This window comes from Grampus griseus, assembly GCF_964374135.1.
Source record: "Grampus griseus genome assembly, chromosome: 4".
NCBI lineage: Eukaryota > Metazoa > Chordata > Mammalia > Artiodactyla > Delphinidae > Grampus > Grampus griseus.
In genome coordinates, this window is record NC_138997.1 from 86018070 (window position 1) to 86162248 (window position 144179).

Here is a 144179-nt window from a genome sequence, read left to right on the forward strand (position 1 = left end):
ATGGAATGTAAACACTAGCTTTGATGTAGATTATGCTAGCCAAATCAGCAAACAAGGGGATTTTTCAAATGGCAACTGATATCTACAAGTTAAGCTCTTTTTTTGTTTTCTTTGATTTATTGATTCATTTTACTGCTTATATTATGGCAGCATCTTCATTTAGAATATGAGAATTGAAGTAAATAATACGTCTCTTTTCATCCAGTCTGACTGATAGCTTCTGTTATCATGGTAATAGTCTTCTTACATTATTTTTAGGAAGCCCTTTAGCATATATTATTTCATTTTACAACTCCAGTGATGTGATTGCTTGAGACATTACTCTTCGCGGATGAAGGTATGACACAAAGTGGAATCTCAAAAAAAGTGTTGGTTACTTTAGCCTTTTGCTGTGGTAAAAGAAAGCTTTATATACTTTTTTCACCTTTAGGTACACCCTAGTTTAGTTACTAATGCTGCTATCAAGGTATTTTAATAGTGTCTGGATGGAAATTCTGAAGCCATTCAGAGAAACATCAAGTAGTCACACTTCTGGCCCCTACTGACTCTCACTGGCGTTCCTCAAGGGAAAACATGTGAAGTTCCTGACAGGTGAGTTAGATTAGGATGCTGAGCATGTGTGGCTCAGCCTTCCAATTTTTCTGCTTCAGAGAGGTGCCCTTCAGGAAGTGCAGACTTCACGCTTTAGATTTTATCAGGCATTCTGCCAGTGTCTGTCAAGAGACCACCCAATGTCCAGCTATGATTGAGACTGGATCAATAATCCTTCCTGATTCTGAGGTAGGAATTAGTAACTTTTAACCTAGTGTTTACCAGTAACAAAGAGGATATATCTTTCTCCATCTGTCTTCTCCTAAATTATCTCTTCATTGATTCAGAACTCAGGTGGAGAGAAGCATGACTTGATGTGTTGAGGCTCCATGACTCAGTGATATTTTTGAGGCTACCACAAAACAATATATATGCTGCTTAGGTTTTTTTTTTTTTCCCTAACCCAGCTTATAGACTTGAAACCTAGTCCTAGGGAGGTGTGGGAAGAATATTAAAGAGAAGATGATTCATTAAAACTTCTTTAAAATATTGGTGATTAAAAAGTCTGAATGTTTCTTGATTCATGTAATAGTCATATAATAATTCGTATACTATAAATGACACTTGTGACAGTTTTGCCATTTCAGTGGCATTGGTTGGTATACAGAACAGTAACTACATTAGAAGTAGTTCAGGGAAGGAGTAGGTGTTTGAATAGCAAGACATAGAAGGTTATGTAAGGCAATATGCTAGGACGAGGCAACCAGTAGGGCATGTAAGACCTTGAGAAAATATTGTCTGTGGGGCCCTGGTCTATATAAACAATTTGAATAAAAGCTTTATAAAAAATTCATGAGTCTACATGAAGTAGAGGGGTTTGTCAGTGAAAATGTAGAATAATGGATAGAAAAGAAGTATTTGTTTAGTCCAACCAGGGAACGTACCCAACACCAACTCTTCCTGTTTCTGGTTCTTGAACCCAGGAACCAACTATTCCTGTTCTTTATTGTCAATTTTTAAATTCCTGTCAATTAAATTTTAAATTTTATATTTCCCACCTCAAGAAAACATAGCAAAACTGTTATTAATCAGGAGTCCGTGGTTCTTTGGAACTAGCTTGTATTGAAACAAAATAGCTCTTCTTACCTCTGCAGTTTATTTCTTGCTGGTTATATCATTACTCGTAAGATGGTACATCGTGTCTTATGCCATAATGACTATCGACTTTCAGTAATTCTCTCAAAGGTTGTTCTGTGCTTCATTGGTGAAGACCACAAATTCAGGTCTTACATGCAGTATGAGGGAAAATGTAAACCGTAATTTATTTTCTGGTCATTTTAAATTGACCACTCAGAATTTCTTACCACAAAGTTAGAACAACACATCCTTCAATCGTTCCATCTCCTGAACTCTTTAGGCCATAACACTACATTCTAGAATGTGATCTCTTTCAATACTGACCACACCCCTGCCTTCCACAGAACACTCTTTGTTCAAGGAACATCCTTCTCTCATCTGGCAATTTTAAAAAAAATTTATTTTTATTTTTTTACAGTAGGTCCTTGTTGGTTATCTATTTTAAATATAGCAGTGTGTACATGTCAATCCCAAACTCCCAGTCTATCCTTCCTTTCCCCCACAGTAACCATAAATTCATTTTCTAAGTTCATTCTGTGAGTCTGTTTCTGTTTTATAAATAAGTTCATTTGTATCACTTTTTTTTTTACATTCCGCATATAAGCTCTATCATATGATATTTGTCTTTCTCTTTCTGACTTATTTCACTTAGTACAATAATCTCCAGGTCCATCCATGTTGCTGGAAATGTCATTATTTCATTCTTTTTAATGGCTGAGTAATATTCCATTGTATATATGTACCACATTTTCTTTATCCATTCCTCTGTTGATGGACATTTAGGTTGCTTCCATGTCTTGCCTATTGTAAACAGTGCTGCAGTGAACATTGGGGTGCATGTATCCTTTCAAAGCATGTTTTCTTCCAGATGCGTGCCCAGAAGTGGGATGCTGGATCATATGGTAGCTCTATTTTTAGTTTTTTAAGGAACTTCCATACTCTTCTCCATAGTGGCTGTACCAAAGTACATTCCCACCAACAGTGTAGGAGGATCCCCTTTTCTTCACACCCTCTCCAGATTTTATCGTTTGTAGATTTTTTGATGATGACCATTCTGACTGGTGTGAGGTGATATCTCATTGTAGTTTTAATTCGCATTTCTCTAATAATTAGTGATGTTGAGCATCTTTTTATGTGCCTCTTGGCCATCTGTATGTCTTCTTTGGAAAAGTGTCTATTTAGGTCTTCTTACCATGTTTTGATTGGGTTGTTTGCTTGATCATCTGACAGTTCTTAAGACCAACTTCATAGAATAAGAAATCTCCATGTGGATCAGAGTCAAGGGAGGACATCAATTATGTGTCCATTGACATTAAAGAGAAAAGGTCTTAAAAGGCATAAAAAGTGATAGGCATGACTCATCCAGAGAATTGCCTGATATATGGCATAAAGCCTGCAAAGATGATATGGTGACTGTCTTAGCTGCCAGTGCTATTGGGACCCTTTGTATTACAAACACTGTAGACTGGAGGTAGCATCAAGGTCAGAATATAGATAGGCAAGGAACAAGAGCCTTATGTCCAAGGTTACTGGTGGACTCTAGCTCAGAGGCCTGCTCTTGTCCTGTGTCTAAAATGAAAGAAAGTAACCCCAAATCAAAGTATCACTACCATTCTGATAGTTCAAATTCAAAGATCTTGTGAAAGAAATAACATGCTAGATAGTGAGAGATATCTGCTTTCCAGGTCATGCTGAAAGGCAGGACTCTACTGTTGTGACTCTTGGAGCTCCTTGGGTACCTATCTGGTCAATTCCATGTAGGTATGAAGGGGACAATGGGAGGAGGAGGAGAGTGAAAGAAATGAAAGAAAAAGGACAGTATCCATTCATAGATCGCATTGCTGTCTCCGGCATATACAGGTCCCAGAGAGGACCATCCTCCAAAGTAAGCACTCCAAAGCTGCAAAGAGGAGGAGAGAGGTCCAGAGCCTACTTCTCTAACTTGATTTTGGAAGAATCCTGACTTAGTTTTGAATCCTATATCTGAGGCTTATAAAAATGTGAGAACCAGTTAGTTAATGTTTCAAAGCCCAATTTTATTCATCTTTACAATAGAAATAACAGCTAGCTGGCAGATTTGCTACAAGGAAGACATGAGAAAATGTATTAAGTGGAATTGTAATATAGTAGATAGATCCTAATTAAATAATAATATGGAATTCAATCCACCTCAGACAAAACATAATGCTGAAACAAAATCATATTACTTTTGTGGACTCCATAGTAAGATTTGGGGCACACCCAAGCCAGAGGAAAGAATGAAGGATTGCATGTTGTAGTAGATTGGACAACCTCATTCAAGGATATATGTGAAATTGGAATATCTGGAATTTTGCTCATACGTTAGAGTCCAAGAGGTGCTATTGTCTGAGGGGAAAAGTGCATAAACTACAAAACTATAGTTGTTATAATAATGTATTTTGTATCTCTTCCCATTTGGCCAAAGAGTTATTTTTCCCCATTTTGGAGAACTATATAATTGCTTAGCCGCATTTTCACAAACTGAGGATTCATATTTTGGCCTCAGGATAGCACACTAGCTGCTTATAGAAAATAGAATTGTGATGTTTTTAAAAGAAATACCGTGGCAGTGTCACTAAAATGTAATAGTAGAAGAATAAAAAAAAAAACTACATTAGAATACAACAGTAAGTGAGCAGTCATATCTTTTAAGTATATATATGGTGCTCCCTGAGAGGCTAATTATTATGCATCCTACAGGGGATGGATACAGTCATTACACATAAGACTTACCTGCTATTCATCTTTCTTGTGCATGTGTATATGTCTTTGTGTGTAAATATATAAAATATATACGTACATGTACATATATGTATATATGTATACGTGTGCGTGTATATACACACATTAACTACTTCATTTTGTTCTGTTTTGTTTTTTAGAATTTTTTCATTTAGAACTGGCCTAAAAATACTTACTAGCTCACCTTAACTTACTAGCTCACCTTCTTAAACTATACTGGGTATCCTATTCCAGGATGTCTCTGCAGACTGAACTGCTATGTCTGCTTAAATGTGTGTAATATTATGTATTTTCCTTTTACAAAATGCAATTTATTATGTCTGAGAAGTTTGGGAAGATGCCTGGTTCTCTAGTGTAAATAAATTCGTATCAAAAGTACAGGGACAAAAATTGAAACATTCATACATTTTTTTGGCCATAAAGGTGTGCACCCTCTGGTAATGCATCATTTGCTCATCTTTTCAGGATTGCAGCAAATGGCCACAGAAGCTATATTTTTTGTATATTTTGATTGTATTATGTGTATCCTTAGGTCTAAATGATGTACCTTCCTGTATGTCCCTGGATTGCTAAGATTGCTTATAATTTAACCTATATTCCTGATTTTTTAAAAGTCCAGTCTACCTGATTCTGCTCCCTTGTTAGTTAAGGAAATGTAATAATATACAAATAGAAAAATACTTGACTTTCACTCTTTCAGCCTATCATTCATTCTCTCATTCTCTCGATTAGTAAGTTTTAAGTGTCTACCATATACCCTGTGATAAGAGGCTTACAGTTCAGAGCTGCTAATTCTCATCAAAGGTATTAACATACAGCTAGGTCCAGGGATCAGTGAAAAAAAAAGTATGGGAGTAGCTTGTATTGGGCAAATGTTAAAAATGGGAGTATAAAGTTGGGGTATGGAGCTGAAATTAGATAATTGAAAATATCTTTTCTAATTTATATAAACACTGTGATTTTTTAAAATGTGCTATAAGCAGTTTTATATGTAAGGCAGTTGAAGTTGGTGAAGATTGTATATTTTTCCCTAATTTTTTGGTTTTATTGCTAACTTTAAAACACTCACACTGTATTATCCATCCATTGGATATTATCTTGACCACTCTATTCTTAATTTCAGATTCAATCTCAGAGTAAGTATCCATCTCTGTTTCCATTATTTAACATCTATTACTAACGTTATTAAATACCTACTCATCTTTCATGTCAACGAAATTTCACAGAGGCAGTGATTTTTATATAAGCTCTTAAAGGAATTCTGGATTTGAAATCATGATTATCTTGAAGATAGAAGCTTTAGATAGACACAGAAACAGCCCAGCATGAGGCATTTACTGATCCATCTTAGAGTGTAAAGATCATATTATGAAAAAATGGAGAATATTGAGGACAATTGAGCTGGTGACATGCTATAAAATTTTTGTTTGATCACTTTTTAAACATAATTCATGTTAGATACATGAATAAAAGGGCAGTCAGTTGGTATAACAATCCTAGTTCTGTGTGTCAACTCTCATATTCAAAGTCTATTGTTTTCAAAATCTTAATTCCAAAATATACCTAAATAGAGCTTCCCTGGTGGCACAGTGGTTGAGAGTCCGCCTGCCGATGCAGGGGACACGGGTTCATGCCCTGGTCCGGGAAGATCCCACATGCCACGGAGCGGCTGGGCCCGTGAGCCATGGCTGCTGGGCCTGCACGTCTGGAGCCTGTGCTCCGCAATGGGAGAGGCCACAACAGGGAGAGGCCCAGGTAGCACAAAAAAAAAAAAAAGAAAAAAAGAACAAAATATACCAAAATAAAAGTTACTTTTTAAGTATCTTTCCTCTTTGCCTTTGTCATTTATTGGTCTCTAAAATAGTCTGTGCAGATTTTGTTTTTTCCCCCCTCACTCAATAATTGCTTTGAATAAGCAACATGATATTCAATGCTTTTACCTAATAAAGATAATGAGCCAAAATAAAATGCAATTGACAGCAGCTGATGCAATGGTGAATCATCCAAATGCTTAATTTTCTTGACTTAAACCTGCTGCTGCTATAGAAGCAACTATTAGCACACTGACAGATGGTGCCAGAACCCATTGTCTCTTTCAGTCTCTCTCTCCCTCTTCATTCTCTTCCCCCTCCTTTTTCTACCTCCCCACTTACGACAAAATCATTGTACATTGTTAATTTTCTTTGAGCATTATGTTAATAATGTCAAAACTCATCACAATCGGATACTTTATTGACTTGTAAACAGCCAAAAAAATAGATTTGGTCTTTGAGCATTGACTGTTTCTTTATTGTCACAATATGCAGTGAATTCTCTTTTCTTGCCAGTAACTGGGCTTTTGTACTCATTACAGTAATTCAGAATAAGTATATATTTCTGTTTCCCTCACAGCTACTATATATATTTTTTTTCCTCTCTAGGACCTTAATTAATGGAAGACGAAAGTGGATGCTTTCTACCCAATAAAAGATAAGGCTCTTTTACCAGACAAGTATTCCTTCTCTATCCAAATGATGATGATGATAATAATAATAAGAGCAACAACCCTAAAACTTATATTTACGAGCTTGGTAAATTTCACACATAGTGGCTCATTCAGTGTTTCCATTGCCTCTGAAGATGTTATATTCGTCTACAATTATTAAGCCTGAGAAATGATTATAAAAATATTTAATGTCTCCTTACATAGTAACACATCATCAGAATTTATTTTTCAAAATTCTAAGGTTGCATTCATCCGTGTAAAATCTGCGTGTAGGAGAATTCTGTTATCTATATGGTTTTTAGTTTTCTGTTGCTGCTATAACAAATAGCACGTTTGCTTTCTTAAAACAATACACATTTTTTATCTGAAATATTTAAAGGTAAGATATCCAAAATAGGCCTCAGTGGGCCACAGTTAAGGTTTTGGCAGGGTTGTGTTCCTTCTGGAGGTGCTAGGAGAAAACTCATTTCCTTGCTTTTCCAGTTTATGGAGTCAGCCTATACTATTCCTTGGCTCATGGTTCTGTTACATCTTCAAAACCAGCAATGGCCAGTTGGATCTTTCTCACATTGCATTCCTCTGATAAGTCCTCTTCTGTATCCCTCTTCCTAATATATAGGACCCTTGTGATTACATTTAAACCACACAAATAATTCAGCATATTCTCACCATTTCAAGGTCTGCTGACTAACAATTTTAATTCCATCTGTAACCTTAATTCCTGCTTGCCCTGTAACATTACATAGTCTCTGGGGATTAGGATATGAAGATCTTTAGGGGACCATTATTCTGCTTACCACTATGCTTAAGGGACGAAAATTTGTATCCATACATATACAAACATACATACAAATATACTGTACAAAGACACTGTTAAAGGGTCTGCAATAGGATTTCTAGATGTTATAGACTAGGTTCAGTATCATTTCTGGATAGTATGAATCAGAAATCAAACTCATTTATGTATATCGCTTGTTGTACAACTTTAAGTTTCTTAATAGCCTTTCTATCCTCTAACCTTCACAATACAATAATACAGTGAGTTGGCAGGGCAGAGGTTACTACATTCTACTGATAAAGAATCATTTACAAACTCTTAAATGTTTCAGAAATAATTTTTCTACTACCAAATTAGGTCTTTCTAATTCTTAGGTACTAAAGGCAAATCTATCTCTTAAGGACCTCCACAGATTTATCTTGACTTGTTATTTAAGCCTACTCATCATCATTGTGTTCATTACATGTTAACCAGATATAGACAACTTGCCTAGAAGGGAACTTAGGAAGGTGTGGCTATAAGAAGGTAAAATTTCCTCACACCCAGGCATTTCTCCCCCTGCCTAAGGAATAGCCAAACACGTTAACATCTACACAGTTCATGTGTATTTAGGAATGTACCTTTAGTTTAATAAAGCTTTCCTGAAATATTCCAGGAGGTATATTAATATAGCTCTTTTATCTTGCATCATTTACTTGAAACCCAATTGTATATGTTTCCCCTGTGAGAATGGGCCAAATTCACACTCCTTAAGTCGATATTCCACCTCTATTGTTCTCCTTTCCTTACTTTCTCACTTGGCTCCTCTTCTCTTCTTTCACATGGCTACCTTTCTTAGAGCCTGCTCTGGGAAATTCAGCTTACAATAGCAACCCACTTCATATTCTTCCATGTATTCATATTGGCTGCCATATGTATGCCATACATGGCTCTTTATGACTTAGCATTTTATTTTCAAGTAATACTATAACTTGATGTAGTCCTCCCAACATGCCAAGCTATCTATATGCCTTTATTTTGTCCCTTCTTCCTGTGCTGCTATGTTTTTTGTTGTTGTTCAGTTTTTTTTTCTTTTTTTGCCTAACACCAATGCACCTTTCAAAAGTGAACCCTTCGAGATGCCTGTCAAGTTCAGGCGGAGTCCCTGGCATGCTGGATACAATGGGCAGTGAAGGTGGCCTGGCTCTGACCCCAAGGACACCAGGCCTCCCTGTGTACCTCAGGCCAATGCCCTGCGCCTCCGGTGGCTCTGGGTCCCCAACTCTGCGCACCAGCAAGGCGGTTCCAGGGATTTGGATGTCCGTGTCTATGGGGGACCATTACTTCACCTGCCACACGCCATGTGGCTGACAGGGTTTTGGTGCTCCGGCTGGTTGTCAGGCCTGAGCCTCTGAGGTGGGAGAGCTGAGTTCAGGACATTGGACCACCAGAGACCTCCTGGCTCCACGTAATATCAATCAGCAAGAGCTCTCCCAGAGATCTCCATCTCAATGCTAAGACCCAGCTCCACTCAACAGCCAGCAATTTCTGGTGCTGGACACCCTATGCCAAACAACTAGCAAGACAGGAACACAACCCCACCCATCAGCAGAGAGGCTGACTAAAATCATAATAAGTTAACAGACACCCAAAAATACACCACCAGACGTGGTCCTGCCCACCAGAAAGACAAGATCCATCCTCATATACTAGAACACAGGCACCAGACCCCTCCACCAGGAAGCCTACACAACCCACTGAACAAACCTTATCCACTGGGGGCAGACATTAAAAACAACAGGACTACAAACCTGCAGCCTGTTAAAAGGAGACCCAAACATGGTAAGTAAAGCAAAATGAGAAGGCAAAGAAATACGCAGCAGATGAAGGAGCAAGGTAAAAACCCACCAGACCAAACAAATGAAGAGGAAATAGGCAGTCTACCTGAAAAAGAATTCAGAGTAATGATAGTAAAGATGATCCAATATCTTGGAAATAGACTGGAGAAAATGCAAGAAATGTTTAACAAGGTCCTAGAAGAACTAAAGAGCAAACAAACAATGATGAACAACACAATAAATGAAATTAAAAATTCTCTATAAGGAATCAATAGCAGAATAACAGAGGCAGAAGAATGGATAAGTGACCTGGAAGATAAAATAGTGGAAAAAATTACCACAGAGCAGAATAAAGAAAAAAGAATGAAAAGAATTGAGGGCAGTCTAAGAGACATCTGGGATAATACTAGACGCACCAACATTTGAATTATAGAGGTCCAAGGAGAAGAAGAGAAAGAGAAAGGGACTGAGAAAATATTTGAAGAGATTATCGTTGAAAACTTGCCTAATATGGAAAAGGAAATAGTCACGACCAGGAGGCACAGAAATTCCCATACAGGATAAATGCAAGGAGAAACATGCCAAGACACACATTAATCAAACTATCAAAAATCAAATACAAAGAAAAAATATTAAAAGCATCAGAGAAAAGCAACAAATAATATACGAGGGACTCTGCATTAGGTTAACAGCTGATCTTTCAGCAGAAACTCTGCAAGCCAGAAGAGAATGGAAGGCCATATTTAAAGTGATGAAAAGGAAAAACCTACAACTAAGATTGCTGTACCCAGCAAGGATCTCATTCAGATGATGGAGAAACTGAAACCTTTAAGGACAAACAAAAGCTACGAGAATTCAGCACCACCTAACCAGCTTTACAACAAATGTTAAAGGAACTTCTCTAGGCAGGAAACACAAGAGAAGGAAAAGGCCTACAATAACAAACTCAAAACAATTAAGAAAATGGTAATAGAAACATACGTATTGATAAGTACCTAAAATGTAAATGGATTAAATGCTCCAACCAAAAGACGTAGACTGGCTGAATGGATACAAGAGCAAGAGCTGTGTATATGCTGTCTACAGGAGACCCATTTCAAACCTAGAGACACATACAGACTGAAAGTGAGGGGATGGAAAAAGATATTCCATGCAAATGGAAATAAAAAGAAAGCTGGAGTAGCAATTCTCATATCAGACAAAATAGACTTTAAAATAAAGACTATTATAAGAGACAAAGAAGAACACCATATAATGATCAAGGGATCAATCCAAGAAGAAGATATAACAATTGTAAATATTTATGCACCCAACATAGGAGCACCTCAATACATAAGGCAAATGCTAACAGCCATAAAAGGGGAAATCAACAGTAACACAGTCATAGTACGGGACTTTAACACCCCACTTTCACCAATGGACAGATCATCCAAAATGAAAATAAATAACGAAACACAAGCTTTCAATGATACATTAAACAAGATGGACTTAATTGATATTTATAGGACATTCCACCCCAAAACAACAATACACTTTCTCCTCAAGTGCTGATGGAACATTCTCCAGGATAGATAATATCTTGAGTCACAAATCAAGCTGTGGTAAATTTAAGATAATTCAGAATTGTATCAAGTATCTTTTCCAACCACAACACTATGAGACTAGGTATCAATTACAGGGAAGAAAAAACTAAAAAATGCAAACACATAGAGGCTAAACAATACAGTATTAAATAACCAAGAGATCACTGAAGAAATCAAAGAGGAAATCAAAAAATACCTAGAAACAAATGGCAATGAAAACATGATTTCCCAAAACCTATGAGATGCAGCAAAAGCAGTTCTAAGATGGAAGTTTATAGCAATACATCCTACCTAAAGAAACAAGAAAAATCTCAAACAACCTAACCTTCACCTAAAGCAATTAGAGAAAGATGAACAAAAAGAAAAACAAAATGATCAAAAGGAAAGAAATCATAAAGAACAGATCAGAAATAAATGAAAAAGTAATGAAGGAAACAATAGCAAAGATGAATAAAACTAAAACCTGGTTCTTTGAGAAGATAAATAAAATTGATAAAGCATTAGCCAGACTCATCAAGAAAAAAAGGGAGAAGATTCAAATCAACACAATTAGAAATGAAAAATGAAAGTAACAACTGACACTGCAGAAATACAAAGGATCATGAGAGATTAGTACAAGCAACTGTATGTCAATAAAATGGACAACCTGGAAGAAATGGGCAAATTCTTGGAGAAGCACAACCTTCCAAGACTAAACCAGAAAGAAATAGAAAATGTAAACGGACCAATCACAAGCACTGAAATTGAAATTGTGATTAAAAATCGTACGAAAAACAAAAGCCCAGGACCAGATGGCTTCACAGGTGAATTCTATTAAACATTTAGAGAAGGGCTAACACCTATCCTTCTCAAACTCTTCCAAAATATAGCAGAGGGAGGAGCACTCCCAAACCCATTCTACGAGGCCACCATCACCCTGATACTACAACCAGACATAGATGTCACAAAAAAAGAAAACTAGAGGCCAATATCACTGCTGAACATAGATGTAAAAATCCTCAACAAAATACTAGCAAACAGAACCCAGCAGCACATTAAAAGGACCATACACCATGATCAAGTGGGGTTCATCCCGGGAATGCAAGGATTCTTCAGTATACAAAAATCAATCAATGTGATACACCATATTAACAAATTGAAGGATAAAAAGCATATGATCATCTCAATCGATGCAGAGAAAGCTTTTGACAAAATCCAACACCCATTTATGATAAAAACTCTACAGAAAGTAGGCATAGAGCGAACTTACCTCAAAATAATAAAGGCCATATATGACCAACCCACAGCCAACATCGTTCTCAATGGTGAAAAACTAAAACCATTTCCACTAAGATCAGGAACTAGACAAGGTTGCCCACTCTCACCACTGTTGTTCAGCATAATTCTGGAAGTTTTAGCCACAATATTCAGAGACAAAAAAGAAAAGAGTCCAAATTGGAAAGGAAGAAGTAAAAGTGTCACTGTTTGCAGATGACAGGATACTATACATAGAGAATCCTAAAGATGCTAGAAGAAAACTACCAGAGCTAATCAATGAATTTGGTAAAGTAGCATGATACAAAATGAATGCACAGAAATCTCTTGCATTCCTATACACTAATGATGAAAAATCTGATAGAGAAATTAAGGAAACATTCTCATTTACCACTGCAACAAAAAGAATAAAATACCTAGGAATAAACCTACCTAAGGAGACGAAAGACCTGTATGCAGAAAACTACAGTACACTGATGAAAGAAATTAAAGATGATACAAACAGATGGAGATGTATACCACGTTCTTGGATTGGAAGAATCAATATTTTGAAAATGACTATACTATACAAAGCAATCTACAGATTCAATGCAATCCCTATCAAACTACAACAGCATTTTTCACAGAACTAGAATAGAAAATTTCACAATTTTTCTGGAAACAAAAAAGACCCCGAATAGCCAAAGCAATCTTGAGAAAGAAAAAAAGGAGCTGGAGGAATCAGGCCCCCAGACTTCACATTATACTACAAAGCTACAGTAATCAAGAAAGTATGGTACTGGCACAAAAACAGAAATATAGACGAATGGAACAGTGTAGAAAGCCCAGAGATAAACCCACGCACATATGGTCACCTTATTTTTGATAAAGGAGGCAAGAATATACAATGGAGAAAAGGCAGCCTCTTCAATAAGTGGTGCCTGGAAAACTGGACAGCTACATTTAAAAGAATGAAATTAGAACACTCCCTAACACCGTCCACAAAAATAAACTCAAAAAATGGATTAAAGACCTAAATAGAAGGCCAGACACTATAAATCTCTTAGAGGAAAACATAGGCAGACCACTCTATGACATAAATCACAGCAAGATCCTTTGTGACACACCTCCTAGAGAAATGGAAATAAAAACAAATATAAACAAATGGGACCTCATGACACTTAAAAGCTTGTGCACAGCAAATGAAAACATAAACAAAAGGAAAAGACAATCCTCAGAATGGGAGAAAATATTTGCAAACATAGCAACTGACAAAGGATTAATCTGCAAAGTATACAAGCAGCTCATGCAGCTCAATATCAAAAAAAAAAAAAAAAACCAAACAAACAGCCCAATGCAAAAACTGTCAGAAGACCTAAATAGACATTTCTGCAAAGAAGATATACAGATTGCCAACAAACACATGAAAGGATGCTGGACATCACTAATCATTAGAGAAATGCAAATCAAAACTACAATGAGGTATCACCTCACACCAGTCAGAATGGCCATCATCAAAAAATCTACAAACAATAAATGCTGGAGAGGGTGTGGAGAAAAGGGTACCCTCTTGCACTGTTGGTGGGAATGTAAATTGATACAGCCACGATGGAGAACAGTGTGGAGGTTCCTTAAAAAATTAAAAATAGAACTACCATACGACCCAGCAATCCCATTACTGGTCATATACCCTGCGAAAACCATAATTCAAGAGAGTCATGTACCACAATGTTCATTGCAGCTCTATTTACAATAGCCAGGTCATGGAAGCAACCTGTGCGTCCATTGATAGATGAATGTTTAAAAAAGATGTGGCACATACATCCAAATGGAATATTACTCAGCCATAAAAAGAAACGAAATTGAGTTATTTGTAGTGAGGTTGATGGACCTAGAGTCTGTCATACAGAGTGACGTAAGTGAGAAAGAGAAAAACAAATACTGTATGCTATCACATATATATGGAATGTAAAAAACATATATATATTCTGAAGAACCTAGGGGCAGGACAAGTTCTTGTACTTGAGGACACGGGGAGGGGGAAAGGTAAGCTGAGGCAAAGTGAGAGAGTGGCATGGACATATATACACTACCAAATGTAAAATAGATACCTTGTGGGAAGCAGCCACATAGCCCAGGGAGATCAGCTCGGTGCTTTGTGACCACCTAGAGGAGGTGGGATAGGGAGGGTTGGAGGGAGATGCAAGAGGGAGGAGATATGGGGATATATGTATACGTATAGCTGATTCTCTGTCATACAGCAGAAACTAACACAACAATGTTAAGCAATTATATACTCCAATAAAGATGTTAAAAAAAAAAGGAAAAAATAAAAGAGGTAGACATAGAGAATGGACTTGATGACATGGGTTGGGAGGGCGAAGCTGGTGTGAAGTGAGAGTAGCATTGACATATATACACTACAGAATGTAAAATAGTTTGCTTGCGGGAAGCAGCAGCATAGCACAGGGAGATCAGCTCAGTGCTTTGTGATGACCTAGAGGGGTGGGATAGGGAGGATGGGAGGGAGGCTCAAGAGAGAGGGGATATGGGGACATGTGTATGCATATGGCTGATTTGGTTTGTTGTACAACAGAAACACAATATTGTGAGGCAATTATACTCCAATGAAGATCTATTAAAAAAAAAAAAAAAAGAGTGAACCCTTCATCCTTTGGAAAACATCTTTGCCAATTCCAAAACTTCAGGCTGAACCTTTCCTTCCTTAGGTGTCTTTCCTATGCGTCCCAATGGTGACTTTCTGTATACCACTGATTATAGTGTAGTAATCTTCATGTGGCCTCCTAGAAGTGGCACAGCATAGTAATTAAGAGAATTGGATCTCAAGTCAGACTGTTTTAAATTCCAGATCAGCCACTTCCTAGCAATGTAAATTGGATAGGATGCTTAATTTCTTTTTGTCACAATGTTCCCATTTTTTAGGTGGATATTATAAATGTTTCTACCTAGTTGAGTTATTGTATGGATTAAATTAATTAAGTATCATGCTTAAGACAGTAATAAACATATAACATGTTAGAGTGTAATAAGTACAGTAGAGAGAAATAAGGGAGTGCAAAAGTATGAAGAGCGATTAGGGAGAGGAAGGGAGTGATCACAGCTTAATGTAAAGTAGTTAAGGTAGGCTCAATTGAAAGATGACTTTGAGTAAAAACCTAAGGAATAAGCCATACTGTTATCTGGCAAAGAACATTTTAGGCAGAAAATTCATCAGGTAACAACTTCCCTAACATGCTCTGAAAGTAGCAAGAAGGCCAGTCTGGCCAAAATGAATGAGTAGAGAAGTAGTAGCAGGTGAAGATAAAAGGGTAATGTTGCTCAGATCATACTGGACTTTGCAGGCCTTTATAGAAAACTTAGCTTCTACTCAGAAAGAAATGGGAAGCCAGTGGAAGGATTTGAGGAGAGTAGTGGACCATGTCTAACTTAGGATTGAATAAGATAGCTGTAGCTTTTGTGTTGAGAGCAGAGTGTGAGTGGGGGCAGGTGTGGAAGCAGCACAGCTGATTAGAAAGATAGTCATCCAGGCCATAAAAGAGGACCCGTATTTGAGGTGAACAAGATGGGAAGCTTTCAGATTCTGGATTTATTTTAAAAGTTGAATGAACAGAATTTCCTGACCCATTAAAAGTGGATTGTGAGAAAATTCATGGATGAGTTACGGATTTTTCTGTTTGTTTGTTTTTAACTGAGAAATTGGAAAAAATGGAGATTCTATCATATGAATGGAGAAGACTGTGAGTGGAGCAAATTTGGGGAACAGAGAGTGCAGTCAGGAATGAAGATTTGTCTGTATTAAGTTTTAGAACGGAGGTATGTGTCTGGAATAGAGAGGAGAAAAGTTTTATGCTAGAGAAAAAATTTGGAGGTTTAAAGTCATGAATCATCCAAGGACTAAATCCTGCAACAGGAAGTTGAAGAGAAGGAAGCAGCCAAAGACCACCTTAGTATGGCCGTAGAGAGGACTAACTGTCAGTGTTAGGAGTTTCTTCTTGTTCTCTGCCAGGAGGCAGCACAACCTTACACTAAACTTGTAGCATTTCCCCCTTGATACCTTACCAGTGAAAGCAGGATAAAATCCATGTGCTACTTCTCTCTCTCTCTTTTTAACCCTAGTGCTTGATATAGTATCTAATATACACTAGACATGTAAATATGTAAAAGAGTATCTTTTAGCAAGTATCTCAACTGTGATAGCATAGACCTCTGATGTTGAATTTTGCTCTGAATGCTAAGAGCCATGCTTTACTTTTTGAAATAAATAAGAAATACCTTCACTAGTTCTCATATTCATCTTCAGCTTTTAACTAAATATGAAGCCTAGGATATCTGCCATTTGCCTCACATGCCCACATTATCTACAAGCAAGGAGAGACCAATCCAGAACACACCAGCTAAAGAGAGAAAGATCTTTCCCTGCCCCAATCCAGACATATTTATCCTTTTGCAAAGGTTCTAGATTAACAAAATGTTCCCCAATGAGTTTCTCCAATTGAGGACATCAATAGTGATGGTGATGGGAGAAGTGTTAGAAAAGGTTTCTTGATATCGCTCTTGATAAAAGTATTTTAAAATGCCCAGTTCTATAAACATATCAGGGAGTGCTTAGTTTCTTATGGCACAATATGGTAAGAAGTTTACTATGAGAAGTTTCACAAGTAAGATAAACACAGTGTTGGAATTGGAGTTGGAAAACTTGGATTGAAATTCTCATTGTATCAAACAGTACTTAGTTGGCCTTAGATGAGTTACTAAGATTCTCTGATCTCCAACTGAGACAGAATAGAGAAGAGGCTAATGCTATAAGGTCTGACTTGAGACCCAGGTTTAATGCCTGACTCTGTCACCAATCTGTCAACCTGACTCTGTCAACAATCCCCTGGGGTGCAGTTTCTTCTTCTACCAGTGCAACTATGTACACATTGTTTAACTTCTCTTTCCTTTTCTCATCTATCAAATGAGAATAATAATAGCACCTATTCTAAAGGGTTCTGAGAGTATTAAATAAATTAATACATGTAAACACTTAGAACAATATCAGCCACTAATAAAGTAGTCATTAAATTTTAACTGTTAATGACAGGTATATGAATGGACATTTGAGATTAATCCCTATGAACATAGAATTCAAATAATAAAAGCAAACACCATTTGAAATAAATGGAAGCCTAAGTTAGAAAAAACAGTTTGAGAAGACATTAAAGGGTTGCTGAGAACTACACTTCTTACATTTGAGCTTTCTAGATTTAAAATACTTTTTCTTTAATTGTGCAAAATGCACTATATATCTGTAGCTATAGAGATATATATGCAAATACAAAAACAATTTAGGAGAAAGGAACACTTAACATGAAACTACTGGAGCAGAAAAACATTTAGTGCATCAAATAACTGAAAGGAAATGGTGTTTTATTAGAGTGCCTCCAAAAGCCATTAGACTATTTAAAGATGGTTCATTTATTTAAGTGTACAGAGACTGATGCACTACAGAAAGTTCAGGCAAAGCGTCTTCAACCACTTTCCTAATGCCACTTTTATTTCTAAATAGATTATTTTCTGGATAATACCAGGGACTTAAAAGCCAGCTATTAAAACCTCTTAGCTGATAAGATTAGGGATTTTCCTTAAGACAGAAGATTATTCCAATAAATGCAAATACATTTCAAAATAAGAAAGTTATTGCTGTCATAATTTTTGTGGGGATTGCACCTTGGTATAACATGTTTTATTGGATTTTTCCTAAGGCTCAGTCCTTCTTTTATGTCTAGAAGGATATTAGAAACAAGCTTTTTAGAGTAAGGGAGAATAAGAAGAAATGCCCTACTGTCAATTTTGAAAAAGAACAACTGAAAAGCACATTGAAACCTAAATGATGGATGACCAGTGGGGAAAAATATGTAGGACTGGGTCTAGAAGGACAATCTGCCATTATGAAAGCTCTCAAAAGTGTGCATATTTTAGACCAGGTCATAGGGGAAACTGTTGCCCAATGTGATCTTGTGTCACTCGGTGCTTCAGTAATGCAAGTAGGATATTGTTGAAGCCATAATTATTGTGAGGTGAGAGAGCCATGATGTAACAGGCCCATCTAAGTTAAAATCGGATTGTTAATAACAATGACTTGGGAGTCAGAAAATAAAAGTTCAACTTCTAGGAAAAGTCATCCTGTGGGTGTCCTAGTCAAATGCCCTGAGGTTGAAGACAGCACTTTCCTATATAATTGAAAGTAATTGTGGTTAAATAGTGCAAATGATATAAACTGTTAAGAAAAATAAACCAATGTGAAGTGTCATCATTGTATAGTCTAATAGCCTTCGAACAAAAATATTTCCACATGATTTTGAAAAATAGATTTTTGAACCAGAATATTTTTCTGTCCCTTTCTATGCAATATATAGTAACTTTACTCCCCTCCTTTGTAATATATAATAATTAGGCCACAAAAGGCAACCAGATATTACAGTTAAAATAATTAGATTATTCTGACCAGATCACTTAACAAAGGCTTTCTCCTCTTTCAGCTGTGATGGGATGCATAATGATCATTTTGAATTGGGTCAGACACTATTGATATGAAGGCATCATGAACTTTAAGATCATTTCCAACTCTGAAATTGTATAATTCCCCAATACTCTGAATGCATGACCCTCTCTCCTTCACTTGCTCTGATCAGAATATGCTTTCTCTTTGCCAAACTGAAATCTGCAATCATCTGGGTAGTCACAGCCAAGGCATCCCCAGAGAATGTGGCCATCACAGGAACAGCTGCCCTTCTGACTATATACAGGAGCTGGGCAAAGCTTAAACAGTTCTGCTTGGATTATTTTATTTTATTTTACTTATTTATTTGTTTATTTATTTATTTATTTTTGTTGGTTCAGGTGCCTCATGAGCTAAGTGTGTGAGACAAATCTCAATAGACAGAAGTAGGTGGGAATTATTTTTTCCATCTAATGAAATAATCCTGGCTCTGCTTGTCCTCTTTACTGTAATTAGGGTAGTAGAAATGTAGCTAAACTAAAATAGTGCTTGTCTAAATAGTCACTAGGTGAGGCATTCCAAGTCCCCAATGTGACAGAAAGGAAGTATATCTTAACTAGATAAAAGTAAAGAGTCTGTATTCAGGCTATATGAATGTGAATACCAGCTCTAGCTCATCTAGTTATATAACGTTGGGCAATTTAGACTCTCTCAAACTCAGTTTTCTCATCTGAAATGGGAAGTAATTATAACAGCTGTCTTATGGAGTTATGATGAGCCTCCAAAGGGTGAATGCTTAATAAACACACTTAACACTATGCCTGATGCAGAATACATACTCAACTAATGCTGCCTTTTATTATTGTGAGTCATCTGCATGCAGTTATTTATTCCCTGGATGGTTAAGTTGGGGATATTTTGAATGTGGTAGTGAATGCCAGAGGGCATGCCTCAAGAAATCCTGCATCAACATGGGCCTAAGGAACTGCCCAAAATTCAACTGCCTTATTCTACTGTAACACACATGATGAGAATTCTGGTTCCTTCAATAGATTATAAAAGTTCTTGAAAAGATAAGGACCCAGCAGGTACATTTGTACTTCACATAGTAGACAATAGATAAATAATTGTTGAGTCAGGGACGTCTAGCAGGTGCTGCAAAATTGCAGTACTTTCCTATATAATTAAAAGTAATTGTGGTTAAATAATGTAAATGATATAAACTGTTAAGAAAAATAAACCAAGAAGTGTCACCATTGTGTATTCTAATAGCGTTCAAACAAAAATATTTCTGAACAAAAATATTTCCGCATGATTTTGAAAAACAGATTTTGAACCAGAATAAAGCACTTGGTAAACATGAAATGGTAAATAAATTCTGGAAACATGCAGCATTTACAAAGGAATGTTTTGAGTAGTCTCCAGTTTATCGACAATATACATCATTGTGCATTTATAACTTAATGGTGCTTTCATTAAACGCCCTGCTTCTCTGAAAAATGACAAAATTACAAAGTTAAACTCCCAGTGTGGAGTAGATCTGGTGATGTGTGCTCATTAACTATTTTTTTTAATCAGTGCACTAAAAAGGAAAGAAATGGAAAATGTCCTGCCTGGCTTTCAATTAGTGTATTTTGCTCCTTGCCATTTGTTCCCAATGGTCTATTTTGATTAAACCTTGCATTTTCCCTTGCAAAACTTTTTTTTTTCTTAATTCTCTTCTAAATTAACCTCTTCTCTTCTGTTTACAATATAGCAAGCAGTTTAATATTGGGCAACTAAATAACCTTATTTATGAAAACCTGAAGTTATTCACAGCTAAACAAAATCACAAATGATTGTACAGTGGAAATATTTTATTTGCTGTAGCATTTTCATTAGGTTGAGCGTTGAATCAAATTGGAAATCAAAGAATAAAACCTGCCTCATATAAGCAAAGATCATTTTTATATCAGTGAATATTACCCCTTTCCCTGTCATCTTTTCTGGCTAATATAAAATCATGTACTGTTATATATAAATGGGGATTTGTAAATTGCAAAGCTTGTTAACAGTAATTACTTTTTTAGCTTGAGATCAACCAACATTTACTTCATTTTCCCTGACTATAATTTTGACCTATTCCTGTCATTTGGTAGGAGAAGATTTGGATGGAAAAGTCTCAGAAACTGGCATCATATTTTGTGTTTGATGTGTGTGTTTGTCATTCTTCTTGACATAATGAACATTTCCTCCTCTTTTGCTGAAATCAGCACTGGAAAAGATCAAATACAGCAGTCTTTTAGCAGTTTAAAATTGCCGCTGTCATTATCTTGTCAGTTACATGAGACCTTGAGTGTGCAGGGCTATGGAAATCTTTCAAGACAAATTTGCTAGAAACGCTGCTGGGGAAGACTTTATAAAACCTAAGAACGTTAATCATTAGAAAATTCATGGGTAATGTAAGTGTTATTTAACGATGGCCAGAAAACAGAGTGACACGGTTTTACAAGCATGGCCATTCAAGGACAGTTTGGGCAGATTGGTCATTTTATTGCAATGTATTTTCATCATCTTCAGCTTTTCTCTGCATGTCAACCTATGTGTTTAATAATCCACTCTTAAAACATTCATCTGTGTTAAAACCTGGATTTACCTTTCTTTTTCAATCTATTCCATTTATGTTACCTTTGTTGTAATTGTTGGGAAAAAGGAGATTTTGAAGTAGAGTGAAGATGAATCCTGCATCTTCCATTTGATAACATTTACTAGTTGCGTGATCTTAGGCAACTTCCTTATCCTCTCTAAAACCCAGTTTCTCTCTTTAGCTGGCACACACTACACACTCAATAAATGGTGGCATATCCAGTCTCTAAGTCAGAGCTCAATGTTGATTCCTCTGCTTTTGAAAATGTACTATACATAATTCCCCCCAATTAATCTAGGCTCACAATGCAGCTGTCACTTCTTCAGTAATAACGCCACATGTTGATTTTTGTATCTTAATTCATCCTCTACTTCTATATTTCCGAATTTAGAAAAACAAATTTACACTTGAATGTCTGAGTGCTTTCTCAAAATCCAAATACCAATGTTTGATTTTTTATTCCTAAGTCAATATGCTTCTTAATTCCCACATATATATCAGTAATACTATAACTTTCTTCTTCAGCAACATCCTTAGGAGCAGGATCTCACACTGAGTTATTTTCTTCATTTCCTCTATTCACTTAGTCATTCAGGACAATCCATTCTTCTTCCACAGTATCTCTTGGATGATTATTTACATCCAATTCTGCCACCTTGATCTGGTTTCCTATCACTGTGAGTCTCATCCAGAGAAAGATTTGGGGTTTTTTGGGGTTTTTTTTGCGTTACGCGGGCCTCTCACTGTTGTGGCCTCTCCCATTGCGGAGCACAGGCTCCGGAGGCGCAGGCTCAGCGGCCATGGCTCACGGGCCCAGCCGCTCCGCGGCATGTGGGATCTTCCCGGACCGGGGCACGAGCGCGCGTCCCCTGCATCGGCAGGCGGACTCTCAACCACTGCGCCACCAGGAAAGCCTCTGAAGAGAAAGATTTTTTTAATATCTCACCTTCATCTCATTGAATTTGTTCTGCATTCAAACATTAGGCCACTTTTGCCAATTCACCATTTTGTTTGATAACTATGCCAATATCTAATTTCTGAGGACAGTTATTTTATAATATCTTAATGTATTCAGAAAATTTCTTGCATTCAGTAGAATAAGTTTAAATTGCGGTGGTGGAAATGAAAATAATTTTTTGCTCATACTCCATTTTGTCCAACTCATTCAATGAGTTAGTTATCCTTGTTAGTGTCTTTAAGTGGATGATATATTGAAAGCTCTCTGGCACTTTTGTTTTTTGTATGTCTTTTAGGAAGATAACATAATATATACTTATTTTGCATATCCCATTAAAGAGTGGAGATTCAATGATTGCATGTAACTAGAATACCTTTTCCCCAATTAATTGTGTAACCAAATCTCTTTTCAAATTACTTTCTATTTAAAAATTTTTTCCTTCACATATATCCTTCACTTTTTTTCTTAGAAACTGTAGGATACATTGTGATATATTTCAGTTCCTTTGCCAAAAATCTATCAGTTTTCTACTGATCGAATCTTTTATATCTCTGAGGACCTAGTTCAAATGCAGCTGCCTCCTCAGGAAGGTTTCTCCATACATTTCTCTTTACATTTTTTCTGAAAAGTTTTTAATTTTTTTTTTCTATTTTATCTACGTTTGGTGATATAGAGAAAGTGACAACTTATATGAGTTGAAGGTTCTTTAGCTTTAAAAATATTAGGGAGGATTTTTCTGAATTTAAAAAGGCATAATGTACGTAACATTTTTCATTAAATCTTCATGTGTGATATGTATTTAAAGAGAACAATAACAATTATAATTAACAGTATCATATCAGCCTGGCATTGTTGGATTAGATCTACATAAAATTTTTAAAAATGTGTTTCCTTTAATGGTGAGATCCCCTGTATTAGGATTATCCAGATAGACATTAGAAAACCATAAATTATGAGGCTAAAGAGGAAGGCATTCCTGAATTTTCTAAAGTAATAAGTAAATTCAAAGTTTCTTACAAATTTCTATGCATATGTGATTATTCTCTCATTAATGCTTATTGGGGACAGAAGTATATATGTCTTTATTCAAAAATATGGTGTTTTAGTAGTTCATTCAGGCTTCTGTAACAAAATACCATAGACTGAGTGTCTTACAAACAATAGAAATTTATTTCTTACAGTTCCAGAGGTGGGAAGTCTAAGATGAAGGCACTGGCAGATTCAGCGACTCGTGAAACCTACTTTCTGGTTCATAGATAGCTATCTTTCTGTTATGTCCTCACGTGATGGAAGGGGCAAGAGAGCTCTCTGGGGTCTCTTTTATAAGGGCACTAATTGCATTCATGAGGGCTCTGCTCTCATGACCTAATCACTACCCAAAGACTCCATCTCCTAATACCGTCACACTGTCAGGATTTCAACATCTGAATTTTGGAGGCGGGGACATAAATATTCAGTCTATAGCATGGGGCAGTCTGCAAATTGTATTTATATATACTACTTTATTTTACTGTCTTCTAAATATATTCTGAATATCCTGGAAAATGATTTTATTAAAACTCAATACAGGGCTTCCCTCATGGTGCAGTGGTTGAGAGTCCGCCTGCCGATGCAGGGGACGCGGGTTCATGCCCCGGTCTGGGAGGATTCCCACATGCCGCGGAGCGGCTGGGCCCGTGAGCCATGGCCGCTGAGCCTGCGCGTCCGGAGCCTGTGTTCCGCAATAGGAGAGGCCACAGCAGTGAGAGGCCCGCGTACCGCAGGGAAAAAAAAAGAAAGAAACAACTCAATACAGAAGTTTTTAAAAAAACAATTGTTACCACACTACAAATATGAGCCAAAAAGATACCTTAATAATTTGTAAATTAAAGAATGTGTTATAATTTTTTAGATATTGACTAGTAATTTACAAATTGTTTCTTTCTACAACAATGTAATGTGTAATAGAAATAATTTTTCATAAACTATAATAGTGAAATGTCATGATCCAAATTATATATTTGTATAACATTATAACTAATAATCTGTTTTACCTAGTTAGTTCTCATAAAAATTCAACCAGATAAAGGTGTTGATTCCTTTATAAATCGATAAACCAATTAGATTACAAAAGGTTGTTACATAGTCTTATCAAGGACACACAAGTAACAATGTGGATAGAATTCAAACCCTTTACTTTTGATCACAAGTCTATCCCATCTGTACTGCTGTAGGTAGAATATCACAGTTGCCTTCATGATGCTGCATTATATATGATGCAGTTGAATCCTAATTATGCTGTAAGAGTCCCTGTGTATAAACCTTTATTTCTTATTCATGGATCCTCAGGCTCCCTGGAAATATCTGTGAATCCCCTAAAGATTTTCCTTGAAATTTTCTCCATGTGATCAACTTTGGGCCATTGTTGGACTTCTTAGCATACTTGAATCCCTTGTGGTAGATTAAATAATGACCCCTGAAAGCTATCTATGTCTATGTCCTAATCTCCAGAACCTGTGAAGATGTTGTCATACATGGCAGAGGGACTTGGCAAATGTGATTAAGATATGGATGTTGAGATGGGAAGATTATCCTGGATTATCCAGGGTAGGTCCAATGGGTCCTTATAAGGGAAACGCAGAGGGTCAGAGTGAGAAGCAGGAAATACAGCTACAGAAACAGTGCTTAGAGTGATTCAGTGCTGAAGAAGGGGCCATGGCCCAAGGATCAGGATTGCCACCAGAAACTAGAAAGGGCAAAGAAATGAGCTCTCTTAAAGAGTCTCCAAATTGCCAGTGTCTTGATCTTAGCCTAGAAAGACTAATTTTGGACTGACTTACTGAACTGTAATTTATTTTCTTTTAGCCCCTATAAGTTTGTAGTAATTAGTCATAGCAGTGGTAGGAAGCCAACACATTGCTTAAACTTTATGTAACAGTTTGTGTTTTCATGGATTTATCTGAGAAGTGAACTCAAAAATTTTAATTTCAATCTGAAAATAGCCTTTTATTCAAACTGCTTAAGGACTATATCAAGAACTATAAGGTGTCTGAGGTTTTTACCCTACTTCTTAAGCTAAAAATTTTCTGAGAGACAATACAAGACCTCTGGATCAGAGACAAAGGAATTTATTACTCACAGCATAGCAGGCAACACAGTTATCAGCATACTTGTATTGTTTTCCCTTGCCTACAAGTCCCACTGGGCCCAGATGGACACTATTCATTCAGTGAGCTTGCCTCACAAATGAGGAACCCATGTCCAAAGGCCTAGCACTTTTTGAAAAAACAGCAAACATTGTAGCAAGTTGCAACAAACCAGTCCCCTACACACCCGGGAGCAAGTAATTTTATCGTAGCCATGCTGCTGTTCCCTTGGTTTAATTATTTGCCTATGTGACTAGCTACAGAAACTGCTCTGTAAAAGGAGACAGGATGTCCAAAGGGACCACATTGTTTACATCATTTTTTTTGTAGTGAGAAGTTTAAGTAATATTTTAGTGTAAATCTTAATATAATCCTTACATTTCCTCCTTTTAATTTTTATGCCCACGTATATTGTATAATATATGGCATAAATATGCATTGGGAAGTATTTTAATAGTGACCATGTTCCTAATTATGTATCATTTCCAGCAGGATAATATTCCATCTGGATTCTTTTAGATTATTTACTGAAATCCACAAATACATTCCATGATTATCAGTGGTGTCTTGGATATCTTCACTCATGTCCATCTGTTCAGGGAGCACTGTGCATGCTCACAAGGGTGATTTTCCACAGGATCGCAGTTTTTAAAATCAAGAGACTTGAGGGGCAATTTATTGAAGGCAGTAGATGATAGCTATGGCATCATATTCTCCAGGAATCATGGCTTTTCCTCTTTAACAAAATCACCATTTTTACATCTGAATACATGTATTAACTCTTGTAAGGCAAAACAACATAGGGAGAAGAATACATAATTTTAGGGAAAATTTATAGCAAAATGCATTTCCAACTTTCACTAAAATATATAATAATCATTGTTGTTATGTGTATTAAAATTGATGACAAATGAAAGGATAAATGAAATTTTTTAAAAAGGAAAAAGCTATGGATAAGCTAATCTCACTCAAACTCTGATGTGAGTTACAATAATCTTAGGGAAGTGTATTCAAAATTTTAGACACTGCACCCATTATTTGAGATGCTGATTCAGCAGATACCAATGTTTATTATTATATTTTTAGTCAAGTTTCCCAAAGTTTAAAGTTCTCTTCTCTAAGTCACCTCTTTAACTTGTTTCAGAGAACTTGATTTGTTTTCCTAAACTCGGGGTCATCATGGACTGGGGACTGACAGCCACTGGGAACACATGAAAGCAAAATGTAAGCTAATTGAGATGGGCAAGTTCTCCCAGAATTTGTTGAGTCAAGAAATGTGTGAGTATTTTCTATAGATCAGAGGTGAGCCTACAAGAGAGAAAGCTGGAATGGGATTGTCTACTGTCCTGTACAAAAGTCAGTGAGAGAAGTGGAGAGACTCCAGCATCAAGAAATTGGTAGTGGATGCTGAATTATTGGGGGCTGAAAAAACACCCCAAAGAGAAATGCATCTGCCCTCAGTAAGAGTAAGACATATCCAGAGCTGGGACTTTCTGAACAACCCTGAGAAAGAAGCTGGTTTAACCACTACCAGTCATGCAGTCTACACCTTATCCTTTCCCACCTACTACAAGAGAAGACATGACCAGGGGGAGAGAGCAGAAGACTATACTCCTTCCTCAAATGCCAAGAACTATTAATTTCAGGGTATGGGATGAGTGTGTGATTACTGGGAGATTTCTTATAACTAATTAATTCACTAATTATTGATTACCATCTTCAATAATCTAATAATAACCTAATTTCAGAATGGAGACCCTGTTTGCATCAAAGAGGGAATTGAATTGTCTATTACCTAAGAGTTTGGGAAGGTTTCCAAAGTTTTCATCCAGTGGCATGGAGATGACCCTCATGAATAAATTTTAAAGTGACCATGGGAGGCTAAATCAACTCATAAATAAATAGGATTGTATTTTACTCTCACCTTGGGAGTTGTATGTTTGCACTGGAGCAATACTAATCTGGAATTATAATGCTCTTTGTTTGTCCCATGGAAAATAATTTTTATGGGATTCTTCAGAGGTTCTCTTACCCTTACTACTTACTACTAGGAACCTCTGCTTTCAATTCCCTGGCATGAGCAATGCTTTCTCCAAACCATCACTGACCTATGCCTGTTTTACACATTATGACCTATGCCTATTTTACCTTCAACTTTTTCTAATGAGTTTTCCTTACTCCTGGCAAGAAGTATTCTTAGGCAGGTATCTTTTCAATATAACTAAAAGACTGCTGTCAAAGAGTCCATAACATGGCAAATGCCCACATTTCCACTATCATCAGAGGAAGAACAGCTTTTCTTCTTTGAAAATTATCAGATACAAACCAAGTACAATTCCCTTTGTCCTCCAAAATTTGTAGGACATGTAGGTTTTCTGAATTATTTTATTTTTAAAAATCTTTCATTCTACCATACAGCCTATCTCAGTGAGTGGCATTGTCATTAAGTTTCTTGCCAAGCCATAAATCCAGAGTCATCCATGATTCTTTCCCCAGTTTCATCACATTCATTATATGATAAAGTCTTAACGGATTATATCATCTTACTATCTTAGCAATTATTTTGGATCTTTTCACCCAATGCCACTGCCTTAGTCCAGGCTCTCTCACTTGTATTGTGTATCGCTACATTGCATTCTTTCTGACTCTAGTCTGGCTCTTCTCCAATCGCTCCTCTTTCTAGCTACAGGAATCATTTTTTCAAATATATAAATCTGATAATGTCACTTACCTATTTAAAAATCTTCAGTTTTTCTCTGTAGCTTAGCATCCAGAGTCCTTTGTGATCTGACTTTTGCTACTTCCTGCTTTATCTCCACCACTTTTCTATTAACTTCCTCTCCATCAAACTATTTCTCACTTCCTTGATTTCAGAATGACTCTTTTGTCTAAGAGCACTCAATCCCCATTGCTATATCTTCTGAAACTCTACTCATTTTTCACACCTTGGAATTATCCCTACTTACAGGAAGATTTCTATACTAAACCACCCTTCCCATCCATGCTTATCTTCCATAGTTCCACATTCCACAATTTAGAGCATATGCATCTACATTATTTTTGAACTATTAATTCATTTAACAAATATAGCATAAAAAGTTAATGTCAGTACAAAAACAGACTAACAAATATAGAGAACAGACTTGTACTTCCCAAGGGGAGGCTGGGTAGGGAAGGATTGGGAGTTTGGGATTAGCAGATGCAAACTATTATATATAGGATGGATAAACAACAAGGTCCTACTGTATAGCACAGGGAACTATATTCAATATCCTGTGGTAAACCATAATGGAAAAGAATATGAAAAAGAGTATATACATATGTATATATGAGTCACTTTGCCATATAGCAGAAATTAAATCAACATTGTAAATCAATTATACTTCAATAAAATTTTTAAATATATTTTAAAAAGTTAATGTCAGGCATTGTTCTAGGCACAGGAAATACATCTGTAAACAAAGAGACAAACCCTTGCCCTTGTGGAGCTTATATTCTAATGAATTAGATAAATAATAAACAATAAATATAGAATAAGTAATTCAACATCAGATACAAAGGCCATGAATTAAAATGGAACAAGGGAAAAAGAGAAAATTCTGGGTCACAGGGTTGAGATCCAGAAAGACCTCTCTAGGGGGATGACACTCTTCCTAAGAGAAGAACATTACAAACAAGTGCATCAAATCCTCGTGTCCTGAAGCAGGAGCATATTGGGATTTTTTGAGGAAAAGCGGAGGCCAGTGTGACTGCATGGGAGAATTAGGATTATAGTGGTAAAAAAATAAATTCAGAAAGATATGTAGAAACCTTTAAGTATTTGTATCAGTAACAACTTTTTTTTCTTGCAGAAGACCTATAGCCTGGGAACTATAAGTGCTATCAGATTGTGTACCAGGTTCAACCACTTGGTCAATTACCCAACTCCAGGCTCAATAAAAGTAGTTATTGAGTGTTGAAAAAGTCAACATCAATGTTTTGAGAAAAATAGGTTTTGTTTTGGAAAAGAGGACTCTGAGATGTATGTGTATTATGTTTGTTTTTAATAAATAAAGTTTATTTTTTAAGAGCAATTTTAGGTTCATAGCAAAATTGAGTGAAAAGTACAAAAGAGTTGCCATATACACCCAGTTGCCACACATGCATACCCACTATTGATGTTTCGCACCACAGTGGTACATTTGTTACAGTCATTGAATCTACATTGACATCTCCTTATCACACAAATACCATAGTTTACATAAGCGTTCACTCATGGTGTTGTACATTCTATGAATTTTGACAAATGTATAATGGCTTGTATCCACTATTGCAGTATCACAGAATAGTTTCACTGTCCTAAAAATTCTCTGTACTTTGCCACCCTCTCCCTTAACACAATCAGATTTTTTTTACTCTTTCCATAGTTTTGCCTTTGGAATGTCATATAGTTGGAATCATACAGTATGTATGTAGCATTTTCAGATTGGATTATTTATCTTAGTAATATACATTTAAGTTTCCTCCATGTCTTTTCATGGCTTGATAGCTCATTATTTTTAGTGCTGAATAATATCTCACTTCTAGATGTACAACAATTTATCCATTCACCTACTAAAGGACAACTTGGTTGCTTCCAAGTTTGGGCAATTATGAATAAAGCTGTTATAAACATTCATGTGCAGGTTTTTGTGTGGACATAAGTTTGCATTTCCTTTGGGTAAATATCAAAGAACAGAATTGCTGGATTGTATTGTAAGAATACATATAGTTTTCTAAGAAACTGTCAAACTGTCTTCCAAAGTGGCTGTACCATTTTGTATTTTAACTAGCAGTGAATAAGATATCCTATTATCCCACATCCTCCCCAGCATTTGGTGTTGTCAGTACTTTGGAGTGTGGACATTCTAACAGATGTGTAGTGATATCTCAATGTTGATTCAATTTGTATTAACCTCAATGACATATTGATGTGGAGCATCTTTTCATATACTTATTTGCCATTTGTAAATCTTCTTTGGTGAGTGCTCTGTTAAGGGCTTTAGTCCATCATTTAATTGGGTTATTTGTGTTCTTATTGTTGAGTTTTAATAGCTCTTTGTATATTTTGAATAACAGTTCTTTATCTGCTGAGTCTTTCACAAACATTTTTACTTAGTCTATGATTTGTGTCTTATTCTACTGAAATTGTCTTTCACAAAGCAGAAGTTTTAAAATTTAATGCATTTTAGCTTATCAATTATTTCCTTCATGGCTCATGCCTGTAACGTATCTAAAAAGTCATTGTATACTCAATGGTATCTAGGTTTTCTCCTATGTTATCTTCGAGGTGTTTTACAGTTTTGTAGTTTACATTTATGTCTATGATCCATTTGTGTTAATTTTTGTCAAGGGTGTAAGTTCTGTTCTAGATTCATTTTTTTATGTGTGGGTGTCCAGTTGTTCCATCACTATTTACTGGAAAGACTATCTCTGCTTCATTATATTGCCTTTGCTTATAGGCAACTGAAAGATCAGTTGACTATACTTATGTGGATCTATTTCTGGGATCTCTATTCTGTTCCACTGAAATATATTTTTTTTTCTAAAACTATACTGTCTTAATTACTGTAGCTTTATAGTAGATCTTGAAGTACGGTATGTCACTTCTCTAACTCTATTCTTCCCCTTCAGTACTGAGTGGATATTCTGGGTCTTTTGCCTCTCCATATAAACTTTAGAATCATTTTGCTGATATCCTCAAAATAACTTACTGCAGTTTTGATTGGGATTATGTTGAACCTATAGATCAAGTTGGGAAGAACTGACATCTTGGCATTATTGAGTTTTTCTATCCATGAACATGAGATATCTCTTCATTTACTTAGTTCTTTTTTGATATCTTTTTTTTTTTTTTGGCGGTATGCGGGCCTCTCACTGTTGTGGCCTCTCCCATTGTGTGCTCCGGATGCGCAGGCTCAGCGGCCATGGCTCACAGGCCCAGCCGCTCCGCGGCATGTGGGATCTTCCTGGACCGGGGCACGAACCCGCGCCCCCTGCATCGGCAGGCGGACTCTCAACCACTGCGCCACCAGGGAAGCCCCTTTTTTGATATCTTTGGTCAGAGTATTGTAGTGTTCCTCATGTAAATCTTGTACATATTATATTAAAGTTATACCAAAGTATTTCATATTTGGGCATTCTAATGTGAATGGTATTATGTTTTTAACTTCAAAATCTACTTGTTTATTGCTACTATATAGGAAAATAAGAGAGTTTATATTTTAACTTCGTGTCTTTTAACCTTGCTATAATTGCTTATTAGTTTCAGGAGCTTTTTAAAATCAGTTCTTTTAGATTTTCTACATAGACCATCATGTCATCTGCAAACAAAGACAATTTTATTTTTTTTCTAATCTGTATAACTTTTATTTCCTTTTTTTTTTCTAACTGCATTACTAGGACTTTCAGTGTGATGTTGAAAAGCAATAAGGAAAGGGAATATCCTTGCCTTTTTTGTGATCTTAGTGGGGGAGCTTTGATACTCTCGTCATTAAATACAATATTAACCATAGGGTTTTTGTAGATATTCCTTATCAAGTTGAGGAAGTTTCCCTCTATTCCTAATTTACTGAGAGATTTTACCATGTATCAGTATTGGATTTTGTCAAACGCTTTTTCTGCATCTATTGTTATGACTATGAGATTTTTCTTTTCTGGTCTGTTGATGTGATGGATTGCATTATTTGATTTTCAAGCAGCCTTGCATTTACAAGTGCAAATCTCACTTGGTTGTGGTTTATAATTATTTTTATACACTGTTGGATTCAATGTGCTATTTTGTTGAGGATGTTTGTATCTATGTTCATGAAAAATATTGGTTTGCAGTTTTCATTTCTTATAAAGTCTTTGTCTGGTATTAGGGTAATCTTGGCCTCATAGAATAAGTTAGGAAATATTCCCTCTGTTTCTGTATTTTGGAAGAGATTGTAGAAAATTCTGTTTTATTTAAATGTTTGGTAGAATTCACCTATCTGGTAGAAGTCACCTATCTGGGCTTGGTGCTTTCTGATGTGGAAGGTTCGAATTATTGATTCAATGTCTTTAATAGATACAGTCCTGTTCAGATTGTCTGCTTTTTCTTGTGTGAGTTTTGGCAGATTCTGTCTTTCAAGGAATCCTCCATTTTCGTCTGGGTTATTAAAATTGTCTGCATGCCACAACTACTGAGCCTGCACTGTAGAGCCCATGAGCCACAACTACTGAAGCCCAGGTGCCTAGAGCCCATGCTCCGCAACAAAGAGAAGCCACCACAATGAGAAGCCCCCACACCACAACAAAGAGTAATCTCTGCTCACCGCAACTAGAGAAAGCCTGCGTGCAGTGACGAAGACCCAACACAGCCAAAAATAAATAAATGAAATAAATTTAAAAAAAAAAAGACAAGTGAATTCCCTGGTGGTCCTGTGGTTAGCAGTCTGCGCTTCCATTGCAGGGGAGCAGGTTCGATCCCTGGTGGGGGAACTAAGATCCTGCAAGCCACAGGGCGAGGCAAAAAAAAAAAAAAAAAGCAAGAGATAAGTGATGGGAAGGATGTGGAGAAAAGAGAACCCTGTTGGTGGGAATGTAAACTGGTACAGCCACTATGGAAAATATTATGGAGGTTCCTCAAAAAATTGAAAACAGAACTATCATACAATCTAGCAATCCCTTTTTGGTTATATATCCAGAGGAAATGAAATCCATATCTTGAAGACGTAGCTTCATCACATTCAACACTATTCACAATAGCTAAGATATGGATACAACCTAAGTGTCTCTCAATAGATGAATGAATAAAGAACATATGTAGTTCATCCATAAAGCAAAACTTGCCATTTGTGACAACATAAATAAAGCTGGAGAACATTGTGATAAGTAACATAAACCAGGTACTGAAAGACAAACTAAAAAAAAAAAAAAAAAAAAAATTGTGTGTATGGTTTTTCACAAAATTCCTTTACGGAGTTGGGTAGTTTTCTTCCACCAGGTAGGTTAGGCTCTGATTAAAACCCCAGCAAGTTTAATACTGATAAAATTGTTTCTCCTGACGACAGGCCTTTTTTAGAGCAGAATATTCTGGAGTATTTAAAAAATGGTTACATTTTTCCCTACCCCTGTCATAAGCACGAGGGAATTTTTCTCCGTTATTCACCATGAGAACCTGATAAATGTCCTGGAGTAAAACTCACAAAAGCATGGGTGTCCCCTTGACAATGTTCCCCTGGAGTTTTTAATACTTAGAGTTGTCCACACAACTCTGCAATTTGCCAATTATAGTTCAAGTTTTTCTACCTCAGTACTGGTTCCTGGGGAGGTTGCTGCTCATGGGTTTCTTCTCTTGAAATTTGTGATTCTCTGTAACTGCTTGTCTGTCTCTCTAATTTTTTTGTGCAGTGGTTTACCTTGTGACCTTACTTCTCTGACAGATCTAAAAAGAATTGTTGATTTTTTCAGTTTGTTCAGCTCTTTACTTTTTGTTAGGATAGAATGGTGATTTCTAAGCTTCTTATATGCTGGACCAAAACCCTGAAGTCTGTATATGTATTTTACAATTTTAATGTTGTATAGGCAATTGAATATTTTGGCTCTTGAATGCCAACAGAGGATTTCTGATAAATGATATAAATTTGAGAGTGTCCAGCACATAACTGCTAATCCTCATATTAGATTGCAGATTTCTTGACTTCCCAGTTTATAATTGGGTCAGCACTTTATTTGCAATTTTTTCTCATTGACTACCATATAATAGGGTTATTGACAGAGTCTTCAGAATAAATGACAAAGAGTAGGTTCCAGATACAGGCAAAAATTGCATTGGCATTTGAGTCACAGAAGGAAAAAAAAGACACAAAAGAGAAGGAATTATCTTGACAGGTGGTGATGTACTCATATCCAGTAACTCCAAAGAAGGGGTGGTTCTCAGAATTTGTTAATACTAAAGGTAGGAGCCAGATTTGGTTAAGGTTACTGTGAGCTGCCCGATGTCACTCATTAATGCTCCTGACTAAACAGCCAGAACTAGATGTCAGATCTGCTTAATTATATTCCTTGATTGCATTAAGAGGCAGCAGGTCAATACCTGAATAGGATTTAGCAAAAACTTATGATAATATGCATATATAATGCTGTACTGTGAAATTCATATACATCCTTGAATTTAAAAAGGCACATTTACATCTATCCTCTCTCTTGATTCTGACAGAATCTGTATCTAATTAGTATCCACATTTAGCAGAAGAACTGGAGGCTAAGTGTGGTTAGAGACTTTCCCAATGTCAAGCAAAATGTAAGTAGTGGAGGTGGAACTAGTCATTTCACTCAAAACCTCATATTCTTTCCACTTCTTGCTGAGCTGAAATAGAACACATAAATTTATTCTTGACATACCAGCTTATTTGTGACAAATATTATAATTTGGGTTGAGAAACCCATAATTGAAGAAAAGTGTAAAATTCAGATGGAAGACCCAAAAAACACCTTTTTTTTGGACTCATGGTAATCTGTTTTCTCATAAAATGGTGCACATATGCAGGGATATTGTAATCAGAATACCCAGTGGAATTCACACACATTAAACTCCTCAAGCAGAGAGCAATATAAACTAACACAGTGGAAGTAAGGTCAGTGAACATAATTAGTGAAACACCTTATAAAGCGAAATTGGTGTGTAGCTTTGAAATCCTCACTTTCTACAGTTTGAGAAAATGTGACTAGCTGCTTGTTTAAATTACTGCTGTGTAGCTGTGGTCATGCCATTTGGAAGTAGGGAGATACACAACTGGATGAGTTACTAGGGGGCACAGAGAGTTTGTGTCAAGAGTTTGTTAAATATTACCCATTGTCCAATTACTGGTGGTTTTCTTCAGTTATGGGACTTTCAAAAGAATCCCTCTCCCACATCTGGTGAACCCTGTGTATAAGAATTATAAATAGATGGATACTATGTGGTGAAGGGTTGCTATAACACAATAGGAAAAGTACTGGTGATTTGTAAAGTGTTGTGTCAGTGTAAGTAATTTTTATTCATTAATATTTTCACTCTTCTACAAAATTCATTAGGCAGCTGTTAGGTCAGATACTCTGGTATCCCTGAAAAAAGAAAATGCATGAAATGTGGTGCCTGCTTTCAGAAGATCTATTGGGTGAAACAGAAAATTTCATGTGAGTTTGGTAAATACTTTGATAGTGATATGAACAATATTTTGTAGGAGCACACAGACCACTCCTAGGAAGATGAGAGAGTCTTTCCTGAAGGGACATCATTTGAAATGAAGGGTGGAAAATGATAGGACTCAGAAGGACTGGAAGAAAGGGAAATTGGATAAAGGTAAACAATAGCAAAGGTGTGGAGTTATGAAATACCATCATATGTGCAGAGAAGAATGACATCACTCTGATTTTGGTATGGGCTGCAGGACTGTCAGTGAATATGGAGAATGTTGAAATGTGGAATGTGGAAACCAGACTGCAAAATTAAATACTGGAGAATGTGTTCTTTCTCTCATAAGCAAGGGAAGCTTACCTAGGCCTTCCAGCAGGGGAGCTATGTGATAGTATTTATTCTTCTCTGATAACTGGGGTAAATACGGAACATACATAGGGGTGGGGAAGGTTCATGGCAAAGAGGTTACTTTTTAAAATCAAACTATATGAATTTTATTATTGGAAATATTCTAAAATAAATGCCCCAGATAGGTCACATATACCTTCTTCAATTATACTTAATACAGCAAATAATATAGCTTAGTAGCAATGGAAAAACAGATTGATCTTCTTGAGACTCAGGTATCTTATCTACAAATGAGAATTTTAGTCAAGATGTTCTCTAAGGCCCTTAATGTTCTAATATTTTATAAGGTACTATTAACTAGGGGTGCTTAGCACATTGTCACAAATTGGCGCCCAGGTTCATTTGTGACATTTGAGTAGTATCCAGGAAAAAGATTTTGACAGGGGCATGTGAGTGGGGTAAAGTGGAGGAAGCTAATATTTTCTTGCCCTGTCTTGAACCTCATGAAGGAAGCAAATAGAGAATAAACATAACTCCTGTTTTGAGAAATTCATATTCTTAATAAAAATAAATGAAACTACTTGTTTTCAGTCAAATACTAGAATGTTCTTTCAAGCTGTTTTTTCTTGACAGTGATTTCTGGTAGTATATTCTAGTTAGTTACATTTACATTTGACATAGTCCAGTGGAAAATAATTTCGGATTAGAATACAGGAGATTAGATTCTAGACTTTGTTCTGCATCCAAGCAGAGGAGTGTATTTCAGATGTTATTTAATCACTGTATTTCATACTCTGTGCCTCAATTTGTTCATTTGTAATATAAGAATGATGTCTGTCAGACATAACTATAACATGGATGTTTTTGTGAATATACGTTGAGAAAAGGTATTTATATATGTTTAAAATGCTTTTATTATTGGTAGAATTGTCATTATCCAATACCTTTTCCCTGGGAAATTTCAAGGCATAATGGAATTTTAGGAAGTTACAGCACAAAGAAGTACAATAGACATAATCAGTTCTCACAAAGATTTCCAGTGCTTCTCATCTTCCTTCCATATCTCCTTGAATAAGCATGGCTGTGTGACTAGCTGTGACCAAAGGAATGTGTGGGAAAGAGTCACATATCACTTTCATCTTTTAAAGAAAACCAGAGCTGGACAATTGTTGAAGTGGTAAAAACAGATTTTATTTGAGCACTATTACAACAGAGGAAAAAAGACCTCAATATATAACTAGGCTCAATTTCAAATTCAACAAAAAAATGTGGGGATTTATAGTTATGGAGCAGGGTCGGTGGTGGTGATAGTGGTTTAGTGGGTAGAAAATTACTAAGAAAATAGAGAAATTCTTGCCAAATTGACCTAAAAGAAGTTTTGCTGAAGGCAGACCAAGGTGATCAGATATTTCCTAGGGGGATTAGTCTGTTTGGTCTACTATAACAAAATATCATAGACTGAGTAGCTTATAAACAACAGAAATTTATTTCTCACAGTTCAGAAGGCTTGTTACTCCTAAATCATGGAGGCAGCAGATTCAGCATCTGGTAGGTTCTGCTTTCTGGATCATAGAAGACCCCTCTCACTGAGAGGAGCAGAGATCTCTCTGAAATCTCCTTTGTAATGGCACTGACCCCATTCCTGAGGGCTTTACCCTCATGACCTAGTCACCTCCCAAAGGTTCCACCTCCTAATACTATCCCATTTGGGATTAGGTTTCAACACACGAATTTTAAGGGGACACAAATATTCAGTCTATAGTAGTGGGGGATGAGAAATATAATCAGATAGCAAGGGTAATCAGATATTGAGGGTGGGAGATTCTTGTGAAACTGACATAGCAAGATTCTTGCTACAACTGGGCTCTTGAAAACAAGGCCTAAGGACAGAGCCTAGTTGAAAATGGGCTCAGAGGAGTCTATCTAGAGTTTGGTCAAGTAGAGAGTCTTTGTCAATTCCAAAGCATATACTTACTTATGGACAGCCCTCCTGCATTTTCTTGCATCATCCAAGAAAGCTGCATGTTCCAGATTATGTAGCAACAGCAGCCTTACTCCTAGTCACCAAGTAGCTGCATGAAGGGCAGTGTCCATAGAGAGTTTCCTGGATCTTCAGAAGAATTAGTGTGAGCATAAAAAGGAAAAGTGACAATGAGATTTTGATTTTTTCCCCATTGTACCAGCATAGCCTTGCTTATCCTAGAGATATCAAGACCCTTTGAGATCCTATTTAGTTTATCTAATTTTCTAAGTGAGGAATTGATTTCTAGAAAGTTTAAATAACTTGTGTAAAATCACATGTCTACCTAGGAGTAAATCTGTAACCAGAAACACTATCTACTGATCTACTGGCTCTTCATTATTAAAGAAGTTATAACTTCTTTAACACACATCTTTCATGGTTTAAGATGAAAGAATTTTTTGTTGTTGTTAGAAGGTATGGATAACATGTTTTAAAAGACAGAAAATTGTATACTATTTAATATGTTTTTAAAATAATAGAAGCCATTCAACCTCAGTTTTCCAAGCAACAATTTTCCAGGGAGGACATTTCTCTTGTATTTCTAAAAGGCCAAATGAGTATCAAACTCCTGCCGTTGGTCTCATTCACATTACCAAAATTAAAAACAAACAAAAAATTGAGTGTGGTATATTATTTGACAGGTATCTAGTGAAGTAATTAGGATTCAGTATCAAAGCTGGAGAAAACTTAATATATTTGTAATAAGCTCTGAAAAATATTGCATATGTACATCTACAAAAGTAAATAATAATGTCTTTAATAGAGGTCCAGAATTGATATTTTCATGTATACTAAAGTCAATAAAAATAAATATCTTCATTTTAAGTAAAATCCAATATTATTACCATAAATTTAATTTTTTTTTTTTTTTTTTTTTTTTTTTTTTACTTTAAGGAAACTTGGCTTAATATACCAGCACTTTAGCTGGTTTAGGAACTAAACTGGAATGATCACAATTGCAAACTTTAGAGTAATATCTGCTGAGATATTACTACCATTTTCTAATAAACCTGGACATACATCTTGCTGCTAATAATAGAATAAGTCAGTAATAATGCAGAATGATATACCTAAAATGTTATATATATATAAATGGAAGTGAAAAAAGCAAGCACGCTTATGACAATTTTTAACCCATTATTTTTCAATAAATATATACCCATCTGATGCTTCTTTGGAAAACAAGGTCAGAAATCCTCTAAGTATTACTTCAGTAATAAAAATTCTGTATACCTATTTATTCTAATATACAAATTATAATCCTTATTGTTTTTAAATTCAGTGTATTATAAGCAGGTGGCAACTTCTTTTATCAGCATATTCAGTTTTATTTGAGAAGGTAAGTCTAGAAACTTGGGTTCAAATATGGTACTTATATAAGCAAAGCATGTGTACTCTGAGTCACAGTTGGAAGAAATACTCTACTAAATCAGTTCATCGCTCTAAGTATCTACTTTTACTTTTCTTATCCATATGTCAAAATTGAAGGAAAATATCTTTAAATCATTTTATCATGCCAAATTTAAGAATTTCAGTAAGCTGAAATACCAAAAAGTTAACAAATCTGTTATCTATCATCTATTATCTACTTACCTTTCTTTCTATCATATAAGTACACATATATATTTTATTTATTTTTTTAATTGGCCTTTACTGTTGTTAGATGTGGTTAGTTTTTCATTTGAAGATACTTTAATGAGTAATTCCTGTAGAGCTCTTTGCTTTGACACTTGAACCCTTAGAAAAGGGTGCTATGTAATCACACTCAGAATACGAAAGATATCCTCTGTGAGAAATTCCCAGGCCATCGATGCTAAAGTACATAGTTTATAAAGTATTCTGTCTTTCTCAGAAGACCAACACTCAAAAGTCAACATTGCATGAACTAAGTCTAAATCCTATTCAAGCAGAATTCTCCCAGAGACCATCACTGAGAGTCCCTGTAAAAGTTTTGCAAGCAATGTATTAAGACCAACTAGTTACTAATGTTGTATATTTCTTTAACTTGGCAGAAAAATGCCAGAGGTAAAATTTCTGTTAAAAATGACATCCTGGGGCTTCCCTGGTGGCGCAGTGGTTGAGAGTCCGCCTGCCAATGCAGGGGACACGGGTTCGTGCCCCGGTCCGGGAAGATCCCACATGCCGCAGAGCGGCTGTGCCCGTGAGCCATGTCTGCTGGGCCTGCGTGTCCGGAGCCTGTGCTCCGCAACGGGAGAGGCCACAACAGGGAGAGGCCCGCGTACCGCCCAAAAAAATAAAAGAAAAAAAAATGACATCCTGAAGAAGGGGTTATTTTGTCTTAAATAATTTCAGTGTCCCTATGGATTTGCGTATAATGATACCTCATTTACTAAGCTCTCTGGTAATGAAGCTACATTTTAAAAGTCAACTAACTTAAACAGAAGAAAAGACACTGGCACAATTCTTGGAAAATGAAACAGATCTGGCAGTCGACAGGTTGAGAGTGTAAGGAGTGGTGTTTTCCACTCCTCAATGTAACTCCTGCTATATAGCACCAGGGAAGGCTATTTAGAAACCTAAGTAGGTCAGAATAGGCTTCCAGACATTTAGCATGGGGGGAAAGCCTGATTTCCACAACTCAAGCAGTTGGAGAGCCTCCTAAAGAGAGGCAAGTCACCTGGTGATGCAGAGCCCTGAATTAGGAGTCCTCTTCCTGGATTCTCATCTCTAATATTCAACACTATCATTGCCTCAGAGATGCAGGGAAACATGACTCACCTCATCTTGGACTCTATCCTTACTTTAATATTCACATTATTTGTAACTCATGTTGTTACAGTACAAACCACACCATAGAAGACACTCATTCTATTCTGTCAATAGTGAAAGCAATCATGTTTGATGATTCTGGTAACAGCAAATTATCTACAATAAATAATTCTGTGTAAAGTGAAACATAATGTGTTTGGAAGCAGACTTTTCTTTGAAGACAGAATTTTCTACTAGTGGAACTTGAAAATAGTTTACTTAAAATCTCTGTGCTCCATTTCTACCTCTGGAAAGTAGGTATAATAAGAGTTGTTTAGGTATTCTGTAGGGGCAAATGTGAAAGTGCCTGTGGAAAAATGCTGTGTAAAGTCTTATTATTCTTATTATGTTCTCTATTAAATGTAACAGTCAATATATATTAAAAATAACTGGTGGCCTTCTTTTTGCATTGAATGAAAGCTTATAAATCTGGGCTAAAGTTGAACTCTTTTCCCTATTTTGGTGAACAAAATTCTAAAAATGATCCTCAGTGACCTTGGCCTTGAATAATCTCCTACCCTTGGGATATAACTGGAACTGGTAAATATGATGAGATTTCACTACTGTGATAATGTTATATTGAATTGACCTGAAGATAGGGAAACTATCTAGTCAGGACTAAGATAGTTGCATAAGTCCTTTAAAAGCAGAGAATGTTTTCTGACTGATGACAGAAGGAGAAGGTAAAGATAGAAGACTAATACTAATACACTGATAAATAATGAGTTCCTCTAAATTCCTCTTACTCATATTCCTCTTCACTGTAACACTGCAAAATTCTTCACCAGCTAAAAAATTCCTAAGTCCCATTCATCTAACCAAATCAAAGACTAATATATATATATATAAAAAAAAAGCTAGTGAAAATTAGTGTGGGGTCTGGTGTGTTATATACCTCCCTAAGAATTCTTTTGTCCTACCCTTAGAGAGATTTATTTATTTTTCAAATATTCTTCCCAATTGGGATTTAACCTTGATGTAACTTGATTATATGCATGACAACTGCCCTTTTCCCTCTCTGTACCCCCATCTTTTTTATTTCAAACCCTTATTTTCACTTTCAAATTAAATTCAGAGGGTGTTGGGTTTCTCTTTCGTGTCCAATCCTGTAACTTTACTTTGTTATTTCAAGCCGACTTTTTTTTCAAAAAAAAAAAGTCCTCTACGACAGAGTCATCTGGAAATCCTGGTAAGAATGAAAGGGAAATCACTTGTATTTTCCATAAATCTTTATAATTCTCTTGTGTATAATGCAAAGGAATTACTTTCTATATCAGGAGACATATCTTCTATGTGAAATTCAGAAAGGCCTCACTTACCAAGGGTCTAAAGCGTTCAAGGGGCAGGAAAACAGATCGTTTGGTTCAGTTTTCTTATTCTAAAAGATAACACATTATAATACAATTTCACCAAGGATGCAAGGTAATTGCAAATGTTAAATCATACCTTTCATAGCTACAATATCATGTGATTTGGGGAGTATAAAGAGTAAAGAAGTTACATCTTCTATTAAAAAATTATTATTTGCATTAAAACAACACAGAGAAAATCCCTAAAGTTGAGTCATGACAGTAAGTAGTGAAATGGAGCAGGACCCTGTGATCCTTGCCCCCCACATCCTCAGCTTGCCTTTTGCCTGTGGAAAGACTTTAGCCAAAGAATAAGTTTAATCAGAGAAGTGAGAAAATGCAGAAACAAAGGAAAACCGTCAAAGGAGACCAAGTAATAATAGTCAATAAGTATAGTCAAGGGCCTTTATTTCCTTCTCAGGATTATAGATAATATTCTGAGCCATATCCTGTGAGCTGTCTTATAGATACTGAAACGCCCACCCGGTGGAAGAAGTTAACTGCATGATGACCAGACTGTAGCCATGACATAAGCTGCCACAATTCCAAGAACTGGCCTCAAGGAAATGGGAACAAACCAACCCTGGAACTGGAGATTAACTGTACTTAAAACAATCAAGATGATGCTGGACAGACCACCGATGACCAATTTCAAGATGACTGTCAGAGCTGACAGTGTGCTGTTTCTGCATGTAGCCCCCTCCCTCAGCCTATAAAAGCTCTTGCCCACTAGTTGTGGCGGGGGATGGGGTGGAGCAGTCGACCTTTGGACAGGCGTCCACCCTCCACCCTCCCTAAGTTGCCAGCATCCAGAATAAAGCAAACTTTCCTTTCCACCAACTTTGCCTCTATTGGCTTTTGAGTGGTGAGCAGCTGGACCCCACATTTGGTTACAGTAGGACGAGTTGATAAATATCTTTGTGTCTAAGGTGAATCAAAATAAAACCTTTTGTCAGTGAGTTCATGGGCATTAGGGGAGAAGAAATCTGCACTGATGAGTCTGTTACATTATAGCAAGTGATAAATGCCTTGAGAGAGGAAAAAAGTGCGGTAAGTTCAGAGATAATTGGGAACAGTTGTTTCTGCAATGGCCAGGAAAGGTCTCAAGGGAGGAGGAGGATTTGGTATAGTGCCACACAGGTTGGAAAAATACTCTCATAAACAAAGGAATATAAAAGTGTGAACACATCCACAGATAAGTTTACTTCTTGACCACTATCTTCATTTTACTTAATAAAGTCTCAGATTCTTCAGGGGTAAGGTGAGTCACTTAAGGAAAGAGACTTTTTTTTTTTTAAGATGTTGGGGGTAGGAGTTTATTACTTAATTAATTAATTTATTTTTTGCTGTGTTGGGTCTTCATTTCTGTGCTAGGGCTTTCTCTAGTTGTGGCAAGCAGGGGCCACTCTTCATCGCGGTGTGCGGGCCTCTCACTATCGCGGCCTCTCTTGTTGCAGAGCATAGGCTCCAGATGCGCAGGCTCAGTAGTTGTGGCTCACGGGCCTAGTTGCTCCACGGCATGTGGGATCCTCCCAGACCAGGGCTCGAACCCGTGTCCCCTGCGTTAGCAGGCAGATTCTCAACCACTGCGCCACCAGGGAAGCCCGGAAAGAGACTTTTTAATGATATGAATCATTACAGAAATTATAGTTGCTGATATCTAAATTAGCATGGCTTGATGTTCATCATATCTTTTTTTAATGAATTTATTTATTTAATTTATTTTTGGCTGCATTGGGTCTTTGTTGCTGTGTGCAGGCTTTCTCTAGTTGCAGTGAGTGGGGGCTACTCTTTGTTGTGATGAGTGGGCTTCTTACTGCAGTGGCTTCTCGTTGTGGAGCATGGGCTCTAGGCACGTGGGCTCAGTAGTTGTGGCTTGCGGGCTCTAGAGTGTAGGCTCAGTAGCTGTGGCACACAGGCTTAGTTGCTCCATGGCATGTGGGATCTTCTTGGACCAAGGCTCAAACCTGTGTCCTCTGCATTGGCAGGTGGATTCTTAACCACTGCGCCACCAGGGAAATCCTTATATTCATCATATCTTATGTTTATTTTTCACACTAAGATACTTCTCTTCCACTTCCAGAATAAGCAATGCATAGAAATTATCACTTAATAATAATGATGATTATACTGTCTAAAATATAGCACTTATTTACTCTATACTAGCCCTTCTTTGAGGTAAGCACTCTACATGAATTTTGGCTTTAAATGTTTAAACCACACTAACAACACTGGAGTGTTGTAAGTTAAATACTTTAACAGTGTTGATTTTATAGTTAGGAAACAAACCCAGTAATTCTGATCAGAACATAAGCCGTGTTCTTTGATAAAGGTTTTTTTTTTTTTTTTTAATTTGAATACTCGTGTCTCTCTGAAAAATAAACTGTAAACTTTAGAGATGAGAGGAGTTGGAAATCATCTAGCCCAGTGGTCTTCTATCTACTTCAGGAGGTAGGAGAAAAAAGCTGAAAGTACAAGGTCCAAAACTCAGAGCTATGATTCATTGAAGTATATTTAATCATATCCCTCCCAAATGCGAAAGAGATTCACCCTCTCCCAAGTTTCCCCCAAATCTCATCCCATTATGCATCATATCAAAGTACAAAATTTGATCTTGAGTTGCAGCATCACAGGCAGCAATTCTGCACATGGCCCAGCAGGCTGAGCTGAGGTGTCAGCACAGCCATTTCTCACTAGGCACTCTGATCTGAAGTGCCAGTGCTAGGTGTCTGCATGAAGCACCCTGTGAACAAGTGAAACTAGACAAAGCACAAAGGAAAAGAAAAAAAAAAAAAACGGGAGACCTTCAAGATGGCAGAGGAGTGAGACGTAGAGATCACCTACCTTCCCCCAAAATACATCAAAAATACATCTACATGTGGAACACCTCCTTTAGAACACATACTGAATGCTGGCAGATGACCTCAGATTTCCCCAAAGGCAAGAAAATCCCCATGTACCTGGCCATATGGCTGACAGGGTCTTGGTGTTCTGGCCTGGTGTCAGGCCTGAGTGTCCAGTGTGGGAGAGCAGAGTTCAGGACATTGGACCAACAGAGACCTCCCAGCTCCACATAATATCAATCGGCAAGAGCTCTCCCAGAGATCTCCATCTCAATGCTAAGACCCAGCCCCATCCAATGGCCAGAGGCTCCAGTGCTGGATGCCCCATGCCAAACAACTAGGATGAAAGGAACATAGCCCCACCCATTAGCACAGACACTGCCTAAAATCATACTAAGTTCACAGACACCCCCAAAACACACTGCTGGACGCAGCCCTGATCACCAGAAAGACACGATCCAGCCCCACCCATCAGAACACAGACACCAGTTCCCTCCACTAGGAAGCCTGCACAACCCATTGAACTAACCTCACCCACTGAGGAAAGACACCAAAAACAACAGGAACTACAAACCAGCCTGCGAAAAGGAGGCCCCAAACAAAGTAAGTTAAACAAAATGAGGAGACAGAGAAATATGCAGCAGATGAAGGAGCAAGGTAAAAACCCACCAGACCAAACAAATGAAGAGGAAATAGGCAGTGTACCTGAAAAAGAATTCAGAGTAATGATAGTAAAGATGATCCAAAATCTTGGAAATAGAATGGAGAAAATACAAGAAACGTTTAACAAGGACCTAGAAAAACTAAAGAACAAACAAACAATGATGAACAACACAATAAATGAAATTAAAAATTCTCTATAAGGAATCAATAGCAGAATAACTGAGGCAGAAGAACGGATAAGTAACCTGGAAGATAAAATACTGGAAATAACTACTGAAGAGCAGAATAAAGAAAAAAGAATGAAAAGAATTGAGGACAGTCTCAGAGACTTCTGGGACAACATTAAATGGACCAGTATAAAATTATAGGTGTCCCAGAAGAAGAAGAGAAAAAGAAAGGGTCTCAGAAAATATTTCAAGAGTTTATAGTCAAAAACATCCCTAACATGGGAAAGGAAATAGTCAATCAAGTCCAAGAAGCACAGAGAGTCCATACAGGATAAATCCAAAGCGAAACATGCAAGACACATATTAATCAAACTATCAAAAATTAAATACAAAGAAACAATATTAAAAGCAGCAGGGAAAAGCAACAAATAACATACAAGAGAATCCCCGTAAGGTTAACAGCTGATCTTTAGGCAGAAACTCTGCAAGCCAGAAGTGAGTGGCAGGACACATTTAGAGTGATAAAAGGAAAAACCTACAACCAAGATTACTCTACCCAGCAAGGATCTCATTCAGATTCAAAGGAGAAATTAAAACTATTACAGACAAGCAAAAGCTAAGAGAATTCAGCACCACCAAACCAGCTTTACAACAAATGCTAAAGGAACTTCTCTAGGCAGGAAACACAAGAGAAGGAAAAGACCTACAAAAAAAAACCCCAAAACAATTAAGAAAATGGTAATAGGAACATGCATATTGATAATAACCTTAAATATAAATGGATTAAATGCTCCAACCAAAAGATACAGACTGGCTGAATGGATACAAAAACAAGACCCATGCAAATGCTGTCTACAAGAGACCCACTTCAGACCTAGGGATACATACAGACTGAAAGTGAGAGGATGGAAAAAGATATTCCACGCAAATGGAAATCAAAAGAAAGCTGGAGTAACAATTCTCATATCAGACAAAATAGACTTTAAAATAAAGACTATTAGAAGAGACAAATAAGGACACTACATAATGATAAAGGGATCAATCCAACAAGAAGATATAACAATTGTAGATATTTATGCACCCAATTAGGAGCACCTAAATACGTAAGGCAAAGGCTAACAGCCATAAATGGGGAAGTCGACAGTAACACAATAATAGTAGGGGATGTTAACACCCCACTTTCACCAATGGACAGATCATCCAAAATGAAAATAAATAAGGAAACACAAGCTTTAAATGACACATTAGACAAGATGGACTTAATTGATATTTATAGGACATTCCATCCAAAAACAACAGAATAAACTTTCTTCTCAAGTGCTCATGGAACATTCTCCAGGATAGATCATATCTTGAGTCACAAATCAAGCCTTGGTAAATTTAAGACATTTGAAATCGTATCAGTTATCTTTACCGACCACAATGCTATGAGACGAGATATCAATTACAGGGAAAAAAATGTAAAAAAAACCCAAACACATGGAGGCTAAACAACATGCTACTAAATAAGCAAGAGATCACTGAAGAAATCAAAGAGGAAATGAAAAAATACTTAGAAACAAATGACAATGAAAACATGATGACCCACAACATATGCGATGCAACAAAAGCGGTTCTAAGAGGGAAGTTTATAGCAATACAATCCTACCTCAAGAAACAAGACAAATCTCAAATAAACAACCTAAACTTACACCTAAAGCAATTAGAAGAAGAAGAACAAGAACAACCCAAAATTAACAGAAGGAAAGAACTCATAAAGATCAGATCAGAAATAAATGAAAAAGAAATGAAGGAAACGATAGCAAAGGTCAGTAAAACTAAAAGCTGCTTCTTTGAGAAGGTAAACAAAGTTGATAAACCCTTATCCAGACTCATCAAGAGAAAAAAGAGAGGAGACTCAAATCAACAGAATTAGAAATGAAAAAGGAGAAGTAACAACTGACACTGCAGAAATTCAAAGGATCATGAGAGATTACTACAAGCAATTATATGCCAATAAAATGGATAACCTGGAAGAAATGGACAAATTCTTAGAGAAGCACAACCTTCCAAGACTGCACCAGGAAGAAATAGAAAATATAAACAGACCAATCACAAGCACTGAAATTGAGACTGTGATTAAAAATCTTCCAACAAACAAAAGCCCAGGACCAGATGGCTTCACAGGTGAATTTTATCAGGCATTTAGAGAAGAGCTAACACCTGTACTTCTCAAACTCTTCCAAAGTATAGCAGAGGGAGGAACACTGTGCCTTTATGAAAGAGATCCCAGAGAACTTTGTTACCTATCCTGCCATGTGAGGACACAGCAAAAAGATGGCCATCCATGAACCAGGAAGTGGGCTCTTATTAGATACCTAATGAGCTGGCACTTTGATCTTGGACTTCCCAGCCTCTAGAACTATTAAAAATAAATATTTGTCATTTATAAGCCACCCAGGTCATGGTATTTTATTATAGTGGCTTGAACAAGCTAAGACACTTCCAGTAGACTTTTGGGATTTCAACTTTTCCTTTGATACTTTTTCTGTCTCTTTCAGTCCAAGCTGGCAATATTTGTGCTGATGTGATTTTCTCAAGAACTTTATGGATCTCCTGTGGATTTCAGTGGGGTTCAGCCCGTTAGACAAAAGTCACATTCACAGATACTTTTGAAATAATCCCTCTCTACCTCCTGTTCGGATGGCTGAAGGACAAGGCTCTCAGTCTTCCTAGGCTAATTGAGAAGATTGAGAGGATCTGCCAGGCATGTTATTAATTCTTTAAGGACACTTTGTGTAACTGAATACTCTGATCTTTTGATCTTTCTGAGAGTATAGCAAAAGGTTGTATATTTGCACCCCCAGCTTTTCCCTATGCCATGCTTTTATAAGGTATTTCTCAATTTTTGCATTCTTTGCCATTTGGAAAGTTTGAGTGTTTCAAACCCATCAAGATATGTTTTCTTTTCCTTTTTTTGTTTTTAAGTATTCCTTCAGTTTATCTCTGTCCTTCATGTTTTACTAAATACAGCAAAGAAACAAAATAAAACAAAAAACAGGTGGTACCTTCAACATTTTGCTTGGAAATCTCCTTAGCTAAATAAACAAGTTCATCCCTTACAAGTTTTGCTTTCCATGTAACTGCAGGAAGCAATTTTGCTAAGGTTTCTGCCACAGTATAACAAGGATACTCCTTCCTCCAGTTTCCAATGACACATTCCTCACTTCGTTTTTGAGCCCTCAGCAGCAGCATCCTTAAAGTCTATACATTTAGTAACAGTTTGTTCAAAGAAATTAAGAACTTCTCTTTAACGATCCTCAAAATTCTTCCAGCCTCTGCCCATTGCCCAGTTTTAATCCACTCTCACTTTCTGAGGTATTTGTTACAGTACGACCCACTTCCAGGTATTAAAATGTGTGTTAGTTTTCAATTGCTGTGTAACGCATTACCACAAATGTAGTGGGGTAAAAGGACACACATTTCTTAGTTCATACTCTCCATGAATCAGAAGTCTGAGCATACCTTACTTTGGTCCTTTGATTAGGATCTGATGAAGAGGCAATCAAGGACCGCCCCTGGCTGGGTTTTCTTCTGGATACTTGACTTAGGATCGGCTGTCTTGCTCAGGTGGTTGCTGACAACATTCATTTCATGCCGCTGTCAGATTCCGGGAGTTTTAATTCCCTCACTTCATTTGGGTTTTTGCTCAAATGTTTACCTCACTAGAGAAGCTTTCTGAAACTACTCCATCTCAAACAATGTTTCCTATTAGTTCTTATTCCTTTATTTTGCTTTAGTTTTGTTCATAGTTCTATTGCTTCCTGCCGTCATATTGTACATTAATTTGTCTAATTTTTATCATATGTACCTATCAGAATGTTAAGTTCTGTTAGGGCAGGGCTGTATTATTGCTTTGGTGGTGTTTTTTCACTGGTTTTTACCTTGCCATCTAAGAGAATGATTCTCACATACTATCAACATGAAAATATTTATTGAATTAAGGAATGGGAATCAGTCTCCCAATGTCTAACTAGTAAATGATTACACTGAAATTACAATGAGAAGGACTTAAAAATTAAAAAAACAAAAAGTTTTCTGCCTCAAAACTCATAGAATTTGGACAGCTCTATTTAGAGGTAAAGTCATAGAAATAAATTCCACTATTTTTAAAGTAGAGCATTACAAAAATGTAACTGAAATTGAGACATAAATAATTATAAATCAACATTTTAAGTTGTAAAGACATGTATTTGGTCTCCATAAACTGAGTTCAAGTCTTAAAGTATATACACCATCTTTGAACTAAGGAAATCAATTATTATGAATTCAAATTTTTCTAAATTTTCCTTACTTAGCACACAACACACAGAGACACACCTAGAAACACACAAGGATGGTAATGAGTCTGGGGAAAAAAACATACCAGAATATTTATAGTGGCCATGAGCAGGTGGTTCAAGTATAGATTCACTTAAAATTCTTTAGAGCTTTCTGCATTTTACAATTTTGTGTTATTACAGATCAACGATTATTAATGGTGAAAATATCTAAATGTCTGTGTCTCCTTCATGTTGCGCTTAATTTCTGTAGGACAAATAGATATGATTTAAACAGTGGGTTTGCTTATAAGTGCATATGCCTCTCTGTGTGTGTGTGTGTGTGTGTGTGTGTGTGTGTGTGTGTAGTCACTTTAGAACATCTTGAGATATGATAGGATATATAAGAATGATTTCTGTATTGAATGAGATAATACATTATTTTGGGACTATTATGAAAGACTAAATTCTGCTCACAATTCTAAATTTATTTGAGAATTATTTATTTAGATATCTGAATATAAAATATGTAGGGCTAAAAATATCTGCAGCCAACAGTTTGAGTCTACTGATCAATACAATTCTTAGACATGATAAAATCATTGTATTGGTCTTCTTTTAGTAAGAAGTCATCAGTGTTAATAAGTTTCAGTGTTTTAAAGAACAGTGATAAAACATATTGATAAACTTAGTGTCTAACATTTAAGTTTCTGGACTGGGAAATTAACAATCTAGCGCACATTAAACACTGCTCATGATAAATTGTCAGCAAGTCGGATAACTTGTATCCAGTTTTGGCTGTGATTCTGCCTTACTGAATAAACTTTTGACAAGTTAACCTGTCTGGTTTTAAATTTCTTCTCCTTTAAATAAGGACAATAAACCAGGTGTATTCTATATTTCCTTCCTGCTCCATCATTATATATACCTATATAATTTTTTTCTTTTTGAATTAAGTCCCATTTGGTAGTAATTCTCAATGACTTACGAAGTGTAGTTTAAAATAGATTTTCATTGGAAACAGGAAAAAATTAAAATATTCTATCAGAAAACTATACCAGTTTAAAATTGCATTTCCATATGGAATTAGGTCACTAGTTTTAGTAAGGCATATCAACATTTTTGGACATTTCATTACCCTGGAATTAAGCAGCAAATTAAAAATTTCTAGGAAGAATAATTTTAATATTTAAGTATATTAAAACTATATTATGTATAAAGAGCATAAGAATAGTTTTAAAGAAATAAGACTCTTTAAAGTTGGGATCCTCACATAGAACACAACAAAATTAGTAACAATTTTTAAGTACAGATAAAGAAAATTTGATAATAGAATTAGGTTTGAAGAAAGTCAAGACAGTTTCCCCATGTGAAATTTCGCTTCTTGATTACCAGCATACATTCTCAGTGTAAGTGTGTCATAATATTTCTAACTTCTTACCCTATGTATGAGGTGTAGGAAATCATGTACCAAGTTGTTTATTTTTTTGAAGTAAAACTGAAACTTCAATCTAAGGAACCGAGGTAACATTTAACAGTGAATTTCCATATGTAAGCTTCTCTCCTTCTTTTATCTTTTTACTATTAAGAATTGTATACAGACTCATTTTAAAAAGATTTGGCCAAGATATTTTTATAAAACTAAAATCAACATAAATAATAGGGGTAATCTCTTTAATATCACACATTTAAAGAGGTCTTTTAATTAATCTATTGATATTATCAAGTCACAGAATATGAAAGTAGAATTTTAAAGCTGGTGGCTTATTTAGATACAAACAATTTATCAAGTTTTATTTATTTTCAACAAACTCTTACATCTTACTTAATATATGCCAACCACAGTTCTGAGTGCTTTACATTATTAGTTCACTTAGTTTGCAGAATAACCTTATGAGCAAAACGCTCTTGTTATCCTCTGTGTTGGATAGGTGCAGATATCAAGAGACTGGGTGCATTGCACCAGGTTTTGAAACTAATGGCACAGCCAGCATTCAAACTCCTCAGTCCATGCTCTTAATCACTGTATTAGACACCCCTTTAACAGAAAATGATATCGAAGCCCAGAGAGGCAGTGTGACTTACTTGGACTCTTAAAGCTATTTCACAGAAAACCCAACATGAGCAACGTTCTCCCAAATCACTTTAACATATAATAAATTGGGGAAAAACATAGCAAAATAGTTCAGGAAGATGAAACAGTTTCCTAATGTAAGGTATCTCTTGGTTTCTATTCACTTATTATTACAGTTTTCTATAGGTGGAAAATAAACAACTTCTGGAAAAAAAAAATTACTTAGCTGTGTTTCCTAGTATCTGCTGAACGATATTGTTTTTAAATACAATGTTCCAGGTTAACCTGAGCTGAAGAAAGAAGGAGGAGGAGCAGTAGGAGGAGACTTGGGGCAGGAATTAGAAATAGTGAAACATGTTGAAGAACAAATATGGGATTTTCATTTTGTAAACATAGAAATTAGAGTGAGGGGCACAAGTTTCTGGAAGAGTTTCTCCATTATGGGTGTTTCCAAGATAGCATTCCAACTAGCACTGATGCTGATACCCACCTTCACCCCTGCCAAATATTCTGTATTTCTGTTTTTCCACAATGTAAATACCATAAATGAAGAATAGAAAACACAAATGCCTCCCATATCAGTCAGGGTGTAACTATATTATGTATTTATTATGCACGCATAGTATTAGAAATGCAGTGGGGCTGTAGCACACAGCAATAACTCTGCCTTGTCCAGAGTTATGTGTCCAGGTATGTGTCCAGGGGTTACACATACCTGACACTTAACCAGTCAGTTGTTACTATGCAGGAGTGTGGGCCAAGTGGTACAGGATCCCTGATTTTGACTTTTATGCAAAATTGTCTAATATTAAAATGTTGGCTTTTTTTGTGTGTGTGGAGGGATAAACCAAAAGTGCTCTCCAGAGCACTTTTGGAGGTAGGCGGCTTTCAACCTCTGCCATAAATAATCCCAGAGAGAGGCTTGATTGTGCTTTTTTTCTTTTCTTTACCTTTTTTTTTTTTTTTTACGGTACGCGGGCATCTCACTGTTGTGGTTGTGGCCTCTCCCTTTGCGGAGCACAGGCCCCGGACGCGCAGGCCCAGTGGCCATGGCTCACGGACGCAGCCGCTCTGCGGCATGTGGGATCTTCCCAGACCAGGACACGAACCCGTGTCCCCTGCATCGGCAGGCGGACTCTCAACCACTGTGCTACCAGGGAAGCCCTGTGCTTTTTTTCGTTGGAAAGTGACCACATGCTTCTATGAAACTTTATTTAAAACCATCATAATCTGTTTTTTGATGAAGCGACTTGGAAGTACACAAAAAATAAAGTGTCATATGTATGACAATTTTCAATACATTTTTACAGTTGGAGAGTAGACACATAAATCTTCTATAGTTTTAAAAATAGATTAAATCTGTTCTTGCTTGAAGTAATTACACTATGGTGCAATCACATTTACCTAAATTAATATTTAAAGATGGAACCAATTGAAAATGAAATTGAATTAAACTAAGGTATCATACTGCACTGTATGCTGGTGGTTTGTAATTGATCAGACATGCAAATGTCAATCTATAAATGTAATAAGCTGTGCGTACAAAATGGATCAAATATAAGATGCTTAAGACAATATAACATGTCCTTAGAATGTAAGATGATGTGGCATAAAATGATTGAGTTCAATTGCTTAATAAATAATGTAATATAATAGCTTTTAGAGGGTATTTGTGGAATGAAATTGGGAATCTCACAGAAACAGCATTTCATATAAATGTGTCATACATTCGAACACCCAAAAGCTTCATGATTCAAGAAGAAGTTAGTGGCTTAGTAAATAATAGAATTAATTTCTGTAATTGGTATTGAATGGCTTACCTACACACAAGTCTCATATGTGTGTGTTCTTATTATCATCTTGCCTACATAACTTCATGCTATTTAAATATTACTGGAGCAAATCTTTATGCAGTGCTGTGTATAAGCCTTAAATGTATTATTCATGGAGTATAATCCTCAAATGTACTCTTTCCAGGTAGAGCACAACTCCCCAACTTTTGGATAATTACATTTATTCTGCCCCCCCCCACCTTTTGTTCCCTCCCCAACCCAGGAAATGCAAGCTATATGAGAAAGCTATCTTAGCAGTGGGAGAAATATGTCTTTTATAGGAATGTATGGTTGGGAATGGGGGCTATTTAGAATTTTGCTGCCACTTTCTTGACTGGGATCATGACTAAAACCTGAAAGGCCTATTTCTGAAGCAGATTGAATGTTATGTGCAGTATGACATGACAGATGAGCTTGAGCTCAAAATCTGGCTATTATATACCACAGACTGTGCTACAAGCCATTATCTTATTTAACCATTATAATGGGCTATTTTTTTTCAGTGATGAAAATCTGAGGCACAATATGCCATACAGATCTTGAATGAAAGTCAACACTTAGACATATCAAGGCTATGGTTTCCTCATTTGTTCTAAGAATTCCATCATATATAAAGTCTCCATGATACAGTGCATGACACACAGTATATTTTTCTAAAATTATTCCAAATCCTAGAAGTCAGTGCTACAAATGATAGAAGGGAGTAAGAGGTATAAGCTAAGAAGGCTTGTGGGGCAATCTTAAAGCAGAGAACTGTGTAAAATGAGACATGGAATTAGATTTATATTTTATATTTAGAGGATGGCCAAACACAAGTTCAAATTTAATTCAGGCATACTTTATAAGACTGTAAGATAAAGGATGTTTTTTATCATTTTTTCACATCCATTTTAGTAATGTCAGAGAACCCATTTGGTAGATGCAAAGAGCACTACTCGAATAAGAAAGAGCAGTTATTTTAAATAATTTCCTAATTCATATTTTGAAAGTCTTGACATAGCAACAATAAGGAAACAAATAGGTAGAACTTTGTTACACTTTTGGCACTTGTTCCAGTCTTGATATTTTGTTTTTATTTAAATTTGTATATGAGGGATGGGAAGGTATTGTAAACTCTTCAATGCTTGAAACCCCACCCAACATTTATTTGAAATATAGTTCTCTTCTGTTGATTTCAGTTTTCTCCTATCCTAATGAGTTGTTTTAGCTCAAAAAACCCAACATATCTGAACTCAGGAATCATGAGTAATACATTTATGGCACATCTTGTAAAGGAATTACCTTTGGACAGAAAAGAACGTTTTCACTCTGACAGACCACTTGGCTACCTTAGCCATGCCTGATCAGAAAGATCCTTCAGATAAAACCCTGTTCTGGAAACCAGTCACAACCAGAGGTGTCCAGTCCATTCTGGGTTTTATTAGAGTTTGGAAAAAGGAAGGCTAGATCTTTGGGAATTTTATATGCTTTTCTCTAGTAGAAAGGAAAAATTTTTTTTGAAAAATTTTAACCTTTTTTCCCAGGTTCTTGGAAACTTTGAAATTAATACCAAAAATAAAGTATGGTCCCATAGAACTTGCCAAACATTGTAGGAGCACGCAAGTATCATATACTGTACTACGAAGACTCTATACACCAAGGGATTCATAGAATAAATGAGGAAACCACAGTCATGATGTATAAATAAAGAATCAATAGAACATAGAAGCTTAATCATGCTATAGCAAGCACAGAGGTGTATAAAACATAGTTTTTATCCTTAAGGAGCTGGTGGAGAGGGAAAAATGAACGCTATAATTAGGAAAGCATACACATGGAATTCTTTTTACTTTGGAGGAAGGAGAGACTACACACAGATGAGAGGACTTTGGAGAAGAGTTAGTGTTTGCGTTGCTCCGTGCTAAGAATCTCCATTCTGTGAAGGACAAAGGACAGCTACTGGAAGTTGTTTCAGACAGAACAAAATGGGTGTTCGGAGGTCTGAGGTATAAACTCCTGACATGTTTCCTCTTTGCAGAAAAGATAAAATGACAGTGATGACAAGATCATCTACTGTAGACTTAAGCTGTTAAACAGCAAATCCAGGATATGTCATTACACTCAAGAGGGATGTTGAAAAGTGTGTCATAGAAAGCAACATAAGGTCAGTGGCTTCTGTGCTGTAGGGAAAACTTTATGTGGCAATTAAGCTGAAATTAGCTCTGTTCTTGCCAAAAGCCACAACCCCTTGAGGTGTTATTAAAGAAAGCTACCTGACCAATCAACCAAACTAACACTGTGGCCAAGATTCTAGTGCCTCAAGTGGGTTGAACCAAGCAGTTAGTGAACTCACATAATGAAATCTGTGTGAGGCCTAATTTGGCCAGCATGGTCCTTATGTTGCAATTTCTCCAAACTGGAAGAATGCAGAATTAGGTTGGTTGGTTTGCTTGGTTTGCTTGCTTGCTTCCATAGCTGTTTGCATTCATTTTGCTTTTCTGTCTGTTGTTTTTATCTTTCTATTCCTTTTTAAAATCTTTCTACAGGGGCTAGAAAAAAATTGTCTGCTTAACATATTTTCTGGACTGCTTCCTAATATTCCTCTGATTTTTTTTTTTTTTTTTTTTTTTTTTGCGGTACGCGGCCCTCTCACTGTTGTGGCCTCTCCTATTGCAGAGCACAGGCTCCGGCCATGCAGGCTCAGCGGCCATGGCTCACGGGCCTAGCCGCTCCGCGGCATGTGGGATCTTCCTGGAGCAGGGCACGAACCTGTGTCCCCTGCATCGGCAGGCGGACTCTCAACCACTGTGCCACCAGGGAAGCCCCTCCTCTGAATTTTTTCTAATAGCTTCTTCGATTTCTATCTCCAAACATGAACAGCCCTAGACTGCCATAAGTCATATTAAGGTAATTCAAAATAGTAACGGAAAACAAAGGCTAAAGGTGGATACCAGTGAGTGAAAATGCAGAAATCTGAACACTTACATGATGAGTCTGTCACCAGTAAAGGTGTGAAGCCATGGGGTAAGCCTGAATGCCTTACTGAGTTCTCCAGTGCACATCACTGTCTGTCTTTGCCTTGGGTAATTACTGTATGACTGAATCCCTGTTTAAGTCAGCCAATTATTTTTGAACTTCTATCATCTCTCAGGAATTATGCAAATGAATAATGTATGGTCTGTCTCCTCAAGTTGCTTATAGTGTAATTTAAGTCAGGCAGACCGACTAAAGCAGACAATTTTAAGCAAATGCATTGGTAGAGCTATGTACAAGGCACTCCTGTAGCCTTGAGGGAAGGGCTCAGGCAAATGTTCCTGGGGAGAGCACTACCTAAACTGAGATAAATTCCAGGGATGTCAAGCTAGATTGACTTCAACTGAGGTTAATGGTATCAAGTGAGAATCTATCCCTGAATGTATACTTGTGCATATACATATACATGGACTGTACTGAGTTGTATACCAATATATTTATGTGTGCCAAATATACATGTATGTGTATACATTTATATGTGTGTATTTGTAATAAATTATGTATATAGTTACACACACATAGACACACACAACTCAGGCTACTCTTAGAGTTTATTCAGAATATTGATTTTAGGGGATATTGGAACAGTCTAACCTGGGTCTTGTTCGTACACTATTGTGACAGGGAGATGTCATGGGGGAATAATTGTAAGGTTTACCCCAAGCCTTCAAAGTCTTTTAATGGTTATGGCACCAAGGGCTCACTCGAGATGTGCTATCAGGTGGTATATAATCTAAGTAGCATTGAACAAGTTTTTGGAAATGGCTGTGTCTGGCCACCACCAGAGCGCTCAGCGGGAATTGTTCTTTGAACAACACTCTAGAGTAGTTACTAAAACAGTATATTTAGAATGTTTGTGTTTTTAAATTTTTATTGTAGTATAGTTGCTTTACAATGTTGTGTTAGTTTCTATTGTACAGCAAAGTGAATCAGCTATACGTATACATATATCCCTTCTTTTTTGGATTTCCTACCCATTTAGGTCACCACAGAGCACTGAGTAATGTTCCCTGTGCTATACAGTAGGTTCTCATTTATTCTCTATTTTATACATAGTATCAATAGTGTTTATATGTCAATCCAAATCTCCCAATTCATCCCAAGCCGCCCTTCCCCCTTGGTAACCATACATTTGTTTTCTACGTCTGTGTCTCTATTTCTGCTTTGTAAATAAGTTTGTCTATACCAATTTTTTCAGATTCCACACATATACATTAATATATGATATTTGTTTTTCTCTTTCTGACTTACTTCACTCCGTATGACAGTCTCTAGGTCCATCCATGTCTCTACGAATGATCCAATTTTGTTCCTTTTTATGGCTGAGTAATATTCCATTGTATATATATATATATACCACACCTTCTTTATCCATTTCTCTGTTGTTGGACATTTAGGTTGCTTTCATGTCCTGGCTATTGTAAATAGAGCTGCAGTGAACATTGTGGTACATGACTCTTTTTGAATTATGGTTTTCTCAGGGTATATGCCCAGGAGTGGGACTGCTGGGTCACATGATAGTTCTATTTTTAGGGGGGTTTTTGGTTTTTTTTTTTTGCCATACGCGGGCCTCTCACTGCTGTGGCCTCTTCCGTTGCGGGGCACAGGCTCTGGACGCGCAGGCTCAGCGGCCATGGCTCACGGGCCCAGCCGCTCCGTGGCATGTGGGATCTTCCCAGACTGGGGCACGAACCCATGTCCCCTGCATCGGCAGGTGGACTCAACCACTGCGCCACCAGGGAAGCCCCTCACTGTAGTTTTGATTTGCATTTCCCTAATAATTAGTGATGTTGAGCAGTTTTTCATGTGTTTGTTGGCTATCAGTATGTCTTCTTTGGAGAAATGTCTATTTAGGTTTTCCACCCATTTTTAGATTGGGTTGTTTGTTTTTTTGATATTGAGTTGCATGAGTTGCTTATACATTTTGGAGATTAATCCTTTGTCAGTTGCTTTGTTTGCAAATATTTTCTCCCATTCTGAGGATTGTCTTTTGCCACAGAATTGTCTGGGTGGAACATGAGAGAAATAGGAGGATTAAAAAGATGCCACCAGGAGCACTTACTAGGAAGTTACTAGCAAAGAGAGCAACTGTCACCTTCTAGAAGTCCCTGTGTTTACGGTGGCTACTTCCATGTGCTTCAAGGAGCATCTGCTAAGCTGTGGTCATTCAGAGATTGGACTGTCCATTAGTTTTCATCGTCCTAATATTATTACCCTTAAAACCAATGGGAAGGTTGAACTGTGGTATCTTTCATTATATTCCTTACAAAGGAATGACCTCCCAATCAGAAAGACTAAAGCAGGATTTCCAAGTGGCAAGTTAGAATTGTAGACAGACAGAAGAGAGATGAAGCCTGTCATTTGTTAGATTTGTGTCCGTGTGTAAAATAGGAAGAGTAACTGCTACTTCACTGTGTTGTTTTGAGTATATAATTAGAATATATATTTTTTAAAATGGTGTGGTATAAAGAGTAATGCTTTCCCACCTACGTCCACATCCTAGTCCCTTGAATCTGCGAATATATTACTTAACGTGGCACAGAGAATTTGCAAATGGGATTAAGAACCTTGAGTTGGGGAGATTATTTTGGACTATGCAGGTACACCCACGTAGTCACAAGAGTCATTATAAAAGGGACCTAAGCAGGTCAACGAAGAGAAAAAGAAGATACGACAAAAAAAGAAAGGCTGGCCGTATTTTGAAGATAAAGGAAGGGGCTATGAACCAAAGAATACAGATGTCACCCAAAAGCCAGAAAAAAACAAAGAAACAGATTCTTCTCAAGAGCCTCCAGAAAGAACATGACCCTACCAATACCTTGATTTCATCCTGATAAAACTCCTTTTGGAATTCTGACCTCTAGAATTGTAAGAAAGTGAGTCTGTGATTATATTTTTCAGTGGCAATAGGAAACTGACACAGACTATTGCAATATCTACCATAGAGGAACTGTTTCATAAATGGATATTATATTATTAATAATTGCTTTATATTGCATAGCAAGATATTCCTACAAAAATATCTGTTTAGGAATCAATAACACTTAATTTGTTAATTTATTTCCTACTGTTTATGAAAGCACAGATACTCTGGATGGTGCTTTGCATGTATTATTTCTATACCTCATATTATTTCAGTATTACTAGTATTTTTCTCATTTGTAGTTGGCAATATAATATTCACCCGAGTACTAAACTCATTCATCAAATCATTCAATGATCAAAAAATATGTAAAACAAATTTTGTGTTTTACATGCATATCTTTAATAAATATCTGTTGTGCCACCAAGTCATGTAGTTAATTTTAAGCTACCATTTATTGAATTCCAACTTTGTCATATACTATTTCTATATTTCCCCTTCATTTAAAAGAGACTAATATTATTCCTATGCTTTTCTCATTTGCTATTTAGAATAACTATGAGCATCAAAATCTGTTTGTTCTTTATTAATCAAGGTTCTGGCTAGGGTACAAAATTGAAACAATGGTTAGTTTCTCTTAAACTTTCCTTCTGACTTTTTATCTTCTGGACTTCTTATTTTTTCCTCGAGCCATTCTGACCTTCATTAATGATAGCAATTTATTTTCCTGCCTTCAGTGATCTTAATTTACTCATTGTCATTCCATGGCATCTTAAAGAGACAAGACCCTTGTTTCTTTTAAATATTTTCAACTTACGTTGCAATGAAAGAAGAATATTAGACAAAGTTAAACAGGTTTATTTATATAGTACATATAGACAATGTGTTCCAAAGCTCTTGACCATCTGGAGATTAACATATGGCACGCATACTAATTGTAGCCACTCCTATAATTCACAAACCAGTGCTTGGAGCCTGATTCTAGCCTGTTTCCATGATAATCACATTTTCTGAGTCAGAAATTGAGATTTATCATCTGATATTTTTTTTCAAATGGAAAATTTATTTCTATGAAATTTTTTTCAAAGATAATTTATTAACTCACAAAATTAGCTTCCACATTTACATGCTTCTTTCATTGTACCACCGCACTGTCCTCACTCCCCCTAACCTCAGCTGTGAGCATTTTGAAGGATAAGAGAGTTGGTTCATTTTTATGTTGACAGTCCCAAACAATGTACCAAATATGGGAAAACTCAATTTATAGATGTAAATAAATTTAGCAAATCACTTTACTATAAGAAATACTATTGTATAAAATAGGATGAGCCATCATGAAAAAATCAAGACAAAAATTACTTCTATAGAAATGAATAGCACATTAATTGTTATTTATTAGCTGCTATTTATTAAATGTGCTTTTAAGTCTAAGGAAACTGGTCCTAGTCCGTCTCCCATATTCATACATTTAATTAAACATGTAAAATCATTATAGTCTAATGAGACACTTTATTCGTCCCTTATTTGTGCCATATTGGTTTCCCTGTACATTATTTTGTTTAGATTCTTCCTTATGCTGATAAATACATGCCTATTCATTTTGCTTTTGTTGTTTAAAACCAGTACAAACATGTACTGTACTGTTTCTCAGTTTCTACTTTTCTAGAATATCTTACCCAACTCCTTGAACTCAAACTGATCTGTTTTTCCATGTACTGATGCTGTTTGTAACTATACTCTTTATAATTACATGTCTTATTTCTTATTTACCTATTGCTTAGTTATTTTCTCCAAAGGCTTTGTATCAGCAAGTTCTTAGCTCCTATTTTAATCATTTAAGCTTCTCAAGAACAAGAAAAGTACTTTGTTCTCCTTTTTTATAAAATTCTTGCATCTAGTAACTGTGTAAGTTTTTTAATGTCTGAGATTTTGTCTACTTTATTCAGCTCTGAATTCATCACCAGTAGCACAACGTAGATGTTTAATAAATATTTATGGAATCAGTGAAGATGTCAATCATCCTATTTATCAGCATTTCACCGGTGTCATTTCTGAGAGACTTATTTTACTAATCTTTACAATTTTACACACTTCTCCACATTAAGGAGGAGAAAAATGTTTGAGAATTATGCCTTGGCCCCAACTCTAGCAAAAAGTCTATCTGTGTTTTATGACCTACTGCTTGATTTGGCCCATGGAATTAAGTAAAATGTGCTAGGAAATCAGAGTGCTTGGCACTAGTAGAATGGGAATATCCATATGTGTAGAAGAGACTGGAAACCATTTGCTTGGGAACCGAGCGAAAACATAAATCTCTTAGAGTTCCCTGCTTATAAGCAAATTACAATTTTAACACCTATAATTTTTTCACTACTTAATGACCTAAAAGCAGAAGAACCTAAATTATTTTTTTCGGTTTATGGAATTATTATGATTACTATAGAAGACACAGATTATCCAAATGCAGCTTTCTTGAACAGAAGGTAATGTACATACTTAATTACATTCACTTATAAACTGAGAACCTAGCTCCCCTATCTACAATCTGAATTAAAATATTTTAGGAATGTGAACTTATCAAAATTAGCTTTCTGATAATGACCATTAACTCTCAGAAACTTTTAGAGGTTTGGCCACTCAAGAGTGTAAAACTTCACATCTAATGATCATCAAAGATGCTAAAACTAAACATCATCATTCTTCATACTTGGTTCATATGTAAGGATTATATTTTTGCAATTAAGATTCAGCAAATGATCACAGTTTCTTTTTTAAAATATACTTGATAATATGGAGAACTTTTTATTACATTGCTCAGATTTAATAGGTTGAGTTTGTTCAAAGTCATGAGGAAAGTAATTTTACTCTTTAAATATAATGCTATAAAGTGGGAAGGAATGGATCTTGCTTTTTCCAGTTATCTGTTCAGCTCAATCAAATGAATTAGAAAGTGTTCTACCAGTTGATTGTAATGCTTCTCCAATTTGAATATTGAAGAAAAGATCCAGGAGCCCTACTAAACATGATCCTAGGGTTTGATTTGCCCCCAAACTATGTCTATGTTCTAAAAATCTTATCTAAAACCATGGTCATGAATGCTGAACCTAATCTTTCTCATCTGAACCCGTGTTGACAGTTGTTTATAAGTTGATTTAAATACGACATCTTTTTATCAGAAAATTACTACAGTATATTAGATTGCTGAGAGAATACAGAAAAGCAGGAAATAAAAGCTATTTTTTTTGATCCCTCTGGTAACACATATGAGTTCTAACAAAGACATGAAATAAATCTGCTTGTTTTATTTAAGTGTCTAAAAGACAAATTAGGTATTTTCATTATTTTCTTCTGGTCAAATTTCTAAACCTATAAAACAAACAAACAAAGCACTGTCCAGTTTGAAACAATATTATTCTTCATATCCTAGTTTTCTTTATTGTATATTTGGTTTATTGTATATTTGGTTGTTTCCTCCCCATACTTTTGTTTGTTTCATACAATGTTTTTGTTTGTTTGTTTGTTTCTAATATCCTGATACCTCTTTCAGCTCCCCTGGAAGTTTAGAAATTCTCTTTATGTTCACTATTGCTATTTTTGGTTGTTGTTGACATGGTGATTATTATTGTTTTTTATCTTATTAGAGTTGCCTTAGAGTCTGGTTGGCAATATTCTAAAGTGGCTAAAGTCAGCTAGATAATGAAAAAGAAAAGGTAGTCATTTCAGGTAAACTCTATTTTTTTTACATTTTAATAATTGTTTTCTAATTTTTAGAACCGTTAAAATATTTCAAGCCTAAATCTTTTGTTTGAGAGAGTTTGAAAAGCACAGAATTTTCAAGTTATTGAAAACTATGGATTTGATAGTTTAAGCCTCTTCTGTCACAGAGATGGAAATATGGGCCTTGTAAAAGCTAAGAGATACAATTACCAATGTTTGGTTTACAAACTAAAATCCTGGTTTCTCAATCTAAATTTTTCCATAAAACTTGCTTTGATATGGCTGTTGTTACATGAGACACAATAGTAATTATGCTACATTTCCACCCCTTTTTGTGTCATAAGAATTTCATTTATCTTGAAAATAAGTGATTAACAATCTTTAAGATGATAATTACAGAATTGGGAAAAGACTTTTGTAAAATCTTTCTGTTATATAAATGCTTGGTCATATGAAAACATTAGCACTGACTGAGGCAGTCCCTTTCCTTTCTGATGATTTAACAAGTAGAATACTTGTGTCACATTCTTTGCCCTATCTTTTCATTAGGAACAATAGATTTTTTATTAGTGAAAGGAAAACCGGATTTAACTAAACAGAAGCAACAAAGCCTAGTTGTCTAGATCTTACATCATAACAAAGAAATGATGTGGGCTTTCTTTTACTAGTATATTTTTGTTTATGAATAACTCTAGCCAAATGGATTTCTCTGATGATTAAGATATTTTAATTATTTTAAAATACTCTAAAATAATTTCTTGGTGGGATAGAGAGGGGGATAATTTCTTAGTGGGATAGAGAGGGGGAGAGAATTAAGTATCAGATGCATGAAATAGGATCTTTTGAGATTGCAGGTTTAAAAAGCTTGGTATTCTCTGGTGGCAGGAATAAAATGTATTCAAATATAACAAATATATTTTTAAAAAGTGGCTTTATTAAAAATATCTAATATTGTTCTGTCATTCCTATTCCAGTTGACAGAAGATAGATGGTGATACTCAGGATTGAAAGATAAATGCTTCAATTAAAGGTGATTCAGTATCTTTCAGTTTAAAGCAGTATTTTTTTGCTCACTTTGGTCTTTGGGTGTATGCTCCCAACATATGGAAGTTTATACAGGCAGGAATACTTCCTCAGATTATATAGACATGCAATTTCTGAGTAGCTGAAACTGACAAATATATCTCTATCACCTATCAATATCTGTCTATCTATCTATGAGTAGTAACATATATGCTATTTATTCTATTTAAAAATAAATGTTGCTAGATATAATTAGGGTAAAGGTAAAGATATAAGATTTCAAATTTTTTTTCAATAAATAGGGCTCTAAAGGATATTTGGTCTAAACTGGCATACAAAGTAATAACAGATAGAGGCAGTTGGTTCTCTGTTTTCGGTCTAGGAGCGGATGTAAATGAAAGGTAGAATTCTATATTGTATGTATGATATTGATTGAATAAGGTTAAGCAGTGATTCCTATTAGAAGAAACTGCACTTTATTGTTTTAGAGGATGTGCATTGTTTCCTATGTCTCAAGATATATAAGACTAGAATAGAGAAGAAAAACAAGATGGTAGGTACTCTACAAAAAGAATTAAAAGTGGATGTATAGTATTATTCACTGAAATAAAGTGGATGTATAGTATTATTCACTGAAATAAATAAAGTCCAGGTAGAACTGTTTATGAGTAGAAGAATAAGCTTTGGAGAAAGAAGCCATCTTTAGTTTAATTGTGAAGGACTTGGTATATTTGCAAGAGAATATTGTTTATTTCAACCATATGATCAAGGTGACAGATGGTGACTACTGGGAAGTAAGTTCTTAGCCATTTCTCATTTTTCTGTTGAGAAGTATATATATATATTTTCTAAAATATTCCTTTTCCTTCTCTGTTTTTTTTTTTCAGGAATCACTTAGCAACCTTGTCACTTTTAGTTTTCTGTTGTTAAAAACCAAACTGAGACATATTAAAATTTTAAGAGTTTATTTGACCAAGAATTGATAGGAATTGGACAGTGCCAAACAAGTAGTGGTTGGGAGTGCTCCACAGACAGGAGCCAGGGGAAAGACTTATATAGAAAAAGTGTGAAAGCAAAGAAAGAATGGAACGGAGCAGAACCCTGCAGGGCCCCGGTATAAAACCGAGCAGTTAATGATTAGGACAGTAGAGTTACTTTAGTAGTAGTAGAGCAGTTAATGATTAGGACAGTAGAGTTACTTTAGTCTACCTTCTCCCCAGATTGCTGGTTTTTCTGATTAAAGCAACTTTCCTTTCTACTGACACTTGTTTCTTGAATTATTGGCTTTTGAGTGGTGAGCAGCTGAACCTGAGTTCAGTAACAAGAACATTATTGACTGGATGTAGTTTAAAGTCTAGTTGGCTGTTTGTGATTAGTTGTCCTTAGGTTTTGATTTCATAACTTTGCATTTACAGATTTGGATTTTGGTTTGCTTACATAAGCCACTAAGGCATTAGAGCCACCTCAGGCTAATGACCTCCTTGCTTAATTAATACTGTCCTGTAAAATTTAATTTCTCTGGTTTCATCATAACATCAGTGGTCTCCATATTATATTAATCAAATAATCAATTAGTTATTAGTGTTAATTAATTTTATAATATAATTCTATTATATTTAATTAATTGATATGTTCCTGCTGTTGTTTTCTTAATGTTTCTTTGTTTTTTGGAAAGGAGAATGCAGTCAAAGATACACAAAGCCAGACACTAGCTAAAGTGGTAAGGACAGTTTTTAATCAATAATATGCTTTTGCAATAGCAAAATAAATCTAAGATGAACTGAACTCAATTCTGATTTGTACAGAGGTGACTGGGAGTTTTAAAGGGAGAATGAAGGAATAGGGAGTGGAATGAACTGGGGTTCAATAGAGTTAGGGAAGTGGAAAACTACAAAAGGTGCAAAAGGGGGTTGGTCTTTGTGACACTCGTGGATTTGCTAACTGGAGCTTGTCAAGTTAGGTTCCTACCCTCCCATAGAGACTGAGTTACGGGGTCGTATCCTCTGTAATGACTAGAAAAAGCAGCAAATTTGGGGGGCAGTCTTGAGTTTTCTCAGCCAAGCACTTAAAGGGAGGTTAGGATCATCTTAAGAATATAGCCTTGAGTTGTTAGAAACTATGTTAGTTTTTTGACCAAAACTTTATAGGTCAAGGTTGAACCTAGTCAAAAAGGGTCTCAGAGGATCCTTGCTAGAATTTGGTCAAGGAAAGAATCTTTGTCAGTGGGTTCATAAAATATCCTTGGCAGGACTTCATTAAGAATATTGCCCAACTACCAATGCGATGGTAAATTTTGTTAGCTTGGCAAGGTTATGGTGTCCAGTTGTTTGATCAAACACTGGTCTAGGTGTTGCTGTGAAGGTATTTTATAGATAAGATTTACATTTACAGCCAGTTTAAATAGATTACCTATGATACTGTGGGTGGGCCTCATCCAGTCAGTTGTGGCCTTTAGAGCAAAGACTGGTGTTTCGTGAGGAAGAAGGAATTCTGTAATTGGAATAATTCCTGAGTTTCCTGACTGCCAGCCTGCACTACAAATACTGGAGTTGCCAGCCTCCATAATCACAGGAGCCAATTCCTTAAAATGAATCTTTCATTCATCCATTTCTGTCTCTCTGTCTCATTCATTCTCTGTCTTTCTATCTCTTCTCTGTCTCTATCTCTCTCTGAATATATGTATTCTATTGATTCTATTTCTATGGTAGTAAAAGATAAATTGAGGCATATTAAAAATTTGAGTTTATTTGAGTAAAAATTGATTTGAATCAGGCAACATCCAATCTAGGAGATAGAAGGGAGCTCTGTGGCGCTGTGCAAAATGAAAGACTTACAGGCAAAAGTGAGCAAGAACAAGGAAGTTATACTGGTTATTGCAAGGTTACTTTCCATTAGGGGATGGCAGGGTCTCTATCAGGCAGATTACCTAACTAGTGCTGATCAGGCAATTCCTAATTAACTGGCTTAAGATCCGATTTCTGGGAAAGCCAAACTGTAATTAAGATAAATCTTGGTTTGATGACATGGGCCTTAGCATAAGTGACTCCATTTTGAGGCTGTTGTTTTTAACATTGGAGAACCCTGACTGATAAAACCCTGGTTAATTGACTCAAGAAACTGACCAAAATTCTAAGAGCCAGCTTGCAGGTTTTCAGATCAGATGAACTGACATAAGCAATGAAATTTCATTAAAAAGATACTGCATAATATCCTGATGGCAATATACAAAGTACTAAGATTTACTGGGCATGCTCAGTTCTTCATACAGATTTCAATTCAGCTTTCTATTGGTGCTAAGGGAGTGAGACACTAAGGTAGAGGGAGTTGTTTAATGTTAAAAAAGTTATCTGTTCTGAGAAAAGTAAAATTTGTACAGAGATATAAAAAAAAGGAAGAAAAAAAACATACCAATGCAAAACTGATTTCTTTGGATCCTCTTCAATTTGATGTGTTTGTTACTCTCTCTGGGTTTCTGCTACTGTCTGATTCCCTATTCTCCTCACTAGCACCGCAATGCTTCAGAAATGTCCTCTTCTATTTTCAATCTATTGGATATCACCTAAGATACTGCTGGGCTATTGCTTCTAAAGGACTTTACAAAAATGTTGAGCTTTAAGACAAATATGCCCTGCAAAACAATTTTATTTTAGACTCTGAAACCAATCAAAACGGGGCATGAAGGGAGTGGATAGTTTATGGACAGTAGTATGCATTTACTTTACTTACGAACAAAGAAATTATTTTCTCTAAGCTTGTTTGCGATCTCAATCAACATCCTGAATTTTTATACTTTTGTCGTTGTCATTTGTCATTAGTAAACATTCCACTATAGTGTTCTTGTATTATCAGTTGACCTTTTGAATAAAACAGGTAAAGATATGTGTTAAATTGAAAAAATATAAAGGCATTAAACAACTAGATATATGCAGATATTTTGTTTCCCAAAGTCTCAATATAAAAAATTTTATCCTGTCCCCCAGAAGAGCCAGTTGAAGGCACTTGTTAAAAACAAGACGACACAACCAAAAAGGAGTTGCTTTTGCTGAATCCCACATCACTAAACTAAGACTTAATTACAGTTTTGTCTTTCTCAGAAATGGAATCTTAAACCAGTCAATCAGGAATTGCAAATTCAGCGCTAGTTAGGTAATCTGCCTGATAGACACCTGCCATACCCTAAAGGAAAGTGGCCTTGTAATAACCAAGCAGCTGTTTTGTCTAATATAACTTCCTTGTTCCTGCTCCCTTATGCCTGCAAAATCTTTCACTTTGTATAGCCCCTTGGAGCTCCTTTCTTTCTGCTATATTGGATGCTGCCTGACTCAGGAATCACTGAATAAAGCCAATAAGATCTTTAAAATTTACTTACTTGAATTATTCTATAGTTGATGTTTTCACTTATCTAATTTTCTCCTCCAAGGATAAAAGATGCCTAGATGTTTTTTCTTTTAAAATTACCAGTTAATTTCAACAATTGTAGTTTCACATAAAGTCAACTCACCTTGAGCAGCAGTATTGAGAAAATAATGAAATTTGTCTTCTAAGTATTTCAAAACCCTGAATTCATGAAGCAAATCTGAAAGCACGCAAAAGAGGAAATAAAAAAGCAGCCTTGTTCACAAACACACATAAAAGCTCTGAAGATAAGTTGAGAGTGAAAATAGTCTTGCTATGGGCAGATAAAACATTTTAAAAAAATACATATTGTATCACCTACATTTATTTTTTTTTACTAATAACAATCATTACATGAGCTTTTGCAATACTGTAAGAACTGGGAAAATAAAAGAGAGTGGGTTGTGGTGAATTTCATTAATTTTAAAGCAATATTAAACACTTAACAAGGTAGCACATAAACATGTTTTGTCTAATGACATGCAGGCCCAACATGTATATTATTATGATGAAAAATGAGTTTCCTAAATCCAAAGATGCTGCTGGATTACAACTGGTTTGGTGTAAAGTTAATTTTGAAATTCAGCTTTAAGAATCATGCTTGATGTGAAGTATGCTACCATGAAGACTTATCTTGATTAAGTGTTTTATTGAATTAGAGAATGTTACATTTGCAAGGATTCTTTGAGATCATCGCGGATTTTCAAGATAAGAAATTTGAAGCCCATTGTTAATTTAAAAAAAAAAATTATGTACTAATGTAAGTTCAGACTTATAGAAACCTTTCAAGAATGGTACTCAAAAAATTCCTGTGTTCTTCATACAGTTTTCCCAAGTGTTCAGATATTGCTTACATATGCATTATCTTTTTTATGCTTTCTTTGATTGTATCCATTTATGTCTCTGTGTGTGTATACAATTACTTTCCTGAATCACTGGGCAGTAAGTTGTAGATATGATTACTCTTTACCCCTACACACTTCAGTGTTTATTTCCTAAAAACACAGACATTCTATTATATAATTACAGCATAATCATCAAGATCAGGAAATTTAATATTGATACTGTGTTGTTATTTAAGCCAAAGTCCATATTCAGATTTTTCCAATTGTTCAGATAATATCCATTGTAGAAAAAGTAAACTAGGGTTATGAATCACATTCACATGTCTTTAGTTTCCTTTAATCTGACACAGTTCCTGAATCTTTCTTTGTATTTTGGACAGTGACATTTTCAAGGAGTTTAAGCTAGTTATTTTGCAGAATGTCTTTCAATTTTGTATTATCTGATGATGACTAGATTCAAGTTATGCACTTTAGCAACAGGAATACAACAGAAGTAATGTATCTTTCTTGGTGCCTCATATCAAAAGGCATGAGATATTAATGTGTTAAAATACTGTAGATATTAACTTTAATACTTGGTTAAATTGCTACTTGCCAGGTTGCTTTACTGTAAAGTTACTATTTTATCCTTTTTAATTAATAAATATCCTTTGGAGAGATATTTTGAAATTATGTAAACATCTTAATATTCCTCAAACTTTCTCCCACAAGTTTTAGTATCTATGATCTATGATGGCTTGTGCTTGAATCAGTTTTTATTACCATGTTTGACAAATTGGGATTTATTTTCCAGTTCTATCACTCTGTCTACATTTATTAGTTGGTTTTCTTTCATAAAGAGGAGATTTCTTTTCTTTATCTGTCTTTTATCTATCTATCTCTTATCTATCATCACCATCTATCTATCATTCATTTGCTTTTTATATCAGTGTGAATCCTTGAATCATTTTACTGAATAGATTATAATCCTTTACTGTCATTATTTATTTTGAGCTTCAAATTGTTCCAGATTTCACTAGTTTAAGCCCCTTCAAGCTGACTCTTATTTCTTTAACCTGTCCCCATAATTTATTTTAATACTTCCTTGTTTTCTGACACATCAGGATATCCCAGGATTATCTTGTGATTTTTCAGTCATATCTCTGGATTCAGGCATCTCTTCATAGTTTCCTTTTTGTGGAGAATGGTATTTAGAAACCTAGATCTGGATACTATTTGCTCATTGTTTCTGGGTTTCTCTTGCTTCTTAGTCTTCTTAGCTGATAGAGCTAGGAAACATATACCAGACACACATACCGCACACACGTGTGCATGCACACACACATACACACACACACACACATCTATTTCTACTTTTATATCTAAGTATCTACATACTTTAAAAACCTCGAATAAACCCGGTTCCAACTCAGCACCACATGGTTTATTCTATCCTTTTCCTTTTCCACATTATACATTCCTACTCTGACGAAGCTGGCTCTCATTATCCACAATACATCTATGTATTTGATTAGTCTTAAAATTTATAGAAAACTTAGTTTCAGAATTGGTAACCTATGTCTTTGTGAAAAAGAAATCTACTAACTAGAGTTCAATATTTTTGTTTGTTTGTCTTTAGCTAAGGTCATATATTGCAAATACTGTGTTCAAAATGTACATGGGCTACTTCTTTATTCCCACCCATTCTTCAGTGTGGTTATAGTATTCATTTATAATTTGCATTTTGGTATATTAACCAAAACACACTTCGGTTAATTTGTTTCTGCTTTTATTCAACTTTAAGATTTTCTCCCAAACTTTTTGATTTTAATTATTTTCTTTTTGATTATGTGAAACAATAGCATGTTTTCAAAATCAAGATTGTATAAAAAAGGTAAATTTAGAGATGTGCCATTTCCCCACCCCCTTCCCTCCCATTCATTCCTTATAGGTAACCAATCACATTAATATTTGACTTATTCTTCTGATACTTCAATTGTTGTTCAATTTCTAATAGCTGAACTCAGTTTCCCTGACATAAATTCCACTTTTTCCCCCACAAAAATAGATTATTTCGATAGATTGAAGTATTCTGTTTTTTTTAATGTCTGAAACATTTATATTAACATATTTCCATACAAATAACCCACAGAAAGTTTAGTATTAGTTTTTTTGTTTGTTTGTTTTTTGTACTGCAAGTTCTTATCAGTCATCAATTTTATATACATCAATGTATACATGTCAATCCCAATCGCCCAATTCATCACACCACCATCCCCACCCCACTGCGATTTTCCCCCCTTGGTGTCCATATGTTTGTTCTCTACATCTGTGTCTCAACTTCTGCCCTGCAAACTGGTTCATCTGTACCATTTTTCTAGGTTCCAAATACATGCGTTAATACACGATATTTTTTTTTCTCTTTCTGACTTACTTCACTCTGCATGACAGTCTCTAGATCCATCCATGTCTCAATAAATGACCCAATTTCGTTCCTTTTTATGGCTGAGTAATATTCCATTGTATATATGTACCACATCTTCTTTATCCATTCGTCTGTCGATGGGCATTTAGGCTGCTTCCATGACCTGGCTATTGTAAATAGTGCTGCAATGAACATTGGGGTGCATGTGTCTTTTTGAATTATGGTTTTCTCAGGGTATATGCCCAGTAGTGGGATTGCTGGATCATATGTAATTCCATTTTTAGTTTTTTAAGGAACCTCCATATTGTTCTCCATAGTGGCTGTATCACTTTACATTCCCACCAACAGTGCAAGAGGATTCCCTTTTCTCCACACCCTCTCCAGCATTTGTTTTGTAGATTTTCTGATGATGCCCATTCTAACTGGTGTGAGGTGATACCTCATTGTAGTTTAGATTTGCATTTCTCTAATAATTAGTGATGTTGAGCATCTTTTCATGTGCTTCCTGGCCATCTGTATGTCTTCTTTGGAGAAATGTCTGTTTAGGTCTTCTGCCCATTTTTGGACTGGGTTGTTTGTTTCTTTAATATTGAGCTGCATGAGCTGTTTATATATTTTGGAGATTAATCATTTGTCCATTGATTCGTTTGCAAATATTTTCTACTGTTCTGAGGGTTGTCTTTTGGTCTTGTTTATGGTTTCCTTTGCTGTGCAAAAGCTTTGAAGTTTCATTAGGTCCCATTTGTTTATTTTTGTTTTTATTTCCATTCCTCTAGGAGGTGGATCAAAAAAGATCTTGCTGTGATTTATGTCAAAGAGTGTTCTTCCTATGTTTTCCTCTAAGAGTTTTATAGTGTCTAGTCTTACATTTAGGTCTTTAATCCATTTTGAGTTTATTTTTGTGTATGGTGTTAGGGAGTATTCTAATTTCATTCTTTTACATGTAGCTGTCCAGTTTTCCCAGCACCACTTATTGAAGAGACTGTCTTTTTTCCATTGTATATCTTTGCCTCCTTTGTCATAGATTAGTTGGCCATAGGTGTGTGGGTTTATCTCTGGGCTTTCTATCTTGTTCCATTGATCTATGTTTCTTTTTTTGTGCCAGTACCATATTGTCTTGATTACTGTAGCTTTGTAGTAAGGGATTCTGTTTTTATTATTAGAATGTACAGGAAAACACATGTGTTTTGGAGTACACAAATTTCGATTTAATATTTCGATTTAATATTTGTTTCGATTTAATATTTCTGTTTACTAATTGTGTAAGATCCTTAGCTTTTCTGATACACATTTTAAAAAATGAGAATTTTATCAATTTTACAAAATTGCATGTATATGGAAAATAGTCTGTAATTTGCTTAACACTCAGTATTTGGAAATTTCTCAATAATTGACAGCTGTCATTATTTCTAGTAGTAATGTCATTTCTCACAAAGTAATAATGCAGGTTCTGCTTCTTACAAACACATGGTATTCATTTGCAAATCAATATAAAGCCTACCAATGAATTGTTATTAGTCCCTAAACTGCACCTCATATTACTGATCAGAAAACTGCGGTTCAAAAAATTGTGTTAAAAGGTTTAATAACATTGTGTTAATGTAAGATCCAGGCCTGAACAGTGAATTCCTTTCAACCAAGGTCTTCCACTAAGTCCTTCTTATTTTTTACTGGGAGGTAACATGACTTTTTGTTCAATGTCTGGAGTTAGTTACTCTAAAATAGATACATGGGTTCCATTCATTAAGGAATTCAGATAAAGAAACAGGGAAAATACCCTTATATTTGCTCTGTATATGCAACCCATAAATGCTGTGCTTTTCACTCAAAAATAAGGTAGATTCCTTGAAAGGGGAATTCAACTAAACTTATCAAAAAAATAAGAAATAAATTAGAAAAATTTTCTCATAGAGCGAATGATAAGTTCATTTTGAAATTTTATATTTTGACATTTAGTTAAAATGTCTTTGCAATTAAGAGTATTTGTTGAATATGATAATATTACTAACATGGTATCTGAACGTGTTATTTATTTTATGAAGTGTGTAATTTATCTCTTAGTCTCTGTGGTTGACTTTAGAATGTAGAAATAAACACTTGACTGCAACACTATTGAAACTCCAGGAGATTTTTCCACTTTAATATTTGAAGGACATTTACAAGAAAGCTAAGATCACTTGAATCCCTGACTTTAGTTTTTATTAGTAGAAGGGCTCAGGTCAACCACTGACAGTTTTTCTCAATTAGGAAACACAATAAGGTATGCAGGTAATATGTACTGCAGCAAAAGAACATTCTGCCCTGGTCATGCAAGCTTTAGTGACATCTTACATAGAAAGGTTGAAGGAATCAAGTCCATTTTGCAGTAATTTTGTAAGCTGGAGTAAGATCGATCCATTCTGCAACAGGAAACTTCTAGACCATAGTAAAAATAAAAACAGTTTATAAAAATGATGTAACACTACAAAATCTAAGCTTTGGTCAAGAGAAAAGACTGAACTTAAAATATCACTAAAACAATATTTCACGTGATTCTCTACCGTGAGTATGTGAGTGTGTGTGCATGTATGCACAAAAGAATTTCCTTGAGGTTACGGAAGTGGAGTAATCAGTTTGCTTTGTATCCTTTCCCTAGATCTTTAGCCATGAATAAGAATCATGCTTAATTTTCATGAACAATGGTTCATTCCTTATCTCTTGCAACAATTTTAAAAAATACTGATTGTATGTGTGTGAGCCTGAAGTTATCTGTGGTGAGCAGCGTATTTGGTCTCAAAGAGCACTGTATTTTTTTCAGACAACATGTTTTCTCTCCAGTGTTAGGAAAACTGAACAGGGAGTCCAGGATGGCCAGCTTTTTCTAGAGAGAGATGATTTGAAATTGTCGACCGGTAATTGGTAAATGTTCCATCCATGTGAGTCTACTGGCTTTTCGTGTCTTTTTCATTTACAGAATACAAGTAAATATTCATACTAGGAGGAAGCTTTTAGCTAGAAGGAAAAATATATTTAACAAATGCTTAGAAGAAAAGGTCAGTTTTTACTTTTTTTTTTTTTTTTCATTTTCAGTGAATAATAAGCAAGCAATGATTTTAAAAGCTTTTGGAGACCCATGGTCAGTGAAAAACTAAATGCTGCCCTGGGACACATCTTTATGAAAACAATTAACAAGATTTTTTCCCACTGGAATTATATTTTGCCATTTAATGAAAAATAATTCATGCAGATTGCATCAACCAAAATATAACAGTGTTTACTTAGCTATTACCCTCAAAAGTGGTTTAGACCTTGAATAGAAATATCTTGATTCAGGAAAACTTGACTCTCCAGGGAAATATTTTAGGAAGAGTAACTGAAAACCTGAGTTAAAATCATTTTGGTTCATGAAGTGCACTTTGATCATTGACTTCGAAGCATTATCACAAGGAAATCCAATACTCAAAGCAGTATTGGAGGAGAAATGAAATGAAAAGGAAATAACACTACTCTGTTTGAAGTGGATTATGGGTTAGAATTTGGCACAAGCTGAAAGCAGTCCTCATTCCGAAACTTCTTTCTTTCCCCCCCAGCCAATGGGACTATTAACAGTTGCATTGGGGATATGGGTTTTCTAAAATGATTGCCCCAGTGCCAAATAATTTTCCTGGTGGTGATTCAAACTGGTGGAGGGGGGCGGGGCGGGAGCATGCTAACTCTTTCTGGCTACTGGAGAATATATGTGTAGGGCATATTATTATTGGAAGTTCCAGTTTGTTCCATAAAGATCTCAAAATCAATCTCTCCTCTCTCCCTCCCTCCCCCACTCTCTCTCTCCCCACTTCATCCCCAAACCCCATCCTTCATTCATAATACACAGTTACATTTTAGAGGTCTCTTTGCAGGGGTGAGTAGGTGGAACGAATATGACAAATACAGAATTCGATTTTAGATACATCTCCTGCAAATGCTCTGATTTCAGTAATACTCTACTTTTGACTGTTTCCTTCTCTTTGAATGGAGAATAAGAATTATTTTCTAGGATTTTTCTTAGACCCAATTGAAACAACATATATGACTTGTTCAGCACAGGTTTGGTAAAGAATAAGCTCACTTCTTTTTTCCTTGACATAGAAAAGAGCCATGGAAAATATCACTAACGTTACCAGGCCTCACAGTTCAAATATTTGTTACACGCACTTGCAATTGTGTGTGTATTAGTAACAGACATTTACCTACATTTATTTCTTCATATTACCAAGACCATAATTTACTTGATAATATAAATTTACCATTTTCATATGTTGGTTCTTTTGCTTTTCTTTTTGTCTTATTTATTTGATTCCAAACCTGTAGGAATACAGCTTAAGATCCTCACACTGTCTGAGAAGAGTCAGCCTGCTTTACACCATGATGTTTTATAACTAACTCAGTTTTAGAAGAAGTATCATAATAAAAATCAGAGGATACATAGAAACCCCCTACTTATTTATATTTATGTAACTTTACAATGTGCTTCCTTTGTTTTCTCATTAGCATACAATGATTTTTGAAGTCACTTTTTGTTTAAATTTTGCAACTATTCATATTCTTTACAATTTGAACATCTGTATAATGTCCTATATTCTGTGGTTCCTTGCTGTCACTTAATCATACCTCTGCCAATGACCTTGAGCAATTCTTATCTCTTTATATCTGTTTCCACATTTGTAATGCTATGATTAGAAATAATCATTTTCCCCTAAAGAGACATAAATGTAGGACATTTTAAAATGCTGGAAGAGGATTGATGATCAAAAACTAAAATGTAAATAAAACCTATATTTATTTCTACCACAGGCTTTGAAGCTGCATGATTGCAAAAATGTTAGGGAAGATATGAGATTGTAAGTGGTAAACTGGAGTGGAAACATTCAGTTGATGTATCTTATTTTCTCAACCTGGGTTATAAAGTTACTATTAAGGTTTCAAAGTCAAGGCAGTATGACTTAGGCTGTCAAGAATGAAAATCTTTATTTTAGAAATTGCCTGTGAATGGGTTCTAGACTCCACAGATAGAACTGTAAAATTCCTTACAAATACGCACTAATCACAGACTCACAAAAACACCGTGATTGAGGAAATCATAAGGTTAGATTGTTAAAAGACTTTCTGTAGTGCAAACAATATTCTTATTTTGGTTTGGCTTTGATTTACTCTTTAGGTAGACAGTATTCCACCACTTCTTGATTTTAATTTAATAAACTTGAAGTTAGTGAAGATTACTTCTTAAAAATACATTGCTATTTTTATATGACCCATATATTTAAAACTTCATCAGGATAAAGTCTTCAATTAGAACATTTCTCTTTTGAAAAATTGAGAAATGATGGCAAAAGGCCCCACCTATTTTATTTCTAGAAGTTAGCTTTCTTCAAAATATCTATCAGTTAGGGCTTCCCTGGTGGCGCAGTGGTTGAGAGTCCGCCTGCCGATGCAGGGGATACGGGTTTGTGCCCCGGTCCGCGAAGATCCCACGTGCCGCGGAGCGGCTGGGCCCGTGAGCCATGGCCGCTGAGCTCGCGCGTCCGGAGCCTGTGCTCCGCAACGGGAGAGGCCACAACAGTGAGAGGCCCGCGTACCGCAAAACAAACAAACAAAAAAATCTATCAGTTATAGCTAAGAGTCTCCATAGTACTGGCTTATACGTACTCTCATTTACAGTTTTCTTGTGGAACATTTCCCCTTCTTCCTTTTTTGCTCCACTACGCACTTGTTATAGGTAAGTCTACATGAAGTCATTTGGCAAAACCTCCTTACTGTCTTTGCCTGCCACTGGTACGGCACTGGCCATGCCAAGGGTGGTGACTACAGATGTATACACAGCTTCCAGTTCTCAGCGTGCCCTGATATTGCTTCATTCAGTGCAGAAGCTAGAGAATGGCTATTTCACATCTCAAAGATGTATTTTACCATGTGTACATTGAAACAGCTCTCCGTAAGACTAAAATACTGTTACTTAACTCATGAAAAATATTTCTTCCTTGTTTACTTTGTATCCATAGATAAATACACCCAGTCCAACTGGTTTAAATGCTTTATATTCCTCTCAGCTTCCCTGCTGCTACCACTCAGCTACTAGTTTAGACAAACAGCATCAGCAGTGACAATTCCGTGTAAATCAACAACTATAATAAGTAACTTTGGAAAAATAAATGAGGAATCGTGCCAGGACAGGAAAATTGATAAGTATTTTTCTATTAACAGTTACTAAGACCTAGTTTAAGTAAAAACTTTACTGCTACCATTAGAAGTAACCAAGTACTCAGTCAATATTATTTTATAAAATGAAATATATGAATTTCTTGTTTTATTATCCATTTATTTATTCTTTAATGATAGAACATTTGGTGTCTCTCTTTTTTAGTAATTGACACCATGATTTTATTTTCCAAACCTGAGTTTCCATCTGACATTTCTTTTAAGAGCGATGTTGATATTCAGGTAACCAAGCTCATCATCTTCACTATATAGTTGATATGATTGGTTAATTTTTTGATTCACATGGTCTAGAATCCAGTTTCTCTCATGATGATTATTTACATTTTTTATCAGATTTTATATTAATCTGAAAAGGGAATTCCACTATTTTAGCCTCTCTTTGCTTCAATCACTCTTACACAATGCTGTGAGATTATTGTTGACCAGGTTATTGGCATTTTGGAATTTAAGGTTTTAGAGGTTAAGATTCAGGTGCTGACAAGGTTTGAAATGTGATCATTGAGTAAATGTTGCTGAAGTAGTAGAGATCATGGACCTGTAAGATCAGGTTGTTGAAATCACCCTTGATTTTGATAACAGCTATTGTTAAGAGATAAAATATGATCCAAGTTCTAGAATGGTCAATGAAAAAGAAGTAACTTGGAAGTCACTCTGGTTATCCCACTTATGGCACTCTCCACCCTTTACCATGTATGGGGCCAATTGTGTACGTAGCTTACCTTCTTTCACAAAGTGTAGTCCCCTTGAGAGATGTTTTGTGTATTATTATCGCAGTCTTATCCCAACATTTATATAACCGTGCCACACGTATAATATGTATGTAAAAATCATTTGTTGAGTGAATACTAAATGAATATTAAACACTTAGAAGGGAGGGAGGAAGGGGGGAGGGACAGAGGGAGGGAGGGAGAAAGGAAACACATAAGAAAAAGAGTATTTGAAATGTTTTATAAGATGCCTTTTTGGCTTCTAATGTTATCCTGCCAGAAGAAATGAAATAATGTTTTCCTAAAGATGGACTATATCTTTGCCTCTGTATTTTCTAGAATTCCATGAAAAGACAAAACAGGAATTTAAAAGATTAATATGTAATTGGATTAAAACTAACCAGTGGTTCAAAGGATGTATTCCAGTATGAGACTTGAGAAAATGTTTTGGAGAAGATTCTCATCAAATAGGACTGTCTCCAATATAGCAAACAAAGCTTCAGCAGCACTGCACCATGAATACAAGCATAGTAGTGAAAATAAACCACATAATTTAACATTTGTGATACACCTCCACCTTCTCCAAAATGCAAATCTTCATACCTTTTCCTTTTTGAACATCACAGATTTGTGTTAGGAAGAGTTGAATAAGAAGTGCAGTACCCACCAGGCCCTCTCCTGATTCCTTCAGAAGAGAATACAGAATAAAGAGGTAGAGAAAAGCATATACAAGCAAACATTCTCACCTCATGAGGAGGGGAGGTCAAAGGCAAGGAACTCCTAAAGAAATTTTGCACTATATGGTTTGTGTGTGTGTGTGTGAGAGAGAGAGAAAGAGAGAGAGATCTTTTCTGGTAATGGAAGAAGTTGTTGAGTCCTGCTTATTTACTGCCAGTTGATGAAAAGATGGATTTCATAAGGGATAATCAGATACCTCTATCATACACTTTATAGAGAATCTATTTTCCTCAAAACATATTGATATTATAACCAAAAATTTTTTAAATTATATTTTTTCCCTGGTGGCGCACTGGTTGAGAGTCCGCCTGCCGATGCAGGGGACACGGATTTGTGCCCCGGTCCGGGAAGATCCCACATGCTGTGGAGCGGCTGGGCCCGTGAGCCATGGCCACTGAGCCTGCGCGTCCAGAGCCTGTGCTCCGCAACGGGAGAGGCCACGAGAGTGAGAGGCCCGTGTACCGCAAAAAAAAAAAAAAAAAACCAAAATTATATTTTGAGGAAAAACAATATTGACTTGATAGTCTGGCATAACCCAAGACTAAAATTTAGAATGGACTGACTACAGATTCATCTTACAATCTTGAATAAGCATCATTTCTACAATAGTGTTTTTAATAAGAAATTGCTTTTGTAATTTTAGGATCACAGTGTTGTGCAAGTCCAAAGAGTTCCATTCACTTTTTATGATATGCGGCTAGCAACTCCAGAAACAGAACTGAGTGGGTGGTACAATCTGGGGTTAGGTAATGAAGACAACTTGAGCTCTCAGAACTACTGAGGAAATAATCTTTGTTGTTTATTAAGAGCAGGTTCACATACTTTAAAAATTAGCTGAAAAGAAAGATATCTAAGATGTACAGAGAAGTCAGGAAAATATTACAGCCTGGATAAACACACACACACACACACACACACACACACACACACACACACTTTCTAGAAGGGTAAAATCATACCCCACTAACCTCTTTAAGATATAATCCTCCTGTGAGTTTTCTTATAACATCCACAGACAGCAAGTACTTGCATTTCCACAGTCTTCACTATAAATATCAAAATATTCTTCATCCTTTAAGGAAGAGATATATACAAATATATAATTTGTATGTCAACATCAGTAGATTATTTTCTGTTTTTCTGACATGACATGATTTTACCATTATTTACAGTTTTTGATTTGTGTTTGTTGGAGATTCTATGATAATGACCTGTATCAGCCATTGTGGTATTGACTGCTTATTGTTCCTAATAACCATTCGTCCTATTCTTTCTCACTAAAAGGACCAGCAATATTTAACCAGGTACCTGACTAGCCAGAGTACCTTACCCAGACTGCATTTTTCAGCCTTCTTTCTAAGAGTAGTCATGAGACTATGTTCTGACCAATGCAGTATGGTTGGACCTAAATCAAGCAGAAGGTGGAAATGTGCTTGGTTAGGTGGACTTGGTATCATGCATTTGTCATCACCATGACTATCTTATTCACTGTTCCAAGGAGAATGAAAGGGGTGTGGGGCCAAACTGGACCCTATCTTCCATAAGGAGGAAGGCCTACAGAAGAGAGGCTGACCTCCACTGATTCATGGATGTGTGCTGGTGATTAAATTATGCTTATTTTAAGCCACTTAGTTTCTGGATAGTTTGTTTCACAGCATTATCAGGACAATAGCTTATTTTCATATTATTCTATCTTCTTTAAGCTCTTTTCATTTTGGATTTTCTGCCACTCACTATTCCTAACTAAATAGCTAAAACTATTCCTAACTAAAATGTTGTACACAATGTGTATTACCTTGTTTAAAAATTAAAGTTATTTTAAAAATAATTAAAGTTATTTTGGCTTTTTCTATCTCAATGGCAGAGGCTTCTCAATTGCTGCAACAATCCTCAGCTTCCTTGTCAGGCAAGAAGAGTGTGATGAAAGGGTCACTCCCCACACACTTTATTTCCAATAGCAACATCACATCTAATATTTTAAATGTTAAAGGAATCATAGAGTGTACCTTTAAACAATTTTAACTTGTTTAAGAAATCCTATTTGATTTTGTTCTTACAATTGGGTTTTTTTTTTTTTTTTGAGGAAAATAGTGTCATATACAGTTTACAATTTGTGAAATCATTTAAACAAAAGCCATTATGTAGTCAGTGAAAATGGTATTTAAAATATATTAATATAAGCTTGGGTTGAAATGCCTTTTAGTGGCCACATAACTTTAGAATTATTATTAAAATATTCAGAGGCTCAATTCCCTTATCAAAAAAACACAAATGTTAATAAACTCTTTGCAATCTTGTTATGGGTATAATATTATCTGATAGTTTTAATATTAAACAAGTGTTATGAACAAAAGCAGACAATCCAGCTCCCATTATGAAAATTTCCACATAATCGGGTCCTTTCTCTGCATTTCTCAAACAATATCAATGACATGCAAACGTCACAGCAAAGACTACTTGAATTCTTCCTTTTCTTTCCTGAAAAATGCACTCATTCTTTGAAGGTCTCTTTTCAAAATCCTTTGTAAACCCTCCTCAACGTTCCTATTCCTTTTCCCCAATGATACTCCCATCTAATCTCTTCTTTACCCCCTCTCCTGGGTCAAAAAGCACAAAAGATTCCTCTAAAGGTAGACAGTTACCTCTTGAGGGAGAACATTGAGGGGGAGATACTGAGCAAATTCCTGTAATAAAGTAGGAGGGAAAAAATGTTGACAATATTTTAATAAATGTCATCCTATACATAGACATCAAATCAAATATATTTATATCTTTCTATCTATCTTTCTATCAGCACAGTATCTGGTGTGTATTTGAAGCTCAACAAATATTAATATTCTACCATTATTTTATTTAATTCTCACAACTCTGAGTACAAGAGACAGGAAAAAATACTATAATCCTTTTTTAATAAATAAGAAAGAAAATGTAGAAAGTTTGAGTTAAATGTTCATGACCATATGGCTAAAAAATGATGAAAAGTAAATATAAATGGAGAAAAGGGTAAGAAAAAATTTGTGTGTGTGTATGTTTTCATCTCAATATTCAACATTTAATGTGCCCCATATTCTAACTAAGATTTTAGGTTTTATGACTTTGATATTCTTAAAAATTAAGGTCTATCTTATATGAAGCCACATACAAATATCTTAAGTGTTTAACTCAATGTAAGTCAAGATGAGGTGAGCATACAGCATGAAAACTCTGCCATGATCAAGTTATAGAATATTTCCAGCACTCCAGAATGCATTCTCATGCTCCTTCCCAGTTAACATTCCTCTCCAATGGTAACACCTATCTTGATCTCCTGCATAAAATATTTTTGTGTATTTTAAAATTTAATATAAATAACATTTTAATGAGAGCAGGTTCTACTCTCTTGTGTCTTGACTTCATTCTCCCTACATCATCCATCCATTTTGTTGCATGTTCTTAATTTTTATTACTCATTGTATGAACAAACTAGTTTATTTCATCTTATCCATTTGATGTCATTTAAATTGCTCTCAATTTGAGGCAATTATGAATTTTTTGTCCATGTTTTTGGAATTTCTAGACATTCATTTCTCTTGGGCATATATCAGGAGTGGACTTGCCAGGCTTTATCATACATGTATGATTAATTTTATTTAATAATGCCAAATAATTCCCAAAATAATTGTATTAATTTGCACTGACACAAATAATATAAAAGATCTAGTTGCTCAACATCTTTGCCAAAACATGGTAATATCAATATTTTAATTTTAGCCATTTTGTTGAGTGTTTAGTACCACCTAACTATGGTTTAAATTTACATTTATTTGATGATAAATAATGCTGAGCACACTTTATATATTTTAGACATGGATAGCTCATCAGAGCAGTGCCTATTCAAAACTTAGTTGCATTAAAACTTGCTTAACACCCTTTTTATTGTTTTGAAGATTATTTTTGTAATTTAGATTCATATCCTTTGTAGGCTTTATCTGTGGCAAATTTCATTCATTATGACTTTCATATTTTACTTCCTTAATGGAATTTTTTTATGAATTACAGATTAATTAAATAAAGCTTAATTGATCTATCTCTTCTTATATGATTAATACTTTTTTTGAACTTAGGCTTTTAAACAAATAGAATAGAGTAGAATAATTTCTACTTACCATGTCATACTTATGTATTATATTTATATATGATGATCTACATACCTATATGAGAATGTATATATATATATATTATACACATAAAAAATGAAATACTTTCTATTTACTGTATAAATTGTGTGGGAGAGGAAGAGAGAGCAAGCTAGAATTTGAATATGCTTAAAAGTAGTTTGTTTTATGGGTGGGCCAAAATGTTCCTTCGTTTTTTTCCATAACATGGCTCTAGTAGCACTTAGTTGTCTTTAACTTCATTTGAAACAATTTTGTTAGATTTTGTGTGACAGCTGTCATATTAGCATGCATTTAAAAAGACATCAAAATTGGTGAATTTTTGTGTAGCCATTTTATTATTGAAGACAGAGAATAAAAGCAACATTTTCAGCCTATTATGCTTTATTATTTCAAGAAAGGTAAAAACACAACTGAAAGGCACCAAAAGATTTATATAGTGTATGGAGAAGGTGCTGTGACTGATCGAACATGTCAAAAGTGGTTTGCAAACTTTCATGCTGGAGATTTCTTGCTGGATGATGCTCCACAGTCAGGTAGAACAGTTGAAGTTGATGGCGATCAAATAAAAACAATAATTGAGAACAATCAACGTTATACCACATGGGAGACAGCGACATAGTCAAAATATCCAAATCAAGTGTTGAAAATCATTTGCACCAGTTTGGTTATGTGAATCGCTTTGATGTTTGGGTTCCACATAAGTTAAGCAGAATAAACCTTCTTGACCGTATTTCTGCATGTAATTCTCTACTTAAACATAACAAAAATGCTCCTTTCATTTTTAAGGGTTTTTTTTTAACATCTTTATTGGAGTATTATTGCTTTACAATGGTGTGTTAGTTTCTGCTGTATAATAAAGTGAATCAGCCATGCATATACATATGTCCCCATATCTCCTCCCTCTTGTGTCTCCCTCCCACATTCCCTATCCCACCCCTCTAGGTGGACACAAAGCACTGAGCTGATCTCCCTGTGCTATGGAGCTGCTTCCCACTAGCTATCTATTTTACATTTGGTAGTGTATATATGTCCATGCCACTCTCTCACTTTGTCCCAGCTTACCCTTCCCCCTCCCCGTGTCCTCAGGACCATTCTCTATGTCTGTGTCTTTATTCCTGTCCTGTCCCTAGGTTCTTCAGAACCACTTTTTTTTTCCTTTTAGATTCCACATATATGTGTTAGCATATGGTATTGGTTTTTCTCTTTCTGACTTACTTCACTCTGTATGACAGTCTCTAAATCCATCCACCTCACTACAAATAACTCAATTTCGTTTCTTTTTATGGCTGAGTAATATTCCATTGTATATATGTGCCACATCTTCTTTATCCATTCATCTGTTGATGGACACTTAGGTTGCTTCCGTGTCCTGGCTATTGTAAATAGAACTGCAATGAACATTGTGGTACATGACTCTTTTTGAATTATGGTTTTCTCAGGGTATATGCCCAGTAGTTGGATTGCTGGGTCGTATGGTAGTTCTATTTTTAGTTTTTTAAGGAACCTCCATACTGTTCTCCATAGTGGCTGTATCAATTTACATTCCCACCAACAGTGCAGTAGGGTTCCCTTTTCTCCACACCCTCTCAAATTGTGACGGCAATGAAAATTGGATACTGTACAACAATGTGGAACAGAAGAGATTGTGGGGCAAGCAAAATGAACCACCACCAACCACACCAAAGGCCGGCCTTCATCCAAGGAAGGTGATGTTGTGTATATGGTGGGATTGGAAGGGAGTCCTCCATTATGAGCTCCTTCTGGAAAACCAAATGATTAATTCCAACAAGTACTGCTCCCAGTTAGACCAACTGAAAGAAGCACTCGATAAAAAGCGTTTAGAATTAGTCAACAGAAAACGCATAATCTTCCATCAGGATAACACAAGACCGCATGTTTCTTTGATGACCAAGCAAAAACTGTTACAGCTTGGCTGTGAAGTTCTGATTCATCCACTGTATTCACCAGACATTGCACTTTCGGATTTCCATTTACTTCAGTCTTTACAAAATTCTTGTAATGGAAAAAATTTCAATTTCCTGGAAGACTGTAAAAGGCACCTTGAACAGTTCTTTGCTCAAAAAGATAAAAAGTTTTGGGAAGATGGAATTATGAAGTTGCCTGAAAAATGGCAGAAGGTAGTGGAACAAAAGGGTAAATATGCTGTTCAATAAAGTTCTTGGTGAAGATGAAAAATGTGTCTTTTATTTTTACTTAAAAAACTGAAGGCACTTTTTGGCCCACCCAATATTATAAAGTTAAAACATTTTTTATTGTGTGTATACTACTATTATATATTTTTATAGAGAGAGAATTTGTTAAGCTAAAGTGAAATATCCTTTAGACTTCACAATGTTATACTCTTTTTATCTTTTGCTTCAATAGAGTAAAATAAGATTAAATCAGACATTGGACTCAGAGACAAAACTAAGCAGCTTAATTTGAACACTTGATTCCTTAATTCCATTCACATTGGAAATATCATTAAGCTATGTTTCTTGAAAAAGAAAGGAACATTTGAGTTAGTATACATTAATGTTGCAATACCTGGATAAGCAAAATAAATTTTATTCTGGGTTAAATTAGTTACTTTTTTAAATGGTTAAATGGATGGAATTAGAGAAATATTAGTACAAGATATTAATTTTTATCTGAATTTTATTTTAAATTCAGTAATAACGGACACTATATGGAGAGGAAAAGAAAAAATAAGTTGGCAGTATTGTGCCCCAAATGACAAGGTGACAGATGTTTCCATATTGTCAAGAGATTATTTGATGGGTTTTTTTTGAAGTTTTTAGGTGTCTGTGAGTCTTAATTACAGAAGCGCCAAGAGCAATCAGACTCGCTAGTATAATTCTGAAATTTGCAAAAGGAAAAAAAAGACAAATCTAAAAACTCTTGTGCAAATATAGACTTTTCAAATATACATATTATCTTGTTGACATTTATTGATATATGCCAGGGACTTTCATATTCTTAATATTTTCCTTGAGACTTATGAATCATTATTGAACAACTGTAGACTCATATTATAGAATACCTTTTAGTATGTAATTTTTCTAATCATACTTCCTGGGAAAATATATATATATATGTCATCAGAGATGGTTGTTCTCTGTAATCTCTCTACAGAGTAAGTATCTAAAGGCTGAAATTGTTTTGGACTGAATTGTGTACCCTCCCCCTCAAATTCATATGTTGAAGCCTTAAAGCCCAGTGTGACTGTATTTGGGATAAGTCCAAGAAGAAAGTAATTAAGGCCAAAATGTAATCATAATGGTGAGGCGACTAATCTGATAGGATTTGTGTTCTTATAAGAAAAGGAAGAGAAACCTCTCTCTCCAAACTCACAGAGAAAAGGTCATGTGAGGATAGAGTGAGAAGACCACCATCGACAAGCCCAAGGAGAGAGGTCATCCAAAGCCATCCTTGCTGGAACCTTGATCTTGGGCTTCGAGCACCCAGAATTGTGAGAAAATACATTTATGTTGTTTATACTGCCCTGCGGTATAAGGAAGCCCAAGCAGACTAATACAGGACTTATCCAGTTGACTTTAGAATAACCTTTATCAAAGCTTCTTATGCTCAAAACCAAAACTTAAAAGTGGAGGTATTTGAAACAAATGTGTTTGTATCATAATTACAATGGTTGTAGGTGAAATATTTATTACTTTGTATTAAGTAACTTTTCCATATTCATGCTGTAATAATCAAGAATCATCTCCAGTGAAATATGTCATTGTTCATGAACAAACCTTATCTTTAATTATCTGTGTCTCTATTTATTCAGTGGTTGAAACTGGAAGTATCTTCATCATCATGACACATATCACATTCCTGTCCATCCCATTTTTCCAAGCCCATCCAAATACACATATGCTGCATGAAAACTTTTGATCATATCAATTTAAATTGATTTTTCACCCTCTGGGACTTCTGAGGATTTAGTTGAGCACCTGTTTGTCAGTTTTTAAACTGTTATTTAGTATATCCTTTCTATTAAATACTTTTTAAAGACTATGTATAATGTTAAATTATTTCCTGGATAATAGTTAAGAGCATTACTTATGGCTTCAAAGAGATAAGAGATCAGACATCTGCTCTCCTAATTATATCTGTGCCCCTTAAAAAGTCATTTAGTTAACACTCAGAGTCATTATTTGTAAAATAAGGTAGTTCTAACCATCTCAATTTTGTTTTTTTGAGAATAAGCATAAGTTGATAAACATAAAACACTAAAAATATTTCTTGACAGAATCATTGTTCAAAGGTATTACCTATGAATAAGTTTTACATTATTGTTTTTATATTAACAGGTACTTCACTAATACTTGAATAAATTAATGAAGGCTAATAATTATTTCAAAAATACTATTTCAAAAGTACTGTTCATAAAGTGTAAATTGAAAACTACTAAAATATAGATTAATATTGCCTCTATCTTCAGAAAGTTTTTAATTGATAAAGAGAACTATAACATATATTTAAAAATATAAAAATGGAATGGACTGAATTTCATGTATCATGTGCAAACAAAATATTGCAGTTCAAAAGTGAGAGAGAACTTATGTTCAGGGAAAATATTAGCATATGAATCATTTTTGAGCAAGGCTTGGTGGAAATGTAATAATTCCTGTAGTTTGAAATGAATTATAGCAATTTCCACGTAGAGAAAAATGCCTTTGGAGAAGGCTTAAGGTTATTGCAAAGTGGTGTGTTGTATGATTTGTTCTTTAGCATGAGGCTGTGCAGAAGAGAATAGAATGGTAAGATCAGAAAAGGAGACTTGGTACAGGCTGACGTCAACCCTGAGTGCCTGGCTAAAATCCTACTCTGATTTTGGCAGTTAATCATGGAGAAAATGATATGAGAAGGCACAGTTGTGAGCAATGTAGGTGAGGGACAATGTAGGTGGCACTTTAGGGAATCATTTCCATAGTCTAAGGTGATGGATAATGAAGATCTGGCCTAGGATAATGAGAGGAAGTAGATTAAACACATTTAAATTAAAGATTAACATCTTGCCAGGAGTGCATACCGAAAGGAAGATGGGGTGAGTTTTCTGAGAAAACCTCTCATTTTGTTTAGAATTATGAGAACTGTGTTCCCTTATTGGTTACATGTAAGACGACTGACTTAGAAAGAGTGTGGAAAACGTTATGAAGGGCTCAGAATAAATGATTATACGGCTGAAAATGAACTCCTTGAGATAAAGGAAATGACATTATTTATTAAGGTCTGATAGAAGTGAAAAGCTATTTACCACACATTTTGGGGAACATGATGATTTCATTTGAATATGTAATAAATATTAATAGATCATGTGAATATCAAAAACAATGAGGAATCTGATGGGACCCAACAGTCACCATGACTTTATTAATAAAATTGAACATCTTGGTTATGGTTTAATTTTGGGGGGAATTTTGAAGGTCAAAGTATATATGTGCAAGTTGTGCTAATGAGAAAAGATGATAATTCACTCTCTTTTTAGTATATCTACTACTCTAAGAATAATTAAATGGAATTTTCATAGCGCAAGGACATTTTTGCACTTTCAAAATGTTAAAAGATTTATTCCTTGCTTAGTGATAGAGACATAGCAATTAAAACTCTAAACATAATCTTCTTATACTCAAATAGTTTCTACAAAATTGTAATTTTGAATTTGGTTTTCACCAAAGGAATAAAGCAGCATAGGGTAGCAGTTTGCTAGCACAAAAGAGTATTACTTCAATCACCTTAAGAATAATCCTTATTCTCATGGGGTTGATTTCAACCAGGAAGCATTCAGCAATGGGGCAAAGAGAGTAGCCAAATTTAATAAGGCTGACAGGTTCTGACTTACTATCTTTTCCTCCCAGGGATGGCAATCTCATTCAAGTGACATAAACATGAAACCCAAGAATAACTGCTTAGCTGAATGATGGTTTTTATTCCAAGTATTACATTCCAAAACAGAGTTTTTGATATGAGTTTGTAGAATGAAATCAGAAACAGCATTATTTTTTCATGCATAAGTAAGTAATTAATAAGAAAGGCATGCAAGGAAATTACAACTCAATACAGTCTAAATAGTGATTTTTCCCCCATTAGCATTTTAGGGTTTTAGAAATTCTTTTCCTTTTAGATCCATTAAACACTGAAACCTGTCCACTGTAGGCTGAATAATAAAACTCACAGGCTATGGAAGTTGACTTTGAAAAAAAGAAGGATTTATAGTCTCGACCTTTGATCTTTGCAGAATCTGAGAAGTTTACCCTGTACTGAGATGGAGGGAACTTTTATTAGGAAATGAAAATAATCCCTTTTATTAAAAAGAATGTGGAAGTGTATGCTTTGCAGCTAATTCAAAGCTACTGTAAATAAAACTCCTAGTGTTACAGTCAGATAGGAGGAAACCACCCCTTCACTTTTGCCTTCTCTTCTTCAGTAATTCCAGTCTTCGATAGAAATTGGTAAATGTTTCCACTGAGGCAGTAACTGCACAGCTAATAAGGAACATGGAATGTGCATAAAATCATCACTGAAGTGAATGGCATTCAACTAGCATAAACTGAGTAATTGTCTATGTACCTTTATAATCAAATTCACTCGCTTTCCAGGTAGTTCAATTAAACTGTACCTCATTAATGCCTTCGAGAATAAAGAAAGCCATCTTGCAAAATTTTAAATGACCTCAATCGAGTCAGCTCAAAAAAATACACTGAAATTGAACTATCTAAAAAGTTGACCTTGAAAAGCCTCTGTGTGCTTTCGTAATCCTTTTAAATTAAATTATCCCTTCTAATTATTTACTAGCTGTTTAATTCCCTTACATTTTCTTTAATTTCCAACCTTTTAGCTCACCTTTGCCACAAAATTTTCTACAGGCAAGAGGGAAAAAAAGATACTTTCATCATAATGATGTACTGTTGATTCTGTATCTAAAGTCATTGTAATTCTGGAAGTTGTTCTAAGGTTCAATGGATGTTTGCCAGAATTTGAGTCTTTGAGAGCTAAGTACTTCTTGTTATATGGAGTAACACTCCCTGCATGGAAATAAGTTTACTCCCTTTACCTACCTATAGCTAAAATCTGGAAGGAAAAGTAAAAGCTCCTATCATGCATGGCAATAGCCTCTGTCTGCATCCCTTGTCTCCAGGTGTGAGTAGCATGGTGTATGCATACAATACTGGATAAATACTTGAATGCATTGAATGAAAAAGTATACATGCTTGAAATAATGAGAATGATTTCTATAAGCTACCTTCATAAAGCAGGTTTATTCCTTTGTGTTATGCTGGGACAGTGTATAAGCAAAAGTAATCTCTTACCTCCATTCTTTCCTTTTTTAGTTTCTTTTCCTGATTTTTGCTGTATGAATATATAATACTTCAAGATCAAGAGACAGAGAGGAAAAAATATACCATCTGCCCCTCCAAATTAACTGTCTATGTCTTTTAAGAAATTAATAGAATTGTTCTTGATCTATTATGCAAAAAATTGTTAATTTAACTAGGAAAATAATAAGTAAAAATGACCATAATACAACTCAAATACACTAGATAAACGCACACTTTCTAACAGTGTTTGACCTGCATACTAATCTTTGTTATTTAAAACCAAAAATTAACAGAGCTGCATATAGGTGCATGACACTGTCTTGTTTCATCAGAGATAAGTTTTTAAGAGCAAGTTTCTTCTTTCATTCCTTTAGCAACATGCTCCTTCTCATATATGCAGTTATGCTACATTGCTTGAGGCTGTGCTTCTATGAATCCTTAACATGTCTCTGCTGCCCTCTCTGCTTGTGATTACCCCCATTTCAGCTCACTTTACAGCAGCAGTTGGGTGTCCTGCTGTCTTCTATTTCCTGCACATGTGCAGCTTAGTAGAGTTGTGCTATGATGAATATTGTTTCAATGTTGCCAGACCAGTTATAGTAAAGGATTGTATATCTAGTGTCTGTGTTTCTATCACTGCTGTTCAGTAGTGGTCAGAGGTAGGTTGATGAAACAAACTCTGAAGCCATATATCTTACAGATTATAAGAAACTTCCAGAATGCACAAGCCCTGCTTAGGGGGCAGTGGCTGCTCTGGCACAGTCTTGTCTGAAGTCCAGAGTATCAGAATTCCTCTAGAAGTCACTCCTAAGCTGCACCCCAACTGAGACGAGTTTAAGGTCCATCCTTTGAACTCCTATGAACATACTTTCCCTCTGTATTTATCATGGATACCAAGAGGACAGAAACTACGGTTTAGCCATCCAAATGTGCCTTATATATTGCCTGGCACAAAGTAGGGGTGTATAAATACATTGATGGATTAAACATTAATTACATTATAAATTGAAAAATGGGATAAAACTCTGGCAACATTAAAGTCATTCTGCTGTTGCTATTTCTAATACTTTCTTTCCTACTCTTCACTGGATCAATGGCTGCCATGCCTAAAACGTTTTGTTTTCTCTAGGAAAGAAAGCACACAAAATAACCAGAGGAAAAAAGAAGTCACTGAGTATCTTAAGCAGCAACAAATCTAATAAGTCAGGTGATTTGAGATTTTCAAGAGGTAAGATTTTTAGAAAGAAACTGATTTGTTTGTTTAATCCACAGGTTAAGAGTTTGGTGGATTCAGAGCATAGTTTATGCTTTAAAAAAAAAAAGTTTGCACATGTGAGCATGTGCGCGTGTCTTGGTGCTGGGGGTGTGGGAGGTATATGTTGATTATATAAGAGCCTGTTTTCCAAGAAAAAGAAATAATCTAGGCAGATCCCTGCAAAGATCACATAAAAGAGGAAATAAAGCGGACAGTGGTGTCATAGATAAAGGCTTCCACTTTCCCCTAGGGCATCAACAAAGAAGAGTTACAATTGAGGACAAATGTGTTTGTTCAAAAAGTGTCAGATATACCCATTTCCCCAACCTCTGATGACTCTGTGCGGTACAACAAATTATTATAAAATGTCCCACATCTTTAAAAAAATTAAAGAAAGCTAAGAGTGGGCCAGTGGAACTGGAGAGGCCTTATATCTGATGAGGAAGAGTCACTTCAGTGGCCTAGTAGCCTACAAAATAACTGGCTTGTGTTCATAAAGAAATGTCAATGTCATGAATGTTTGGGGGAATGAGGAAGACAGTGGCAGCTCAGCAGTGGGGGATGTGGGAATAAAGCCTGAAGAGATGAGAAAAGATGCTGCTCTAAACCAAAGATTTATAAAGAAAGAAAATCTGACTTACCTTCTTAATTTTGCCTATGTCATTCCTTTCATACCCTCACCCTTATTTAGGTCACCCCATACCTCACTCCTATTTATTTAGATCACATCAAGGGAAAAAAAGAACAGGGGAAAAGGGAAAAACTTCAATTTACTGAGAAATTCTGAATTGGATTTAAAAATTGAAATTGAAAGTTACATAATTAGATCCAATTAGAAAAATACAATATTACTTTTCCATATATGATTAGGCAGAATTCATAGCACTACAAAAATTTCCAAGTGTAGCAGAAAATCAAAATTGATACAAACAAGAACAAAGTTATAACTTGCTTATCATTGCCTAGATAAATCCTGAATCCCTCTTCTAATCCTTTGTACTCCAGGATGAATTTCTTTATTATAGCTTGTCCGCTCCTTCTTTCTGCCCCAAGCATGCCCATGATTTTGTCTTTGCTTAATAAAAATTGTCATTTGTTGTCCTTATACAGAAGTCGACTCCTCTTTCTTCCTTCTGACCACCAAAAATTGAATTACCCTTCATATCTTAAATTTTCACCATTTTCTCTGCTCTCACAAAAGGCACTAATTTGAAATAAAATGTTAAAGGAATGAAAATTTCCCTAAGAATTATAACTTCAAGCTTTGGATAGGTTACAAGAATAAAATCTCCCTTGTGCAATTTTACCAATTATTAGCTCATTTCCTCTGCGATTTCTCTGTCTCTGTCTCTGTTTCTGTCTCTCTCTCAATATATCCCGTATCTGTGTGGGTGTGTGTCTGTGTCTGTGTTTGTTGTATGCATTTTTTAACGTATAAGAGTAGGTTTCAGGCATCATTACCTTTAATCCTTTTAATGTTTCAATTTTCATTTACTAAGAATATGGCTATTATCTTAAATAGCCTCCTTAAAATTAATAAATTTGTGAAATTTAACAGTAATATAATACTTTATTCTAACCGACAATCCACACTCCAATTTATTCAATCGTGCCAATAATGTCCTGTGCAGGATTGTTTTCAGTGCAGGATCTCATCCAGGTCGTGTAATGAATAAAGTTTGCTTGTCTCTTTAGTTTTCTTTCATCTGGGACAGTTCTTCAGCCTTTCTTTGACTTTCTTGACATTGAGATTCCTTGAAGAATGCAAGCCGGTTATTTTATAGACTATCTCTCAGTTTGGATTTGTCTGCTGTTTCCTCATGATTAGATTCAGGTTATGCATTTTTGGCTGGCACAATTCTTAACGTAATTCTGTGTCCTTCTCAGGACATCACGATGGAGGCCTAGGATGTTCCTTGGCAATTTATTGGTGATGTTAATTTTGCTCACTTGGATAAAATGTTGTCCATTTTATCCACTTCATAATTACTATTTTTCCTTTTGTAACTAATAATTAATTTGAGAAGAGGTCCTATCCTATAAGAATATATAAATACCTTGTTCCCCATCAAATTCCCTCCTCCTACTGATTAAGCATGTATTGCTGATTCTTTCCAGAGTCAATTTGTACGGTGTTAGCTGTAAAGGTAATTATTTAACTCTACAATCTGTTCTCTATTTATTAGTTGATACTATACTGAAATGAAGAATTTCCCTTCTTCACAGGTTATTTATTCTTTAGTTATATATTTATGTGCACAGAGATACAGACATGCATGTGATTATTTTCAGTGTAGGCTCACAGACTCTCACTTTATTCAGTAAGACCTTTAGCAAATTTCTGCCCTTGGATGGTAAATTGCACCCGTTGGGCTTATTTGGAACACTGCCAGCTGACTCCTCTAGCTTTTTTCCACAACCCCGTCATCATCTTTAAGCACTTCTTTATTTTCTGGCAAAGCAAGATGTTTCAGTCTCATCATCAAACTTCCCTGGCTCAGACCTAGAATCAGTCATTTTACCAAGGGTTTGCCATTTCTTTTAGTAAGTAATGGTATTTAGAAACCGTTATTAGTGCTCAATTGTTGCCTAACTAGTCTCCTCAACATTCAATGGCTTAAAACAATATTAAACATTTGTTATCTCGCACAGCTTCTCTGGGTAAAGGATTCAGGCTGGGTGTTTCTGGCTAGGGCTTCTCATGAGTTTTCTGTTAGCTGTCCACTGGGCCTGCAGTGGCCTGAAGTTTTGACTGGGGGCTGAAGGAGCCACATGGACCACTCATGTGGTTGGCATGTTGGTACTGGTTGTTTGACAGAGACCTTAGCGTGCTCTCCAGTGTGGGCATCTTGCTAGGTTGGCTGGAGTGTTCTCATAATAATGTGGCTGGCTTCCTCCAGAGTGATAGATGCAAGGAAACGAGATAAAAGTATTAATATCTTTTATGACCTAGCCTTGGAAATCACACACTATCACATCTGGTGTCTCTTGGTCATTCAAGCCCTGATTCAGTGTGAGAGTGAACCACATAGGGTAACGGTAGGAGGAGGTAAGTGTCATTGGGTTAAATCTTAGAAGCTGATTACAACAGGAATCAAGAATCAGTGACATTAGATGTACTCATTTGTACTGATACATCACTGCTCCTGGGCTTTTCAGTGAACAGAGCCAGAACATATAGGGTGTATAATATGCGTGTATGTGAGTATGTGTGTATATACAAATATTTGAAATAATGAAATAATGAATTTCAATATAAATTTACTCACTTAAAAGTCCTTCAATAAACGTAAAATTGTTTCAGAGTTTCTATTCACATGCTTACTGAGAAAAGTTGAAGGATTTTTAAAGTCGTTGAAATATTCTTTAGAATAAGAATGTTAGTCAAAGTAATTTATTTAAAAGTTAAGATGTGGTACATATATACAGTGGAATATTACTCAGCCATAAAAAGGAACAAAATTGGGTCATTTGTAGAGACGTGGGTGGACCTAGAATCTGTCATACAGAGTGAAGTAAGTCAGAAAGAGAAAAACAAATATCATATATTAATGCAGTTATGTGGAATCTAGAAAAATGGTACAGATGAACCTATTTGCAGGGTAGGAATAGAGATGCAGACATCGGGAATGGACGTGAGGGGTGGGGAGGGGTGGGATGAATTAGGAGATTGGGACTGATGTATGTGCACTGCCATGTGTAAAACAAATAGTTAGTGGGAGCCTGCTGTATAGCTCAGGGAGCTCATCCCAGTGCTCTGAGTTGACCTAGATGCCTGGGTTGGGGGGTGTGGGTGGGAGGGAGGTCCAAGAGGGAGGGGATATATGTATACATATAGTTGATTCAATTTGTTGTATGGTAGAAACTAACACAACATAGTAAAGCAACTATACCCCAATTTAAAAAAGAACAAACTCTTAAAGCTAAAAAAAAAAGGTTAATAGAACCTTTTCTTTCCTTTTAAAAATCTCCATTTTCAATGTGGTTTATTTATTTGAAATCCAGTTGGATTCATTTGTTCCTTTTCTCACATTTACTATTTCTTTTCCATCTTGTTAATTTAATTTAAATTTTAAGACTATGTACAATATTAAAAGTTGACTCAGATAGCCAAAATTATACAAAAAGGTACACTCAGAGAAGTGTCACTCTTCACCTATCAGATTACTGCAGGCCGAGTGGACACCTAAGAAACCTCACAAGAAACCCAAGCCAGAAACACATAGCCAAGCACTCCTGAATTTCTGACCCATAGAAACTGTGAGAGAGAATACATGTTTAGTATTGCTTTAAGCCACTAAGTTTTGGAGTAACTTGTTAGGAAGAAATTTATCAGAAACCAAAAGAAATGACTGATTCCAGGTCTGGGATGGAAAAGCTACAAAATGACCCAGAAATAACTTGCTGTGCCAGGTTATATGAAAATGATTAAAAATAATCATTGATGGGGGTGTATCAAAAGGATAGAGCAGCCAGCTGAAAGGTGTTCCAGCTAGCCAAATAGGTACAATTTGAGCACCAAAATATACAGGGTTTCACTGGTGGTGCAGTGGTTGAGAGTCCGCCTACCGATGCAGGGGACGCGGGTTCGTGCCCCGGTTCTGGAGAATCCCACGTGCCGCGGAGCGGCTGGGCCCGGGAGCCATGGCCACTGAGCCTGCACGTCTGGAGCCTGTGCTCCGGAATGGGAGAGGCCACAACAGCTAGAGGCCCACGTACCGCAAAAATAAATAAATATATAAGACATTTATTGATTTTATCTCATTGAATAAAGTAAGAATCTATAAGTTCACATTGAAAATAAATACTTGCATATAGGCATACACATTTTCAAAATGAAGTAATACTAAATAAATAATAAGGAAATTCAGTAGAATATCAATTAATAAATAGAGAAGAAATAATAAAGTTACATAATAATCTTTTACAGCAGACATATAAAATTTAATTCAATCAAGAATCATTAATAAAGACTTAATCAGCAGGAGTGGGTCATTTGATGAAGAACAAAATTAACATCAACAATAATTTGCAAAGGAACCTCATAGGCATTCATTTTGATGCCCAGGCATCCACATTAAGTGATATAGCATCACTTAAGAAGGATGCCAGTTAAATTGCATAACCTGTGTTTCCTTTGCAGAAAGAAGTAGATATGTGTATAATTTCTTATTTCCCCTTCTTTTTTACCCAAAATATTTGAAACGTACATATACACTTACATACATACGTATGTATATAATCTTTTGCACCTTGTTTTTTTTTTTAGCATCCTGGAATTAATTCTATACCAGTGAATAGAGATCTTTCTTTTTGTGCAGCTACCTAATACTCCTTTCTTATATGGGAGGACTTTTCTATAGGCTTGATACTTTCAGATTCAGGTGGCCCTAAGGCCTATTCAGAATTTCCCAACTAATAATTTTGATACTGTCTTTGTTTTGTTTTGTTTTGTGACTTTAAACGCCTCTGTATTTTTTATATCATGAAAATTAAATATGAGTATTCACTACTGATTATGAGCTCCAAATACTTCTATCACGTATAGCTATATCTGACTGAAACTCAATTTCATGGCTTATAAAATCCCCAAAATGTCACCTTGATTTCAGAAAGTTCCCAATACTTTGTTTTCCGTAAGCTTCTTTGCCCTGCTTACAGGCAAACTGCCTCAGCTCTGTCCCAATCAAACCTCCTTCCATTCTAAGCACATCAAGAGTTTTGTGATATTAGGACAGACAACCACACTGTGGTTGTTTCCACATTATGTTTCCACTATGTTTCTACTCTTCCATGTTCTTTTCTCTCTCTCTCTCCTCTATCCTTTTCTTTCTTCTTATGATTAGTTCTTCCCAAATCCAAGACTTTAGGGGCACTTGCTTTCAAAACCCAAGCACTGCAGTCCCTGTTCTGAGAGGAATTCTAGTGGCATCTGTTAATATGATAAATTTCCTTTAGATGCATTAGTTAGGATTGTGTTCAGCTACAATAGATAGAAACTACAGGAGAACAGTCCACTAATACAAGATATAGCTTAATTGTTGTCTTATGTAAATGGAATTTGAAGAGAGCCCATAGCTGTATGGTGGTTCTATTTAGGGCAACTTCCTGGAATTCCCACAGAGCATTTCTGCCAAAAAGTTAGTTATTTTACCACAAATAGCTTTTAATGAAAGCTGGGGACTGCATCTGTATTTCCAGTGGCCATGTGCCCAGTCAAAAATTAGGGGTTCAATTATTAAAGTAGTAGTTGAAACATATATCAGGGGACTAGTAAATATGCTTGCCCCAGCAAATGATTTTAATTGCCATTTCTAAAAGTAGCGTAGAAAGGAAGAGAGCATACATGTTATGAAAAAAGAGAAAACCTGAAAGGGAAGGAGCGATAGTGTAGAACACAAGCAAAGAAATCAAGAATATAGATAATAAAGAAGCAGAATAGAAGAGATTCATTTCACAGTGATTGCCACCCTCCTATTAGGCAGAAATAGAGCAGAAATAAGTATGGATTCAATCTGAGTTTCTGAATATGTGACTTCTAACTTGAGATAACGGTCAACATTATCCTTTTACCTTTTTCTCATTCATTTGACTAACATGTATTGAATTCTCTCTATGAATTGGACAATATGCACCACACTGATGAAACAAAGAGAATCAGACAAATTTCTTTCCATCAAGTAGCTTTTAATCTAGTAGAGGATCCAAATACACAAGCAGAGAAGTAGAATGTATTGCAAAAAAGAAAGATTTCCTTAAACACATTATAAGATGTGAAAAAAATTTTTTTGTATTATAACAAACAGAGATATCATGAAATAGAGGACACAAATTTTAAAGTACATGACAAGCCACTCTTCTTTGCCCATTAGGAGTATACTGTTGGAAAAGTTTAAGAAGTGCTACAAAATGAGGAACGACTTGCTTTATGCAGGGAGCTGAGACTGTCAGCTTGAGGTATCTATGTGAACTTGAATTGAAGGGGTATAATAAAGGAGGTAGGCCAATCAAACTAGAAGCAACATTACCATATTCTAAGAAATGGATGATGAAGTTTTGAATTATGGTAGTGACAATAAAGATGAAAAAGAGGGGTACAGATTTAAGAAGAAATTACGAGATACAATAAATAAGACTTGGCAATTAATTAGAAGTGGTGGATATGGAAGATATTAAGTCAAGGAGTCAATTCTAAATTTCTATGCTAGGTAACTGGCTGGATAATGATGCTGAACATTGGCATGGAAATTAATAGAGATACTATGTTTAATGGAAAATATATAAATTATTTTAGAGCTTGTTGAAATTGAGGCACTAGTATATACAGTCTGCTAGAATGTCCAGTATGACTTTATTTTAGGATTCTAGAGACTTGAGCAAGCCTGTCAAGTAATGAAATGAAGCATTTTAGGAAGTCAAAGAGAGAGAAGAGAGAGTAACTAAATATTACTAAATATTTAGAAAGGTCTAAAGATGACAAAGAAAGAATTGGTCAGGAGTCTAAGTGGAATGACTGTCTTTGAATATCAGAAGAAAAAATAATAATTCTTAGGACCAGAGGTAGAAGCCAAATTCTGGTTTTATCACTTGTAAAAATTTAGAGTATTGTTTCCTAGCCAAGTTTTATTAATGAGAAATCTCAAAATAAAATCGTAAAGTCATACTAGTAATTGGCAAACACAGGAATCAAACCTTGGTATGCCAAATTTTCCCCCATGCTCTTTTTACTACATGTTATCTATTTAATAAGACTTGACCCGGGAAAAATTTTAGTTTTTTCCTTCCCCGTATTTATGTTGAGCTATTGCAACAGCAGAAATTAATTTTTTCAACTATCCCCTCTCTGACTCCCACATACATATAACATACAACACTTTGTCATCTTTATAGATAAAAATAATTGCATGTGACAACAAAGATGAGGTTACATTAATATTTATGCTCCTATGACAAAGTTTCTCAGTTCCCCAAGGCAAGAAGCTAGCCACCTCAAAAGTCCAGAACTGAGAGCTTTGAGTCCTCCAATGTTAAAAAGTAGGAGAGATTATTCAGAATCTGCAAAGATACTGGGAAGAATTAGAAGCAGTTAAGAGGTAGGAAGAAAAAGGGGGATGTTTCTTTTCTGGAAGCTAAGTGAAATAGTATGACAAAGGGGAGTCCAGATCATCTGTGTTAATTGTATGGCTATGTCAAGTGAGATGAGAGTTGAGATTGACAATATGATTTATCAAGGTCATGGTTGTTGTTGATTGTGACCAGAGCAGTGTGGTTTGCTAGAGACAAAACTCACTGGAGTGAGTTTCAGGCAGCAGAGGAAGTGAAGACCTCTGCTGTTTTTTGGAGAATTACTGCTGTAAAAGAAAACATCGAAACTTTGAGTGGTAACATTTGATATGAACTCAAAAGGGAGATTTGTTTATTAAACTTTTAATATAGGAAAATATTAGTATGATTGTATACAAATAGGAAAGATTCAATAGAGGTAGGCTGGTATTGCTGGAATAATGGCCTGGATTTAAGTGAGAGAATATGAGATATAATGCACCAGTTGATGGGTTGGCCTTAGATGAAAGCAAAAGGTAAATCCGTACTAATAAAATGAAGCATGGAAACAAATAGAAAGGGTGATTATAGCTTGCTTATGGAATTTGTTTTTCTTATGACTGCTTTTATTTTCTTTTTAAAGTCAGAAACAAGTTCATAGTCTGTGTGTAAGAAGAAAAGACAGAATTTTGAAGATTTCAGCAGAGAAAATGGGAGAAATAATTGTCTAGGAGCATGGGTAAGTGGATGGATAAGGGAAATGTAGTGTAGGTTTCAGGCAGCATTAAGGGCTCAATTGAGAAAGTGGTAATAATTCAAAGTGAGACTAGTTAGCATGGTTACATGTACAGATGCCAAATCAGCAGATATTTAGCAAGCTTGGGTACTGTTTTACACAAGTATCTGAGGAATGAAAAATAAGTAAAATTAATGAGGTTATAAAATAAGGAGATGTTTACATTGCTAGAGCAAGGAATTTAATTTTGATAAAAAGTACTGTGAGGGTATAAAGTGGGTGAGAGACCATGAAGAGGAATAATAATTATTAAAATATAATTCTCAGAGGGAGACAAAAATTGTTGGTGTCTGGGTACTATTTGGAGTTATCTGGATGAAAGCAGTGGAGTTGTAATGGGGTACTTGAACTTGAGATTGTGGAGGGGCTTCAGTTATTGGTAATGATAGATGTTCTAGAGTTTGGCTCAGGAAGTGAGAGGCAGGATAGGGGATGAGACAAGGGAAGAGAAGGAACTGAGAAACCAGGGTGCTGGAGGAATGATCCATGAGAGCACTGGCATTGCCAAGAATATGGTAAGAGTAAATGAGAGAGCGTGACAGCAAACTAGCTAAACTCTTCTAGGAATGATTGGGACTGACCTTGACGTTGGCAAATGACTGAAGCAAGCAGTTTCAATGTGATATACTCTTGATGCCTTGATTCAATACTGGTTATTTTTAGGGAGGGAAGGGGCTACATGGTGTGAAAGTGGGAATGAGATGCAAGAAGAACACCTACCCTACCATCAAGCTTACTGTTAGGAGAATCATGGGAAAAGAAACAGCCAGTGAACAGTTTGGGGACTGCATAGGAAGCTAAGTCCTAAAGGGAGACCCAAATTAGAGCAAGAAGGCAGAGGAAAATGGTAACCATTTTAGGTAAATTGATAAGCTTCAAGGGACTTGGCTGATAACTGTGTGTTCCAGATGATACAGTGGAAAAGCTTCAGGAGTTATTGAGGCATAGAGAAACACAGCAAAAAAGAATTTGTACATAGCCATCTAAGGGATTAAAATCTAGGAACTGAGGAAAAAAACTAGCAATCCAATGCTTCTCATGGTGACTGATTTGACCAGGACATCACTGAGTCAGCCTTTAGGGTGTCTAGGCAGTGAGTGATGGGGAAACTTGGAGCACTGTGGGTTGTGGGGAGGTGAAAGAGGGATCCCTCCTGGTGATGGGATGGGGAGGCTTGGCCAGCAGCTGGAGAACATAGCACTCTTCTGAACTGTCTGCCTGAAAGAGTGTTTGATTTGAATTTGTGTTCACTTTCCAGCAGATACTGTTAGGTTTTTTGGGGGGGGGGGGCATTCTGTTTGTTTTTAATTATTTACCTTTCTATAATTTCAAATGTTCCCCTAAATATCTAAAATATTTGTTGACTTTCTTACTAAGTCTTGTTCTTGATTACTAGCTTATATCGTCTTCATATATTATATATTATCAAAAATATATCATAGAAATAAGCTCTTATTTTATTTCTAGTAACAACAACACACTTAAAAGAGTAGGAAAAAAGTCAAATAGAGGAAATGTTTTGTATTGTGGTAATATTTTATATGAAATAGATATATTTTATAATTGATAATGCACATCCATTATAATTTACAAGATTCTTATTTGAGTCTCAGAAAACTCTCTTAAGAAGGTAATATTAACAATTTTTATCTCCATTTTTAAAATGAGAAAATGGATTAAAAGGAGCTAATTAGTTTACCCAACATCACACCACTAAAACACATTATACCAAGGATTAGACCAAGGATTAAACCAGGTCTCCTTTTCTGGTTAACTATGGATTATCTTAATATCCTGCATTTTACAAGGGGCAGTGTAAAGGATTGATAAAGGAAGCCAAAGATATCACAGATTTTGGGCACCATCAACAACCTTGGAAATATGTCAGGGCAGTTCACAATGTTCCTTAAGTAGGGAAAAACTAGGCAGTATTTTGAATGTAAGTGCAAGTTGACTTCCAGGAAGAGTTTTACAACTTTACTGTAAATTACCTGCCTTCTTGTCTTACTGTTGGCATTCTCTCTGTGTGAGATATTTCAGCAGTCAAAATCTTGCTTGAATGGTCGTCACAATTCTCTTCCTCAGTAAAATATTTCTTGATCCAGGAATAGACTGTAACCTCTCTTTCAAATCTCCTAGGATTTGTCTTTACATATTTATTCTGTCACTTTATATATATTCCATCTTATGCTATAGCCATTTAGGTAATCACCCAAGAACTTACCTATAAAGTGTAGATACTGATAACTAGTGTGGTTGGAAATCTTTAAAAGAAGGAAATATACATATTCTGCAGTGTAATTAGGAATAAAGGAAAGGTGAGCAAAAGTGTTTTGTACAACATAAGATGCTAAACAAATATAAGTTATATGCTATTATTAATAGTAAGAACACATGGCAGGGCATCATGGTTAGGAATTTAGGTTGTAGCTCAAGACCTGTATCAAAACCCATCTCCATCACTTACTCATCTCATGATCTTGGGCAAACCGTTTAACTTCTCTATGTTACAGAGTTCCCATCTATAAAATGGGGCTAATAAAAACACAGCCTGCTTCATAAATCTCCTAATTCATTTTGTCAACAAACCTCTACTATGGGTCAAAATGTGTAGGTGCGTATTAAATTAACTGATACTTGTAAAGCACCTAGATACCTAGTACCTCGTAAGACCTCAATAAATGTGATATTTCTTTTCCTATTAATTTGTTGAGAGAAATTCCTTAAATTGTAGATGGCACTAAAACATGGCTATTGAAATTCAAATTAATTATAATTGAATTGTATGTCAAACAGAATTTAAAAATCTCCAAAGCAGTGTGTTAAATGACCATTATCTTTTTATATCATCTTATGAGAACAGATCCAGTATCCATGAACATCTCAACAAAAATATACCTGCCATGCCCAATATCTTTATGTCAGAAACCAATTTTGAATTATACAAAAATGCAGGACTTTTAATCAAACTTAAAAAATATACTCTTAATGCATAAACCATGATTCATATGAAGTACTTAAATATTAAAAAAAGTCAGAATCCTTTCTGACAGTGTCTGACCTTTATGCTTATCTATTCCTAAAATACATCTTGCCTATCAAGCAAAGTTTTAATCACTTTCTCATTTCAGATATTGAAAGAGAGATTCCATTAAATCAAGTAAAGGTCATCTTTCTTTGAAATATAGATTATTCAGCTGCACTCTTTAAAGAAGCAGAGATTGGAGAGGAAACTCAATAGAGGCACATTTCTCCCTACTCTTCAAAGTAATAAGTAAGCAGCCAAAAGGATTAAGGACGATTATGTTCAGCTCTCAAGAACTGAGTTCCAAACCAGATATGAAATGCAATTCCAGTACTCAAGAGTAGGGTCCATATGTTGAAAAAGAAAGGACATATTCTATTTCCCTCGGTTTCTTTTGAAGCAGTTATGAACTATATTCAGTTGAAAGCAGCAACAGAAGCAACACCAGATAAGTAGGACTGGTTAATTCATCTGACTTTTTTCTCAGAGAAGCAAACTGTTATTGGATAGGAACCTGAATTTCTAAAGCATGTGTGTAGCATTTCTGTGTTCCAAAGTCCCCATTTGTTTTACTAAGTAGCTTAGGGATTCCCTAGAGGAAATGTATCTCTAATGGAAATTTGAGTCTTTTAATTCATGTAAGTTTCTTTAAAAAAATGATTTCAATTTTCTTAAGGGATCAAAGGTGTTTGCTTTTCAATCCTCACTACTAATAGTGCTGTTCATTACATGGTTACCTCTAGATATTTTACAAATATGTGTAGTCATTAACCATTGACACATAAAAGCTGGAAACATTGGTATACTTTGTAAAGTATCTAGCAAAGAGATATGTCCATGAAGAGACTACCCTTCCTCCAGTGTATTTAAATCCCACATTTGCCACCTTTGCATCAAGCCCATTTTATCACATTTTCCTGAGAACTTTGAACCAAAATTTTCTCCTTCGTCTTGCTAACTTTTTTGTCTGCTTTTTCATATATCAGCCTTTAAAATATACTCCTGTTCTTTGTCATTTTATGAGACTTATCTGAGTTTTCTAATCTTTCCAGAAACCACAGCTCGTCTTCCTACCTTGCTTAATAAAGTATAAGGCCTCTGAACTCCAACATTATCATTCCCTGCTGGTACAAAATGGCCTGGTGACCTGCCTTCCTTAAATGCTCATGCAAGGTTTACCAGATATACCACACCCTGTTGCTGTACTCCCAAGATTGCCTCATCAGTACTGGGCAGGCTTGGGGTACAGAATTCCTGTTGGATTTAGCCCCCCAGAACTCACATACACTAGATTTTAGTAAGTTAGAAGAAGTGGGTTAAGTGAAGACAGAAAGCAGACACTGGATCAACAATTTGGGGGTAAGGTGCATTAGGGGTCTGGAAAGAAGACACCTAGAAAACAGCCACCCACAATGAATTGGCTCAAGGTTTCATGGTATTTAAAGTTAATTTTGCATATTTCATTGCTAATTATAATATTGTAGGAAACAATATTTTTAAATAGTTTTATTTGTAAATGCAATTTCAGGTGTGATAAATTTTAAGTTTTTTTTTTACCAGGTTTGCCTGATTGCTATGCAACAAGATTAGATGTGCACAACTCATTTCATATGTCAGATTTACTTATTATGTTTCATTTATAGTGAAAGCCAAGTTTATCCTATTGCTCTTATAAAATGGCCATGAGCATACAGCTTAAAATGAATGGGTTATTGTGCAATGTCAGCTTCATTTTAAGACATGAACTTTGCCCCAGCTTTTAAGAAGTGGGCGGATGAGAGGGTGGCTACATGTGTGAACATGGCTACTGTAAAAATGACTGTGTGTAAAGCATAGTGTGCTAGAATGTGGGAGAAAGGAGAGCATTCTTCTATTTCACAGGGCTCAGCAATTTCAACCATAAAGAAAAAAAAATCTTGGAAAAGAATGCTATTAACTCATATTTAAAAGTCCATTAGAACATAGTCAACTTGCTGTTTTATTATTTACCAGGTTTATATGGACCTTTTTGCAAAACTTCGTTGTTATAATAATGTGAATTATTTCATAATGAACATTATAGTTGAGCTATAAAGTTGCACAGAGTAACAGGAGTTGTATTAAGAAATAATAACAATTGACTAGCATTATTTAAAAAAAACACTATCTCAGTGTATAATAAAGAGTCTCTTCAGAGGAAAACTGAACAGTTTTCACTTTCATGATTATAATTAAAAATAGGGGCTTCCCTGGTGGCGCAGTGGTTGAGAGTCCGCCTGCTGCTGCAGGGGACACGGGTTCGTGCCCCGGTCCGGGAGGATCCCACGTGCCACGGAGTGGCTAGGCCCGTGAGCCATGGCCGCTGAGCCTGCGCGTCTGGAAACTGTGCTCCGGGAACGGGAGAGGCCACAACAGTGAGAGGCCCGCGTACCGCCAAAAAAAAAAAAAAAAAAAAAGGAAGAAACTCCTAGCAGTCTTTAAATTTTTATAAATATTTAACATAAGGAATGTAAATGTTTGTTGTTGTATTATTTTCTGGCTGCAGATTCCCAATTTTTCAGCCTCTATGATGCATCAGCAAATAGTAAACAGAATTAAATTATGGGGAGAAAAATCTTTTTTTTTTTAATAGAAATAATGGCAACTAACTTTTATTGAGTATTCAGCCTCCATGATGCATCAGCAAATAGTAAACAGAATTAAATTATGGGGAGAAAAATCTTATTTTTTTAATAGAAATAAAGGCAACTAACTTTTATTGAGTATTTTCTCAATGCCAGGAAATTTTTCACGTACTTCATTCCTCCTTAAAACAAAATAATGAAGCAATGCTATTACTATGCACATTAAACAGATGAGGAAACTGAAGCTTAGATTAGGAGATATGGGGTAGCTGAAATAAGAACCCAGATAATCTGACCTCAAAACCTCCATTTCTATACTGTTTTACATTTCTTTTTCTTTTTTTTTTTACATCTTTATTGGAGTATAATTCCTTTACAATGGTGTGTTAGTTTCTGCTTTATAACAAAGTGAATCAGTTATACATATACATATGTTCCCGTATCTCTTCCCTCTTGCGTCTCCCTCCCTCCCACCCTCCCTATCCCACCCCTCTATGTGGTCACAAAGCACAGAGCTGATCTCCCTGTGCTGTGTGGCTGCTTCCCACTAGCTATCTATTTTACGTTTGCCACTCTCTCACTTTGTCACAGCTTACCCTTCCTCCTCCCCATATCCTCAAGTCCATTCGGGGAGAAAAATCTTTAACACACCATGGGGCCAGAGAAATTTACAGTGCTTAGAATTCCCCGATGAATGCTGATATTTTCATCAATTGCAGCAGGTAGGAGGAACAGAATTCTGTAAGCCAAGTGGGAATGTACATTCGTTTTTATAAAGTGTGTCCATTACTCTCATTTCACATATCAAAAGTAGTATATGAACAGAAGTTACTTCAACATGCAGGAAATAGAATTTATCGCTGGTAAAATGAAGTTAGGAAAATGTCCATGTTTCACAATTCAATCACTTACCTTCGCAATGAAGACTGTGAACAGCACGAGTCATTTCAGTGTGCTGAGAAGAAAGAAGTGACTCCTTTCATTCTGATTACTGCTGTCATTGACACACCATTGGAATCGCTGCAACTTTCAGGCTTAGTGTAACAGCATTGTGATTGTACCATCTTAAATATAATTATGGTCAAAATAAACGCCTATGGGGTAATGGACCTTGTCTCCATCAGCATCACATGTAGAATTTTTCCCCACTCCTTTTTCCTTTCTGAGTTGAACTGCATGCTCCTAGTCAATTGGAGTCTAAACAGGCTGCAAGGGATATAAATTCAAGAAAAGATTCCTCTTTGTTAGAAATGCTTTACTAGCTAACAGGGTGCAAGTTACACAAGAAATACCTTGTATATAAGGAATACAGGAACTTCTTTTTATTACATATTCTTAACTAATAATATAATCATAAAGGCCTGGACATGCATTCATGTTACCGTTCTAGGCCCCTTCTCTCAAAGAAATTGGTATAGAAAAGTATTCCACATAGAGTCCTCTCCTAATAAGAAGGACAATCCCAACAACAAGAGGAGCATAGGATAATGACTCCTAATACTGTAAAATGGGGAATGTGAACTTACCGGGAATACACATTTGGGATATATCCGACCACATAGTAATGTACCACACTGATGTGATCATTTAAACAGTTTAACACCCAATTCCCTTTCTTAAAGTCTCTTATTACTTCAGGTGAAAGTGATTCTGGGCTAAATTGTAGAGCTCAGTGACTTAATCTGACATGTCACTTTGTGTGACCCTATAGGTTTAAAAGCTCACGTAGCAGGTTCTTAGAACTCATTAATCTTATGAGGATGGTACAGAGAAATAGAGAAGTGAAAGTCAGTGTAAGTCAAAATCAATCCAAGTCATAGGTCAGCAAATATTGCAGCCAAATCACTAAATATTTATATTTACTTAACTATATACATGACCCATCTAAGTCAAGTTCTTATTATTTATCATTTGCCCAATGGTTCTAAAATGTGCCCTAAACAATCACCACTGAACTTGCTGAATATTTTATAGATTCCTGGGCCCTACACTTGGAGATTTTAACTTAGAGCAGCGAATGGGAGATCTAAAAACTGGCTAAAGTAGACAGCACTTTTGTAAATGTTGATAATTAGTGTACAAGCAAATGTTGGATTTATAACAGGTATTCAAATAATAAAATTTAACTGAACCATGGCTAAATGAGAACTCTTATAGCCCCCAAATTACATTTCACTGGGTCTCCGGGCTTGTTTCTTGTTTCCTTCCTTTACTTAATGCATCCTGTGCAATTAACCGTCTTTCCAATTCCATCATTACTTTACCTGAGATATTCGTGATTTTTTAAAGAATAGAGAATAAAACCCAAAATTTAGCCTTTCATATTCTGGATGCAGCAAAGTTTCCATCCTTATTTTCCACAATTTCACAACATATGTTTTGCACACAAACCAGTTTGGGCAATTTCCGCAACTTGTACTTCACTGCATTTTTCTAGTATGTCATAGCCTCTGTCTATAATCTCTCCCATTTCTCTCTTTTGAAATTCTATCCTGTTCTCCAGGGCCCAACTCAAATGCCAGTTTCTCTAGAATTTAACCCCTCTCATTGTACTTCATGCCATTTTTTTTAAAATCCCATTTTATTTAATGTTGAAGATCTTCATACAATATCTAACAGGCTCCATTAGAGAAAGATATCCTAGATTTGTGCTAACGTGGTAACCACTAGCCATACGCAGCTATTTAAACTGAAATTATTAAAATGGAATAACATTAAAAGTTCAGTTTCTCACAGTCACATTAGGCACATTTTAATTGAACGGCACAGATACAGAGTACTGTTTTTTTTTTTTTTGCGGTACGCGGGCCTCTCGCTGTTGTGGCCTCTCCCATTGTGGAACACAGGCTCCAGACACGCAGGTTCAGCGGCCATGGCTCACGGGCCTAGCCGCTCCGCAGCATGTGGGATCTTCCCGGACCAGGGCACGAACCCGTGTCCCCTGCATCGGCAGGTGGACTCTCAACCACTGCACCACCAGGGAAGCCCTATTTGAATTATTTGATCATTATTTTCTTTAAGTTTTGTATTTTGTACCTGGCAACTTCCATTTACATAGGGTATTTAAGTAAGTAGAAGTCAATGCAATTCAAGATGTATTTAATGAGTGCTTTCTACGTCCCAAATTTTATTAGAAGCATCTGTATTAGTACCATATTAGTTTCCATAGAATATTCTCTATCCTTGTAGAAAGTGGAGTATAGCTGGAGAAATGACACGAAGAAATATGAAAAAATAGTAATCTCAATACAGTACTGCCCATATCATATTGAAAACACTTTACTTTTATACATATTATTTTGTTTAATCTGTACAATAACCCTGTCCACTACTGTGGACCTCGAGTATCCCCATTAATAGATGAGGAAACCTTGACTCAAGGAGTCCATGTCTAAGCAACATCACTGGATTAACATATGTTTGCATTGGGCTAAATTAGGGCAAAACCTACACCATGAGTTTTCCTTTAAATCAACTTGAAAAAGTGAACCACATTTTGTTTGAAGAACTCTACTAATGGCCTGGGCTAGAATTTTATTAATTATTTTTAAATTTTCTAAATACTAAGTGACAACTTTTAAAACATAGGTATAAAATACAGATTAAAAACCCTTGAATAAAATACTAGAGCTATTGGAATTCTAGGAAATTTATGGACTTTTCTTTAGAGATATAAGGGTTGAGGAACCACGTAACGTCACTTAGGAAATATACATACCTGCCAGCTCCCTTTGTTTCTTCTGTTCTCTAGGCAAATCACACACTCAAAGATTAGGAATGCACAAATGCTTCGAGTGTCTGGTGAAAGCACTAACCATTCAAATATAACATATGATATCCTACTGTGTTCCTTTTGTCCCCAAGACAGTTATAATTAAATTAATCTTTCTGCTAAAACGAATGTAGCAAAATGGGTCAAAATCTTCATAAACCCTTAACAATCTAACAATAAATTAACAAACTGACTAACGTCTCTGTAGTGCTCATAACATCTGGGACTAAAGGAGAAAAGATGAGATGAGAGCAGCAAAACATGTTGCTCCTTAATTGCTCTGTGGACTTTTTCTATAATGGATCATCCTCCCAATTCAATTTAAGTAAATCATTGAGCATATGGTTTATACTAAATATAGAGCATCAGTGATACTCATTGCTATGCATATTTGCCACGCAGGTGTCTGATTTTGGACTTGTCACATGGACAGATGGGATTTTTCTGTTTGTCTTTTTTATTGGCAGTAGAAAGAGTAAGAGAGTTAACCCTAACTACTGTTGGGACAGCTCTGCTCACAGAGACATTTCCTCCACCACAAACTGAGAGCTAATGCATATATTCTCTTTCTCTAGCTAAATTAAGTGATTAAAGTTATGCTAGTAAAAATGTTTTAGCAGGAATAGTTGACTTTTCAGGATGTAAGATAAAATTTTATAATATCAATATTATTTTCCTCTCTTAAAGACACTTTAATGCATTTATTTAAATTAATTATTAATGTAAATAGATAATAAGATAGACATTTCTTGAGAAGGTTACAGGTATTTTAATCTTATTAACACTCCCATAATTTAGGTATAATTCTTATCCCCATTTTGGATATAGAAGCATTGAAGCAGAAGAAACTTGGCAAAGATAAAATATTTAGGAGGTAGAACTATGACCTGAACCCAGGCTGTTTGGCCCCAGAATCCATTCTTTTTTCTTCTCCTTCCAGTTTTATTGAGATATAATTGACATACAGCACTGTATAAGTTTAAGGTGTACAGCATAATGATTTGACTTACAAACATCATGAAATGATTATCACAATACGTTTAGTGATCATCCATCATCTCATATAGACACAAAATTAAAGAAGCAGAAAATAAATATTTTTTCCTGGTGATGAGAACTCTTAGAACTTACTCTCTTGACAACTTTTCTATGTAACTTTCAGCAGTGTTAATTATGTTTATCATGTTGTACAGTACATCCCTAGTACCTATTTATTTTATAACTGGAAGTTTGTACCTTCTGACAACCTTCATCCAATTTCTCCTCCCTGCAGCCGCCACCTCTGGTAACTAAAAATCTGATCTGTTTTTGATGAGTGTATTTGTTTGTTAGTTTTTTTTGTTTGTTTGTTTTGGAAGTATATTTGACCTACAGCACTATATTAGTTCCTGGTACACAAAGAGCATAGTGATTCTATATTTCTATATATTTCAAAATGATCACCATGGTAAGTCTAGTTACCACCTGTCACTACGTAAAGATATTGCATAATTATTGACTATATTCCCCACACTGTACATTTCATAACCATGACTCATTTATTTTGTAATGGAAAGTGTGCCCCTGTTAATCACCTATTTCTCTCATCTTTCCCACCTCCTTCCCCTCTGACAACCACCTGTTTGTTCTCTGTATCTATGATTCTGTTTCTGTTTAGTTATGTTTGTTCATTTGTTTTTTAGATTCCACATATAAGTGCAATCATACAGTATTTGTCTTTCTCTATCTGACTTATTTCACTTAGCATAACATGCTCTAGTTTCATCCATGTCATCAGAAATGGCAAGATTTCATTCTCTTTTATGGTTGAGTAATATTATGTTGTATAGCTCTTCCCCTAACCTCTTTACTAATAATTTCCTAATACTGCTCCTTTCATGTGTCTGACTCTCTAGCCATATCTTAGCCATTGTTCAAGTATCTATGTATTTCCTTACCTCAAGCCATCTAGCATTCCAAGCAGAGGGTATATCTTGATGTACTTCCAGAAGTTCAGCACACTGGGGACATTTATTTTCTCCACTTGGGATATAAAAGAGTTCTGTAGAGTTCTGCCTTGCTTAAGTAAAAACATATTATAGAGTAGCAACTGTAAGGCTTTTTTTTCATTTCAAATAGTCACAGGGACATCTGTTTGAAGCTGTAGGATATAAGAAATTTGGCGAATGGGAGAAGTAGACAACAGTGGTTACAAGCCATCTGTTCCTGCTATTGACCTGTGCTTTCAATAACTGCTTGAGATCACCTCATATATAAACTTCCACTTAAAAGGTAAAGGATATTAAACTTTATGGGTTTGTGGATTAGACAGCATTCAGTATAAGGTGGACGGCACATGTCGTATGTTACCTGTTGCTGAGAGCCAGGTTTCATTATCTGCATGACTGCATTAGTAAGAATTGAAAGAAGATAAAAATCTTAGAGAATTCTCATGTTATCCTAATGGGACTTGTCACCATCTCCACAAGCATTCAAATGCTGCAGATAATTTTATTGTCTGGGTTATAAAGGCTAAGTGGTAGAGCTGCTTGCACTACAGCATGTATAAGCCTTCCTTCCACTCTTTGTTTCTTTCAAAACTCAAAGGCTTTTGCTCACCTGGAAAATAGGTTGAAACAACATGCTTTATGATAGAGGGTGCTTTTTAAAACCAAAGAAGTATTGTGCCTCTTTCTTAGTGGTAGATAGAACAAAGTGTGGCAAGTTGTCCTTCTCCTTGTAGTTTATATTACAAAGCTGTACCAAGATCACCAAGCTCTCAGAAACTTTACTGAAGATCCTGGCATGTTCATGGGATTGATCTTCCACCATTTGTATGAGTGCGTTTTAACATATTCTATGTCTCATCCCTTTATAGAAATTCTAGAGCACATGGCTCAGCTCAGAGTTTAAGCAGCTACAATGTCCAAAATCATGCTGCAGGATGGTCTATTGAAAACATCTGCATTATCCCTGCTAGGGACAGACTACATCACTTATGGAGTCAATTATCTTGATATCAAACACCGCATGCTTCTGCTACAATAATTGCATCCCATAACTTGATATGACTGCTGATGCTTTGAACATGTTCTCCATGATGGATACTGCATAGTTTCTTCAAATAACTAGATATAAATCAGAGACACATACATTGTTTAAGCCATCCCAGGGCATATGCCTATACTGTGACAGAGGTCAGGAAAATAAATATTGAGCACAGTCTACTTCTAATAAGGACAAGACTTTCAAGGCAAGATGCTCTCCATCCATAGAAAGGAGTGAAAATGTTGGGATGCCAAAGGTCAAATACTGTTCCCCAGGGTTATCCACATCATTTATAGCACACGTTACTCACCCAGCCAAAAACCCAGTTGAGTGTCGTGTTCTTTTTCTAAACCCTCCTCCAATGTCAATCCATCAGCAAGTCCTTTTGGCTTTACTTCCAAAATATATTTCTTGAAAGTCTCTAGTTCTCTTTATCTTCATTAATCCCTTTCAAGATCACTAACACCATTTTCCTGGACTATGGCAGTTATCTACTAACTTGTTTCCCTGTTTCCATTCTTCTTGTTAGAATTCTTATTCTATACAAGAGGTAGATTGATCTTTTTTTAAAAATAATATTCAAATCGTACCACCTCTCTACTTAATAAATAAAATCCAAAACCAAACCTTTTATTAACTTTCCATTCTTTCTATAGTACTTTTCCTAACTTTTACCAAGGCCTGTAAAGTCCTTTATGATTTTAGTCCTTACTACCTCTCCAAACTCTTTTTATACCCTTGTCTTCTCCTTCACTTTGACACTAGCCACTCTGGTATTCCAACTTCTATCTGTTCTTCAGACACACCAAAATTTTCATCTCTGTGTTTTCATACTGCATTTCCTCTTGCTGAAGTGCTCTTCCCTCAGGATGCTACATAACTGTCTCCTTCTTCCTTCACTCAACTCTCAGGTCAGATGCTATCTCCTTAGAGGAGTGCTCTCTGATCACTCAGTGGGAAGTTTCTTCACCCCAGCTGTGGCAGCTATTCTCCAAAGATAATCTCCAGTGAACCATGCTTTCCAATATTTATGCCCATGCGTTGTCCCCTCTCTCATGGAATCTGGCCTGGCCCTGGGTCTCACTTTAGCCAATAAAATATGGCAGAAGTAAACTGTGCCAGTTTGGGGGCTATATTTTAAGAAGACCTGAGAGTTTCTGTTTTTGAGCCATCATGTAAGAAATCTGCTTTCCTTATTAGAGAGACTTCATGCAGGGATGGTGTACAGAAGATATGTAGAATAGGGAAGACTCTGAGACTACATGGAAAGAGAGAAAGGCCCAGTGGCCCCAGTAGGCCAGATAATATCAATCTTTCAGCTGTTTTTACCAAGGCAACAAAGTGATGAATTAGCTATCTTGGACCTCTCACCCTATCAAACCTCCCAGATGACTACGACTCCAGCTAATATCATATGCATCAGAACTGTCCAGCTAAGCCCAGTCAAACAACAGAATCATAAGAAATGATAACATAGTTTTGTTTTAAGCCACTGTGTTTTAGACTATTATTTTTTGCAGGAGTATATGATCAAAAACCAGTCTTTCTCAGTTTTATTAGCATTTATCATAAGCTTAAGTTATTTATTGATTTGTCTTTTTTATTTTTTGGATCTACTCCCTTTCTATTGACTTCATTCACGACTGTATTCCCTAAAAACATGTTTATCATGGAATAAATACTCAATACATATTTGATAAATGCATGAATGAATATTTGTAAAGTATTTAGAATTTAGTAAATAATATAAATTTTGACTATGTTTTTTGTTTAATTTTATATCACTTTATTCTGCATAATCTCTTTTAGATGTATAGAAATATTGATGTTCTCTGAATTTTGTATGCATTTTCACACCTTTTATAACTTTTTGCATGCTATTATTTCTGTTCAAAATGCTCCTCATTTACATAATTTGCAGAATGGTTTCACCTTTAAAACATAGGTTAGAAGCTGCCTCTGTTCTCAAGCCTATAAGTTTATCAGAAAGAGTTGGAAATCTCTCCTGTTTGCTCCAGACTATCCACGCATATTTGTCATAGCACTTAATAACTCACAGTTTAACATTTCTTTATGGTATCAGCCAACTATTATAACAGTAATGCCAGTAACAAATCACAACAAAACTCAATGGCTTAAAGCAACAATTGTTATTCTAATTCATGGGTCTGATGATTGACTCATGGACTAGGAGTCAGACAATCTAGGATTAGCTTGGACTTGGCTCCAAGCTGTAGTTTGAGTCTGGATATACTTCACGTGTCTTCCAGTTTTCTTGAACAGGCAGGATTCACTGGTGTGTACTTCTCATTAGTGCAGCACATGGGGACACTTTAAACCTCTGCTTTTGTCATATGTGCTAACCTCACATTGACCAAAGCACACCACATGGCAAAGGAGAATTCATGTTGTGAAAGGTATAGCTAACAGAAAGAATAAAAAATTGAGACTATTAATAAAAACTACCACACATCTTTCATACAGAACTCTAAGCTCGTTTCAGAGAGATTTTGTTTTATTTATAAGGTAGAGTAACTGGATCATATAAAAACACTCAGTAAATATTATTTTATAAAATAAATTGAGCCATATATTGTATGGCAAAGCTAGGTGTATATTGGCCTAACTGACATTTTGGCAGGCTACTATGCACTTCTCCAAGCATGTTATACCCAGATTTAAAATTATAGGTCAGCTTCTTCATTTATGAGAATTAAATGTAAATGTTTTTCAAAACATGAATTAACTAGAAATCTATCATAAATCTCAGGAGTGGAGAACTTTAAGTATACTCTAGGTCTTATCCATCCTTGAAAACTCAGTTCAAAGTGAGACAATAGAGAAATTGGCTTAGAAAGCTGAGATTTGATGTTGCTATATCTATGATTATGTTCTGAATGGATCTGGCACATTCCTGCCACTCTGTTGACTGACACCCCCCACTATTAATCCATCTTTCTTTTTACCTTTCCCTCTGTGAATTTCCTTACAACTTAGGCATGAAAGGACAAGAAGGACATTATGATTCATTTGGTGAAGGGCAAATGATGAATATTTAAGACCTTGAATTTTAAATTAATAAATGGAAATGGTTTGCACTATTAGGAAAAAAATGAAAGATCTAGCAAAGGAAAATTTTAAGGTCCTAATGAAATGCATAATATAGGGAGTGTGTCATAGCTGTGTTATGGTAGAAATTATAACTTGGAGGAATTCCCCAGACAAGCCTTATGCCACAAGCCTATTCTATTATGCAGGCTATTACGAGCCTCTGCCACAATTTGTATGGCCTTTGCCACAATTTTTATGCCACTTTATTGCAATCATTGATTACATATCTTACATTGAACCATCAGTATCTTGAAGAAAATGAACCACTTTCACTCATCTTTGAGCATTCAGTACTCTATAATTTCCTGCAATACAGAGTACAGTCAGTCTTATGAAAAATATTAGACCAACTGCCAAATGAGAAACCAAAGGGGAAAAGTGGTAACTCCAACGAAGTAAAATATACAAACACTGGAACTGTCCCTAAATGGAAAGAATTTAGGGAAAAACCTTGTATTGTGAATAAATATCTCTAGTGATACATCCTGTCAAATCGTATTGAAATTGCAGTTCAGAAAAGGATAGAGCACAAAGAATGACACAGTTTTGAGCTGCTTCTCCTTTAAAAATAAAGCACTTTTTCTCTTAGAATAATGAGCTAGAGATTTATTTGATTTTCTTATTTTATTTTTAGATCCTGTCTTGCTAAGGCCAATTATCATCTAGAACAGTTTAAACACCAAACACATTCCAATCTAATCAAAGAGAGATACACATTAAATTCCAAAATAATAAACACAAATTCAAGATGAATTGAGATGAACAAGTACAAAACCACTTTGAAAAAGACCTTGCAATATAATAACCTATTAAACCCCTGCTTACATTTCACAGAAACAATTAATAAAGTTAACAGAGGATTGAAAGAGATCTTTACAACAGTAGAATGTAAATCAAATACTGTCATTATATATAATTTGATAATATTCCTTAACAAGAATCATTTTTGTATATGCATAAGAATATGATTTTTTATTTTTTACCATTTTTACTTGTTTAAATTATTAGAAATGCCTTAATTTAAGTAATTTTCTATAACCATAACTATTCATAATTTAATGCTCTATACATGCACCTAAATGAGGATTAATCTTTAAGGTTGTATATGAATTGCTAGTTTGTTCATGCACTGTATTGTTTAGAACACAGAGGACCACATTTTACCTGTTTACATGTTACCTACTAAGTTAAGGAAAGGATGTACAGACACAAAGTACATGTACAGTAAATGTACCTAGTGTGAAAACAGAATGGTCTAATGTGAGGTAGGATACATTCAAGGAGGATATTAGGAGTAAAAAAGATGGTAAATCAGGTACTAGAAACTTCTTTTGTGTTACTAATTAAAAAAAAGAGAATAACTAAAAAGTCAACTGTCAGAAATACAGGTGTTTCAAGCACAGCGAAGGACAGAGAGAAGAGTGCAAATTGACCCAAAAAAAGGCAGAGATCTGAAGCTCTTGCTACCTTGGTCATGTCCCAGAGCCTTTCCTCCATGGGTTTTCTTCCTGCCCCAACATTAACATCAGCTAATCTCTCCTCATATCACTTTACCCCTCACATCCCCCTTCTTTTGGTATTCTCTCATGGCCACCTCTACTACCTTTTCTGCCTCCATGTTATTTTTGCACTTTGACTGTGAGAGGAAGAAGAAATCTTTGCCTACAAAGCTAATAAAGAATTGAGTAAATAAATAAAATATGTGGCTCAGGAACTCAATATGCTTTTTTTTTTTTGTGGTACGCGGGCCTCTCACTGCTGTGGCCTCTCCCGTTGCGGAGCACAGGCTCCGGATGCGCAGGCTCAGCAGCCATGGCCCACGGGCCCAACCGCTCTGCGGCATGTGGGATCCTCCCGTACCGGGGCACGAACCCGTGTCCCTTGCATCAGCAGGCAGACTCTCAACCACTGCGCCACCAGGGAAGCCCCTCAACATACATTTTTGATTGCTTAATTTGTATTTAGGCATAATCTTATGTAAAATTATTATTTTTTGTCATTTTTTTTATTGGGGTATAGTTGTTTTACAATGTTGTGTTAGTTTCTACTGTACAGTGGAGTTCCCTGTTCTATACAGCAGGTTCTCATTTGTTATCTATTTTATACTGCAAAATTATTAAATGAGGGTTTTTAAAGACTGGATCCCTTGCAATAACTCACAACCCAATTTATTTTCATGTAGGTCAGATGTTACATTTCAATAGAATATTAAAGAAAAATTCAGAAAGAAATACTCCACCACAAGAACTGCCTGTCCGTCCTTCTCATTTATAAACCAGTTGTCATATACACAAAATAAACTCTTATTATGATTTTTAACAAAGCATAAACAGAATGAACCTATTAGGTTTTCCTCTCTCTTTGCAAAGTTTCATCTAAATGGAGACCATCTCAATGACAAGGACATTTTATAAATGTTTGTGTTGATAAATTGTACATTGAAAAGTTGAAGGAGCCTGAGAGGGGAAGAGACAGAGAAAGGGAAAAGGCTTAGTAAAACTGTTAAGTCAGTATATTTTTATTTTTTCCATTTTTCCATTTTAAGTTTTATTAGATCAATTAATTTAAAGTAGAATCTATTAAATGTATTAACTTGTTCAGTGTCACATTCCTTCCTCTTCCACTCTCCTTCCTCCCTTCCTTCCCCCTTCCTTCCTTCCTTCCTTCCTTCTTTCCTTCCTTCCTTCCTTCTTTCCTTCCTTCCTTCCTTCTTTCCTCCTTCCTCTTTCTCTCTTTCTTCCTTTCTTCCTTCCTTCCTTTCTTTCTTTCTTTCTTTCTTTCTTTCAACAATTTAGTCTTTTAGAATAATTCTTTCAAGGACAAGAAGTGTCAATAATATGAAAAAGTAAAGATAGAGGATTCAATTCAATCCTGGACTGTGTGTGAGTCTAAGACTCAGTGTATACAAGGCATGACATCCAGAAATAGTGCAGAAAAAAGACAATCAATAGTCCACATACAACACTTAAACCTGAGTATCTGGTGCTATTTAAATGTGAAGGAAGATTCTGAGCTCAATCCACAACTCTTGTTTCCAGGATGACACACATGAGAGCTGGACTTAATTGCTTTCATATTATAAAATAATTGTGGTCATTGAACAAAAACATATTAAAACATATTATTATAGATAATCACAGAGATTACAAGTCACTGTTTAGAGAAATATTTATATTTAGATAATACTATATTCAGATATGTGGGAAATATAAAGGCTTAAATAATTTTTATGACTATAATTAATAGCAAATTTTGTCTTGCTTTATTGTTAGCCTTTAGGCATTTATTTCTAGCAGAAAATATAGTGGAATTAAAATGTTAGTTTTAAATAATGAAAATGATTTGAATCCAATTTTTTTAAACACATAGATTTACTTTCTCATATCGTGAAATATATTACAGTGCTATTATAATAAGTAGATTATGTGTTTGCTAGAAATTAAGTAAAAGAGAAGACAAACAAAATAATCAGAATTTGAAAATTGAGTTATCCTCAGATATTTCTCACTAAAAACCAGCGATTCTCCCACCCCCACCTGCCAAACCCACTGTGTCAAACCCACACAGGCTTCAGGAGTAACAGGAACTATATCACATTCTTTAAGGGATATGATTCATCCCAGTGTGCTTAGAATGAAAAACACATAAAGGACATATGGGGTGACATATGCTAAATTCTCTAGACACGCTGCACTAGCACAATCATGGGGCCCAACTTGATTTCATGAAATATTGCACATTTATTTTTGCCAAACAGGATAATAACAACGAATTATTTGCGGAAAAAGAGAAAAACTAAGACTTTTTTCAATCTGAATCAAATCTTTTCAAGATTTTTAAATACTACCAAAAGCCAAAGAACAAACAGCAAACACTTTTCTAGTTTTACGATAGACATACCTGAAATTTGAATAATGCAATTAAATGTATTCCCACCACCCAAGGATCGTATATTTAATATACTTCCGAAATCACAGGCTGAAAGCACAAACTATGAATTAATCTGCTTTATTTGAAAAAAAATGTTTAAAGCATAACATGTAGAATATTGAAAGGAAGGCTCTAATTGTAGAGCACCAGATGAGCAAAGTGGATAGGAAATCAACTCAATTCACCCAATCACAGTCTGCATTATCTCTGTTGTTTCAAGCTTTGGCTATTTAAAGAGGACAGTTGTATTGCCTTGCACATAGGCTTAAAAAGAAACTTAATTCATTAACAGTAATTGTCTTCTGTATAAAGAATACTTAAAGTACAAAATTGGATATTTTAGTTTTATATTATCTATGGATTCCCTTCTTTTTTTAGGAGCTAAGAATATAAACACTAAAAGATACTTATTAAACAATATATTATAATGGATTCCCTACTGATCACCTTGTAAGAGATACTCTACTAATTACCTTATAAAAGGTCTATACTAATTACCCAAATATGCCCAGTCTCAAATTTTTCTATATGCAAGAAGAAAAGGAAAAGCAAGAAAGGGAAGATAAAGTGATGAGAGGAAGGTGATAATTATAATTGTAAGGATTAGATAGGAGTTAAAATTGCTTTAGAAACTGATATGATGGCTTCATTGCAGAGATTTATGAATGTATGTGTTGATAAATAATATAGTACCCCCAAAAAAAGAAAACAGGGGAAGTGGAGAACAAAGAGATAAATTATCAGACAGATCAAAAGCAACTCAGATTCAAATAGTAAGTCAAGGAGAGAAAGAAACACTGACAGGGTCAAATGAATAGTTAAAGAAAATATGGTCTATACATACAATGGAATATTATTCAGTCTTAAAAAAGAAGGAAACTTTTCAATGTGTCACAATATGGATGAACTTAAAAGCATAATGTTAAGTGAAATAAGCCAGTCTCAGAAGGACAGATACTGTGTGAATCCATTTATATGAGGTATCTAAAATAGTCAAAGTCATAGAAGCAGAGTAGAATGGTGACTGCCAGGGGAGGGAGGGGGACAGGGGGAGTTGCTATTCAATGGGTATAAAGTTTCAGTTATGCAAGATGAACAGTTTCTAGATATCTGCTGTATAGCATTGTACTTATAGTTAACAATACTGTATTGTACACTTAATAATTTAAGAAGGTAGTTCTTATGATAAATATTCTTACTGAAATAGATAAATAAATAAATAAATAAATGTTCTTGGGAATTACACATTGGCAGGAAAGTTAGTGCCTGGCAAGAACTGAGAATAGAAAGATTAGCTCCCCAAGGAAAGTTTGGGACACAACTCATACACCTGATATTTGGTGAAAAAAACAGGGAACCAAATACAAACACAGTATGGTTCCAATTCTATAAATACAGAGATGGCAAAATTAAAATATAATAGTTATGTATTCTTTCATAGGTGGTAAACTACATGGAAGAGCTAGGAAATGTTTGTTAGGAAAGTTAGGCAAGTGGACTATCCCTAGGGGATAAGGAGAGGATTGTCTTTGGAGAGGAGCACTCACATGGGGCTTCTGAGATTCTGGTGGTCCTCTCATTCCTTTTTTCAAATTTATTTATTTTTTTTTATTTTTGGCTGTGTTGGGTCTTCATTGCTGCATGCAGGTTTTCTCTAGTTGTGGTGAGCGGGGGCTACTCTTCGTTGTGGTGCACAGGCTTCTCATTGGGTTGGCTTCTCTTGTTGCGGAGCACAGACTCTAGGCATGCAGGCTTCACTAGTTGTGGCACGCATGCTCTAGAACGTAGGCTCAGTAGTTGTGTCTCAGGGGCTTAGTTGCTCCACAGCATGTGGGATCTTCCTGGACCAGGGCTCGAACCCATGTCCCCTGCATTGGCAGACGGATTCTTAACCACTGCGCCAGCAGGAAAGCCTGGTCCTCTCATTCTTGACTTGAGTGATAATCACATGCTGTCTCCTTTAGAATTAATTATTTTTATATGCCTGGCATAACACACACACCCCACATTTTTGTATGTATGATATGTCTCATGATACAAAACTTAATAAAAAGATAGTGCAAAGTTGATGCCATTACCCAAACAAGTTACTTCTTGAATTGTGCAAATTCTCCTTTCAGTCTTATGAAAATAGATGTCTGACACATCCAGCAATTATCATATGTTCAAATTTCTTTTTTCCCAAGTTTTATTAAGGTGTAATTGTCAAATAAAATTGTATATATTTAAAGTATATAGTGTGATGGTTTGATGTATGTATAATTGTTAAATATTTACCACAGTCAGGTTTATTAACATATCCATTGCCTTACATAGTTACCTTTTGTGTGTATGTGTGGTGAGAATGCTTTAATTTTTACTCTCTTAGCAAATTTTAAGTATACCACACAGCAGTTAATTAACTATAGTTACTATGATTTACATTAGATCTTTAGAACTTACAAATTATAACTGAAAGTTTGTACCCTTTGATGAACATCTACTCATTTCTCTTGCCCCTAGTTTCTGGCAACCACCATTCTGCTATTTCTAAATTTGTTTTTCTTTTTTTTGAGATTCCACATATAAGTACTACCATACAGTATTTGTCTTTCTGGCTGGCTTATTTCCTAATGCCCTCCAGGCTCATCTATGTTGTCACAAAGGGCAGGATTTTCTTCTTTTTTATGGCCGAATAATATTTTATTGTATATATACCACATTTTCTTTATGCATTTATCCATTGATGGATAATTAGTTTTTCCCTATATTTTGGCTATTGTGAATAATGCTGCAATGAACCCAGGAATGCAAATATCTCTTTATGACCCTGATTTTTTATCCATGGGCTAAGTACTCAGAAGTGGATTTCTAGATCATATGGTAGTTCTATTTTCAATATTTTGAGTACCCTCTATACTGTTTTCCATAGTGGCTGAACCAATAGACATTTCCACCAACAGTTCATAAGGGTTGCCTTTTCTCCACATTCTCACCAACATTTGCTATCTCTTGACATTTTGGAGATAGCCATCCTAACAGGTGTGAAGTGATATCTCATTGCAATTTTGATTTGCATTTCCTTGATGTTTAGTGATGTTGAGCACCTTTTCATGTACCTATTGGCCATTTGGATGTCTTCTTTGAGAAAAAGTCTATTCTGATACTTTGCCCATTTTAAAACTCAGGTTATTACTATTACTTTTTGCTACAGGGTTGTATGAATTCCTTACAACCTCTTAGATATTTAACACATTTTAGATATTACAACCTTTTAGATATTAACCTCTTATCAGATATATAGTTTGCAAATAGTTTCTCCCATTCCATATTATATTACTTTTCATTTTGTTGATTATTTCCTTTGCTGTGCAGAAGCTTTTTAGTTTGATGTAGTCCCACTTGCATATTTTTGCTTTTGGGGTCATATTTTAAAAATCATTACAAAGACCAACCCACGGATCTTTTTCCTATAATATATATTTCCTATATTTTCTTCCAATAGTTTTATAGTTTCCGGTTTTACATTTAAGTATTTAATCCAAGTTGTGTTAATGTTTCTGAGTGATGTAAGATGAGTGTCCACTTTTATTCTTTTGCATGTGGCTATCCAGTTTTCCAACACCATTTATTGGAAGAGACTTTCTTTTCTCCATTGTGTTCTTGGCATGCTTGTCAGAGATGTTGACCACATATATGTAGATTTACTTCTGGACTCTCTATTTTGTTCCATTGATCTATGTGTCTGTTTTTATGCCAGTAGCATATGGTTTTTATTATTATCACTTTGTAATATAGTGTGAAATCAAGATCACTAGCTTTGTTTTTTCTCTAGACTACTTTGGCTATTCAGAGTTTTTTGTGGTTTCATATGAATTTTAGAATTGTCTTCTCTGTGAAAAAGGGCATTGGAATTTTCATAGGAATTGAATTAAATCTATAGATTGCTTTGAGTAGTATGGACATTTTTCATTTATTTGTGTCTTCAACTTCTTTCATCAATATCTATAGTTTTCTGTGTACAGATCTGTAACCTCCTTGGGTAAATTCATTCCTTAGTATTTTATTGTTTTTGATGCTATTACAAATGCAATTGCTTTTTAAATTTCTCTGGATAGTTCATTGTTAGTCTCTAAAAACTCAAATGCTTTTTGTATGTTGATGTTGTATCCTGCAAATTTACTAAATTTATCAGTTCTAAGATTTTTTTGTAGAATCTTTAAGGTTTTCCATGTATAAGATCATGTCATCTGCAAACACAGACAATTTGACTCAGATTTGTTTTATTCCATTGTTTACAATAAGTAAGTTTAATAAAAAATGTTGCTCTAAACCTCAAGTTAGAGATATCTCAAATTGAAGTGTTTGTTTCCATATCAAATTAGAGATATGGAAACAACACACTTCCAACACTACCAAAATCCTCAACTTTTAAATGTTCCTTACTTAGCCATAAGCTTAGGCATTGTATTAGTCAGGGTTCTCTTACAGGACATAGCTCACCCAGTTATGGAGGTCTGAGAAGTACCACAGTGTGATGTTTGCAAGCTGGAGAACCAGAAAAACAATTCCGTCTGATTCTGATGGCCTGAGAACAGGGGAATCATTGGTGTGACTCCCAATCTGTGATCAACGTTTGAGAACCAGGAGCTCTGGTGATGTTCAAGGGCAGGAGAAGACGGACTTCCCAACTCAAAAAGAGAGCAAGAACTCACCCATCCTTCACATTTGTGTTCCATTCAGACACCAAGCAGATTGGATGATGCCTGTCCACGTTGGTGAGGGCTCATCTCTTCACTTTGTCTACTGAATAAAATGCTAGTCTCTTCCAGAAACACCCTCATAGACACACCCAGATATAATGTTCTACTAGCTGTCTGGTCATCCCTTAGGTCAGTCAAAATTAACATACAAAATTAACCATGACAGGCATTTGAGGCTGTGGCTTGTTGTAAAGCCTTTGGCTCTGGCACCTGCTACAGCACTTCTTGATGTCTTACCTACTATTTTGGACACATCTTCTTCTATGTGACTTGTGGATCATTCAGGTATCTTGAGTGCGTTTGTGGTCGTGTGGTCTACTTATTATACTACTCTAAAGGTCCTTATATAGTCTTCATGAAGGAGAAGAATAAAATGTAATTATTTTCTTCCTCTGAGACTTTCTTTTTTCCTTTCACCATCCAAAAAGATCATTGCTTTTAGTTTTTAGTTTTAGAGTCGTATACTCTCCTGTCTTCTTTCTCCTTAGAGTCTTTGTATCACATCATCTGTCTGTGTTATATTGTTAGTATCTATGGCCAAGTTGACATGTTGACATGAAGCATCCATTGGCTGCTATATCCCTATTTAGATGTGCATTAAGTACATCCCAAAGTGAAAAAAGAAATTATAAAACATCATACCTAGGGACTTTCCTGCTGGTCCAGTGGCTAAGACTTTGCACTCCCAATGCAGGGGGCCTGGGTTCGATCCCTGGTCAGGGAACTAGATACTGAATGCCTCAACTAAGAGCCCACAAGCTACAACTAAGAGCTGGCACAGCCAAATAAATAAATAAATATCATACCTAAAGGATAATTTACCAACTCCTTTAATTTAATCCTGATTCAATTTACTGTAATTCTTCAAAATATCTAGAGCAATTTAGCCTTTGGAGATTAAAATTCAAATTTAATCATAGTAATACTGTAAAGTGTGTTTTATCATAAGACTTGCTGTCACAAAATTTTACAGAAGTTTGAAGACATTGTAGCAATGATTAATAAGATGCTTTCAAATGTTCATATTTGAGTAACTTGTCTAGAACTCAGAATATTTCCTATAAAAATTATGTCAGAAAGAGTTGTTTAAGTTCTCAGTTGCCTAACATAAATAATTTTACCTATCATGTAATATTCATATGAGTCATGAACCACGAGTCTTTCTGAATCTGATTTCTGGACTTTCTTAAGTTTTCTAAGTCTCAAGAGAGTAGATAATTAAGTAGATCATTAAATTTGTATATCTATACCCAAAGAAGGTTAGTTACTATGGTAAATATGAAAAAACTTCCAAGAGAAACAAGTTCTGGTTAGATGTCCTCAAAAACAGATAGAAGGTGGCATTTGTGGCAGCAATTTACTCTAAATGTCAGTAGATAATCAGATGAAAGATTTGTTCTTAAATCAAGTGTTTGTAATAAAGGACTGACTATATTAAGAATTCTGGATAATCAACATGGGATAGGAAATATCAATTGTCCATTTTGACACACAAAAAGAGTTTCTAGCCTTGTAATTTTGATAAAACTGCTTTGACACACTAATTGTTCTCTACAGTAAACTATACCTGTTAATGAAATCATTGTATTTCAGTGAGGTAAGAATATGTCTGTCCTTCCAAAATTAAATCAATTTTTTTCATCAAATATCCACAGAGACTCTGATGCTTATGAATTTTAGAAAGTTGTAATTGATTTTAGAACTTCTAACACATCTAAATCCTATCAAATGCAGAGCAGTTCCCCCCGCCCCCAACATATTTTGGTTCACCCAATCTAATGTTCTTTAATTTGCAGATAGTACAGCAAAGATAACATCATAGTTAGAAGAGAAAAGACACTCTTGACCATGATGAAGTGTAATCACTCAAAAGTGTGAAAGCCCTATTTGATGGTAAAACCCTTTGAGAAGTAATCCATAGAAGCTAGCCAAACCATTGTTTCTGTCAAATAATAATCAAATTAGAACTTCAAGAGAAAGTTAAATTTGTTCTAACAGAATTTTTTTTCTACTATAAGGTTCTCAGTAGACACCCTATTTTACTTATTTCTTCATGTTTGTCTTGGTATTTTGAAGAATTAGCACATTCCTTGTATTTCACCATATCCAAAGAAAGAAATGGCCAGATGCCAAAAAATGAAATCTTATCATTCCAACTGCACAACCACAATTCTAGGTTTCCTACCACAAATTCCATTTGGTGCCAGTTAATACCCTTTATTGCTGACAAAATTTTGGGTCTAAACTCTTATCTGGTACTCTTATCTCTTGAATTCAGTTAGGTCACAGATGAAAGATAATGATTCTTTTAAAACATTTAGACTAGCCCTTAGACTTCCAGAAGACTGAGTTGCTTACTTATTACCTCCTTTTCTGAAGCCTCATACCATGGTCTTGGCACTCTAGATTTTATTATGCTGACTATACAAGGATAAAAAGTAGAGGGTACGATATAACGCAAGTTTCCCCTTAATATTTAAGGCACTGAAATGCTAACGAATTGCTGTATGTGTACCTTCTGTGGGCCACATCCTGGTTCAGCTTACCCTTCAGAAGCCTGCAGTGAAAGCAGAAGACATTCTCATTCACTAAATCAGCTACATTGGGGAAAAAAATGACATTTAATAAGGTAATTAATCAAATCAAATAAACTTCTTAGGTCCCTCTCCACTTATAATCCCTGCAATTTCTTTATTTGTTCCACATAACTCTCCATCCCTTAGTACCATAACCTATTTTATTATTTATAGGGTTGCAACTGAATATGTTGTTTACTAAAAGAAAATATTAAATCACTTTTCACCTACTTTTAGCTGTGTGATATTGTATAAATAATTTTAAAATTTACCATTTTATTCCTCGTTATAAAATAGAAATTATGTAACTAAATTAATAAGTAAATAATATAATTTCTGTTACATGGTTAATATGGTATTTTATGTATAGTAAGGACCAGTTAATTTTAGTTACTTTTATTGTTATTCTTCCTTATTCTCTGTTTCTTGCATGAACACCACTAAGAAAAGTTTTCAAATATTAGCTCCAGAAAAAAAAGTGTTTTCATGCAAGAAATTATAATTTCTTCCAAATTAAAATATTGAGAGGCACTACTGACTATGATTCTCATTTAATTTTGAGCCCCCAGAAGCTCAAACCAAGCATGAAGTTCAACTTTAATAACTTAGTAGGATAGTGGTCTGTATATCTTTCTACCTTTTAAGTATTTCCTTGGTCCTGACAATTTTTGGTGGCAACTTTTATCTGGTTACATTTTGTCATTTTATTGTATGCTTGCTTATAAACTGATTAATCCTCTGTAGAATCAGGGGATATAGATATATGCACACTTACATTTATATAATATTGCTCTTGGAAGAGCTGAACATTTCAGAGACAGGACTCAAACTAAATTTCTCTAATGTTATCTAATTAGTTCTCTTGATGTTTGGGGCAGACCTAGGGAAAATTGAACATCTATTCCTCTGAAATTAGTGAATCAACCACATGCTTAACCTCCCCAACAAATTCAAATCAGTATAAGAAAATAGCTCTTAGATAAATATGTACGCTGCATTTCATTGTAAAGAGTGTAGGAGATAATTTTCCCTTAAACAGAGATGAAATTTTGTTTAATGAATTAAAAAAAAAAACCTAAGAGATATAGTTACTGTTACATTAGAAAATCCAGAAATAAAGTAGTTGTTTTGCCTCTCTTTCTCTTTCAAACGATCTTGTATATTCATTCAGCAATCATATTCTTCAAATTCTAATTTTATCATTTTAATTTCTTCCTCAGAAACAAAACAGAGGCTTCTTAAATTCCCTAGCAAATACAAAGTGAACATATCAACCAAATACTATTTTGTTCAAACTTAAAGGTACAATTTTGGGCTTCCATGGTGGCTCAGTGGTTAAGAAGCCACCTGCCAATGCAGGGGACACGGGTTCGAGCCCTGGTCCGGGAAGATCTCACGTGCCACGGAGCAACTAAGTCTGTGTGCCACAACTACTAAGCCTGCACTCTAGAGCCCACAAGCCACAACTACTGAGCCTGCATGCCACAACTACTGAAACCTGTGCACCTAGAGCCTGTGCTCCACAACAAGAGAAGCCACCGCAATGAGAAGCCTGCACACCACAACGAAGAGTAGCTCACACTAGCCGCAGCTAGAGAAAAGCCCGCATGCAGCAACAGAGACCCAACAAAGCCAAAAAAATAAATAAATAAAGTAAAAAATGATACAATTGTATGTTATCTGTTTAATGTATTTCCACATTTAAATCATAAAAATCGGTTTGCAATTGAACACATACATCATATTGATTCCTGCCTCTGAGGCCTCCTGCAGCCATTTTCTGTTTATACTCTATAACCTCTTGCTTCACCACATAACATCTTTTCAAAATACTTGTTTAAGAAGCTCACCAGCAACCTTTTCTGAAAAATCCTACCCAATTCTAAACTTCATCATTTTAGATTGCAACTTGCTCTTTCTTTCAACATCATGTCAGTTCTTGGGTCTTTTTGGTAGCACCCATTGTTATAAACTAAAAGATGAAAAAAGAACCATGAAGAAAAGGAAATTAATTAAGATATATTCATCCTAGACCATAAAAACCATTTATTTCCTCTTGGGACATATAAGTTGGGACTCTCACAAAAAGGAACCAACATTTATTGACTGCCTATTATTTATCAGAGATTATGCTAGGCAAAGTCTAGGGTAATGCTTACTTTTATCTAAGTAATATGTTTCCATATATAATGTGAAGTAGTACTATATGTCCTGACCAAAATTCAAAACAAAAACAAACAAAAAATTCTTTGTACCTATCCACTTCTATCCTAATTCCTACCTCCCATAGGTAACATATCATGGTTACTTTGACTGATTCTTCTGTTAGGTTAGTAATCTCTATAGTCCTAAATAACAAACTCTCACTTAAAAATTATTTTCACATATAGATATTATCTACTGACATTCTCCTCTAGATGTTGATATAGATGTAATTCACATTCTCTAGGTATAATATTCTTAATCCACCCCCACCGCCACGCAAATCACCTTTTAGTGATACTTTAACAATCTTGTGATCGGCATAATTTTAGTCCATGCAAGTAGTCTATGACCCCTAAAATCAAATGCTTTTTCCAAAATTCAATAAGATTGAAAAATCTCATAAGCATTCCAGGGAATGTTCCCTTCTCTCTCACTTCACTAAATACTCTATGATGATGGGGACTTATGTCCTAAGCAAATAGTGACAACATAAATTCAAAATTCTGTTTTCAGCTGTTATTTAGAGTGTGGGTTAGAGAAGTGCTATTAATTCAAGATCAGTTGAAGACTGAAGTATACCTTTAACTCCAGGAAGGCTAGCATCTCATGAATGAAGTTACTTGATTGTCAGGATCCATGTATTTGGAGCAATATGTTGTAGACTTGACCTTGACATTTTCAGTGTTGCAGACTTAATCAAGGGAAGCTACAAGATACAGCTTCATTAAAACTGATGCTTTATTTCCTTTACACTTGCTCTTAAAAACATTGTGTACCAATATTACCTCTAAAGCCCTACTACACAATTAATTTTAGGTCATGGTTGGGATTATTTTAGAATAGACAATGAAACATGTATCTAATCAGTTATTTTAAAAAATTTCTCAACTGCTAAAATTTTCAGAAATTACATGTATTAACTGACCTTCATATCTATATTACATTTTTGGGTCAAGAAATGCTATATTTACATTATTTTTTTTCTTTACAGTTTATAATTCTACAATTTTACTGTATGTTGAATAAGTTGCCTCAATAAGCTGTAAATAAGTTATGTATTATTAAAATAATAATGCTTTTGTATTATTTGGCTTTATATGTCCTTCAACCAGGAAAAGAAAGATGAGAAATAAGACTGAGGTTCTATGCTAAAATTTATGAGTAACATTGATGACAGTCCAGTTAACATTACCTTGACTTCCTTATTGTTAGATGAATAAGTTAGCATTGACCGTTTATGCAAGGTCTCAATCGGTATTAACTAATATACAATTATTAAAAATTTTGAAACTGTAACTAGCAATATGAGCACTACTGAAGGAAATTTAAAAGGTATAACTTCACTGTAACTTTCTGTCAATACTGAACTGAACAAGTGGATCTTAAAATATATTCTGTTATCATCTATATCAGTAAGGTTCAAAATATCAGGGTTTGACATGATAAAAATGTCTGTACTTAGAGATTGCTACCAAAAGTATTTGTTTTGTTTTGGTACCAAAGCAAGTTATCAGAAAACTAAAAATAATGCATCCATTGCAGTGTAACAAATTACTTCAACATTTAGCAGCTTAAAAGAAACTCCCAAATGTATTATCTAACAGCTTCTGTGGGTCAGGAATGACTTAGCTAAGTGGTCTGGCTCATGGTTTCTTATGAAGGTGAAGTCAAAGTATTACAAAACATCAGCCAGAGATTCAGGGCTTGACTAAGACTAAGGATCTGTTTCCAAGAGAGCTGGTTTATATGGGCTTTCCTCACTACACGGGCCTCTCCATAAGTTTGCTTCAAGGCCCACTGTGCAGGCAGCTGACTTTCCCCAGAGTGGGTGATGAGAGAGAGATGGACACAGATACAGAGAGAGATAAGGTGAGGACATAAAACATGAAATGATTTATGGAATCTTTTTATTTTCCATGCTATATGTAGCACACATCACTTCTGTTCACATTCCATGGCCAGATCTAAGACAGTTCAAAAATCAGTAAAAGAGGCTAAAAAAATACAGTTCAGTTGTAGGTCCAGAGAAAAGAAAACCCTGAGATATTGTTAAATAGTCTTTGCCATGCTTTTTGTTTCTTACCCCTAGAATTTCTCTTCCCATTGTTAGACTTGTTCATATACTTTAATAAACTTATTCATAATTTATGCTTGTTTTATGTAAAATATCTACATTAGTTCAACTTCCAGGCAAGTAGAACTATCATTTCTCTCATAAATTATGACACAAATAATTTAGTCATTTAGAAAATTCAGAAAATATAGATAAGATAAAGAAAAAAAAAAGATTCACCTGAATTAGAAATAAGAATACATAGTTAACTATTGGTCAGAATACATAGTAAATATTGGGAATTCCAGTTAATGCTTCCAAATTTTGCATATAGACAGACAGATAGCACGTGTGTATATATATTATACATATGTGCATACATATTATACGTGCGTGTGATGGTGCAATAGATGTTAGTCTGAAAGCAACTTTTGCATTTAACTATAAGCATAAATATAGGCATATGCTACAAAGTGCCTATGATGTTTGATATTTACTATAACCATCCAGTAGTTGCTTCCCATGATTTATCTAACTTCATTCCCCAAAGAACCTTATGGTATAAATAACCACATGAAGAAACTGAAGCCCAAGGAGTTTTTGTAACTTGTCATACTTCATGCTTTTAAACAGTAGAGCAGAGATTCAAGCTTCCATTGTCTCATTCCTAAACCTAAGTGCTGAACCATTCTGCTAACCTATTTTACTTTAGCAAAGGTCCTACCTAGCTAAGAACTTATAATGATCCAGACACACAGTAAATATGTTGTTGATATCCATTATTTAATTCTCACAACAATTTTATGATACACAGTGTTATCCCCATTTTTCAGATTCTATCAACTGGGCTAATAAATTTTGAATATACCACTCAAAATTGCAGAGTAGCAAGTGAAGAAGCAAGTATTTAAACTCACGTCTTTCTGACTCAGAACCAGGCTTCCAACTGCAACACATTACCGCTCTAGTGACGATATCTCTATTGGTAATATTTTTGCTTAAATAAAACAACTACTTAAACACCCAGGGTTTCATTTATCACATTGTTGGGTTCAAAATATTGATTTTATAGAAATAAACCCAGGAAATAGAAGATGAAAGATGTTTCTTACTAAAGCGTCTATTCTGTGAATTTGAATCATAGATGATTTCACATAGCAGTAAATAAAAATCAAGTTTTTTTCTAGAGAAAAATTTTATTAAAAATTAAATAACTATCCTACACAGTTGCTGTAATATAAAAATGTAGCTAAGTAGGAGCAAGAGTTTCAAATAAATCAAAGAAATAAAACACAATGCAGCAACATTGATAGACATTTTTTAAAAAGATTGAATGAGAGAGGAATTTGGCATTATGCCAGTACAATGGGGCAAAAGGAGATATCTGAGATGTTATAATCCAATTTCCTAATTTTATTTCAAGCTCTCATCTTTATTGTTTTTAAGTAACTGAACTTGCATTGCCTACCCACAATAATTTGAAATTGGAATTTCTACTTAAAATCATCTTATGATTTTCTTTCAACTCCATGAATTTCTGATGATTTGTCTTAGGTTTTATTTATAAAATCACATAGTTAATACCCTAAACCCTACCTACATTCATACAGAATGACAGAGTTGGTCAGATCAAAATCAAGCCAAATAAAACTCCATCTTTATTATAGTCTGAACTGATGTGTGAGGACATACATATTGACCCTCCTAATAGAAATCTTAAAGCCTCCAGAAAAGTAACCATCCCACTTCAGTTAATCCTCTACTACAATATACCATAGAGTATTTATCTAAATCCTGAATGAAATCTGCGTAATTCCGGCCTCTTTCCTTTTTTTTTTGATTTCAAATTTTGATATTTGTAGAAGAAATAAAACATATTTATTGGATGTAAGAACAAATATATGATCCCAAATATTTCTATAATATTACTTTTCATAATTTTCAAAGGAAGGATGATTTTGTGGGACAAAAACGAGATGCACCAAAAGAATTTCAAATATTGTTTTATATGTGTGAATCAAAATTAATAGCATTCCTTGATGTTTTACAACACATCCAGTATATTTTACAAAGATATAGTGATAAATAAGGGTAAATCTAGTAGGTGCTATTGACATTATTTAGATACATAAAATCAATATTTTTAATTAAAGTATACTTTCAGGAAAAACCTTCTCTTTAGGATTCATTATAGTTTCAGCAACAATATATCTTGCCTATTATGTAGAGACCAGTATCTATTTTCAATTTAAAGATGTTGTCTTAAGCTTGGTGCAAAGTGTCAAACTCTCCCTCATATAAAAGGAGAGACGGTCTAGTTCATTATGGTCAAATTATAACACCTGATATTTGAAGACACGAACTGTAATGCCATGACATAGAGATACGATTTCAGAGTTGTTGACATCAATTAAAGCCTTCCCATCAAAGCTTATGGAACATTTATTCTTTTTTTAACATCTTTATTGGAGTACAATTGCTTTACATTTTTTGTGTTAGTTTCTGCTATATAACAAAGTGAATCAGCTATACCTATACATATATACCCTTATCCCCTCCCTCTTGCGTCTCCCTCCCACCCTCCCTATCCCACCCCTCCATGTGGTCACAAAGCACCAAGCTTATCTCCCTGTGCTATGCAGCTGCTTCCTACTAGCTATCTATTTTACATTTGGTAGTGTAAATATGTCAATGCCATTCTTTCACTTCATCCCAGCTTACCCTTCCCTCTCCTTGTGTCCTCAAGTCCATTCCCTATGTCTGCATCTTTATTCCTGTCATGTCCCTAGATTCTTCAGACCCTTTTTTTTTCTTAGATAACATATATATGTGTTAACATACAGTATTTGTTTTTCTCTTTCTGACTTACTTCACTCTGTATGACAGATTCTAGGTCCATCCACCTCACTACAAATACTTCATTTTCTTTTTTTTAATGACGAGTAATATTCCATTGTATGTATGTGCCACATCTTCTTTATCCATTCATCTGTCAGTGGACACTTAGGTTGCTTCCATGTCCTGGCTATTGTAAATAGTGCTGCAATGAACATTGTGGTACATGTCTCTTTTTATTTTTATTTTGCGGCACGTGAGCCTCTCATTGCTGTGGCCTCTCCCATCGTGGAGCACAGGCTCCGGACACGCAGGTTCCGGACGTGCAGGTTCAGCGGCCATGGCTCACGGGCCCAGCTGCTCTGCGGCATGTGGGATCCTCCCGGACCGGGGCACGAACCCATGTCCCCTGCATCAGCAGGCAGACTCTCAACCACTGCACCACCAAGGAAGCCCACATGTCTCTTTTTGAATTACGGTTTTCTCAAGGTATATGCCCAGTAGTGGGATTGCTGGGTCATATGTTAGTTCTATTTTAGGTTTTTAAGGAACGTCCATACTGTTCTCCATAGTGGCTATATCAATTTACATTGTCACCAACAGTGCAAGAGGGTTCCCTTTTCCCACACTCTCTCCAGCATTTATTGTTTGTAGACGTTTTGATGATTGCCATTCTGACCAGTTTGAAGTGATATCTTATTGTAGTTTTGATTTGCATTTCCCTAATGATTAGTAATGTTGAGCATCCTTTCATGTGTTTGTTGGCAATCTGTATATCTTCTTTGGAGAAATGTCTATTTAGGTCTTCTTTCCATTTTTTGATTGGGTTGGGTTTTTTTTTGATACTGAGCTGCATCAGCTGCTTGTATAATTTGGAGATTAATCCTTTGTCAGTTGATTCATTTGCAAATATTTTCTACCATTCTGAGGGTTGTCTTTTCGTCTTGTTTACAGTTTCCTTTGCTGTGCAAAAGCTTTTAAGTTTCATTAGGTGCCATTTGTTTATTTTTGGTTTTATTTCCATTTCTCTAGGAGGTGGGTCAAAAAGGATCTTGCTATGATTTATATCATAGAGTGTTCTGCCTATGTTTTCCTCTAAGAGTTTTTTAGTGTCTGGCTTTACATTTAGGTCTTTAATCCATTTTGAATTTATTTTTGTGTATGGTGTTAGGGAGTGTTCTAATTTCATTCTTTTACATAGCTGTACGTATTCTTTTATGTAGCTGTCCAGTTTTCCCAGCACCACTTATTGAAGGGGCTATCTTTTCTCCATTGTATATTCTTGCCTCCTTTATCAAAGATAAGGTGACCATATGTGCATGAATTTATCTCTGGGCTTTCTATCCTGTTCCATTGATCTGTATTTCTGCTTTTGTGCCAGTACCATACTGTGTTCATTACTGTAGCTTTGTAGCATAGTCTGAAGTCAGGGAGCCTGATTCCTCCAGCTCTGTTTTTCTTTCTCAAGATGGCTTTTTCTATTCGGGGTCTTTTGTGTTTCCATACAAATTGTGCAATTTTTTGTTCTAGTTCTGTGAAAAATGCCATTGGTAGTTTGATAGGGATTGCATTGAATCTGTAGATTGCTTTGGGTAGTAGAGTCATTTTCACAATGTTGATTCTTCCAATCCAAAAACATGGTATATCTCTCCATCTGTTTGTATCATCTTTAATTTCTTTCATCAGTGTCCTATAGTTTCCTGCATACAGGCCTTTTGTCTCCTTAGATAGGTTTATTCCTACATATTTTATTCTGTTTCTTGCAATGGTAAATGGGAATGTCTCCTTAATTTCTCTTTCTGATTTTTCATCATTAGTGTATAGGAATGCAAGAGATTTCTGTGCACTAATTTTGTATCCTGCTACTTTACTGAATTCATTGGTTAGCTCTAGTAGTTTTCTGCTAGCATCTTTAGGATTCTCTGTGTATAATATCATGGCATCTGTAAACAGTGACAGTTTTACTTCTTCTTTTCTGATCTGGATTCCTTTTATTTCTTTTTCGTCTCTGATTACTATGGCTAAAACTTCCAAAACTATGTTGAATAATAGTGTTGAGACTGGGCAACTTTGTCTTGTTCGTGATCTTAGTGGGAATGGTTTCATTTTTTCACCATTGAGAATTATGTTGGCTGTGGGTTTGTCATACATGGCCTTTATTATGTTGAGGTAGGTTCCATCTATGCCTACATTCTGGAGAGTTTTGATCATAAATGGGTGTTGAATTCTGTTGAAAGCTTTTTCCGCATCTACTGGGATTATCATATGCTTTTTATCCTTCAGTTTGTTAATATTGTGTATCACATTGATTGATTTGCCATATATTGAAGAATCCTTGAATTCCTGGGATAAACCCCACTTGATCATTATTTATGATCCTTTAATGTGCTACTGGATTCTCTTTGCTAGTATTTTGTTTAGGATTTTTGCTTCTATGTCCATCACTGATATTTGCCTGTAGTTTTCTTTTTTTTGCCATCTTTGTCTGGTTTTGGTATCAGGGTGGTGGTGACCTTGTAGAATGATTTGGGGAGTGTTCCTCCCTCAGCTATATTTTGGAAGATTTTGAGAAGGATAGGTGTTAGCTCTTCTCTAAATGTTTGATAGAATTCACCTGTAAAGCCATCTGGTCCAGTGCTTTTGTATTTTGGAAGATTTTTATCACAGTTTCAACTTTTATTGCTTATGATTGGTCTGTTTATATTTTCTATTTCTTCCTGGTTCAGTCTCAGAGGGTTGTGCTTTTCTAAGAATTAGTCCTTTTCTTCCAGAGTGTCCATTTTATTGGCATATAGTTTCTTGTAGTCATCTCTTATGATCCTTTGTATTTCTGCAGTGTCAGTTGTTACTTCTCCTTTTTCATTTCTAGTTTTGTTCATTTGGGTCCTCTCCCTCTTTTTCTGGATGAGTGTGGCTAATGGTTTATCAATCTTGTTTATCTTCTCAAAGAACCAGCTTTTAGTTTTATTGATCTTTGCTATTGTTTTCTTTGTTTCTATTTCATTTATTTCTGCTCTGATCTTTATGATTTCTTTCCTTCTGCTAACTTTGGGTTTTTTTTTTTTCTCTCTTCTTTCTCTAATTGCTTTAAGTGTAAGGTTAGGTAGTTTGTTTGAGCTTTTTCTTGTTTCTTGAGGTAGGATTGTATTGCTATAAACTTCCTTCTTAGAACTGCTTTTGCTGCATCCCATAGGTTTTGGGTCGTCATGTTTTCATTGTCATTTGTTTCTAGGTATTGTTTGATTTCCTCTTTGATTTCTTCAGTGATCTCTTGGTTATTTAGTAGTGTATTGTTTAGCCTCCATGTATTTGTATTTTTTAGTTTTTTTCTTGGAATATATATGTAGTCGCATAGCACTGTTGTCGGAAAAGATACTTGATATGATTTCAATTTTGTTAAATTTACCAAGGCTTGATTTGTGACCCAAGATATGATCTATCCTGGAGAATATTTCATGAGCACTTGAGAAGAAAGTGTATTCTGTTGTTTTTGGATGGAATGTCCTATAACTATCAATTAAGTCCATCTTGCTTAATGTGTCATTTAAAGCTTGTGCTTCCTTATTTATTTTCATTTTGGTTGATCTGTCCATTGGTGATATTGGGGCATTAAAGTTCCCTACTATGTTACTGTCGATTTCCCCTTTTATGGATGTTAGCCTTTGCCTTATGTATTGAGGTGCTCCTATGTTGGGTGCATAAATATTTACAATTGTTATATCTTCTTCTTGGATTGATCCCTTGATCATTATGAAGTGTCTTTCTTTGTCTCTTGTAATAGTCTTTAAATTTTTTCTTTTTTTTTTTTGCGGTATGCGGGCCTCTCACTGTTGTGGCCTCTCCCATTGTGGAGCACAGGCTCTGGATGCACAGGCTCTGGACGCACAGGCTCAGCGGCCATGGCTCACGGGCCCAGCCGCTCCACGGCATGTGGGATCCTCCTGGACCGGGGCATGAACCCGCGTCCCCTGCATCGGCAGGCAGACTCTCAACCACTGAGCCACCAGGGAAGCCCTAGTCTTTAATTTAAAGTCTATATTGTCTGATATGAAAATTGCTACTCTTCTTTTGATTTCCATTTGCATAGAATATCTTTTTCCACCCCCTCACTCGCAGTCTGTATGCATCCCTCAGTCTGAATTGGGTCTCTTGTAGACAGCGTATATATGGGTCTTGTTTTTGTGTCCTTTCAGCCAGTCTATGTCTTGTGTTTGGAGCATTTAATCCATTTACATTTAAGGTAGTTATCAATATGTATGTTCCTATTACCATTTTCTTAATTGATTTTGTTTGTTATTGTAGGTCTTTTCCTTCTCTTATGTTTCCTGCCTAGAGAAGTTCTTTCAGCATTTGTTGTAAAGCTGGTTTGATGGTGCTGAATTCTCTTAGTTTTGCTTGTCTGTAAAGTTTTTAATTTCTGCATTGAATCTGAATGATAACCTTGCTGGGAAATCTTGGCTGTAGGTATTTCCCTTTCATCACTTCTGGCTTGCAGAGTTTCTGCTGAAAGATCAGCTCTTAAACCTACGGGCATTCCCTTGTATGTTATTTGTTGTTTTTCCCTTGCTGCTTTTAACATTTTTTCTTTTTATTTAATTTTTGATAGTTTGATTAATATGTGTCTTGGCATGTTTCTCCTTGGATTCATCCTGTATGGACTCTCTGTGCTTCCTGGACCTGATTGACTATTTCCTTTCCCATATTAGGGAAGTTGTCAACTATAATCTCTTCAAATATTTTCTCAGATCCTTTCTTTTTCTCTTCCTTTTCTGGGGCGCCTATAATTTGAATGTTGGTGTGTTTAATGTCGTCCCAGAGGTCTCTGAGACTGTCCTCAATTCTTTTCATTCTTTTTTTCTTTTCTGCTCCATGGTAGTTATTTCCAGTACTGTATATTCCAGGTCACTTATACTCTTTTCTGCCTCAGTTATTCTGCTTTTGATTCCACCTAGAGAATTTTAAATTTCATTTATTGTGTTTTTCATCATTGTTTGTTTGCTCTTTAGTTCTTCTAGGTCCTTGTTAAATGTTTCTTGTATTTTGTCCATTCTATTTCCAAGATTTTGGATGACCTTTACTATCATTAGTCTGAATTCTTTTTTAGGTAGACTGCCTATTTCCTCTTCATTTGTTTGATCTGTTGGGTTTTTACCTTGCCCCTTCATCTGCTGTGTATTTCTCTCTTTTCATTTTGCTTAACTTACTGTGTTTATGGTCTCCTTTTCACCAGCCGCAGGTTCATAGTTCCCGTTGTTTTCTTTGTCCACCCCCGGTGGGTAAGGTTGGTTCACTGGCTTGTGTAGGCTTCCCTGTGGAGGGAACTGGTGCCTGTGTTCTTGTGGATGAGGCTGGATCTTGTCTTTCTGGTGGGCAGGACTGAGTCCGGTGGTGTCTTTTGCAGTGTCTGTGGACTTATGATTTTAGGCAGCCACTTTGCTAATGGGTGGGGTTGTGTTCCTGTCTTCCTAGTTGTTTGGCATGGGGTGTCCAGCACTAGAGCTTGCTGGTCTTTGAGTGGAGTTGGGTCTTAGTGTTGATATGGAGATCTCTGGGACAGCTCTTGCCAATTGATAGTACATGGGGCAGGGAAGTCTCTGGTGGTCCAATGTCCTGACCTTGGCTCTTCCACCTCTGAGGCTCAGGCCTGATACCAGGCTGGAGCACCAAGACCCTGTCAGCCACACAGCTCAGAAGAAAAGTGAGAAAAAAAAAAGAAAGATAGATAATAAAATAAAAGTTATTAATATAAAAGTTTTTTAAAATATTAAAATAAAAATTTAAAAAGTAATAACAAAAAAAGAAGAGAGCCACCAAACCAATAAATAAATCTACCAATGGTCACAAGTGCTAAAAGTAAACTTAGATAAACATAAATCAGAAACTAGTCAGTCGCATACAGCAAACTCCATGTCTACAGTTGCTCCCAAAGTCCACCACATCAATTTTGGAATGATTCGTCGTATATTCAGGTATTCCACAGATGCTGGGTACATCAGGTTGATTTTGGAGATTTAATCCACTGCTCCTGAAGCTGCACAAAGAAATTTCCCTTCCTCTTCTTTGCACAGCTCCTGGGGTTCAGCTTTGGATTTGGCCCTGCCTCTGCATGTAGGTTGCCCTCTGGCATCTGTTCTTCACCCAAAAAGGAAGGGGTTTAAAGAGTGGCTAATTAGGGTGCTCTGGCTCACTCAGGTCGGGAAGGGATGGGTATAGAATGCGGGTGAGCCTGTGGCAGCAGAGGCCTGTGTGATGTTGCAACAGCCTGAGGCATGCCGTGTGTTCTCCTGGGGAAGTTGTCCCTGATCACGGGACTCTGGCAGTGGCGGGCTGCACCGTCTCCTGGGAGGGGAGGTGTGGATAGTGCCCTGTGCTTACACACAGGATTCTTGGTTGCTGCAGCAGCAGCCTTAGTGTTTCATGCCCGTCTCTGGTGTCCACACTGATAGCCGCGGCTTGCACCCATCTCTGAAGCTTGTTTAAGCGATGCTCTGAATCCCTTCTCCTTGCGCATCCCAAAACAATGGTCTCTTGACTCTTAGGTGGGTCCAGATTTCTTCCTGGACTCCCTCCTGGCTAGCTGTGGCTCACTAGGCACCTTCAAGCTGTGTTCACACAGCCAACGCCTGTCCTTTCCCTGGGGTCTGACCTCTGAAGCCCAAGCCTCAGCTCCCAGCCCCCAACTGCCCCAGTGGGTGAGCAGACAAGCCTCTCAGGCTTGTGATTGCTGGTCAGCACATATCCTCTGTGTGGGAATCTCTCCGCTTTGCGCTCTGCACCCCTGTTGCTGTGCTCTCCTCTGTGGCTCTGAAGCTTCGCCTGCACCGTCCACCTCCCAGTCTCCACCAGTGAAGGGGCTTCCTAGTGTATGGAAACTTTTCCTCCTTCACAGCTCCCTCTCAGAGGTGCAGGTCCCAACCCTATTCTTTTTTCTCTGTTCTTCCTTTTTTCTTTTGCCCTACCAAGGTATGTCAGGAATTTCTTGCCTTTTGGGAAGTCTGAGGTCTTCTGCCAGCATTCAGCAGGTGTTCTGTAGGAGTTGTTCCACATGTAGATGTATTTTTGGTTTTTTTGGGTTTTTTATGGTACACAGGCCTCTCACTGCTGTGGCCTCTCCTGCTGCGGAGCACAGGCTCCGGATGCGCAGGCTCAGCGGCCATGGCTTAAGGGCCAAGCCACTCCACGGCATGGGGGATCTTCCCGGACTGGGGCACGAACTCGTGTCCCCTGCATCGGCAGGCGGACTCTCAACCACTGCGCCACCAGGGAAGCCCGTAGATGTATTTTTGATGTATTTGTAGGAAGGAAGGTGATCTCCACGTCTTACTCCTCCGCCATCTTGAAGGTCCTCTCCAGAGCATTTATTATTTTATATCTTTATTTGCCTAGAAATTTCCTTTTCTGTTGATTTATTTAAATCACAAAGCGTTTACTTAAATCAGCAAGCCTTCTTATTCTATAGTCCAAAGAATTTGTTAAATACTGAGACAAAGTAATTCACAAAGTTGTTAAAAGCATTAATACCTAATAGGATAATTTCCATTTCCCTGGTCCAGAAGCTAAGTGATATGAAGCCTATAGATAAAAGTAGAATGATTGTAAAGGCTAGAGAATGAACATCATTTTGTCAGTAATTATTACCTTAGAATTTTGTAAAGAAACAATATAATTTTAGTCTTGGGCAAGAATTAATTTTGTGGGTTTAATATGTTAAATTCAGAATTAAAATATTTTGAGATGTTTTCTTATTTTTTTAGGTCATAGCATTGTTTGTTTGCTCAGTCCAATTTCCTTTCATCATGGTACAAAAAGTACCCTTAATAATGTATGTAACTATTTTATTGCACACAGGAAGTGATATGATGATGGACACACAACATTGCAATACACATCTTGATGAATAATTTGAAGGACAGTTTTATGGAGGTTGTGAGGTATGCTTGAATGAGTGTGGACTTTGGAGTCAAAGAGATTGGACATGTATCTTGACTTTGCCATATAGTAGCTCTGTCCCCAGGGTAAGTTACTGAACCTTTCAACTTCATTCTCTGTGTATATAAAACTACTATTTTTGCATATATAAAATTGATAAAAATATTATAGATAGCAGGCACTTGATAAAATTTGCTTCCTTTCCTTTTTCATTCTTCAACATCTTCACTTTAGAGTTCTGAAATATTATACCCTCAACTTCCACATTCATCTTTTCAAAATTGAGAAATCATCAATCTCATGCAGCGACTTTAGCTTTAGTCCTAATAACATCTTTGCCTCAGAGGAGACATTTTGGAAATATTGACTCCACATCAAAGAAGGGAGCCAATCACCTTTCATATTCTTCAGAGATTGAGAAGAAGAAATCATTCCAGATAAAATGTCAGGCTGAACATTTCCATTACAATTTTCAAAAAGCCAGTGCAAACTGGGACCAAGAATTGAGTCAGAATTTAGATCTATAGAAGTAAATATCTCTTTTCTACTTGCAAGTTTAGAATTACACGTATCTCACTTCAAAGATCTAGCTTTCAGGATCTTGAGAGATTTTATTCCATCAAAATTCCCTCTTCTCCCTGTATTTTCAACTGCTTTCTTTTTATTGCTGCTTAGTTTGCACTAGATAAAAATATATCCAAATGGCTCCCACTTGAATATAAATAAATGTTACTCTCTTAACCCCATCTTTTCTTCTTAATCCTGCTGTGTCTTTCTCATTACTT